Source organism: Malaclemys terrapin, chromosome 13 (genome assembly GCF_027887155.1).
Source record: "Malaclemys terrapin pileata isolate rMalTer1 chromosome 13, rMalTer1.hap1, whole genome shotgun sequence".
Taxonomy (NCBI): Eukaryota; Metazoa; Chordata; order Testudines; family Emydidae; genus Malaclemys; species Malaclemys terrapin.
In genome coordinates, this window is record NC_071517.1 from 37,516,637 (window position 1) to 37,656,458 (window position 139,822).

At 49.8% G+C, this 139,822-nt stretch overlaps 6 protein-coding genes, 1 long non-coding RNA gene and 4 other non-coding genes across 12 annotated transcripts in view; 5 read left to right on the forward strand and 6 right to left on the reverse strand.

Annotated features, from left to right (window-relative positions):
• Positions 1-942: 942 nt before the first annotated feature.
• On the forward strand, positions 943-5,178 carry LOC128847773 (uncharacterized). Its single transcript, XR_008446949.1, has 2 exons — positions 943-1,368; positions 4,551-5,178. It is a non-coding gene; the product is annotated as an uncharacterized LOC128847773 (long non-coding RNA).
• A 4,019-nt stretch (positions 5,179-9,197) lies between these two features.
• On the forward strand, positions 9,198-16,507 carry LOC128847761 (zinc finger protein 271-like). Its single transcript, XM_054047451.1, has 2 exons — positions 9,198-9,319; positions 13,230-16,507. The coding sequence occupies exons 1-2, from the start codon at positions 9,310-9,312 to the stop codon at positions 15,644-15,646; spliced, it is 2,427 nt and encodes an 808-aa protein (XP_053903426.1). The 5' UTR covers positions 9,198-9,309; the 3' UTR covers positions 15,647-16,507.
• Positions 16,508-26,709: 10,202 nt separating this feature from the next.
• Positions 26,710-26,782, reverse strand: TRNAK-CUU (transfer RNA lysine (anticodon CUU)). Its single transcript has one exon. It is a non-coding gene; the product is annotated as a tRNA-Lys (tRNA).
• Positions 26,783-28,443: 1,661 nt separating this feature from the next.
• TRNAV-CAC (transfer RNA valine (anticodon CAC)) lies at positions 28,444-28,516 on the reverse strand. The gene has a single exon. It is a non-coding gene; the product is annotated as a tRNA-Val (tRNA).
• Positions 28,517-30,502: 1,986 nt separating this feature from the next.
• On the reverse strand, positions 30,503-30,575 carry TRNAK-CUU (transfer RNA lysine (anticodon CUU)). Its single transcript has one exon. It is a non-coding gene; the product is annotated as a tRNA-Lys (tRNA).
• A 4,078-nt stretch (positions 30,576-34,653) lies between these two features.
• Positions 34,654-44,614, reverse strand: LOC128847245 (zinc finger protein 501-like). 2 transcript variants are annotated; one of them, XM_054046631.1, is made up of 4 exons: positions 44,352-44,614; positions 40,391-40,517; positions 39,670-39,783; positions 34,654-39,298 (listed from the first exon to the last, which is right to left on the reverse strand). In XM_054046631.1, exons 2-4 carry the CDS (start codon positions 40,515-40,517, stop codon positions 38,181-38,183), a joined length of 1,359 nt encoding a protein of 452 aa, XP_053902606.1. In that variant the 5' UTR covers positions 44,352-44,614; the 3' UTR covers positions 34,654-38,180. The 2 variants fall into 2 exon arrangements, with proteins under 2 accessions (XP_053902606.1, XP_053902605.1); XM_054046630.1 differs by lacking the exon at positions 44,352-44,614 and adding an exon at positions 41,907-41,933.
• A 5,641-nt stretch (positions 44,615-50,255) lies between these two features.
• TRIM41 (tripartite motif containing 41) lies at positions 50,256-62,445 on the forward strand. Its single transcript, XM_054046650.1, has 6 exons — positions 50,256-51,247; positions 55,093-55,188; positions 57,378-57,608; positions 58,298-58,320; positions 60,192-60,319; positions 61,357-62,445. The coding sequence occupies exons 1-6, from the start codon at positions 50,360-50,362 to the stop codon at positions 61,872-61,874; spliced, it is 1,884 nt and encodes a 627-aa protein (XP_053902625.1). The 5' UTR covers positions 50,256-50,359; the 3' UTR covers positions 61,875-62,445.
• A 9,132-nt stretch (positions 62,446-71,577) lies between these two features.
• RACK1 (receptor for activated C kinase 1) lies at positions 71,578-79,731 on the reverse strand. Its single transcript, XM_054046644.1, has 8 exons — positions 79,517-79,731; positions 77,794-77,965; positions 76,474-76,621; positions 75,417-75,512; positions 74,736-74,846; positions 73,344-73,484; positions 72,506-72,616; positions 71,578-71,718 (listed from the first exon to the last, which is right to left on the reverse strand). The coding sequence occupies exons 1-8, from the start codon at positions 79,623-79,625 to the stop codon at positions 71,653-71,655; spliced, it is 954 nt and encodes a 317-aa protein (XP_053902619.1). The 5' UTR covers positions 79,626-79,731; the 3' UTR covers positions 71,578-71,652.
• LOC128848487 (small nucleolar RNA SNORD95) lies at positions 72,715-72,786 on the reverse strand. The gene has a single exon (XR_008447047.1). It is a non-coding gene; the product is annotated as a small nucleolar RNA SNORD95 (small nucleolar RNA).
• A 1,465-nt stretch (positions 79,732-81,196) lies between the features above and the next one.
• On the forward strand, positions 81,197-90,582 carry LOC128847358 (butyrophilin subfamily 1 member A1-like). Its single transcript, XM_054046749.1, has 4 exons — positions 81,197-81,560; positions 82,211-82,303; positions 88,924-88,998; positions 90,050-90,582. The coding sequence occupies exons 1-4, from the start codon at positions 81,554-81,556 to the stop codon at positions 90,580-90,582; spliced, it is 708 nt and encodes a 235-aa protein (XP_053902724.1). The 5' UTR covers positions 81,197-81,553.
• Positions 90,583-117,946: 27,364 nt separating this feature from the next.
• The window catches only part of LOC128847359 (butyrophilin subfamily 1 member A1-like), a 23,747-nt gene continuing 1,871 nt past the window's right edge, over positions 117,947-139,822 (forward strand). The window contains exons 1-14 of the mRNA XM_054046750.1: positions 117,947-118,531; positions 119,356-119,472; positions 120,479-120,826; positions 124,716-124,997; positions 126,162-126,266; positions 127,001-127,021; positions 128,679-128,699; positions 131,434-131,454; positions 131,894-131,914; positions 134,735-134,755; positions 136,743-136,763; positions 137,208-137,228; positions 137,509-137,529; positions 138,241-138,273. Coding sequence (XP_053902725.1) covers positions 118,456-118,531; positions 119,356-119,472; positions 120,479-120,826; positions 124,716-124,997; positions 126,162-126,266; positions 127,001-127,021; positions 128,679-128,699; positions 131,434-131,454; positions 131,894-131,914; positions 134,735-134,755; positions 136,743-136,763; positions 137,208-137,228; positions 137,509-137,529; positions 138,241-138,273 — 1,129 coding nt within the window. The 5' untranslated portion in view covers positions 117,947-118,455. The remainder of the gene's footprint in view (positions 118,532-119,355; positions 119,473-120,478; positions 120,827-124,715; positions 124,998-126,161; positions 126,267-127,000; positions 127,022-128,678; positions 128,700-131,433; positions 131,455-131,893; positions 131,915-134,734; positions 134,756-136,742; positions 136,764-137,207; positions 137,229-137,508; positions 137,530-138,240; positions 138,274-139,822) is intronic.

A 139,822-nucleotide genomic window follows, 5' to 3' on the forward strand; every position in this document is an offset into this window, starting at 1 on the left:
GCCCCAGCCCTCTCCAGGGCTGCTTTTAACCCTTGTTTTCCAGGAGTGGGGCAGTTGCCCCACTACACCCTGCTTTCCCCTGATGTCTGCTGGAGCCAAATTTTCAGGCCTGGGTCCATCAAGTGCCCAGACACCGTGGTGACAGGGGGCCACCCACGTACCTAGGTGGAGAGGGGCTTGGAAGTGCCTGTGTGTGCAGCTATATCATCACAGCTGTTAGTGGGGATCAAAAGTCAGAACTTCAGACCCCGAATCACCCACCCCTTCCCCTTGCATTAAAGCAGTAAGGCTTTATCCCCGACAGCAGGGGGAAGTAACAGGTATTAGAATTATTTCTATCCTTTCTTGCTTTCCCATGAAACAAGGCCCATCAATTTACAACACAGCTTGAGAGGAAAATATGAAGCTCCATTCCCCTCTTATGTTAATATAAATCAGGAACACAGCAGAACCTCCGAGTTACAAACACCTCAATGGAGGTTGTTCGTCACTCTGAAACGTTCGTAACTGAACAAAACGTTATGGTGGTGTTGACGTCGCTAGGCCTCACCCTAGGTAACTCGGGAGGGTGGAAGGCCACTGAGTGTCAATGAAGCCTTCCTGCACTAGGCCTAAGTGAACCAAACTCTATCCTTCCATGTTTAAACTCTAATCAATCTCAAATGCCAGGTGCAATTGGAATATGTAAGCAACCAGTTATCTGTGTGCAACCCCCTGCTCAAGCAGTAATAATGAGGCCTGCATGTTTCTGGCTGAAGGGAAAAAGGACAAGATAACGGTTTAAAGAAGTTACTAACAAGCTAGGCTTATAGCTGCCAAGAATGACTTAACTATTACCAGGGACGGGAGGGGCAGAGGGAGGAATGGGGGGGAGAAAGGGAGGACTAGAGGGCAAAGGGGGGGGGGTGAGGCTTAACTGCAAAATGTATAAAAGAAGAAAAACTGTTCCTGTTAATGTGCTTGATTTGAGACTTGTCTGTCTCCTTGCACCGCTTTGGGATCCCAAATAAACTTTGTTTGCTTCTCCCCCTGGTGTGTTTATTGACGCGAAGCACACCGGGCAACGAACCCGCTGTTGCTTTGCCTTGGGCACTCTGTGCTGGCAACAGTTTTGGCGCCCAACGTGGGGCTCGAGGCTGAAATTTAGCCTTGCCCGGACCCCTCTCGGAGGTCAACAGATTGCGGCGACGACCGACGCCCAGCGCGCACCGGTGACTTTACCGGGGGCCTCGGCGAAGACGTGGTTTGGTCGACCCCAGAGGGCACAACGGTGCAACGCGCTCGAGTAGTGGAGAAGCAGCTGCGGGCGACGGTGGGGAACCGGTCCCATGGATAGGGCGACGGTGCAGAACCGGACCCTTGGATAAGGTAGGAACAGTCCAGTGGGGACTTTATCTGTCTTGACCTGGGGACGCCCAGTGTCTACCTGTTATGACCTGGGGACGCCCAGTGTCTCCCTATGGGGCAGGGACAGAGTATGGCAGACAGGGCAAGGTGTACACCCTTGGAATGCATTCTGGTGAATTGGAAAGTGTTTGGCGCAAATCCAATAACTAAAAGTAAACTGAAAAGGTTCTGTACAGTAGACTGGCCTCAATATCAGCTAGAGGACCAGGAAAGGTGGCCACCGGAGGGATCACTTAATTATAACACGATCCTTCAATTACTTCTGTTTTGTCAGCAAACGGGTAAATGGAATGAACATATGTATGTACAGTTGTTTATGTTGCTAAGAGATAGGTTAGATATTTTGCAAAAGCGTAATTTGACTCCGACAGGTTCGGTAGTAGCTACTGTTAGTCCCCAGAACCCCGCCACGGCTGTAATGGCAGGTCCGGTGTCCCCTTCGGCTATCACACCCCCACCATATAAAGACAAGGTGTCTCAGGTCCCAGAGATTGCCCCCTCGGTGGAATTTTATCCGTTGATCACTGAGACCGTGGTGTCCAGACATGGCTCAGATAGGAATCAGGCCACTACTATGCAGGTTTACACCCATGTGCCTTTTAACCCGGTGGACCTAGCAGCCTTTAAGGCACAGGCAGGGGAATTCTCTACGAACCCAAGCAAGTTTATCTCGGTCTTTGAAGGGTGCCTGGCTAGCTGTAACCCTGACTGGGATGATTGTAATGTCCTTATGCGGACCCTACTGTCTGAGGTGGAGCATAATCAGGTTGTGTCTTAAGAAAAGGAAAAGAGGCAAGCGAAAATGATGGTCACAGCAGTACAGGCCGGTGGCAGGGGAAAATTCCAGGAAGGTGGAAGGGGCCGGGGAATAAGAGGACGTGGGCGCCCTGGCTCACAGGAAAGATGTCTGGGTCGCAACCAGTGTGCCATATGCCGGAAGGAGGGACATTGGAAAAATGAGTGCCCCGAAAGGGAAGCTACCCCTATAATGACAGCGAAGGATCAAGAATAGGGGTGTCAGGGAAGATGGACTATCCTGCCCCTGGAACTCCAAGTAAAAATGCGGGTGGGAGATTCGGACATAGACTTTTTAATAGACTCTGGAGCTGCACGAACCGCCGTAAACCAACCCCTGCAGCTGCCTGTGTCAGAGTCCCTCACAGTGGTCGGTGCCACAGGGAAAGGAACCAAGTGCCCAGTATATGCCCCAGCGGAATGTGCTTTGGGAAACAGAACTCTATCTCACAAACTGGTTTACCTCCCTGATTGTCCAACACTTCTACTAGGACGGGACCTGCTTTGTCGCTTAGGAGCCACCCTGCATTTCACCCAAGATGAAATAACCCTCACCTTACCCCCAGAGAATGCCTGGATAATGACCCTTGCAATTGAGCCCTCAGCCATGCAAGCCCCAGAGTGGAGCAAGTGGGAAGACAAAAGGAGGGTTAAAAAGCAGCTTTGCTAGACAGTGTGGGCCCAGGGATTTAAAAATTCCCCCACTCTGTTTGGCCAGGCCCTGGCCAGAGACTTGGAGGAGTGGGACAATGAGGACAGGGTCCTCCTCCTGCAATATGTGGATGACTTGTTAATTGCCGCTGTGGGTCTCATCCCTTGCCTTAAAGCCACTGTGAGCCTCGTGAACTTTGTTGGACTCCTCAAAAGTGGGTGTGCTCGTCCTGGTTTGTTGCTCCAAAGCTCTGTATAGAAGTTATTTTACTGGAAGGGTGTATAATGGCAATGTGTATGTGTTCATTGTTGGGAAAAGGTGTATAAGTGAAGAGTGGAAGTTTCCTTTGTAAGTTAAAAGAAGCCAAGAAGGAGAGCAGGAAAAAGAACAGAACGAGTTAACTGAGGGAAAAAATATAGCTAGCAAGCTCAGTCCAAAGATAAGATGCTGGCACCATCCAAGGACACTATCCAGAGCTAAGACTTGGCCGACAGCCAAGAAAAGGGGGGGCCTGAATGTGCCCAAGCAACTATGAGATCTGCAAAACACTGTCAGGCATTAATGAAATGTGTTAGGTTTCTTTTCTCACAGAAAAAAGACGTACTAACCAAAGACCCTAGCAGCCCTGCCACTCATTGAAACAAGGAGACCGAGTCTACGTAAGGTCCATCAACGAAAAACTGCTTTGGCTCCACACTGGAAAGGCCCTTTCCAAGTCCTGTTAACCACCAACACCGCTGTGAAGTACCAAGGACTGCCCATCTGGACCCAGGCTTCTCACTGTAAAAAGACCCCTCCACCTCAGGAGGACTCTCCGACTGATGATAAGCCTATTTAAAGACAGGGTGATGTGCTAGTAACCTCTCCCCTGTATGATGCTGAACCACACTGTTTTAGGAAAAGAGAAGAAGGAACACTTGCTTCATTGAAACCACAAAGTCCAGGAATTCCTGACTACAAAAGACATTAAGAACTGACCCTGGTGAAGAAACAAAGAATTATACGCTGGCAGGGAGGCTCTTACACCCCTGGCCTCCCAGGTACAGGCTGAATGTCTAGTCTGCCAAAAGAACAACCCTCGACCAGGAGTGTCAGTGCCACCAGCCACTCTGGAACCTACCCCAGGCCCAGGGCTGGTTTGGCAAATAGACTTTACTGAGTTCCCCCAGACCCAAGGATTCAAATACCTTTTCGTCTTGGTGGATCGATTCAGCGGATGGCCTGAAGCCTTCCCACGCCATAACAACACTGCCAAGACGGTGGCTCTGAAATTTGTCAAGGAGATCATTCCCCGCTTCGGACTCCCCCAGTGGATGGAATCTGACAACGGAACACACTTCACATCCCAAGTTGTTCAAAAGATATCGGATGCCCTACAGATCCCCTGGAAGCTCCACACTCCATAGCGACTGCAGGCCAGTGGAGTAGTGGAACGCACAAATCAGACACTTAAGCGGCACCTCTCAAAGGTGTGACAAGAGACTTCCCTTAAGTGGCCTGATGCCTTACCCCTTGTTTTGCTCCACATGCGCGCTCTCCCAAAGGGCAGGTTAGGGCTCAGTCCCTTCGAGATTATGTTTGGAAGGGCATGGCCTATGAACGGTACACCGGTTCTGGCAGGGAAGTGGGAAATGGGGTGTGGCTTTTTATCTCAGTACATGTGCTCTCTGTCTGCTGTTCTCTGTTCTCTCCACAGGTATACCAGAGATTTGCAGCCTCTCCTGCTGGATGCCCCTGTCCATTCCTTGCAGCCAGGCGATTCCGTTCTCGTTTGGACCTGGAAGGACAAGCCTCTCCAAGAGAAGTGGAAGGGACCCCACACCGTCCTGCTGGTCTCCCACACAGCAGCAAAGGTCAAGGGACACAAGAACTGGATTCAATCACTCCCGTCTGAAGGCAGTGCCCGCTCCTGAACGGTGGACCGTCCAGCCTATGGAAAAAGACTACCAGCGACGACCTGAGACTTAAACCGTTATTCAAAAGACAATAAGGCCTGCTGGGAATGCCCTGTGGTCTCTTTGGACAGTCGCAGCGCACTCCCCGTGAAAACTCTAAGCGTTGGTTGTGTTTACTCTCACAGGGCCGGCCTAACATGGTGGCCTGGTCCTTTTGTTTTTAATCTGCCTACTATTGGTAATTGATATTTTGTGGGTATTTGGGGAATTGTAATTGTTAGGCCCTAGGGTCACCTGCCCAGCATGAGTTCAGGTCCAGGGTCTGCCACAGTGGTACTCTTTGCCATAGGGACACTCCTTTCGTTACCTCCTGTTTCCCCCAGGCACATGTGGGATGGAAAGGGATCCCTACTAACTTGGAAACAAAAACACATATGAGTCCTTGAAGGTTTGCTTTGCCCAAGAGTTTAACCTCTCTAACTGCTGAGTATGCTCCCAAATCCTGCACCACGCAGCAGGGTTACCCTGGAGGGTGGTCCCCCAAAATTGGTCAGATATCTGTTGGGGATGGTTCAGTAGGGGAAGAAATACCTCGGGTACCCCCTTGTGACAAAACTGTACCATTAAATCCCAGTATGCATTAAGGGACAACCCCTGGCCGCCCCAGGCAGCGTAAATCTTTGTATGCCACCTCAGAGCCCATTAAGGAAGGAGACAGGTTGGGTATGATCCTCCTCCCATCCTATGGGGTGGAACGGCTAACCCAATTTTATCATAGGCTCTCTGTGTTTCTCACCACATTCGCCAATGAAACCTTGGCCATAGAGAAGAGCTTTAACTCAGAGCTATACCAGCTCCGGTTGTTGTCCCTGCAAAACAGACAGGCCTTAGATTATGTTTTAGCCTCCAGGGCGGGGTGTGTGCCCTTATTGGGAATGAATGTTGTACTTATGTCCCAGAAAACTCACAGGACATTAACAAGCACGTCCTGTCGGCCAAACAGGCTTTCAAGCAGTGGAAGGCCCAGGAAAGGAAACCCACAGTTTTCGATTCCCTTTGAAGTTGGTTGCCCAACCTAGGAGGACTGGGGGGTGGCCTTGTGCGTCTCCTCCTCACTGGTGTGGTACTGTGCCTGGTCACCCTCCTCCTAATTGCTTGTTTTAAAATGCTCCTCCGTAAGCTTTGTGCCCCCCCGTTCCTCAAAAATCCCGGCATACCCTCTCATTGAAAACCCCAGCTTCATAGCACTTAATCATATCTTGTCCACAGAATATGAGAAAACTCAGCCAAAAGCTTGTTGAGTATTCTCAAAGGAGGGAGTTGTTGACGTCGCTAGGCCTCACCCTAGGTAACTCGGGAGGGTGGAAGGCCACTGAGTGTCAATGAAGCCTTCCTGCACTAGGCCTAAGTGAACCAAACTCTGTCCTTCCATGTTTAAACTCTAATCAACCTCAAATGCCAGGTGCAATTGGAATATGTAAGCAACCAGTTATCTGTGTGCAACCCCCTGCTCAAGCAGTAATAATGAGGCCTGCATGTTTCTGGCTGAAGGGAAAAAGGACAAGATAACGGTTTAAAGAAGTTACTAACAAGCTAGGCTTATAGCTGCCAAGAATGACTTAACTATTACCAGGGACGGGAGGGGCAGAGGGAGGAATGGGGGGGAGAAAGGGAGGACTAGAGGGCAAAGGGGGGGGGGTGAGGCTTAACTGCAAAATGTATAAAAGAAGAAAAACTGTTCCTGTTAATGTGCTTGATTTGAGACTTGTCTGTCTCCTTGCACCGCTTTGGGATCCCAAATAAACTTTGTTTGCTTCTCCCCCTGGTGTGTTTATTGACGCGAAGCACACCGGGCAACGAACCCGCTGTTGCTTTGCCTCAGGCACTCTGTGCTGGCAACAGTGGTTCTTTCAAAAGTTAACAACTGAACATTGACTTAATGCAGCTTTGAAACTACTGTGCAAAAGAAAAATGCTGCTTTCCCTTTATTTTTTTAGTAGTTAACGTTTAACACAATACTGTCCTGTATTTGTACCATACTGTGTCTACTGCTGCCTGATTGCGCACTTCCTGTTCCCAATGAGGTGTGTGAATGACTGGTCAGTTCGTAACTATGGTGTTCATAACCCTGAGGTTCTACAGTAACTCCACTGGTGTCATGGGGGATCAGTCTCTGCTCTCACTTTTACCCATACCCATTTAGCAGAGCTGGAAACTAATCCACATATGGTCATCTTCTCGGTTGGTGCAAGTCAGCAGAGCACCATGGAAGACTCCCCCTTTTTGGTAAAGCCTTTTACACCTTCACCAAGTTAAATAAAACTTAACAATGCTGTTCAGTAAGTGGAATTTCTTTCCCACTAAACATGCTGATATGTGATGCTAGTTTTTAATGGAGGATGGAAACCCTCAAAATGTAGAAAAACATTATATAGAAGGAAAAGTTCTAAAAACATTGGATCTGGAAATGTTTTGTTTCACTGGACATGAAATGATTTGTTTCACGACGTTGACATGTCAAAATATCAGTCCGAAGCCCAATGTTCTGTTTAAATTTTTTTTTTTACATGAAATCAGAACATTTCAGCAAAACTGACCTATTGCCACAAAATATTTTGGCGTTGAAACCATGTATTTTCAATACGTGGACAAATGTTCGGGCAAAATATTTCAACCAGCTCCTATGTGATAACAACAAAAAACAAAATGAAATGAGAATAATTATGCCAAAGGGAAGAGAAAGAAGCCCTTACAGGCAAGAAAGGAAGACTCATAAAAGAGCCCATGATGTCCATTATCAATCCACAAGCATCCAGGAGCCCCAAACTCTTCCTGCTTTAGCTGTGTCTCTTTGACCTCTTCATCACACACCCAAACCTTCAAGGGGAAGGGCACGGGGAAATAAAGTTCTTATACTAACCAAATAGTTACAGTGACACTGAATTACCCTAACATATGCATTCTCGTTTATGAGTGCTCTCTGTTTTCCAGTGCTGGAAAAATCACTGCTGGGGCCGTTTTCAATCCCCCCTAGGGAAAATCCTCCCAGCAGCTGTGATGCTGCATCATGATCTCCTCTATGAGTTCTTAATTTCTGTCTACACAGTGTTTGCGCTGCTTTAACAATATTGGTTTAGTTAAAGCAGTACACCTCCCCTTAGTATGGATGCTGTTATACCAGTATAAAGATGCCTATACTAGCATAGTTTAGTCCTGTAAATTTAGGGAATAAGCTATGTTGATATAAGCACCTTTATCCTGATATAATTAAGTGTTGTACCGAGTTTACTATAAGAGAATGACAAAGGAAAGAGAGAGACAAGGCGGGTGAGGTAATATCTTTTAATAGACCAAGTTCTGTTGGTGAGAGAGACAAGCTTTCAAGCTTACCAGGCGGGAGCCAAGCCCTGCAGAAGAGCTCTGTGTGGATCAAGAGCTTCTCTCTCTCGCCAACAGAAGTTGGTCCAATCAAAGGTATTAACTCACCCACCTCCTCTCTCTGATATCCCCAATGCGGCTACAACAACATAAAGGAAACCGAGACAGATGCACAAAGAGAAACAAAGTCAGACGGTGAAAGAGACAAACAAGGACAGGCAGAGAGAGAGAGAGAGAGAGAGACAGGTGGATTGGATGTTTTTGTGGTCTACATTTAAATACAAGGAGACCAGCCCAGCACTGCAGTTGCTCCACATCACAACCTTCATCTTCAGAGACTTCTTCAGCCTGCAATGAGCTTACCGAGAAAAACAAGCCTCCATCACAGCCCTAGCTGAGAATGTGACATTTCCTCAAGGCTCCGTGAAATCCAGAGATAGAGATAGATGTCCTTGGCATCAGGCTAGCTAAGTGATCAAAGGGACCGTGCTTAAGGCTCTGTGTGCCTTTCTTGAGCTGGGTATTAGTAGTCTGCAGGTGGAGGTTGGGTTCACATCCTGCTCTTAACCCATTTCTTCCAGGCCCTTGGACTGGGTGTTTAAAATGAATTAACTAATGGTGAATTCACGGCAGGCAAAGAATTCCTCCCTTTGTTATCCTGCAGGGCTCACTTTGTTTCTTAAAGCTGGGATGCCTCCCTGCCCCTCCACAGCCTCTTCTCCAGCACATCACAATCATCAAGTAGTCCTCATGCCTCCCAGAAATTCATTTCCCATACTGCCCTGCAATGCAAACTACACTTCCCATAATGCTCTGCCACGCATACTGCTTTCCCCATAATGCTCCACCACAAACACTACATTTCTGATCAGGCCCAGGCCCAGAGACTACAGCTCCCACAATGCCTTGCGATGCAAAACGCTGTTTCACGGCAAGGGAGACTACACTTCCCATAGTTCTCTGCCACACAGACTGCCCTTCGGAGTTTGCTCTGCAACAAAGAGTGCGTGTCTTTATGCCTTGCAGTGGAGACTGCATTTCCCACAGTGCATCTGTGATGGAAACACAAAAGGCAAGTGGGATGCAGGTTCTGCTACCCCCGGTGCATCAGAGAAGCATCTCTGGTTGGCTGGGGCTGCTCCCCAATTACCCCTGGGTGCTTGGGCACAGGGCCCTCTCGGTATGAATCCAGGTAAGTGCTGGGAAGGGGATTGATGGTAGGTGCAATGAACAGACAGCTCAGGGAAGGTAGCCAAGGAACCTTGATGTAGGTCAATACAGCAGTTGAGCATTTTGCAGCCTGACCCCTAAGAAGCTGCTTAGAGAGCAAGGTGCTCTGTTTGGGGCTGGACTGCAGGACCCCTGTATTTGCCAGCTGAAATCATTCAAGAACCAGTCAGCCCCCCAAAATCATGAGACTGCTTTCAACTAATGAGGCTTTAAATAATAAACACATTATTATTCATTATTATTAATAATTTTATTTATTTTATTATTATTACTACTAATTATTATTTTATTATGGTTTATTATTTGCCTTCTGGGTTTTGAGACTCAAGAACCAAGTTTTCAAGCTTTTCTCTTTAACCTTGAGGCTAGAAATGTACTTTTTTGAAAAGAAAAAAAATTAAAGCTGAGATTCTTCCATAATCATCTGACTCTGGGCACTGGGGCTTTGAGGAAAACACTAAACATCATGAGGCTGGAGATAAAAATCAGACGTTGGCATCACGGCAACAGTCACCCAGCTCCTTAGTTGAGCCAAGATTTTGCAAAGTGACTTAATGATTTTCAGTGTCCATCTTAACGGGGCCGGATTTTCAAAAAGTGCTGAGAACTTATCCTCTGAAAAATCAGGGCTTCTTTATCGTGTGTCAGGTTAATCATCCAAAATTCAGCAGCTGCTTTTGAAAATCTTGGTCCGGTAGCTCCATTGACGTTAGTGGGGCAGTGCCAATGTGCACCAGCTAAGGAGCTGGTTCTACAGGCTCCTAGTACAAATCCAGAAGTGGGAATGGGAAGGAGCAGAAGAGCCTAAAAAGTAGACCTTCCCCCACAGCTCACGCTTCTCAGCTGGCATTGTGAGAGCTCCTCTCCTGTTTCAACTTTAGCTATCGGTTCTCTACAGCCGCCCATCACCGTAGTGTCTGATCATCTTCCACTTAAAATTCTGTGCAGGAGCAAAGTCCCTAGTGGACTCCTTAGACTCTCTGGCACCTTTTGAGGGTCAGAACTATGCTTGTGGATAGGAGTGAAACTCATTTTAGGACATAAGAAGGGCCATACTGGGACAGACCAAAGGTCTATCTAGCTCAGTATCCTGCCTTCCAACAGTGGCCAGTGCCAGGTGCTTCAGAGGTAATGAACAGAACAGGTAATCATCAAGTGATCCACCCCCTGTCGCCCATTCCCAGCTTCTGGCAAACAGAGGCTAGGGATACCATCCCTGCCCATCCTGGCTAATAGCCATTTGATGGACCTATCCCCCATGAATTTACCTACTTCTTTTTTGAACCCTGTTATAATCTTGGCCTTCACAACATCCTCTGGCAAAGAGTTCCACAAGTTGACTGTGTGTTGTGTGAAGAAATACTGCCTTTTATTTCAAACCACTTTGTAGCATCCTGAGGACCACACCACTAAACCTGGCTAGAGAACAGAATTTTGGTTCTGTGAAATTTTGAGTGTTCAGGAAACGTTTTGGCCAAAATTGGGACAAAAAGCCAAAACCGTTAAAATTGTCGTGAAACTGAAGTCCTGCAATATTTTACTTCAGAAACATTGAAATGTTTCCGCAGTGAGAATGGTGTTTCCTAAATATGCTCCTCTGCTCCAGGGCAGGCTGCCTTGGAACAAGGACCCTCGAAACCTGCCTGATTTCGCTTGAAAGTTTCAATAGAATCGGGACATTCCTACAGAGAACATTTCAATTCTGTCAAAATATTTCCTGGTGAGAAAACGGTTCCATTGGAAAATTTTCTGCCAGCTCTAGCCGGCGACCCAGTACTTTGGGTATAATGATGATGAACCCCTAAATGTACCTTATATTTGGCATCTCTGTGGTAGGACTAGTTTGCTGGCATTGTTCTTAGAGGTGACCAGATAGCAAGTGTGAAAAATCAGGACAAGGTGAGGGGGTAATAGGCGCCTATATAAGACACAGTACCGAATATCGGGACTGTCCCTATAAAATTGGGACAGGTGGTCACCCTAATTGTTTTCCTTTTCCTGGAACCTTTCTGCTATTGATTTACTTAGTAATAGCGAGGTTAATTAATCATTGGAGCAATTTGCCAACAATCACTGTGGATTATCTGTCTCTGGCAATTTTTAAATCAAGATTGGATGCTTTTCTAAAAGATACGCTCTAGTACAAACAGAAATTATTCTGGGGAAGTTCCCTGGCCTGGGTTCTCTGGCCAGGAGGTCAGACTAGATGATCACAATGGTTTCTTATAGCCTTAGACTCTGCATTATTTGTATTACATAAGATCTAAAGGCAGCAGCTGAGATCTGGGTGCACTACAAACACACAGTGAGACTCAGTCCCTGCCCCAAAGACCTTATAGTCTAAATAGACATGATAGGAAGGGGAGGGGGGGAAGGACTATTATTCCCATTTCACAGATGGGAACTGAGGCTGGCATTTTCAAAGGTTACCTAAGGGAGTTATTAAAATGAATCAAGAATTTGTTCCTGAAATACAATGAAAGTTGGATGTCTATTTCACATAGGCGCCTTTAAACATCCCAGCCTAAGTGAACTGTCCAAGGTCATACAGGGAAGTCTGTAGCAGAGCTGGGGAATGAAACCAGGTGTCCTGCGGCCCTGCCCCTTTCCTTAACTCAAGACCATCAGCCTTCCTCGTACTGTGACCTTGTGTTGTCATTTACACGCGTGTAAAGTGTGTGAAATAAGCAACCCTTTCCAAAAAGATTTCAAGGTCAGAAGGATCATTCGGATCCTCTAGCCCAGTGGTTCCCAACCTTTTTGGGCTCAGGAGCCATTTGTCAATGTTTGTGGCCTGTCGCGACCCAGTAAATAGGCTGGGGGTGGAGGCTTGGGGGTGGGTTCAGTTGGATCCTGCACCCTAGGGGGGTTCGGTCCTGCTCGGCGCTCGCCCCACAGTGGCAGCTCCTGCAACTCCCATGCTGTGGGGCTGGTTGGGCTTGGCTCTCCACTCCGGGCACTGTGACTTCTGGGTTAGCAGCGCTGCCCCTGACTGGACCCAATCTGTGTGAGTGGAGCTGTGCCCTGGCTCATGGGGTTGCAGGGGCACTCACTCAGGTTTGGCCTACCCAGGCTCCCGTTGCCATGACAGCTGGGCCAAACCTGAGTGGCACTGAGAGGTTGCAGTGCCTGGAGCGGGGAGGCAAGCCCAGCAAGCCCCGTGGGACAGGAGCCGCAGGAGCTGCCATGCGACCCTTTGAAACATTCTGGAGCCTCGGCGCCAACTTCTAGTTTTCCCTGGGGGTGCTCCACCCCCCTTTGCCCTGAGGCCCTGCCCCCATTCCACCCCTTTCCCCGAAGGCCCCGCACTCGCCTCTTCCTGCCCCTCTCTGCCCCCCTCCCAAGGCCCCACCCCCACTCCACCCCCTCCGCCAAGGCCCCGCCCTCACTCCACCTCTTCCTGCCCTTGCTCTGCCCCCTCCCCTGAGGCCCTGCCCTTCTTCCGCCTCTTCCTGCCCCAGCTGCACCCCATTCCCGAGTCCTCACCTGCCCATCGCTGGCTGCTCTCCGCCCTCCTGCAAGCCTCCAAACAGCTGTTTTGCGGCTGCACCAGCACCCACTTTTTTTTTTCCGCAGGTGCTCCAGCCCCAGAGCACCCACCTATGTTCTGGAGACCCAATTTTGGGTCCCGATCCACGGGTGGAGAAATGCAGATCTAGTCTGACCACCTGAATAGCACAGGCCATTTAATTCCGCTCCATGATTCCTGTGAGGGGTCCAATAGCTTGAGGCTATGCCGAGATCCGGGCATTTTTAGGGATACGGCGTCTGCTTCTGCACCTTATCGAGTTTCCCCAACCCCCGGTGCTGAGGTTTCCTTTCTTCCCAGCCCAGAGAACGACTCGCCTTCAGATTCTCTCTTTTTATCCCAGCAGCTGACGGGCTCGAGCATGAGAACGAAGAGACGAATCCCTGGCAGGGAGGTCCGGAGCATGCGGAACCACGCGGGGCGTTCTCGGGAAGATCCGAAGGGATTGCTTCTCAGGGGGGAAAAACCGGGGAGAGTCGGCGCAGGCCCGGGAGGCAGCACCCAGCAAAGCAAGAGGATAAACGTGCCTGCCATCGGCGAGCTCTCAAGGGACCCCAAGACAGCAATGCGGTCGCCGCCGAGAAACCCTATAAATGCAGCGTGTGTGGCAGGAGCTTCTCTCAGAGCTCCAACCTCCTGACTCACCAGAGGCTGCACACGGGCGAGAGACCCTATAAATGCACCAGCTGCGGGAAAAGCTTCAACACTAGCTCAGCCCTCATCGTGCACCGCCGGACCCACACCGGGGAGAAATCCTACCGCTGCCCCGACTGCGGGCGGAGCTTCAGCGAGGGCTCGGTGCTGATCAAGCACTGGCGGACCCACACGGGTGAGAAGCCCTACAAGTGCTCCCACTGCGGGAAAGGCTTCAGCCAGAGCTCCAACCTGCACGCCCACCAGCGGGTCCACACCGGGGAGCGGCCCTACCACTGCGCCGACTGTGGGAAACACTTCAGCACCAGCTCCAACCTCAGCGCCCACCAGCGGGTCCACACCGGGGAGCGACCCTACAAATGCCCCGAGTGCGGGCGGAGCTTCAGCCAGCAATCCAACCTGATCTCCCACCAGAGGACCCACCTTGAGGAGAAATCCCACCTATGCTCTGACTGCGGAGAAGGCTTCAGCACCAACGCCCAACTCCTGACCCATCGGAGGAGCCACGCGGGCGACAGGCCTTATAAATGTCCTGACTGCGAGAAAAGCTTCCCCAGCCGCTCCGCCCTGATCACCCATCAGAGGACCCACACGGGAGAGAAACCCTACGAATGTCCCGATTGCCAGCGGGGCTTCACCCGGCGCTCGGACCTCAATAAGCACCGCCGGGTCCACACAGGGGAGAGACCCTTTAGGTGTGCCAGCTGTGGGAAAAGCTTCAGCCAGAGCTCCCACCTCATTACCCATAAGAGACTCCATGAGGAGGCAAAGCCCTATAAAAGTTGCATGAGCACCACGCCGACAGTCCTCCAGGAACACGATTCCGGTAAAGATACCCAGAGCCGGAGAAGCGTTGGCCAGAGCTCGGCAGAGACCAGCGATGGGGAATCCCACCTAGCGGGGAAGCCCCATCAATGCCCCGACTGCGGGGAAAGGTTCGACGCCAGCTCCGAGCTCAATGTGCATCGGCGAACGCACCCACAGGAGAAATCTCGTCCACGTGCTAACGCCGTGCAAAGGTTGAGTGGCTCCAATCACAATGCACGAGAGGGAGCTGACCCAGAGGAGGAAGCTGATCTGGGGAAAAGATTGAAGGCGAGCCCAGCACCCCCCAATACACATCCCAAAACCCCGCTGGAGGAAGAGTTCTCTCTGTGCATTAGCACTGAGCAAAGCCCCCAACCCACCAGCTCCAACGTCAGTGCACGTCAGAGATCCCACTCAGAGGGGGAATCCTTTCCATGCACTGTTACGGAGCAGAGCCCAGTGCCGGCTGCCCGCCAGGCAGAGCCAAGGGGCCGCAAGGCACGCTCTGATCCGAGCTCGGCCCCTCCGCACCGTCCAGCGGCAAAGCCCTTCAGGTGCTCCGAATGCGGGAAGAGCTTCAGCCAGAGCTCCAACCTGATCAAACACCAGCGGACCCACACGGGGGAGCGCCCCTACACCTGCGCCGTCTGCAAGCGGAATTTCAACACCAGCTCGACGTTGATTGTACACCGCCGGACCCACACTGGGGAAAAATCCTATCGGTGCCCCGACTGCGGGCGCAGCTTCCGGGACAGCTCCGTACTGATCAAACACCAGAGGATCCACACGGGAGAGAAACCCTACAAATGCTCCCACTGCGGGAAAGGCTTTGCCCAGAGCTCCAATCTTCACGCCCACCAGAGGACACACACCGGGGAGCGGCCCTACCACTGCCCCGACTGCGGGCGGGGCTTCAGCCAGCGCTCCAACCTCATCACCCACCAGAGGACCCACACGGAGGAGAAATCCTACCTCTGTCCCAACTGCGGGGTTGGCTTCGGTTCCCGCCCGGCCCTGGCAGCCCATCAGAGGGCCCATGCGGAGGGCAGGCCCCACCAATGCTCCGACTGCCAGAGGAGCTTCGCCCGGCGCTCAGACCTCGTTAAGCACTGGCGGACCCACACAGGAGAGAGACCCTACCTGTGCCCCCAGTGCGGGAGAAGTTTCAGCCAGAGCTCCCACCTGGTGGTCCATCAACGATCGCATCTGCCGGAGAAGCCTTACAAATGCACCGACTGTGGGAAAAGCTTCAGCACCAGTTCTCACCTCCTTGCCCACCAAGGGACCCACACGGCGTAGCCACCTGGCACTGGTGTGGTCCTAGAAATGTCAGGCTGGACTGGGCCTCGAGAGGACATCCAGTCCAGCCCCACCAGCGGAGGCAGGACCAAATACACCTAGCCCATCCCTGACAGGTGTTTGTCCAACCTGCTCTTAAAAACCTCCAGTTGGTGAGAGTCCCTCAATCTCCGTAGGTGGCCTGTTCCAGAGCCGAACTCCCCTTAAGTGTTAGAAAGTTTTTCCACATATCTGGTCTAAATCTTCCTTGCTCCAGATCAAGCCAATTACTTCCACTGGGACAAATAATACTGTTGCCTTCCTATAAATCACTTTTCACCTGTAGAGTTCAAAGCACTTCCCAATTTCTAATCTATATATCCTCACAGCACCCCTGAGATGTAGGGAAGTGCTATTATCCCCCGTTTTACAGATGGGGGACTGAGATGCAGAGAAGCTAGGTGGCTAACTTGAGGTCAGACCCGTGGCCCAGCAGGAAGGTGAAACTGACTTGCCCATGTCCTAAGCCAGAGCCTTTACCATTGGACCATCCTTGCCCTCAGGTAGCTGAAATCATAGGCGCTGACTTTCTAATGTGCCAGAGGGTGCTCGCCCCTGCTCCACACCAGGCCCCGCCCCCACTCCACTCCTTACCTCGAGGCCCCACCCCCACCGTACCTGTTCCAGCCCCCTCCCCTGAGCGCACCCTGCCCTCGCTCCTCCCCGTCCCCCCAGTGCCTCTTGCATGCCGGGGAACAGCTGATCCACGGCGGGCTGGAGGTGCTGGGAGGGAGGGGGAGGCGCTGATAGGGGGGAGCACCCATTATTTTTTTCCTGTGGGTGCTCCAGCCCTAGAACACCCACAGAGTTGGCGCCTATGGCTCAAAGAGGGGAGGAACAGGGCACTGGGGGAGATCTGGATTCTCCCTGTGTGACCTTGAGCAAGGTACTTAGGGACCATCCACACTGTCATTGTAATTCCCAGTTTGGGTAGATGTACACACCCTCGCTTTGATCAAGCTAGTGTGCTCAAAATAACAGCCATGCTGCCGCAGCATGAGCTAGCAGCTGGAGTACAATCCCATCCGAGACCCTAGCTACGTACTCGGGTGGCTCGCCAGTCCTGTCCCCCTCCCCCCAGCCCATGGCAGCTACACTAGGAGTGGCAGAAGGTTCCTAAAGAGGGGGGGCATTGGTGCTTGAACCGTGGCCCCACCCTCATGCCGCGCCTTCTCCCCTAGGCCCCGCCCTCGTGCCGCCCCTTCCCCTGAGACTCTGCCCCACCTCACCTCTTCCCTCCATGACCCCACCCCCTGCTCACTCCTCTCTGCCCTCTTCCCCCGCCCCTGTCATTCACCCTTATGGCCAGTAAAAAGGGATGGGGCCATGGCCCCCTGGTTCCCCTGCATTCCGGTGCCCCTGAGCTACTCCACTGTTATTAGCATGCTGGCTCCATCAAAGGGAGCACATGTACAACTACCCACACTGGAAATTGCAGCTCCAGCTTTAATAGAAACACGTCCTTAAGGCTACATTTTTCAAAGTGCCTAAAGATTGAAGTCAATGGGAGTTAAGTCCCTTATGCAGGTGTGGTGCCTTTGAACATCCCGTTGAATGCCTTCCTGCATCTTTACAGGTTTCAGAGGGGTAGCTGTGTTAGTCTGTATCAGCAAAAAGAACGAGGAGTCCTTGTGGCACCTTGGAGACTAACAAATTTATTTGGGCATAAGCTTTCGTGGGCTAGAACCCACTTCACCAGTGCCACAAGGACTCCTCGTCGTTTTTCCTGCATCTTTAGGCACTGAAACACCTTTGAAAATCTAGCCCCTTGTGCCTCAGTTCCCAATCTGTACAATGGGGATAGGAGCACCCATCTTACACAGTGCATTAAAGATTGCAAAGTCTTTGGATACTAGGCGAAGGGGGGCCCGATAAGTACCCTTAGAATACATTATTGTGCCATGAATGTAGAGACCTTTGTCATGCTTGAAATTGTGTTGACAGCTAGTCACTGGTTGGCATTTTCTGAGCAGAAAATATTTCGTTAATGGTGGGACCTGGGGTGCCTGGGGCAGCCCTCACTGAAAATGCCAAGATCAGGGCAGGTTGCAAAAGGAGAACAGATTCTCCCAAAACTGGTGATTAACAATGAAGTTAGACTCCCCAGCCAGTCCCAAACTCTGCTCCTGATCCCCCGCATTGGTTGTTGAGAAAAAGAACTCACACAGCCCCCTTCATTGCATTCCAGTTCTCTGGCTCCCAAGCAGCACCTAGATCCAGTACAGTGAGAAGTTATTTGAAACTCTGCTCACTATAGAAAATGTTCTTCTGAACCCCAAAGGGTCAGTCACATTGCCAGGTCAATATTAGTTTGGATCTTATCCAAAATACCAGGCTGCCAGCCAATCCTTTAGCATCTAAAACTAAAGGTTTATTATAAGGAAAAAGAAAGAACAAGAGGAGAGTTGTTAAATGGTAAAGCAATCAGATACATACAGAGACTTCAAAGTCCGTATACCAGATTCTTAGCAGTATTGATGAGTTTGCTGGCTTGAGAGTCCCTCTGGAACACATCCACAGCTTGGATGGGTCATTCAGTCCTTTGTTCAGAGCTTCAGTTTGTAGAAAAGTTACTCCAGAGGTAAGGAGCAGGAATGAAGACAAAATGGAGATGATGCAGCTTCCCTTTATATTCTTTTGCCATGTGACTTGTACTTCCTGTGTTCCAAACACAAGCTTCACAGCACATGCCATGGAAAAGCCATAGAGGTCCCTTCCATAGGCATGCTTCTCCATGTCTTGCTGACTCATACAGTGTAGTCCCTGGTTTCTTTCAATGGGTTCATTGTACAGCTGATGACCCTGGATAGCCATCGAACAGGCTAGGCAGTGCTGATGCCAATCAGTCTGGGGGTGTCAGCCAGAAACATAGCACAAGTTGGAAATAAAGATATACTTACACATCTATAACTCACAATGCAAAGGTGATACAAACATCTAAAGAAGATTATCATACTTGGCAAAGTATAACATTTTTGCAGATACCTCACACGGCATATCTGGTCAGATTCCTTGCAATTTTATAATATTGGTATCAACACTATCATATAAAGTGTCCCCCATATTCCGTACAGCGTCACAAATGGAAAATCTCGTTTCATCAAAACAAATAAAATAGCGTTCCTCTGGGAAACTGGGCATTTCCCCCTGGGAAATCCCCAAGCGGGGAAAAGCTAGTGGGAATCTACTTTCCAACTTGAATTCCAGCTGGAAAAAGTTGGGAAACAGTCAGAAAATGTGAGAAAATAGGATTCTCTTACTCTCCCTCTCTTTTTCTAATAGTCCCATGGGAAAACTGGAATTTCCCACTGGGAAAACTTCCCATAGGACATATGCCCCTGAAAATTCCTCTGAGAATCAATACAGGGGTAGTTGTGTGGAATTCTATGGCCTATATAAAGCAGGAGATCAAACTAGATGATCAAATGGCCTCTTCTAGCCTTAAAATCTAGTAAACAAATTCCCTTTTTCCAACCAGGTCTAATAACTTCATCGCTAGCTAGGTCTGGCTAATGGATGTGGCCCTTTAGCCCAAGCAGAAGGTGCTTATGCTTTTGGATAGAGGTCAGGGGGTTCAGTCCTCACAGATGGTCAAATTCCCTACAAAGTGTTAAAAATTCCAATCTCCGTGTCCGCATGTACCATTGCTGCTCAGAAAACCTGCCGGAACCGAACTTGAGACTTCTGGAGCTAAAAGCATGAATTGGTACAGCCTGATCGAAAGGAGAAAAGGAGGCTGCATTTGATAGTCAAGTTTTATTTATAAAAGTTTTAATAAACAATTAATAGCTGTTAGAAGCATGTTACAGATGTGATTAGTATGTGCTCTAGGTGCATCAGTTGAAGGTTATAAGCATGTCCGTGGGAGTCAGTATCGATGGTTATAAGCAATCTATTGATCTGTCGACCTGTCTAAATGGGGAGGAGGAGGTCGCATACTTCTTTGCTTCTGTAGGCTGAATTTATTGCACATACCAGAGACCTCTTGCATCCCTCCAGTCCACCCTCCTTTCCCCTCTATTTCAGCGACTCCCTGTAACTTTCCCCTCCTTTCCTGGTTAGTTTTCGTTCTGTCCGGGAGATGAGTCATTCGGGGTAGCAACATTTTAAACTCTGTTGGGAGGAGGAGCAGGGATGTTGTTATGCTGGAAGGTGTTAGGGGGTGCAATCAACCTGTTGTTTGATCTACAGACATTTACAGAGGTGCTTGAAGCTGTGGCTAGGTGAATCAGATGGAAGGGGTTCCCCGTGCCCTCTACTTTTCCCCTTCTTGTTTTCTGATTTTGTTCCCCCAGAATCAATCGGATTGTGACCACTGACATCTAGAACGTTCCCATATATGTTGGAATTGATCAGGTGCGGTGTTCCGACATTACCACGTTACGAAAGATAAACGGAGAAATGTAGTAGAGTGTCAGGCTTTTGAACTCCCAGCCAACAATTGAGTGACCATTTCTTGAAATGCTCTGTTAATCCTTTATTAACCTGTAATAAATGTCACCGTAATAAAAAGTCTGAGCCGGCAATCTCCATTTCCTCCAAGGCTATAGTGGACTCAAAACTTCTGTATCCTGCCTAGCCAATAGAGGTGGACAGAGAACCACTCTTTGTGAGTGAGTGAGGGGTACAATTGCGTGAGAGCCAGTCTCAATTTTTAAGAATATTTCTTACTGTAACCCTTCTGCCAAGTGGAGTCAGCAGCAACCACGACTGGGTTCTATACCTAGGGGTTCCTTTCCATCGATCCAACACACAACTGGCTCGAGCTCCCACCCACAATAACCTGGGACAATTGCACACCACCCCTGGCCACCTCCAAGAAGCAACACTTCCCTTCTCGCAAGCACAGAGTCTGAGCATAGAAAAGAAACTTTTCATAAAAGGAGGGAAGTCACCCGGCATTAATTAGGGAAAACGCCGCAATCAGGATTCATAAACATAAAACCGTGGGCAAAACACCCACCCCAGAGCACGTTGGGCAGTGTTCTTTTGCCTCAAGTTCTTAAGTGCATCAACCAAAACTTCCTTTAATATGCTGCTCCCATCTGCTTCCACCACACCCCACTCACGGTTGTTGTCCTTAGTCAGTGAAGATCCAAAGTTCAGAGGTCATCTTCAGGAGCTCACCCGCCAACAGGGGCACCTTGCTTTGAAATCTGATCTTTTGTGTGCTATACTATACAGATTTCATGGGGGAGACCAGTGTTTCTCAAACTGGTCCTGATTCAAAAGGGAGTTGCAGGGGGGTCACAAGGTTATTTTAAGGGGGTCACAGTATTGCCACCCTTACTTCTGCGCTGCCTTCAGAGCTGGGCAGCCAGAGAGCAGTGGCTGTTGGCCAGGCATCCAGCTCTGAAGGCAGCACCCTGCCAGAACCAGTGCAGAAGTAAGGGTGGCAATACCATACCATGCCATCCTTACTTCTGTGCTGTTGCTGATGACAGATCTACCTTCAGAGCAGGATTCCCGGCCAGCAGCAGCCATTCTCTAGCTGCCCAGCACTGAAGGCAGTGCCCCGCCAGCAGCAGCGCAAAACTAAGGGTAGCAGCACCACAACCCCCCTTACAATAACCTTGCAACCACCCCACAACTCCTTTTTGCATCAGGACCCCTACAATTACACCACCATGAAATTTCATATTTAAACAGCTGAAATCATGAAATGTACTATTTTTAAAATCCTATGGCCATGAAATTGACCAAAATGGACCACAAATTTGGTAGGACTCTAGTTATTAGTGGTTTCATCTCTGTTGGTGTGTAACAAGACTCCCACTTGAATCTTAATCAGTTTTGTTATTACATAGTGGAAAAATAAAGAAGAGAATGGAACCAGTATCTGCCCTTTCAATTCTAATGGTGTTGGGTTTGGCACCCATGTCCCCTGCCTAGTGAGTGCTGTTTAGTTGAGGGTGAGGTCCTCAATCAGGGTATGCCAAGCATAATTCTGCTGCCCTTGATTCACACAACAAGGATAACAACCCTTTAGTGCCCCTGCCCCCAGTAACAAAGTGACTTGTGATCCAACACCAGCCAAAAGTGATCATTCAGGCAAAGCAGTCCCATCATGCCGAGCACCTAGGCTGGGTGGGTGTGCCCATGCAAACAAGGTCAGCTCGTGAAATCCTCTTCCCCAGCTCAGCACAAGATGTCACGAGAGAGCTCTTTCAGACCCTGCTCAGGTTACCAATAATTATTCCCAAATGGCTGGATTTTCAAAATTGCTCAGCACCCAACTTCTTCCATTTAGGCACCTAATAGGAAGTATGAAGTTATTCAAAAGTTCCCAGCAGCCAACAAAGAAAGGACTTTTTTGTTGTTGTTGAACTTTCTGTATTGTTTGGTGGAAGGGACTTGACAAATGAAATTCTTGTTTGTCTCCAAGTTTCCTCTGTGGTGTGTAAGATATTCTATTCATTTGGGTTCTTATAGTGACCCATCACCATGGTCTCCTGGCCTGAGAATCTCCTCATTTCTCAATCTATGGGAAGCCAGGTGTCCTGTGTCATACAATCATCAGTGTAGGATTTTAGACCACTCCGTCATATCAGAATAAGACACCAGATAAAGGAATTTGTTTTTTGCTTCATCAATAACTCTGCTTGCCTTGGTTGCCAGCCATTAAAAGGTTGTTGGGTCTTCCATTGTCTCTCCAGCTCCCTAAAAGTGGGGGTGCCACCAGCATCCAAACCATGTCCCTGCCCTCCCATGCCGCCCCTTCCCCAGATGCCTTGCCACCTGCATGCTTCTCTCCACCCCTCTCCCCAATCGCTCACCCTTACGGCCCCATAAAAAGTGGGACCTGTCCACTTTTAAAAGTGACGGGACCAGGCCCCTCCCCGCATGCATTCCAGTGCCCCTGCTGAGCGGTTTTCAAACTTTTTGAGCTGAGACTCCCTCCCACCCCGCTTTGAGTTACAGTTTTTGGTTGTGACCCCACCCCCAATCCCTGACAGGCTGGGTGGCCTGCTGAGGTGAGCCAGGGGTGGAGGTGGCGCTCCCTCCCCAGGCTCTGCCACACGGAGCTGGCCCAAGCCCCGCTGGTCCCTCCCCTCCCCAAATATAGAAGTCAAACTACACCTATGAAAAAAACTAAAGTTTTCCAGTGCCTATGTATCCCCTGTCTATGGCCACATGCATACAAGTACCATAGTCACTGAGGAGGGTTGAACCAAGGACCTTCAGCACTGAAAATACAGCCCCTGCTACTGTTGGTAAGTAGCAGGCTGTGTTGCAGAAGGTATTTAGATACCTAAAGATGCAGCTAGGAGTCTAATGGGCTTTTCCAAAATGTCCAGGTGCCTAACACCAGTTGGTTTCTAGGGCCTTAAGTATCTTTAAAATCTGGACCTTAGTTGCTAAGGTCACGTCTATACAGAGAAATTGACTGGAATCACTAGTCTGGAATCACTTCCTGCCTGGAAGTGTTTTGGGAATAAGAGAACCATTGTGTGTGTCTGGATGTGAGGTTCATTTCTTTGTTTGTTTTCATGTGAAAAACAAAACCAATAAAAAAGCACATAAAGGTAAGTGAGTTACAGCTTGTGTATGATTCTGAATCCAACACACTGCACAGGTTCTCAAACAGAATTATACAGTTTTACAATTCATCAGAGCTGCAAGACCAGCTGATACAAAACCAAACGGTACCATGTAGACCAGGGATCGGCAACCCGCCCTTCCCACAGCCCCCATTGGCCAGGGACGGTGAACCGCAGCCAGTGGGAGCTGCAATCGGCCGAACCTGCGGACACTGAAGGTAAACAAACCGGCCTGGCCTGCCAGTGGCTTTCCCTGGCAGGCTGCGTGTCAAAGGTTGCCAATCCCTGATGTAGACATAACACAGTAGGGTGGGTGTTACGAGCGTAAAATACAAGCCACTCGTAAACAGGAAAACCAGGGAAGGAAGGGAGTAGGGAGGCTATGTGGAGTGAAGGTCAGGCATTCTTTCAGTAGCGTACCTGGTTTTTTAACGAAATGTATCCAGAAATCGAGTTCAAATGTCTTCAAGTTCATGTAATTGAGCTGGTGATGCTGTCTGCCGACTGTGAGTGCTGACCTCAGGGCAGACTGTCAAAAACAAGGCAGACACCCCAAGCTGGCGGTATGTTCTATAATTAGAGTTCACCAAGCCGGTAACAAACGTGAACTCATGGATCGCTATAAGAGTCTACAAGTGAGAAGTTGACCATGGGAATTACCTAGATTTAGGGGGTTGGTGTAATTGTGAAGAATTTTGTTGTGTCAATCTTGAGTGAATAAATTCAACCCGGCAGGTTGCTGAAGCCATACACAGGGTGCAGGACTGCCCAGAGGAGGGGGGCAAGTGGGGCAATTTGCTCCAGGCCCCGGGCCCCCGCAGGGGCCCCCACGCCACAAGAATATGGTATTGCAACTTTTTTTTATGGAAGGGGCCCCCAAAATTGCTTTGCCCCAGGCCCCCTGAATCCTCTGGGCAGCCCTGACAGGGGGATACAGTTAGTTCTCGTTTACATTAATGCTTCTGATCACAACTGTTAACCGGTGCAGTTCTGTGCTACAGTCACAGGATGGGGCTTCAAAAATGTACCTGTGGCCAGCTACAAAGGAAGGAAGAAGGGGAGTGGGATGAAATACAATTGAGGCAACAGTGAAGCTGGGGCTTTCTGAAGGAATCAGCACTAGATAGACAATGGCCCTGGCGCTGCAAAGACCCACACACATGATTAACATTATACACTTTGAATAATCCCACTGCTGTCAGTGAAGCTCTCAGTGTGCAAATTGAGCATATGCTTAACTCTTTGCAGGATCTCAGCCAATATTCTTAAATTAGCATGCAATCCTACAGCCACTTACATAGATGTTTAACTTTGCTACCATGAAGGTAGCAAATACTTACCATGTGCATAAGTATTTGCAGGCTTGGGGTCCAAGGTACCAATTGCTACACTGGGTAATCTATATTCTGGATCCAGCCTTTAGTCATTATATTTTATGTTATATTATTATACTCATTTGGTATCCTTTTTAAAAAAAAAAATAATTTCCACTTTATTAATTTCTTTATTTTTGCTACTTTATTTCATTTCGTTTATTAAGTTGGTTGGCAATTAAAAAAAATGGTGGGGAAAAAAATATCAAAGTTTCACCCTTTCACCAGCTTTGAAACTGAACAATTTTTTGCCCTTTTTTTTTCTTGTTTTAAAATAATAATAATAAAAAAAAATTACTGAAAAAGCCAGTTTTCATGAAATGAAAACAAAAGCTTTTCGTAACCCTTTCATTAATGTCTATGATAATAAAGGTTGAAAAAATAAATGGCAAATGAATAAAAATTGAAAAAAATCAACATTTTTGCATTTTTATCCATTTTTCACAGAAGCCCGCTTTGCAATTAAATAACTCTTTGTTCAAAAATGTTTCTACCCATTCAAATGTTATCCTTGTTTTACTTTATTGTTCCCTGTTATGTATTTGTCACGGAGTCCCCGGGTGATGCTCTGGAACTGCTCCCCACAAAGCCAGTCAGGACTCTGGGGAGCCTCCTCTCTCTGAGCAGACACGGCTTCACCTCCTGGGTCTCTCCTGGGAGCATTCAGCATATGCCCCTCTGTGCACTTCCCACAGCGAGTCCGCCCAGGCGGGGTCCTGGGGAAGCCAAAGGGTTCTGCACCCCCCACTTTGCAGTCAGACGTGACTCTCAGCCAGCCAGTAAAACAGAAGGTTTATTTAGAGGACAGGGACACAGTCCAAGACAGGTCTTACAGGCACAGACGACAGGACCCCCTCAGTTAGGTCCATCTTGGGGTCCCCGGGCACCCCAGCCCCCTTGGGAGGTTTTTTTCATAGATTCATAGATTCTAGGACTGGAAGGGACCTCGAGAGGTCATCGAGTCCAGTCCCCTGCCCGCATGGCAGGACCAAATACTGTCTAGACCATCCCTGATAGACATTTATCTAACCTAATCTTAAATATCTCCAGAGATGGAGATTCCACAACCTCGCTAGGCAATTTATTCCAGTGTTTAACCACCCTGACAGTTAGGAACTTTTTCCTAATGTCCCCCGTCTGCCTCCCACCCAAGTCCCTAGCCAGCTCTTGAAACTCTCCCTTCAGTGACCCCTCCCACAGTCTTTGTTCAGTTTCCCGGGCAAAGGTGTCACCTGGCCTCTAACCCCTTCCTGGGTTCTCATGTTACATGCTCAGGTATTCTCTGTCGGTCAGTCTCCCATCCCCCAATGCAGACCATCCTAGCCACACTCCCCTGTCAGCATTCAAAGACCACAGTAAGAACAGTCCCAGTTCGTCACAGTATTATATTTATATTTTATTTTCCTTTATGACATTGTTTTATCTGCTATGCTATGCATCTATTAAACCCCAGGATCAGCATCTAAATAATCTGATCTAACTGCATCCAATCAGAGAGGCTACAGTTTATTCAGATGTGGTCACACTCCTGTCAAAACAGAATGTCTCATGGCTCCCTAATCTGCTCCTTTTCCCTTTAAAGTCACTGGAAAACCTCTCATGAGCTTCAGTGGTGCAAGATGAAGCCCTCAGTGGGGGCAGATTTCTGTGCTACCAGTAGCTGAATAGCTTTCAATTTCCTTGCCACCTGAGCTGGGAAAGGCAATGAATGAACTGGGGCTACCTACAGTTCCTGCCTCTCAGTAGGGCGGGGTGGTAAAATAGACACAGTGTGACCCTGATACTGGGGCGGGGGGGAATTCCCTGCAAGTGACAAGACGCTGAAACTCTCCCCTTGTCCTTACAGGACTAGAACAGAGTGGGGGACGGTGATCTCAGCAAGGGGGGGACCAGGATAATGATCAGAGGGAATGGGAGGGTGACTGAAGTGACTTCAAAGCAGCTGTTCATTTCTCAGACTTTCCCCATTGCAGTGACACGTTTTTTCTCCGCTGGGGGGTTATTTTCGCCAGATCAAAACGCGGTCCTAATTTTAAATGCACGGTTTTGTGTGCCTGGGCTCATCTAGAAATAATTCCTTAGGGAGAGGGGGACAGGAAAAAAAAACATGCGCCCAACGTGGGGCTCGAACCCACGACCCTGAGATTAAGAGTCTCATGCTCTACCGACTGAGCTAGCCGGGCGGCTGTTGCAAGGTTTCAGATTTAGCAGGAGGTATTCAGAAAGCGGTGTGTCGTCTCTATAGCTGTTGATTTCCTGCAAATTGGAGTTTGCCTCTTCTCCCAGCTGACCGCTTGGAAACCACGCCTGGCCACAAGACCCTCTCCAGGATTAACCCTAGACTCTTAATCTAGTTCCGTCCATATTTGCAGTTTGCTGAAGAAGGCATGAAGGTTGCATTCCCGCTGGGATGCAGGACACATTTTAGGCGCTTTATAAAACATCAGGTGCTACACCTGACAGACAGAAGGCAGGATCCACGCGTGTGCATCTGAGCGCCTGAAAATTCACTGCCCAAATGCCTGGCTGTATAGGGAAGGATTTAGTCAAGAACAGGGTGAAGACGCATGGGGCTAACAAAATGCAAACCCATGGAGTGATTTAGGGATAGTTCTGAATAACTTAGTCCAGAAGTACCTTGTTCCTGTATGCAACAGTGTTAAACTACACAAGACGGGCCTTAATCCGGAATAAAAATGTCCACACATGCTTAAGCAGGAATAGCTGCTCGTGAATGACATCGTATGTATGATCCCAGTGCAGAGGAAATAATGGTGAAAATACATGGATCCTAGTGTAGGGGAAAGAAAATGGTGAAAACACATGAATCCCAGTGCAGGGGAAATAATGGTGAAACACATGGATCCCAGTGCAGGGGAAATAATGGTGAAAACATATGGATCCCAGTGCAGGGGGAGTGACCATGGGGAAAAAAATCTACAGGTTATGTAGACAAAAAAACTCTAACTGATGCGGAGAGAACAGATGGGTCTTGGTGCACGGAAAAGAATTGTTGAACTCACATGGACCCACAGCAGGGGAAATAATGGTGAAAACAGATGGATTCCAGTGCAGGGGAAATAATGGTGAAAATACATGGATCGTAGTGTAGGGGAAATAATGGTGAAAACACGTGGATCCCACTACAGGGGGAGTGATCATGAAAAAAAGAAATCGGTGTCTGGAAAGACTCAGGCAGCCACTGTGAAAACATGGCAAGGTAAAGTGGAGGGAAAACAGGTTGAGTGCAGAATTTGGCCATAATAAAGGTAATCCAGCAAAACAGGTGGAGGGGTAAAACCCCCCATACACCCGTAAATCACACAGGCAGCGATTTCACAAACCGCGGGAACTATAAGAACATTTTCTCCCTGTGTGAATGAGCTTGTCAATGACCAGGAAGCCCTTCTTCCAGCTTGTCTCCATGCCTTTTATTCCCGTTCCAGTTTAACACATAATCTAAAGGCAAAGGAAACGCTGGTCAATACCCAAGGTCAGTTTATTTCTCTGTTATTGTTACCCACAGCATAGCACTCATTTCCTCCCCAAACAACAATCATAATCATGAATGTGACATAAATCCCATTGAAAGTCAATTGAGCAATTCTGGACAAAATCAAATATACCTAAATATTAGATCAAGTTGTATAACATTCTTTCATTATTTTTAGTCTGCTGTGCTTTAGGCGACTTAGGGACATGCTGATTAAAGATCTGTCATGAACTCTCCTTATGCGAGAGAAATGAAGGTGGAGAAATATGACAATTCCCTAGCAATGACGGTGCCCGAAGAGAGACTGCAAAACAAGACACGTTCTTAGAGTGGGGGGAAAAAAAGCAAGGCTGTTTCTGCCCGGTTTCGAACCGGGGACCTTTCGCGTGTGAGGCGAACGTGATAACCACTACACTACAGAAACCAGCTGGCTGTGTTTTTCTTTACAGCGGCTACAGCCATTGGTGTGAGAGTTGCAGGCCTGTTCTAGCCAAGTGTTGCTGTTTTCTTGCTGCTAGATAAAATAACACACAAGGAGTGTTTAAAAGGTGCCTCCCAGAGAGGTTGATTTATCTCCTCCTGTGTAACATTCCCTTTCATGCACACCCGTGCATTCTAAACAAAGACCAGCGTCCAGCCAGATGTGGGCACCACTTAGATCTGGAAGAATGCAGGGGGCAGAAAGTTTTAAAACACCCGTTGATGGCAAAATTGAAGGGTATTAAGTATGAAACAGCCGGGATACAATCAGGAATCCCGGCACAAGTGTGACACAACTGGCAGATTCCAGTCAAAATAATTCATCCAGCAGGATGACTGGTACAAGCGCCTGGTATCTACCAAACCTGAAAGCAGTCATTGTGAAGTTCACAATGTGAACACATCTGGCTTCTTCAGATTCCAGACAAGGTACCTGTACTGTCTCTGCAGCGGATTTGAAACACAACAGCTGTGCAAAATGCTAGAATCCCTCAGAATCCAGGCAATTAAATCCCACAAGTACCTGGCTTCATCAGAACTGGGAGGACAAAGCCTTTTGTGAAAAACATCTGCGTTTCTAAAAAAAAATCTAGCCCACTATTTTATACAGAGGGTGCTGGTGCTTTCAAACCCAGGCTGCTTGTACTTCTCTTCCTTGGTGCAGTCAGCACCTGAATTCAGAAGACCTGAATAATACAAGAAGGTTAAAAAAATACACCTGGATGGTTCAAAGTTCTTCCTCTGCCCAGTTCCCACCCCACCCTTAGGGTCCTTCACTGAAACCCCTCCCTCCTCCATACACAAGCCACACTCACTCATGTAGTTTTGGTGAATCAGAAGAAACTTCAGCAAATCATAACAAAAATGTTTTGTTATAGAGGATAAAATATGTTAAATATGCTGGCATTATTCAATCTTACTTTTCTCTATTTTTTTCAGTGTGTTCACTTGTTGCCTTTGACAAGTTTGTGTCTAGTCAATTTCATTGTTCCTCTCTTATAGTCAGTTAGTTTAGTCAGATTCTCCCATCCTGAAACTACATTTATAAAACATACACCAGAAGGGGAGTTCAATAAACCCTCATTAAAAAAAAAAGTTTAGATTGTGCCATTTAAAGGCTGTTTCCTCAAAAACTGGATTAAAAATTGAGTCAGTTTCAAATAAAATTAACTCTGGTCTCCCTTTAAGAACTTTAACTAACACAAATCTACTCTATAAATATTTATAAAAATGAAACAGTATAAAGGACACTGCAATGCAAATCAATATAAATCAAAGAGGTGTTTTTGTTTGTCTGAAATCCTTAATCAGTGTTAGGCCAAAGTCAGCCCTGGGGCAAATCTACTGAAGTTGTGGGAGCAATTTGTTTCAAGCACTTTAAAAACAATAATAAAGCAAAATTTTTAACATAGTCTTATTTTAGATTCTGCTGTTTCAAATATAATTGGTTGCATGTATAATAAATGCACAGAAAAAAGAACAATCAACACACACCACCTTTTTTCCATTTTGCTGGATAGAAAAATCATATTTGCTAATTTTGTTGCTGAACCTTTTCTTGTGATTCAAATTATCCATCAGCTGTTTGTCCGTCTCCAGAGCAATCCCCCTTAATAATCAACCCAGTCAACCCAGACAAAAGATGTCAGGGAATTGCATCTGGACTGTTTTTCTGTTCTATCTGAGACAGAAAAAGAAAGAAGAGGAGATCAGAATATTATCTTTTGATTGTAAGAAAGAGGGTGCCATTACTTCTGGAGCAGGAACTGGCATCTGGCGTCTCTCTCTCTCTCTTTGCTTTCTTTAAAAAAAAAAAAAAAAAAAAAAAAAGACGATTGAAACAGCCATTTTTACAGACATTTATTTCCAGGGAAGATATGGTTAAAACACCTTGCACTTTAAAAAACAAACAAACAAACAAAAATCGCTTCGCCCAACGTGGGGCTCGAACCCACGACCCTGAGATTAAGAGTCTCATGCTCTACCGACTGAGCTAGCCGGGCTGCTTATACAATATTTTAATTCAAGCCTGTGGAATAGACCTATAGCTATGTTTCTTAAGTTGCTATTTCTGTCTTGCTAGTTTTCTAGCCCTGTGTTGAACTAATCCCAGGGAAGCTTCCTAAGATCCAACAGGCTCCTTTTCCAGAGTTAACCACCTTCTGGGAACCCCAGAATGTCAAGCCACAGGATGCAAAGTAATAGATGCAAAGAGGTGGGGGAATTACGAACAGAAGATAAGAGCAAAGGAAACAAGAAACTTCAGCAAAACATAAGAAACAAAAGGAAGTATTTCATCACCCACCACACAGTCAGCCTGTGGAACTCTTTGCCAGAGGATGTTGTGAAGGCCAAGACTATAATGGTTCAAAAAAGAACTAGATAAGTTAATGAAGGATAGGTCCATCAATGGCTATTAGCCAGGATGGACAGGGATGGATGGTGTCCCTAGCCTCTGTTTGCCAGAAGCTGGGAATGGATCACTTGATGACTACTTGTTCTGTTCATTCCCTCTGGTGCACCTGACAGTGGCCACTGTTGGAAGACAGGATACTGGGCTAGATGGACCTTTGGTCTGGCCAAGTATGGCCATTCTTATGTTCTTATGAACAGCCACACTGGGTCAGACCAATATTCCATCTAGCCCAGGGAAGGGTGAACTACGGCTGGGGAACCGCGGCCAATGGGAGCTTCGGGGGTGGTACTCGCAGGCGAGGGCAGTGCACAGCGGAGCCACCTGCCTCACCCCACCCCCAGGAGTCATTGCCTGACATGCTGGCCACTTCTGGGAGCGGCGCAGGGCCAGGGCAGGCAGGGAGCCTGCCTAAGCCCCACTGCATGCCGCTGCCTCCCGGGAGCCGCTCAACATAAGTGGCGCTGGGGCAAAGCCTGCACCCCAAACCCCTGCCCTGAGCCCCCTCCAGCACCCCAACCCCCTGCCCTTAGCCCCCTCCTGCACCCCGCACCCTTTGCTCTGAGTCCCTTCCTGCACACCGCACCCCCTCCCACACTCCGCACTCCCTCCCGCACCCCAACCCCCTGCCCCAGACCTACATTCATGGCTCTGCATGCAATTTCCCCACCCAGATGTGGCCCTCAGGTCAAAAAGTTTGCCCACGCCTGATCTAGCCCAATATCCTGGTCTTCTGACTGGGGCAGAGGAGCCTGCCAAAAAGAGGAGGACCAGGGGCCCCCGCCCCCTCATGGCACCATCCCTTCCGCCCAAGGCTCTGACCCCGGCCAAGCTGGAAGCCAGAGTGGGCTGGGAGCTGCAGACCCTCCACCCACTGGGATGGGGGCACCAAGAGCAGCTTTGGGCCGTATCCCCGCCGTGCAGGCCCCACCATACAGGGCAGGTGGAGTGTTCGCGGCCCCCCACAGCTACCAGCGCGGTTCTTACCCCAACCTGGCTCTGGCTGGGGAACCGGGCCTCAGAGCTGCAGCCTGGCCATGGTAAGACCACGCAGCCGGGCAGCTGTGAGGAGCAAGCGATCCTCCACCTGCCCTGGGTGGGGGACCTGGAGGGCAAGGACACGGGGCAGGAGCTACTCTTGGCCCCCCCACCCCATCCAGGTGGAGGGTCTGTAGCATGATGCTGTTAGCCTGGCCAGGGGGGCGAGGCCTCCAGGGGCCATGGTGAAAAGTGGATAGGCCAGGCCGATCCATTTTCAAAAAGTGGGAGGGCCATGCCCCTCCCCTTTCCCAGCACCCGTGACCCGTGCTTCCAACAGTGGCCAATGCCAAGTGCCCCAGAGGGAATGAACAGAACAGGTAATCAAGTGATCCATCCCATCGCCCATTCCCAGCTTCTGGGAGTCAGAGGTTTAGCTCAAAACAGCAAAGGGCGGGGCAAAGACTTAACATATAATACAGTTGTTTTTTAGTCATTATTTACCTATATTCCATGCATTTTCCTTTGCCTCGGAGGAAAAAGGGAAAGAAAATGACCCAGAGGTTGGGCTATTTGCTTTGGAAAAGAGATTTTGTGCAGGATCCTCCCTCTCCCTCCTGAGTGTGTCCAGGACACACTCTCCCTTACGGGATTTAGATGGAAAGTGACAGCTGCCGGGTTTGGGATCTCCCAGACTCCAGCCAGGGTCACGCTGCGAACAGCTGCCAGCACCATTTGCTGCTGATCGCTTTTGCTGCCCTGTCACAATTTGCTGTGTCTGCCTTTCCCCATCCTCTGGTCCAGGGGTACCGTATTATGACGGTTGGGGGGCTTTCCCATCATAATTTCCTCTCTCAGCTTTCTCCATCTGCTCGTCTGGGGCAGCAAATTATAGCGGCTAAGGGTCCACCTATTATAATGTGCTACCTCTGCCTTTCCCTATCACCTGGGATGGGGGTAGCAAATAGCCTATGCCTTAATCCAACCCTAACTACACTTGATCCCCTCCCAGGTTGGGGGTCTGGCAGGAAGAGCGGTGGGGGCAGCTATTCAGTAGCTGTTGTGTCCCTGCTCAGAGAGAGGAGGTTGCGCTCCATCTGTCTCTGTTTTTTGTCCTGGGTCAGGAGCTGCTGCCTCCTCCATTGGGATCTGGGAGCGGACACTGAGCAGCTGCTGCTCCCCCAGCAGGGTCTGTGCTGGGGAGACCTTCATCAAAGGCCCCTCTGTGCCCGGCCCAGGTGGAACGTTCACTGCGCCACAGCGAGAGATCGACTCTGCAGTCTGGGGGTCGGGGCACCTGCCTGGGAGGCCCAGTCCTTTCCCAAGGACTCTGTACTGACTGCTGCAAAGTGTGACAGGTTCTTCAGGAGAGACTGAGGGACCCCTCCCCATATCAGTATCTCTCATCGCCTAGTTTAGGAGGCTCCCTGCCTAGCATGCTGGCTTTTGTAGATTCCATCCTTAAGTGCCTCGGTTTCCCCATGCACGGTACAGGGAGCCTAGCTGACTAATTCAGCCTTTCTGGATCCCAGGGTTGTTTCAGTGATTTTTCTAGACACCTAAATGTTAGGTATTGCAACATCAACATCGTTTTGGCCCTCCAGGGCTAAGTGGCAGCCAAGTACCAGACATTTGACAATTGCAGAACTGGTTGAAGCAGAGGGGGCTAGGGACCAGATGCCTGGAGAGCCCCATGCATCCGCCATTATCCCTCAGAATTTTCCGACGTTCACCAAACTCAGCAGCCTTCTCCCGAGGGCTGCCTGGAACACATCCAGAAATGTTAGAACTGATCAGGTGCAGCCATCAAAAGCTATTGCGTTGCGTCCAAACGGACAAACGGCATTGCACTGAGTGCAGGGCCTCACTTTGCATGGCCAAAAATAAATCAGAGGAATACCTGGCTCTCAGACAGCACTTTTCATTGGTGGATTTCAAGGTGCTTTAAGGCAGTGGCTCTCAACCTTTCCAGATGACTGTACCCCTTTCCGGAGGCTGATTTGTTTTGCGTACCCCCAAGTTCCACCTCACTTAAAAATGACTTGCTTACAAAATCAGACATAACAATACAAGCGTCACAGCCACACTGTTACTGAACAATTACCTCCTTTCTCATCGGTACCATATCATTATAAAATGAATCGAAGCGAAAACGGCGTATAGTCAAAATTACATTGAGTGCAATGGCGGGCGGAATCGCCCGCACTACAGGTACAGTATTAAAATTGTTATTTTTCTCCTTTTTGTTTTTGTCGACTGCGTAAAGCTGAAATCGCGACAGACCTGTATTGTAAAACTGGGCAAATATCTAGATGAGTTGATGTACCCCCTGGAACACCTCTGTGTAATCCCAGGGATACGTGTACCCTTGGTTGAGAACCACCACTCTAAAGAACAGGTTATCATGACTCCTCTCTATCACTGCTCCACAGAGGTTCAAAAAAAAAAAAAAAAAAAAGCCTCCCCAGCTTGACTGACACTCTGACACTTCTTCTGCAGAAGGCGGGTGAATGGGACAGGACAACCAGATGGATTTTCCCCACAGACCCATAGAAGAGTCTGAAATCCCACAGAGCTGGCTGCTTTAGCATCTGCGGTCTGTGGTGCTCAGGGAAAGAGAAATAACACCTCCAAGAGGCTTCCATGAAAGCCCATCTTGATTCATTATTCACGACAAGAGACGCTGAGAGGTTGAGAAACTATGTTCTGCTTTATTATTTCCAAATGAGAAATACAAGCTAAACCCACCTCCCCAGCCAGGGCCTGGAGCCCAGCCCAGCGCAGTGCATTTCTGTCCCAGGCCAGCACTGTGCTGCTCCCAGCTCCCACGGGCACCAGGGAAAGAGAAACAAGTTAAAGCTGGTAGAAAAGCACAGACAGTCCGCGAGAGATGCCGGGATCCAGTCACAAGATCCAGGGCTGGCTCTGGCTTTTTTGCCGCCCCAGGCAAAAAAGCCTCCCGCCGCCACCCCCCTGGAGCGCAGCAGGGGAGGGCGCCAAGCCCGGCCGCACGCCGCTCTCCCCAACTGGCCGGAGTGCTGGGGGGAGGGCAGCGAGCCCGCCGCAGTTCCGCTGGCGGCCGGAGCCCCGGGAGGAGGGCGGAGAGCCCGGACGGGGCTCCACTCTCCCCGGTGGCCAGAGCGCCGGGGGGAGGGTGGCGAGCCTGCCGCAGTGCTGGGGGAGGGCGGTGAGCCCGCTGCAGCTCCACTCTCCCCGGCGGCCGGAGCGCCGGGGGAGGGCGGCGAGCCCAGTCGCAGCCCCACTCTCCCCGGCGGCCAGAGCGCCGGGGGAGGGTGGCGAGCCCACTGCAGCTCCACTCTCCCCGGCAGCCGGAGCTGGAGCACCGCGCCGCCCCCCTCCAGGTGCCGCCCCAAGCACAAGCTTGGTGGGCTGGTGCCTGGAGCCGGCCCTGACAAGAGCAAATGCTTGGAGAGCAGGAAACCCCACGAGCGCAGGTTCGAGGGATGCAGTGTGGGGCGCATGGGGTTCTCTCATTTGCACCCAGGACTCTGCAGTGGATGGGGGGGGAGCTAAAATTTCAGGGTCCTCCTCTCCCTCTGGCCTCATTGATGGGGGTCAGCCTGGCTTCCGGGGAGCTCAGGCCTCGTGACTTCCCCGGCTTCCTTCTTGCATCTGCCCAGCCTCGTCCTCTCAGCAATGAGGAGACACTGCCCTCTCCCCACCTCTCCTCTTGGGGCGTCATTCATAGCCCTTTAGATTTCAGGGGTGTCTTCCCATGGCAATCATAGGACATTTCCTGTCCTTCTCTAGCCCCGCTGCAGCAAGCTCACAGTTCTCAGCATTGGCTGTCTGGTTGTCAACAGCAAAATGTGCAGTTTTCCAGCTCTGTACCCCTCACCTCCCACTCCATCCCCCTCCCAACCGTATCTTGCATTGTTGCAGGGATCAGCCAGTAACTTCCTTCTCCATTTCAATCTCTGCCTCTGGGAGGGTAAATCTAGCACTCACCCTGTTTGTGCCGATACATATTGACAATTGGCATTGTTCAAACCACATGAAAATCTCACGATGGGGTAGAGGTGAAACTAAAATAGGAAAGGACTATTCTGGCAAATATTCATTTGCCTCATCACGTCTCCAATACACCCGAGCTACATCCTATCAAACCAAACTAATATCAAAGTATGTGACCCAACACCTTCAGGAAAGGAAACCCCACGATACAGGGTGGGCTACGAAACACTTTTACATTCAGAAAGTGAAATCCCAGAGAATCTTCAGATTCACAATCAGGAGAACAAATTGACTCATTTTCTTCTGAGCTGGCTAACCCTGCTTCCCTCAGCGCCTCCTCGCTATTCGGTTGTTAGTTACAAAATTTTAGCCTCCTCACAACGAAACAGAAAAAAATAAATAAAATCAAAACCTTCCCCTCGACAAATGATCTGTACTTGGCTGTGAAAAGCCCAGAAGCCACTTTACCGATAGATGAAAACAGAGATTTAAGCTCAGAAGCCTCAGAACTGAATCCTCCCGCAACCCCAGCCCAGGTCGGTGACACTTTCACCTCCAGGAGCCTAATTTAGGATCAAAGTGTGATTCCTATGCATGGAGAGCCAGGGACACTGTGGTAAGCGACACTTTGGGAGGTGGAGGAGTAGAATGGGGACAGGATAAAATTCTCCAAGGCTTGGACAGAGGCTGCTGCATCAAGGATGGAGCGTGACAGTGACTGGGGAAGGAGGGAATCCCTCAGACTCACGCCATCGCTCTCAAACAGCACAGAACCTAAAACACTGCCTTTTACTACCCTTGCTCCAACTCTTCTAGAATCCATTTAATTCTCGTCTGTAAGAGAGAAAATGTACAAAAAGAAATGCTTGCCGGCACGGCCTGGATCGAGGTGAGAATAGCTGGGAGTGAGAGAATCTACACCCAAAGGGGGAACTCAGTGACTGTCACTCTGCTAATGGTGAGGATCAGAATGAATTAGGTGCTCAGGCTCAGTCTAGAGTAGGATGAGTGGGGGAGGGTCAGAGGAGACGAGCTGGCTGATCCCGACCACAGACGGAGGTTCAGAGGCTGAAGCTGCGGAGGCAGCGGTGGGATCTCCAGGCCTCCCACAAAAGGCCCTGTGGGAATCAGTCCCACTCAGTGGTGCTGTCTGAATGCAGAGGGGGCAGGGAGATGGGCAGAGGGGGTGAGTGATGAGGCAGCACCTCTCTGCCCCTGTGCTCTCGCTCACCACTTATCCCAGGAGCCCCAAGCACTCGATAGCCCAGCACCCAGCTCCCGCTGCTTCCCAGCTCCACCAGCCCCAGCCATTCAATCCCCAGTTTCCTCCCCACAACCCATCGCCCTGGTCCCTTAACGTTTGATCCCCAGAGCCCAGTGCCCCGAGTAATTTGGGGAGGGGGGTTGGTAACTCCTCCCAGGATACTCCCCCTGCAGGGAACAACCCCAGGTAAGTGGGGGAGCCCAGCCTAGGGGCTGGGGAAGTTCAGGGGTGGGGACAGGTGTCTAGAGTGAAGGTGGGGCCTGGCCCAAGTGTCCTTCTCCTCATCTCCATGGCAGGGGGATCCCGGCTGGGAGGGGAAGGGAGAGGGGGGATTGTTCAGCCAGGCAGAGGGAGCGGCTGGAGGAGTTTCTCTCTTTCCCTTCCCCCACCTGTGGCCCATCAGCTCAGCAGACAGGGCTGCAGCCGGGAGGAGGGGCTGATGGGGGCTTCTCCTCTGTCTGGGGTTTGCTGAGACCAGGCAGAGCCAGAGGGTCACGGACCAGCTGATGCTCAGCGGCTGCTGGATCCTTGGGAGCCAAATGCCCCTGATGTGTGTGGGAACGAGGAAATGGGTTTGTCACCATGGCCAGCCCTAGTCAGGGCACTCAGAGAATTTCTCCCATGTGCGGAGGAGTCTCTGATGTCTGACATGGTGTTGGCTCCACTTGGAGCATTTTCCTTGCTAATGACATCTCAGCAGTTTCTTCCCTGCGCGGATTTGCTGTTGCCAGATACTAAGGGAAGCTTGCCCCACATTCAAGGTTTTTCTCTCTCATGTGGGTTCTCCAGTATTAAGTAAGGCCTGAGCTGTTATTGAAGCTTTTCCCACAGTCCAAGCATTTATGGGGTTTCTCTATTTTGTGGATTGTCTGATGCCTAACAAGGGCTGATCTCTGAATGGAACTTTTCCCTCAACAGACACTTCTGGGGTCTCTCTCCCATGCTGGGGTCTCCTGATGAGTATTAAGGGTTGACTTCCTATTGAAACATGTCCCACTTACAGGTTCTCTCTCCCTCATGAATTCCCTGATGTTTAGTGAGGTTTGAGCTATGACTGAAGCTTTTCCCACAGTCCAGGCATTTATAGGGTTTCTCTCCCGTGTGGATTCTCTGATGTGTAATAACAGCTGAACTGACGTTAAACCGTTTCCCACAGTGGAGGCATTTATAGGGTTTATCCCCCGTGTGGGTTCTCTGATGCGTAACAAGGTTTGAGCTCTGACTGAAGCTTTTCCCACAGTCCAGGCATTTATGGGGTTTCTCTCCTGTGTGGGTTCTTTGATGTGCAAGAAGAGCTGATCGCAGATTGAAACATTTCTCACAGTCCAGGCATTTATAGGGTCTCTCTCCCGTGTGGGTTCTCCCGTGTTTAATAAGGGACGAGCTGTCGCTAAAACTTTTCCCACACACAAGGCAGTTATAGGGTCGCTCACCCGTGTGGGTTCTCCGATGTTTAGTGAGGCTGGAGCTCTGACTAAAACTTTTCCCACAGTCCAAGCATTTATAAGGTTTCTCTCCCGTGTGGATTCTCTGATGTCTAATAACGGCTGATCTCACATTGAAGCTTTTCCCACAGTCCAGGCACTTATAGGGTTTCTCTCCCGTGTGCGTTCTCTGATGTGCAATAAGAGCCGATCTCACATTGAAACTTTTCCCGCACTCTAGGCATTTATAGGGTCTTTCTCCTGTGTGCAGTCGCTGATGGGTAATAAGGTGTGAGCTCTGACGGAAACTTTTCCCGCAGTCCAAGCATTTATAGGGCTTCTCTCCAGTGTGGTTTTTCCAATGCGTAATAAGGTTCGTTCTTACACTGAAACTTTTCCCACAGTCGAGGCATTTGTAGGGTTTCTCGTCCTTGGGATTTGTCTGCTGGGCGATGGTTTCCTTGGGATCTGTGCATCCTCCCCCACCTTGAATTGATTCATCCACTTTCTTCCTTGGTTGGTTTCCCAGCTGCCTCTCTGACCCACCCCGATTTCCCCAGGCTTCTCCCTGTTCCAAGCATTGGGAAAAATTCTCTTCATCTCCTCTCAAAAAGGCCCTCTCTGGTTCCACCTGCCAATTCACCTTCTTGTTCTCACTCAGGGTCTCATCACCTGTTGGGAGAGAGAGAAGCCAGACAGGAGTCACTGTCTGTGCCGGGGAGAAAGGACAGAAAGGGGAATATCAAAGAGAGAAAACACAACACAGTAACTGCTGGGGAAACTGAGAAACTGAATTCTGCCTCCACATCCCACCCAAACACTCATAAAGGAGTAAAGCTGGGGAGGAAACTGCATAAGCTAAAGGATGGGTGGGAAGCCGTGAGTGATATCTGTCATGGTGAGGCACGACTTGTCAATTACAGCCCTGACCTGGGTGAGATGGGGTAGACCTTGAGGAGATCGTTCACAGCACATCTTTGGGAGTCCTGACTTTTTCCTTCACTCACCACACAGTTTCTATGTCCGTTTCACCGATGCCTCACCTGTGTGGATGACTCGCATGACCTCCTTTTTCTCAGAGGCCTGGAGATCCGGGACCCACGGCTCTTCCCCTCGTTCCAGCCAGGTGATCAGCTCAGGTTTGGGAATGGGAAATCCTGCTCGGGGGGTGAAATCAGACAAGATCAGGGTGCATGGAGTACTGGGAGAGTATCTGTCACAAGGAACATTCCCTGAGTTTAACCTGGCCCCACGCGCTGTGCTGGGAGCATGACTAATCTGAACAGATGGGAGCATGATCACTGAGCCCCCTTGAGAGAAGCAGACATTGGAGGTGGGAGACCATCCCCTCACTAGGAGTTTCCAGGGTCTGTGCACTCTGGGGGATTCGCTGATGCAGACACAGCTCTGGGGTTAAACCCCTGCCTAGTTCTAAACCTCCAAAGCCCTCCCCATGGATGGAACTAGTCCTGGGAAAGGAGAGCAACAGGGATTCTGCATGTGAGTTAGAGTTAATAGAGATAGGACAATACATGGCTTCTGCCCCCTTGAAAGCTGGAGGGATGGGGATGAATTAGCACGTCCGTTAGGTTTACGACTCCCTGACCGCTTTGGAGGGGATAGAGATGCAAGTCTCTCTCACACTGGAGCTGTGGACTATGGGACCCATTCCCCTCTAATCTAACTGACCAGGGAAGAACCTGACCACAGTCAGAAATGCAGACCCCACGGTTTCTAATAGCTGAGAGGACAGGAATCCCTTACCCAGCGAGGTCACTGTCTCATAGTTCTCCTGCATGACGTCCCTGTAGAGGGCTCTCTGAGTGGGGTCCAACAGCGCCCCCTGCCCCTGGGTGAAATACACAGCCACATCCTCGAAGGTCACCGGCATCTGAAACAACAAGAGTCCCCCACTCAGCGCCTGCTGCCCCAGCCACTTTCTCACTACTCACATAAGAGGAAGGCAAAAAAACAGAAGCTCTCGGAGGACCAGAGTAGCAGAATCCCACCCCCACCCCGCTCAGAGCAGTCAGGAGGCTTCAGGGGATAGGGAGAAGGTAAGAGCTCCTTGTGCCCCCAGCAGCTGGAGGAAGGCAGAGTCTTCTTATTTCCCACATGCCTGCCAGCCACAGGCTGATACAGGAAGCAGAGCTCTGAGCAGGGGACAGGGACAGGAATCCAAACAGCTTCCTTTCTGTATTTGGGGGGAAAACAGACGATACAGTCTCATCATATACACTCTTTCCATTCCACTAGTATTTCATGAGGATGTTTAACAGAAGCCACTAAAGCAAGACATTTTGTAATTAGCAGATCCAGATAACTTGCATCCAAGAATTCTAAAAGAGCTGGCTGAGGGGCTTGCCAGACCGTTAATGTTGATTTTTTAATAAGTCTTCAAGTGCTGAGGAAGTTCCACAAGACTGGAATAAAGCTAATGTGCCAATTTTTAAAAGGGTAAACAGGATGATACGGGTAATTATAGGCCTGTGAGCCTGACACTGAGCCCAGGCAAGATAATGGAGGAGCTGATGCCGGACTCGATTAATAAGGAATTAAAGGAGGGTAATGTAATTAATGCAATTCAACATGGGTTTATGGAAAATAGATCCTTTCAAACTAACTTGAGATCATTTTTTGATGAGATCACAAGCTTGGTTGACAAGGGTAATAGTGTTGATATAATCTAGTTACACTTCTGTAAGGTATTTGACTTGATACCGCATGACATTTTGAATCAAAATCTCAAATGATACACAATTAACATGGCACACATTACATGGATTAAAAACTGGCTAACGGATAGATCTCAAAATGTCATTTTACAAGGGGAATCAACATCGAGGGCATGTTTCAAGTGGGGTACCACAGGGATTGGTTCTTCGCCCTACGCTATTTAACATTTCTAAGAAATGACCTGGAAGAAAACAAAATCATCACTGATCAGGTTTGCAGAGGACACAAAAATTGGGGGATGGGTAAACAATGAAGAAGCCAGGTCTCTGATTCAGAGCAATTTGGATCACTTGGTAAACTGGGTGCAAGCAAAAAAATATGCATTTGAATATGACTAAATGTAAACGTACACATCTAGGAACAAAGATGGTAGGCCATACTTCCAGGAAGGGGGACGCTGTCCTGGGAAGCAGTGACTCTATGGGAGCCATGGTGGATAATCTGCTGAACATGAGCTCCCAGTGTGATGATGTGGCCAAAAGAGCTAATGCGACTGGATGTATAAACAGAAGAATCTTGAGTAGGAGTAGAGAGGTTATTTTACCTCTGTGTTTGTCACTGGTGCAGGCACTGATGGTGCAGGCACTTTCTAATCCTTTGATCATACTCCTAGCTCTTCTCTGAACCCTCTGCAATTTGTCAACATCCTTTTTGAACTGTCAGTACCAGAACTGGACACAGTTCTGGTACTGACAGTTCAAAAAGGATGTTGACAAATTGCAGAGGGTTCAGAGAAGAGCTAGGAGTATGATCAAAGGATTAGAAAACCAGCCCTATTGTGATAGACTCAAGATGCTCCATCTATTTAGGTAAACAAAGAAAAGATTACGGAGTGAGTTGATTGCAGTCTACACTGAGAACAAATATTGAATAATGGGCTCATCAGTCTAGTGGGGAAAGATATAACACAATCCAAGGGTTGGGAGCTGAAGCTAGACAAATTCAGACAGGAAATAAAGCGTCCATTTATAATGGTGAGAGTAATTCACCACTGGAAGAATTTACTAATTCTCCATCACAGACAAGTTTTAAATCATGATTGGATGTTATTCATCTGCTCTAGGAATTATTTTGGGGGAGTTCTCTGGCCTGGGTTATACAGTGGGTCAGACTATGATCAAAGCAGTCCCTGGAATCTATGGACTTATCAAAATTTCACAGCAGCCTCTGGCTAGTGGGTTCAGACTCTGGCACTGGGAGTCTGGTCAGTTTTCCCAGCCCTGCCCAGGGGGCTGTTTCCTGTTTCAGAAATGAGGGAATGTTTCCCTCCCACCCCCGCCAATGGGCCTGTTCAGAAAATCATGCCCAGGTTAATCATGCCCCAGCAGGTTTGTCAAACCCTGTCCCCTCCCTGCCTCACCCTGTGTTTCCTGCCCCTCCCCCTCTACAACAAATCTCCCCTGCAGCGCCCTGAAAATCCACTCCCTGAGCTGGCTTCATCACAGCCATTTCCCCTCCCTGTCTCCTGAAGACGGGACAATCTGGAGCAAAACGTGGACGTGATTCCTCAGCCTGTTAGGGCGAGAGGGATGATCAGGGAGGTTTCAGAAGGGGCTTGAGTCCATTTCACACCCCGATTCCCCCCAGGCTCTCTCCCTGCAGACAGACACTCTGGACTCTGCCATGCTGGGAAAACCTTCAGTCACAATTACAACACTGACCTGGCCCCTCCCACCAGCACTGAACCCCGTGGGACACTTTTAAATCGCCCCCACTCTGCCCCCCTCAGTAACAGACTGTCTGAGCCAAACACTAGAAAAGACCAGAATCAAAGGAGCTGCGTTGGTGGATTCCCCCTGACGTTGGCCCCAAGGGCAGCGTCCAGCACGCAGTGGCAGTGACTTGACTGGGGCAGGAACTGGCTTTTTGTTTGTCAGCTCCTCACCTTGTTCCCAGGAGAGTCAGTTGGCCCAGGGGGATGCAGGGAATGGATCTGGGCAGGGCTGGGAGCTGGGAACCTCCCTCCTCACTTACTGCCCCTGCTGCCCCTTTCAGGTTCTTCTCTTTCCCTTTCTGTCCCCTTCCTTTTCTCTCCTCCCCTCTGCCTGGGACAACTGGTGACTGTCCTGTTCCCCTGGACATTTGCTCTCCAGTACACAGATCAGCTACTTCATCTAGAACATAAGAATGGCCATACTGGGTCAGACCAAAGGTCCATCTAGCCCAGTATCCTATCTTCTGATAGTGGCCAATGCCAGGTGCCCCAGAGGGAATGAACAGAACAGGTAATCATCATGTGATCCATCCCGTTGTCCATTCCCAGCTTCTAGGGACACCATCTGCCTGCACAACATCCTCTGGCAAGGAGTTCCACAGGTTAACTGTGAGTTGTGTGAAGAAATACTTCCTTTTGTTTGTTTTAAACCTGCTGCTTATTAATTTCATTGGATGACCACTAGTTCTTGTGTTATGAGAAGGAGTAAATAACACTTCCTTATTTACTGTCTCCACACCCGTCTACTAGCAGGAGTGTGAGCCTGGGGCTGTCACCAAGGGCAACAGCTCTGGGACTTACAGACACTCGCTGTCCGTCTACTACAAACTCACCAGCTGGTCCCTGAAAGGGGCCCTTTGTGCAGAGTCACTGTCCTGCCCAGCCCCAATCCTTTCCCCCGCGTCTCTCTCCTCACCTGCAGGCTCCGGACACTGGAGAAAGTCCCCACCAGGCTGGGCAGTTCTTAAAGCCCCCATCAACCCTCTCTTAAAGCCACCTCCCTCTGCCCCCATCCATCCCCCCCCCGGCCCTGGCCTCACACATGCCTGTTCCCCCCTCAATTCCCCCTACCCCTCTTCAACCCCCTCCCGCTCCCCCCACGTGTGGCTGCCCCAGCACGGCCCGGGCTGGCTCCCCCCGACCCGCACACACCGGGAGCTGGCGGCAGCTTTCCCGGGCCCGGGGCGGGAATCGCAGCCAACTCCGCGGGGAGCAGCCTGGGGCCAAACCTCCCCCTGCAGCCCGGGGGTGACGGGGGGGGCGGGTCTCTCTCACCTTCCCTCCGAGCGGGGCCCCCTGGGGCAGGGGCCGGGCCGGGAAGGGGCCTGGCCGGGCTGGGGGCTCTGCCCTGGGAGAGGCTCCTGGGGAGCAGCGGGAAGGGCCCTGCTGGAGATTCCCCTCTCCCGGCTGCAGCCCGGGCTCCGGGCTCCCAGCACCAGCCGCCGGGGCTCGGGGATCTCGCCAGGAGCCTGGAGCCAGAGTCCCCGCAGCGGCTGCGAGTCACTTCCTGCTGCCGGGCCTGAGCCCAGCGATCGCTCCCCCCAGAGCCGCCTCCCAGCTGCTCCTGGGTCCTAGCGATAAACCCATCGCGCTGCAGCCCCCTGCCCCAGACCCTGCCCCCTGGGGCCCCACCGCCCCTGGGCACGGGCAGCTCCTCCCCGCATTAGGCGGCATCGTGCACAGAAGCCACTGCGTCAGTGACTAGATAAAGGAGACGTCCATATCGCGGGGAGGGGGGAGAAGGGGGCTTCTATGGAGACTGGGGATTGTTCCTGTCTACATGGACACAGGGATGATGGGGGTCCTGGTCCTGGAAAGGCTGCCCAGAGCTTGGAGCTGCAGGCGACATGCTTCTTGATGACACTCCGTGTGTGACCACCCTGGTAACAGACTGGTACAGGAAGCACTTGGCCAGAGCTGGTCTCTTGTCTGCGCACCAAGCTCCCTGGCTACCAGCCCTGGGCCGGAGCTACCAGCTCTGCTCCCCTAGCTCAGGTCATGGAGCTGCCAGTGCTTTGCCACCAGGTTCCTGGAGTTATTTGTAGGGCCGGATTAAGCCATCCCTGGGCCCAAACCCCCTCATGTCCCCCCACCCCAGGGGCAGGCACCAAAGGAACTTTTACCCTGAAAATGTAGGCGCTGGGTGATTTTAGGAACCTAGACAATTTGACAGGAGTTGTGGGAATAGCTGTGGAGCCAAAACTTGGGACTTAGGCCCTGAAACCCAAATTTAGGCATCTAAGTACCTTTGTGAATCTTGCCCAGGATCTCTATAGTGTGGGCATAACGTGTAGTTGTGCACCTGGCTTCTTCAGCTCTTCATAAGAATGTCAGCATCCTCCATCCTTCTCAAAACACTTCTCAGCGCTGTCAGCACACCGGCACGCTCTTGCACTGAGCAGCCGCTGATATCACAGGGCTGTCTTAAGCAGATATGCTTATAATATTTCCTCCCGTGATGTCTGATCAGCTCATCTGTCAGGTGAGTAAAGAGGGAGCGACCTGCCGGGTGGTTTGCCTACAATGAAAACATCCGATACAGCTTCAGAAACAAAGTACAGCGCATATCTAGTAACTGCAGTCACAGCCTATTTCTGGGTGTTTCTGGGCCAGGTGATGGGCCCTGCGCTGTGCATGTGGGCTGAGATACAACATCACAACGTGTTAAGTGAGCTGAAAATATTTTTATTACAGCCTCTCAAGCTGTGTTCTCACACCTAGGCAGATATTGCAGCCATTAATATTACCATGAAAATGTCAGAGACAATGCTGTGTTTGTGAGCTAAATTCCCCAGGGAGCACATAGTAACAGATAAGCTTTATATGACATGTGATTAGTGAGCAGCTAGTGGCTGAGATCAAAGAGGAATTTCACAGTCAGCACCAAAAATGTGGATTGATTGGTTAATTCTATTGGGACAAGAATTTCTATACATCGCTTATAGAGAGTATCCCTATACAGCCAGGCCAACACCCTCTGTGCGCACAGCTGGATCTACCATGAGAACACTATCCGGCCTTCATTCTCCTGCTCATAACAGATGCCCAGACCAGCGGAGGGCAGAGAGAAGAGGCGAGATCATCTTAAATTTCAACCTTAAACCATTTATTGAAATTTTGTCAGGCCAAAATTGAGACCCGGGAAATATCATAATGACTTTTCCACACAGGGCAACACTCAGGGAAATTAAGATGAGTGCTCCACTGCTTTGCTCCTTCTTTTTGAAAAATCAAATGTGGGTTACACCTGGACTATACAAAATGTTTTAAGTGTTCCGGACACATCAAAGGTCTGATGAATAATAGCGTTTTTGGGAAGGACTCTTGCAATCGGCTATGGTTGCCAAGACTGCTATAGTCATAACTAAGGTGACTTTACTTCTGAACGAGATCATCCACACAGGGGTTTACGGCGCATTAACTTCACACCTTTAGCATCACACCATGTAGACAAGCCCTGAAGAAGGGAAATTAAAGGGCTTGAAGCCTTGGTTAATTTCTTTAGTTTAAAATTTGTTTTTTTTTTTATTTCCATGACATCCACATGAACAGGGTAGGGGGCGGGGGGTCACAGACATTCAGATGCAAATACCTCTGCTCAGGAAAGAATAATAGAATATCAGAATTGGAAGGGACCTCAGGAGGTCATCTAGTCCAACCTCCTGCTCAAAGCAGGACCAATCCCCAGCTAGATTTTTGCCCCCAACGGCCCCCTCAAGGATTTAACTCACAACCCTGGGTTTAGGAGGCCAATGCTCAAACCACTGAGCTATCCCAGAGAAGTGTTCACTACACAATCAGCATCAGAGAAATCAGTCAGTCTTGAAGTCATATGATCCCAAAGAATAAACTGGGTAAAAAGAACAAAAATTTAGCATTAAAAACTCAAGCTGGCGTCTGCCATACAAACAGGAAGTGTTACACTAGAAACACTGTGAGAGGTGACTGCTGAAGCTACTAGCAACTAATAATATTTCCAAAGATTATTTGCTATGAAAATAGAAATGAATGAACACACGGACATCCATCTGCACCGTGTTAATGAAGGGAAATGATGAAGTGCTAAGACTCGTCAAAATAGCATTTTAAAAAGTAACCAATTTAAAGGAGTGAAACTCTATGGACAGTGGATTACCAAAGAACCCAGTCCGACTCAGGCAATCAGCACACCAGGTAAGACAAATTTGTGAAGTGCTCAGAGGTGTTATGCAGACAGATACATTGATACGGGATTCTCTTTCACACTAAAATCATGTATGACTATTGCAATTTTTGGCAGTGGGGGGATGTAAAATATTTTACTGGATCGAGTCTCCTTTCGCTGCTCAATACTTCATGTCTTGTCTTGGCATTGGGATGCCGTGCTTTTAAGAACACACGCCTGCGCACCAGCAGACCCTGTTCCAGTTCCCTGTTCCTTCCATTCACTGGGTTGCCCTTTGATTCGCTGCAAAGTTCTTTGTTCCACTTAAGTCTCTTGAAGCTGGTCAAAGCAGTTTCTGCAGCCCACTGGGAGACAAAGGCAACATCTCATGGTTAGTCCTGGCCATTTGCTGAGGATTTCTTATCTGTGTATTGCCCATCTTTCTGGGGAGTGTCCTGATCACCCGATTATTGAAACCCAACATCTGCAACCAGTAAACCTCTCCACTGTACTCAGAGCATGTAGTATTCATAGACTATTACAGGCAGCTTCAAATCCATCATGCTCTTCCTTTTGCTTTGGCCTCTTTATTTCCCTTGCTCTCTTACTCCTCTAACTTGGGGGAGTTAGTCCCCATTTCTCCTTCTACTCCACCCCCTTTCACTACAGGCTCCTGCTCCTTCCCCCCAACGAGGAACTTCACACAAGTTCTTCCCCTGCACAGTTCCCACCCCACCATTAGGGTCCTTCACTGAAACTCCTCCCTCCTCCATACACAAGCCACACCCACTCAATTAGGCCCCTCCCCCAACCAGTCCCTTCCCTCTATTAAACCCCTCCACCTCCCTATACAAGCTCCACCCCCTCCCTCTGCTTTAAACCCCTTCCCCTCCAGTAGACCCCTCCCCCACTATCCTCATCCCCTCTGGCTGGGGAGAGAGATTCCCCCTGGATACCTCCCAGGTCAGTGAAATGGGGGCTAGATAATCCAGCTCCCCATTGCAGGCACCAGATAGACTACAAGGTTAGGGGCACAGAACATCTCCCACCTGCTTCCACTTGTGAGATACTCGGGAGAGCTGGGTACTCAGCCAGCTTCACCCCAACACCATGTGGGGGAACTTGCTGTCACCCGCGGAGGTGGGCCAACCTATATTGCACCCTGGTCCCACAGTCCACTGGAGATATAAGTTGGAAGCTCCTTCATAGAGTTGTTAGCATGGATGTGATGCTGATATGGTTTACGGAGTCCCCCCGGTTGTTCTTTCTGTGGCAAGGAGATCCTGCTGCACGAGTATTTGCAGCCGGCCTGGTTGCAGTCCCTTTTCCATCTACTCCAGAACCTCCTGCCAAGGTCCCAACTGCACTTTCCCCCACATCTCTTCATTTGTTCACCCCCTATCCTTGGGGTCCTTCTCCTTGCCCTGGCTAAAATGGCCATCTATCCATTGAGGATAAGAAGGTTGGGCAGGGGTGGGTGTTCTTTGTGACTGTGGGGCTGACATACGTTTACTTGTCTGTTCCTGTCTCCAGGCAGAGTTCCTCTGGATGGCATCCACCGGCTCCCTGGACTCTTTCAAAGACCAATGGGCACTCTCTGGATTTCCCTGCTCAGCAGCCCTCTCTGGATCCCTGATTCTGAACCTTGTACCCACACGCTCTTCCTGCTTTCTCATTTGTTGACCTCTCCCCAGACTCAGGGAATCCCTTTGTCGTCGTCCCCTCCCTGCTGCCCTGTAAATGGGTGTGGTGGATGGATCCACTTTGGGGGGACCTGCCTTGGACACAGGCCTGAAGCCAAGTGTGGGGGGGACCTGCAGCCACCTGCGGTGGAAGGGGAGCCCTGGCAGGCCAGCCTCCACTGCACCCTGATCCCGCGGCCCACGGGTTATATGACTCCTTCAGCAGGGACACGGTTCACGGAGTGCCCTAATGCCTGCCCCATAGGCGGAGAGAGGGAGACCCTAATACTTCGGGCCATGACCACCAGCTCCTTCGTTCTTATGGCCCCACGACACCCTCATTGGCCTGACCCACTGCCCGGCACCAGGCCCGGGGCAGGCAGCTCTGCAAGGCTGGGACCGCAAGCGCCACTTCCGACCTCCACCCCTGAGGCTCCAGGGCTCCCTCTGACCTCCCCGCCCCCCACTAAGTCCCTCCCCACGCTCATGGGCTCAGTGGCTCCGCCCACTCACCTGAGGGCGGGGCTTACGCCGGCCCCGCCCCAAGAACTTCGGCCCCGCACCCTTTGACCATAGAGACTAGAGGGAGGCAGGAACCAGAGCGTCATACCCCTCCCGCCGAGAGGCCATAGAGAAAAGGGAGATAGCGCGTCCCACCCACTCATTTCCTGTCTTTTTTAAAACTCCATAGAGAGGCGCGGGGTGCGGCTAGAGCGTCCTGCAGGCACTGCAGATCGGGGGAGGGCGAGAGAATCGCACCATAGAGTATCGAGTCAATGAGGCTAGATCGCCTCGCAGGGCCTGCCGCGTAAAGAACTTTTCACCATAGAGCAAGCACTTCCGGTCAAATGTCCTTATACCATAGAGAGTGCGAGAGGGGATGAGCGTCTCGCATGCATTTCCGGTCACATGCCATTATACTATAGTGTTGGGGGATGGGGCGGGATAGAGCGTCCGGCGGCCACTTCCGCTCAAAAGACCGTTTCCCCACAGAGTGGCGGGAGAGTGTCTCACTGCCACTTCCGGTCCCATGACCACATACCAGCATGGGGGAGCCCGCCTGTGGGGGATAGATTGTCTCGCAGCCACTTCCGGTGAAGAAAAAAAACCCTCGCACACCATAGAGAGTAGTGGGCGGGGAGGGTAGAGCGTCCTTCGCAACACTGGGCTGGCTGGGGCAGCTGTCAGCTGGGTCCGGGGGAGCAGGAGGCTCCGGGGGCTCAGAGCCCTGAGGGGGGCAGGGCCCTAGTGGGGGGAGGGGCTCAGGGCCCTGAGGGGGGGCAGGAGCTGGGGGGAGGAGAAGGAAGGAGCTCAGGACCCTGCTGGTGTATGGGGCAGAGGGGGGCCTAGGATAAGTGGTGGGGCTCAGGTTCCAGTGGGGGGCTCAGAGCAGGGCTGGGGGCTCAGGACCCCAGGGGGAAGGTGAGGGCTGCAGGCCCTGTTGGTGTAGAGGGTCCATGGCAGTAGCTGGGGAAGGCGGCTCCATGGGGGGCGCGGGCGGGCGGCCCAACGCGGTGGAGACACTGCAGGAGGAGGCCGTCTGTGCCATCTGCCTCGACTACTTCACCGACCCCGTCTCCATCGGCTGTGGCCACAACTTCTGCCGCGTCTGCATCACTCAGCTCTGGGGAGGCGAGGAAGAGGGCGAGGGCCAGGCCGAGTATGAGGCTGCGGGGGACGATGTGGGGATGGGTGGCGAGGAGGATGACGTGGATGAGCTGGACGATGATGACAACGTAGAGTACAATGAGGAGGAAGAGGAGGGGGACGGGGATGACGTGGCTGAGGAGGAAGACGATATGTGGAGCGAGGAAGACGAGGACACCGACCTGTGGGACGACCCAGGGGAGGATGACATGTGGGAGGACGAGGTGGGAGATGAGCTCTTCTTCGAGGAGGACGATTACGATGAGGAGGTGATGGAGGAGGAGGACCTGGAGGAGGAGGAGGAAGAGCCGCTGCCACCACCTCCCCCAGCAGCAGTGGCCACGCGACCTCGACACCCCCCAACTTTCACCTGCCCCCAGTGTCGCAAGACCTTCCCCCAGAGGAACTTCCGGCCCAACCTCCAGCTGGCCAATATGGTGCACATCATCCGACAGATGCACCCACACCCCCAGCGACTCGCATCACCGGCCGCTGGGACCTCGGCATCTGGGAGGTCTGGGAGTGCGGCAGGGGTGGCACGGGGGCTGGAGAAAAGAGCCCTGTGTGAGAAACACCAAGAACCCCTCAAGCTCTTCTGTGAGGTGGACGAGCATGCCATCTGTGTGGTGTGCCGGGAGTCCCGGAGCCACAAGCACCACAGCGTTGTCCCACTGGAGGAGGTGGTGCAGGATTACAAGGTATGAAGTTGGCAGCGTTGGTTTGGTAAAGGCTAGCTAGAAGCTGGTGGGTTGGGTTGAGTTGAGTTGGTTGCTTAACTGATGATAGTTGAGCGTGCATGGATCAATGTTCACGTTACACTCTCCATCAGTACCCGTCCCGAGCCAGGGAAGCTAATGGTCCAACCAGCAGACCAAATTCGGTGATGAATTTTGGTCACGTGCTACCCGAGGCACGTTGCGGCTACACTAAGAAGTTTGGGGTTAGTTGGCTGGGAGGTGTTGGCTTGACCAGATGGTTTGAATAGGGGAGTTTGCATTGGCTTGGTTTATAGAGGGATTGGGTTGGCAGTATGGCTTTGGTAAAGCTAGTTAGTGGCTGGAGTTATTGTGTTGCTTCAGTGAGGGAGTTGGGTTCACTTGGTGGCTGATGGTGGGTTGTGTGGTTGGCTGGGAGTTGCTGGCTTGATCAGGTGTTTACGCAGCTGGGTGTGATGGGGAGTTGGTTTGATCCGCAATGGGATGGGGTTGGCCGAATTGAGGCGTTTGGTAAGGCTGGTCAGAGACTGCTGGTGCTGGATTGCATTGGGATGGGCTAGATGGGAGCTGTTTGGTTGTTTTCCAGCTCCCACAGGTGTGTTTTCTGGGCCCTTCTCAGATCATAGGCAGCTTACACCAGGGGTGGGCAAACTATGGCCCAGGGGCCACATCCAGCCCTTCAGATGTTTTAAGCTGGCCCTCGAGCTCCTGCCGGGGAGCGAGGTCTGGGGCTTGCCCTGCTCCACGTGTGCTGTGGCTCCGCGTGGCTCCTGGAAGCAGCGGCATGTCCCCCCTCCAGCTCTTACGGTGGGGGCAGCCAGGGGGCTCCATATGCTGCCCCTGTCCTAAGCGCCAGCTCTGCAGCTCCCATTGGCCAGGAACCGCAGCCAATGGGAGCTGCAGGGGCAGCACCTGTGGAGGGGGGCAGCGAGGAGAGTCGCCTGGCTGCATCTCCACATAGAGGGGAGACATGCCGCTGCTTCTGGGAGTTGCTTGAGATAAGCGCCACCCAGAGCCTGCACCCCTGGCCCCCTCCTGTGCCCCAACCCCCTGCCCTAGCCCTGATCCCCTTCCTGCCCTCTGAGCCCCTCGGTCCCAGCCCAGAGCACCCTCCTGCCCCCCAGCCCCACCCCAGAGCCTGCATCCCCAGATGGAGCCCTCACCCCCCCCCCCTGCACCCTAACCCCCTCCCCCAGTCCGCAATCCCCTCCCACGCCCTGAACTCATTTCTGGCCCACCCCAGAGCCCTCAGCCCCCAGTTTTGTGAGCACTCATGGGCTGCCATACAATTTCCATACCCAGATGTGGCTCTCGGGCCAAAAAGTTTGCCCGCCCCTGGCTGACACTGTAAGGCCTCCCTCGTGGGAGGGGCTCTGCACAGGCATTTCCCTGGAGTCAGCGCTGCTCTGGGTAGCTCCTGAGTCCCACTGAGCAGAGCTGAGAGCAGGGACTGACATCACGATGGGGGCTAATGAGCAACCAGACTGGGATGGGCTGGGAGAGGATCAGACCAATAAGACCATCAGTTACTCAGGCCCAGAGCATCACAGGCATTTAGGTGCTGACGTCAGTGGGACTTAGCCATCTAAATACCCGTAACACTCTGAACCTCAGTGTCTGGGTTCAACTGAAAAGTTTATTTCTGTGATCATTGACTCTTCTGGGCATTGTAGAAGAAGGAAGTCTGTAGAGGGCTTAAAACTCTGCCTGGAAATGTGGCAACCGCTAGTGTCGCGAGGGTGATCTGACCTTTTCAGTGGTGTGAGTTGCTAGTTCTGGGGCACCTCCGCGGTCCCCGTACAGAGGTCATGCTGGGAAGAGGGACCCCATTCTGCAGAGCGTGCCACCCCACCCCTGCTGGTATGACCGCAGTGGGGGCAGGCCCACGCTGCCCCTGGGACCCCTTCGCTGGAATGCAGACAGACCGATATCGGTGCAGCACAGTGAGCTCGGGACTGCAGGTTTCTAATGTTGCTGTGGGTTGTGGTGGGCTTGGGCTTGCCTTTGGGATTTGGGGGGCTTTTTGGGAGGGAGGGGTGAAAATGGCAACCCTGGGGCAAGCCACCACAGGGAGAGGGGGCGCACGGGGCCTGTAGGGCTGCATATAGATGAAAATTTGTGGCTGGCTGGAGTAGTCCCACAAGCTGACATTGTCTCTTGGAGATTGTAAGTAGAGTCCTGCGTGAATACAAAATTTATATCCGCGGCTGCGGCTATCCGCAGAACTGCAGGGCTCTACCAGGAACCACAGCAGCGAAAGCAGCAGCATGTGGGGCCGCCGCTCGCAGGAGCTAGCACCCAGCCCAGGCAGCTCCTTCGGTATGGCTGTGCTGCCCCCAGCCCTGTCCACTGGAGCGAGCACCAGGCTCACCAGCAGCTGTCCCTGGTCGCGTGAGTGTGTGCAAGTGGCTTGAATGCTCCCAGACAGGAGTCCCATCCACACAACGGTCTGTATTCCTGGTAGAGCCCTGCAGCTCCACGGATAACCACTTTATATCCATGGATATCCACATCTGCGGATATAAATTTTGTATCCGGGCAGGGCTCTAACTGTAAGCTCTGTGGGGCAGGGGCTGCCTTTTTGTTACGTTTGTACAGCACCTAGCGCAATGGTGTCCTGATCCCTGGCTGGCGCTCATAGGTGGTGCCACAAATAAAAACATAAATACTTATAAAAATTACAGCTAACACCCTGGTCCTGCAAAGAGTGACTAACCCCTGCTGAGTTCAGAGGGGCTACATATCTGTGTAAAATTACCCTCATAAGTGTTTTCAGGATGAAGGCCTAATATTCCTGTAACTAGAAGAGATTGGTTCTCGTCTCAGCTTTTCCTGTGTGCAATGGACAGCACTGTGTGGATTGCCAGTTCCATGGCTGGCCCTCTGTATAATTAGTCCTTTTCCTGTTTGTTGGGGGACTTTTCCACAGCAGCAGGGATGGGAAAAAACACTCATTAAAAGGGAAGGAAAAAACAAAACCAGGAACCTGTTATCAAAACACCTGGGTTGAAGCAGGGCAGGGAGAGTTTTTAAACGGACCCCAGACTGGCTTTTGTAACAAGGCTTAAAGTGCGTTTGCAGTGTTGTTGTAGCTGTGTCGGTCCCAGGATACTAGAGAGACAAGGAGAGTGAGGTCATATCTTTTACTGGACCAACTTGTGTTACATCAGACTGGTATAACTGTGATGTAAGTGTAGACCTGGCCTACACTAAAAATTTCAGTCGACCCAGCTACGTCGCTTGGGGTGTGAAAAATCCACCCCTCTGAGCGATGTGGGTAAGCTGGCCTGACCCCTGGTGTAGGCAGCGCTCGGTTGACAGAATTCTTCCTTCGACCTAGCTACCTCCTCTGAAGGAGTGGAGGACCTATGCTGACGGGCGAACCCCTCCTATCGGCGTAGGCAGCGTCTACGCCGAAGCGCTGCGCTGGAGCATTTCAAGTGTAGACAAGCCCTAAGTGCGTGCAACCGCAGCTCAGGTTTCAACCTGTTGCGATGTTACTGTCCTGCCCACGCCCTCTCTAGTCCTCCAGCAAAACCCAGAATAGTCCAGGCTGGAGTCTCTCCAGATTTCGTGAGTCTGAATATTACAGCAGTGCCTGGAAGCTCCAGCTGATGGCAGCCCTGTTCTAGTCTCTGTATGTGCAGGTGGGGAGTTGCAGAGAGCTGAGGGCCAGAGAAATCAAGTGGCTTGCTCTAGGTCACACAGAGTTTGCGACAGAGCCAGGAATTGACCCCAGGTTTCCTGCTCTGCTGCTCCTACCTGTTAGACCATGCTGCCTCCTGGTCCACTGAAGCCAGACTATGTTTATTATCTTTTCTTTGTAGATGAAACTCCAGGGCCACCTGGATCCGCTGAAGAAGAAGCTGGATGCAGTTCTGAAACAGAAATCAAGCGAAGAGGAGAAAATTACTGAGCTGAAGGCAGGTGCCAGGCTCCCCCTCCCCACCACCTGTGCTCTCCACCCCGACCAGGGATTGCATGGTTCAGGGGGGTTCTCAACTTTAGGGTCAGGTGATGAGAGGTTATGTCCATCCTGCCCTTCCATTGTTGCCGCATATCTCCTTGGTGTCTCTTCTTCTTCCCTTTCTGCAGCCACTCCTAAGTCTCACCTCCCTTGAGGTTCCTATCTCCTTCCCTATTCCAGCTGCTCAGATGATCAGCACTGAAATAGTTATTGAAGCGTTGTCACTGACCTATTAGAGCTGATGCCTCAGTGAGGCGGACAGGGGAGTTCACTCTCCTCTGAGCTATTGGTTCAGACTCATGCCTGCAGACTCAGGCAGACATCACTCACGCTCGGGTCACATTCAGCAGGTTTTCTTGACAACCGCAAGGGCTAGAGACTTCTTTTTTTTTTCTTCTTCCCTTCTTTTTAATGGAAGCTGAGATACTGGCCAATCTGACCATGTCATGCAGGCGTTGGTAGCGTTAACGTCGTGACTCACTTATTGTTTAACAGATAACTCTTCTAAGTGCCCTAAAATCCACTCACTGACTCAGCTTTTCTTAAAATTTGCTGTGCTGTGTGGGGATGGTGGGGTAGGGTTAGTGATCCAAATTTGGGGTCATTTAAGCACAGGATTCCTGATATACAGCCTCCCCAAGAGTCATGTGATATCAAAGTCCTCTGGTTCGCCTAAGGCAGTGGTTCCCAAACTTTTTAGTAAGGTGACCCACCAACTGTTTATATTCTTCCCTCCTGCTCCCCACTCTTCCAGCCCCTTTGCTCTGGCCTCCCAGCCCTGCCCCCTTCTGGGGAGGAGAGGAGCAGTGACCGGGCGACCCACCTGAACCCTTCCCATGACCCACAGTTCGGGAAACACTGATCTAAGAGGTTTTTTTTGCACACTTAAATAAACCATGTGAGCTGGATCCCCCCATATCTGGCATCCCCGCTGTAGACTGCTGTACCTTATCTGTAGCATGCTGCCAAAGATAACCACTCTGTGTTTCCACATAAGCGCCTTCCATGGATTTTGTAGCTGTGTCTGCACTAGGAAACCTTACTGCAGAGCCCTGCAGGGGACTGTTTTTTTAAATCCTGCTCCTTTCCCGCAACATCCACTTACACATTGTCTCTTGCATTTTTATCCTGCTCCCATCTGCAAAAACTTGGATCCTGCAAATCCCGCAAGAGAGACAGATTCCCCTATGCTCCTTTAATAAAAAAAAAAAGTCAGTTAACATAAATGGAATTCAGACACAATTTTTACCACTAAAAGAATAAAATAAATCTTGCTTAAGCCATGTAAAAAAAAAAAAAAGCTTTAACTCCTGTTATAATAGACATCAAATCTCTTTCTATCCCTGCCTTAAATTTAAGTCTTAAAACCTTTATTTAAAAAAGAAAAGAAAAAAACTTGCTTTACGTGGCTGAAATTCTGTTTATAAGAACATAAGAACGTCCTGGCTGGGTCAGACCAAAGGTCCATCTAGCCCAGTATCCTGTCTGCTGACAGTGGCCAATGCCAGGTCCTCCAGAGGGAATGGACAGAACAGGCAATCATCCAGTGATCCATCCCCTGTCGCCCATTCTCAGCTTCTGGCAAATTGACGAAAGATTGAGTGTTTTCCCGCAAATCACAGCATTCTGGGGTTTTCTGCCCACCCAATCGCGTCTGCAATAAAGTGCATTCTACCCGCTATTATGGCAGCGGGTCCTGTAGGAACCTCAGGATCCCAGTCCCACTGCAGGGCTCTACCTTACAGGAAGATTCCCACCAGTCCTGCACCGGCTGAACTAGCCGGAGCCCAGTGCGGATTAGGCTTTGGCAGCAAGGCTGGACTTTGCCATTGTTAGCAGGTTTAACAGGCCAAGAGCTGCCCAGCCTGTGGCTACATGTAGCTCAGCTGGGCTAGTGTTAGACATGCACTAGGGGATTTTATCCCACTGCTCTTTGGCAAGGACACACTATAGTGTTGGCTTCGCTCTGCTGACACTCTCCAAATATTCCCCTGCAAGTGGAGTGATGCCCTAGGACGGGTCACTTAACAGGGGTTGAACCTGGGACTTCGGGGCCAGCTGGCCGGGCTGGTTAAGCAGTGGGTGGCCCAGGCAGGCAGGAGGTCGGGGAGGAGCTGTGTCTAACTCTTCCCCTTGCTGCTCCAGAACAAGATGAAGCTGGAGATCAAGGAGTTCGAGTCGGACTTCGAGCTGCTGCACCAGTTCCTGATCGGGGAGCAGGTGCTGCTGCTGCACCAGCTGGAGGAGCGCTACGAGGCGCTGCTGGCCCGCCAGAGCAGCAACATCAGCCAGTTGGAGGAGCAGGGCGCCACCCTCGGGCGCCTCATCGCTGAGGCTGAGGACAAGAGCAGGCAGGACGGGCTGCAGCTGCTCAAGGTGAGAGCCCCCAGCGCACAATCTCATGTCTGCCCCACACACCCTCCCAGCCCTGGTCTGTCATCCCCAGACCCTTTCCAGATCCCTGCTGGAATGAAAATGAAATATTTGGACCCTTTCCACAGCCTGGGAGAGTGTTTGCGTGCGGGGAAAGTTGAGAGGGGGGCACCGGCCGGCAGGGGGACCAAGCTTCGAGTCCTTGATTTGGGTTATGATCTGGAACAAAAAACTGCTCTGTCTCAGAGCAGGGGACTTGAACCTGTTCTGCTCCCACGTCCCAGGCCAACACTATTTTTATCTCTCTCTGTCCCCAAGGGACACTTCGTTGAAACCAATACGTCCCCGGCTTCAAAACAGCATGTTCCGGTGAAATCAAATTGCGCCGAAAATGTTCCCCACCCAGCTGTACTTAGGGGGAGACGTCCAAGGGCACAGATGGCAACGCCCACTGAAAAGCACCTCGCTTAACTCCGCTGTATGCCTTAGGCATATACGTCGGGGGTGGTTTTCTAACTTCAAGGACATGATTAGTCCCCCTGACTGCAATGGGGTCACTCCCACACGCAAAGCGAGGGAGGTGCTCAAAGATCTAGCTGAGTCGTGGCTGATCAAAGTGTTTTATGAGACCCGGAGGTGTTTGTCGCTGGCTTGTTAGTAATCTTTTTCTCTTTTCTTCTCACTCTTCTCAGGACATCAAAGACACCTTCATCAGGTCAGTCCCGAGCTAATTCTGTTGATATACCTGTTGCTACAGGAAGGAAACCGATTGCTTTTAAGAATGTTGTGTTGTAGAAATGTGGAAATGCTCTATGATGTCACTTGTTGAAACTGACTAGCCATGGTTAGCACTGAAGGAAAGTGATCTCTAGCTCTTCTAGAGTGTGTTTCGTCAATAGATCACAAAGCACTTTGCAAAGGAGGACAGTCTCATTTTCCCCATATTACAGATGGGGCAACTGAGGCATGGGGGTGTGTGGGGGAGTGACTTGCCTAGCAGGGCAGCAGCAGAGCTGGGAATAGAGCCCACGTTTCCTGAGTCTCGCTAGGAGAGTTTATTCCTAGGCCACACTGCTTCCTCTGCACACTATAGATCTTAACCCAGTGTCCTGGTTGGCTTTAAACATCTCTGGTGTCCCCACAATGCAGTTACAGTAATGGCAGCTAGACTTCTGTGTAGCCTAGACTTGACCGCAAAGAGAGTGGAAAGTTACCCAAGAGAACGGTTGATCTGAGGCAGTCGTGCCAGATGTATTGACGTGACGTATTTACTCAGCCCCCATGACGGGTCCTGAGTCAAGCTTTCGTTCTAAACCGGATCCCAGCCGTTGCGGCTGCAAAGAGAAACTCTCAAACATGAACCAAAGTGGCATTGTTTTAGGCCCAGTGTATGCTAGCAAAGGGTTTGCCAGTATAGCTATACTAACAAAGCCACCTAGTGGAGATGCAGTTTCTCCAGGCAAAAGAGTATAGCTTATTTTGGTTCCCCGAACAAAATACCAGCACAAGGATTCTTATGCTGAGACTTGGTCTACACCAGGGCTTTTGTCGGTAGAGAAATGTCGTACAAAAAATCGCATCCCTAACTGAATTTACTATAGCAGCCAAAATTTCTAGTGTAGATCTGGCCTCAGACTGCGTGAAACGGGTCAGGGGCCACCTCTCCCCATTTACATCACGCTGTATTAACTCTGGAATCGAATTATGGTGCTTCAAGGAGCAGTCTTCGAAACAGATTTGGTCATTATTACTAGCGGGTCACACGCGGTCCGAACATTGTAGACCAGGTCCATGGACTGTAGTTAAAGATGTTACTTGTGTCTCTATGCAGACTTCTCTGATCTTAGGTACTGTTAGGTCATTTGTGTTAGAGTTAGAGACCCACTGCGTTGGATGTGGTAGTCGTGCGTAATGGGTAAAGCCAGTGAGAAAATGTTTTTTCTTGTGGGAATGTTTTCTTATGGAAAATTTGAATACCAGAAAACTCAATTTGGAAGTGCTGCCCCAGTGGCTCATGAGAGTTTAGTTCAGCTGCCTCATGCTCCCCTTCTCCTGTATAGGCTGGCGTTCCTGGTCACTCTTCATCTCCCATGATGCACCACAGGCTCTCCTCTTGGAGAGGGGAGGTGGTACATCATGCTCAGGGACTCTCCCGATGCATCATGGGGGATGTAGTCTGCCTGGGAACCCAGCCAGTAAAGGAGAAGGGAGACATGAGGCAATTGAATTACAACTCCCAGGAGGCCCTGCGGCATTCTAAGTCAAATATTTCAATTTGGGGGTGGTCTGGTTTTGGGTGAAAAAAATCAAAATCTTCTGCAGAAAGGAGACAAGAAAATTGCTTATCAAAAACCTACATTTCTGTTGCAAAAGAGCTTTGACGGAAGATTGTCGGCCCACCCCCACAGTGAGAGACTTTCTGTCCCTGGAGCTTACGGTCTAAAGAGACAGACGAGGGAAACTAACCTCCCCAGGGTCGTTGAGTGAGACAGCGGCAGAGCCTGAGACCTGTTCAGTGCTCTGCCTACTAGGCCACGCTTCCCACTACACCCAGCCCTTGACTCACTGCTGTATTCCCTTTGCCAGGTGCGAGAGCGTCAAATTCCAGGAGCCGGAGACCGTTCCGGTAGACGTGGGGAAGAAATACCGCAATTACTTCCTGCAGGACGTGGTGATGAGGAAGATGGAGAAGGTCTTCAGGAAAGTCCCTCAAGGTAAAGGAGATCAGCTCTTTCTTCCCTTGGTTAGCGGACCGGGGAGAGCCAGGGCTCTGTTCACACTGACGTCCTGTGTGTGTGTGGAGCTGTACAGCGCAGGCAGCTGTAGCATGAGTTTCTCCCACAGGCTCCTTCCGCTGATGTGCATCAGCACTCGCTCACAACTCTGTCCTGACCTACATCCCCCTGCTGGCCCAGCCCTGGGCTCCCCCAGTGCACACGATTGCTGGTTCTCCTCTATCCCAACCCACAGCCCTCACCTGCTGTCCCAGCCCTGGGCTCCGCCCCCCAAACTCCAGGCTCTGCCAGTGCCCAGCCATCCCAGCCACTTGGTTACCCATGCAGCTCTGCTAATGCGCTGCAGTCCTGACCCACAGCCCCCTATCCTGCCAGCCTTAGGCTCCTGCCCGGCTCTGCTGGTGCCCCTTAATCCTGACCCACAGCCTGCTGCTATCCTGTCCCTGGGCTCACCGTGCTCCTGGCACTGGCAGTCTGCAACAGCTCTTTGCTGCTCAGGAGGAGGATGCCCCCTACTGGACAACCAGTGCCAGTGCTGGGAGCAGCTCCCAGCCAGTAGTAATAAATATAAACCTAGCACTGGAGGCTTGCTGATTGGCCTATGGCGTGTCACATGATGAGGTAAGGCCTTGGCTCTTGATGCAGGGAAAGCAGAGGGAGGTCTCAAATACCAAGCCTACTGTTTATTTGTATTATCTCAGTGCCTGAGACCTGAGCTGAGATCAGGGCCCCGTTGTGCCGGGTGCTGCACAGACACACAGCGAGAGACAGTCCCTACCCCAGGTGAGATCAGGGCCCCGTTGTGCCAGGCACTGCACAGACACACAGCGAGAGACAGTACTCACAGTCTAAATAGATGAGACGGGGTGGGAAGGGAAACGGAGGCCGTACCTTGCCCAGGGTCAGCTGAGAATAGATCCCAGGTTTCCTGACACTCAGCACAGAGTTGAGTTCACTGGGTCATGCTGCCCCCCTAACCCTAACTCTCCTGACTGTGTGTGGGTCTCTTTCCTTAGCTGACGTGACCCTGGACCCCGACACGGCCCATCCTCACCTGAGCCTGTCCCTAGATCGCCGGAGCGTGAAGCTGGGCGATCGTCGCCAGGACCTACCCGACAACCCCAAGCGCTTCGACTCCGACTACTGCGTGCTGGGTTCTCAGGGCTTCAGCACGGGGCGCCACTACTGGGAGGTGGAGGTGGGGGGCCGGCGGGGCTGGGCAGTGGGGGCAGCCCGGGAGACAGCCCGGCGGAAGGAGAAGACGGGTGGCCCCTACCAGAAGCGGGAGATCTGGTGCGTGGGTGCCAACGGGAAAAAGTACCAGGCGCTGACGGCCACGGAGCAGACAGCGCTGCCCCCTGGGGAGAAGCTCCGGCGCTTTGGGGTCTACCTGGACTACGAGCGGGGTCAGCTGTGCTTCTACAACGCCGAGAACATGGCCCACATCCACACTTTCAATGCCACCTTCCGCGAGCGCATCTTCCCCTTCTTCCGCATCCTAGCCAAGGGCACACGCATCAAGATCTGCACCTGACCCGCTTCCTCGCTGCCTCGGGCCTCCTCCCCCGCTGGGTCCCTCCCACCATTGCACGGATCCTCCCCACCCTGTCCCAGGATCCGGCACCGCACAGAGGCATGGGGGAGGCCGCCTCAGCCGGCCTGACATTCCAAAGCCTGCCTCGTCCCTTTGCATTGCTCTGTTTTGAAGTGTGAGGGCGGCCAGGGGAGGGATTGGTTCCGGGGATGATGGGTGGGTTTTCATGCTGCTGTCAGGCGATCCCCCCCCTCCTGTCCGATGCACAATGTGTGAATTGCTCTTGCCGTACCACTGTAACCTCCCCCCGATCTGTCCCTCTGCCGTCACGCTGTAGCGCCCCGGTGCTCCTGCAAAACCCTTGCTCGTGTCTGTAGGCTGAGCAGGCGGAGGTGAGCGACTTCACGGAAGATCTAGGCCACAGACTTGGCGAGGGAGCTCTGAGCATCCCCGGAAGCGCTGGCCCCCTGCTCTGTCCCGTAATGACTCAAGCTCCCAAGGGACTTGGCCACCCAGATCTCATTGAATTTCCTTTGGCCCTGTTGGAAGAATTCCAGCCATCCAACTTCCCCCCCCCTCACTTCCTGGTGGCATTTGGAGCTAGTTCCAGACCATCTTCTCTCTTCTTCCACAGGCACAAGACTCCATTGCTCTCTGCCCAGTCCGATAATGCTGCCTTCCCTTCCCTGCTGGTGTTCAGACCAAGATCCAGCCCTGCAAAAACATTGCTTCCCCCCGCCCCTTGTGTCCAGCCTCCAGAGCCCAGTGCTTTCCACCCAGAACCATCCCAGTGTCCATCTGTCCTCTAGTTCTTCCCCACAACAGTCCTCTTGTCTGCCGGTCTTGGTCCCCAGGTCTTCTCCAGAACCATCACGCGTGCTCCTGAATCTCTCTTCCACATTGTCACCACCCTTCGTGGCCCTGGACATTGCATTTATTCGTGGACGTCCAAAACAGCCTGTGGTACTGAGGCAAATGGGGCAACTTCCTCCCTAAGCTGAGATGCTGCAAGAGAATCACTGGCTAAAATGTCTGGACGTGCAAGAATCATGTGAGATGCTTTCATTGCGAGCCCTGTTGTTCTGGAAATCCTAGGCTGCCTCCAGCACTCTCTGAGGGTTGGGTATTTATTTTAATTGTTCTCTGAGCTGTTCTCCTCCCCCCCACCTCCCCCGGTCGCTGTCCAGTTTCCAGCAACCCATCCCTCTCCCCACTGGAAAGACACTGCTGTGTGTTGAGGTTTGGTTGGTGGTTTTTCTGTTGATGTTACAAAGCTAGTTTGAAATATTTTTGGCTAAACCAAGAATTAAATGGAGATTTAGTTTTTTGAAATGTTATAATAATAATTAATAATAAAGAGAAGATTGTACAGTTTAGTCTCTGCCTCTTCAGTCCCACCTTGGCTGGAGCTGGTGGAAGGGTAAAATCCAAAACGGGGTTTTGGAAAGGATGTTGAATTTGTTTCAAAGGCTACAAAAATAATTCTTCTGCTCTACTCCGCACTGATAAGGCCTCAACTGGAGTATTGTGTCCAGTTCTGGGCACCACATTTCAAGAAAGATGTGGACAAATTGAAGAAAGTCCAGAGAAGAGCAACAAAAATTATTAAAGGTCTGGAAAACATGACCTGTGAGGGTAGATTGAAAAAATTGGGGTGGTTTAGTTTGGAGAAGAGAAGACTGAAGGGGGACATGACACTTTTCATGTACATAAAAGGTTACAAGGAGGAGGGAGAAAAATTGTTCTCCTTAACCTCTGAGGATAGGACAAGAAGCAATGGGCTTAAATTGCAGTAAGAGAAATTTAGATTGGACATTAGGAAAAAGTTCCTAACAGGGTGGTTAAGCACTGGAATAAATTGCCCAGGGAGGTCGTGGAATCTCCATCATTGGAGATTTTTAAGAGCAGGTTGGACAAACACCTGTCAGGGATGGTCTAGAATTAGGGAGAAGGTGAACTCTTTCCCTTCAAGGGGTAGCAATACAAGTGGGTAGGTAGAGTCTACAGATCACTCATAACAATATCACAAAGCTGTCCACATTTGTCATGGGCGGGGGGGGGGGGGGGGGCTGATTACCCCACCATCAGTCTTTCTGTAGTAATCAGAGATTGGTTTAAGGCCTGCAGCCTCTCTTCCAGCATTTCAGAGTGGTAGCCATGTTAGTCTGTATCAGCAAAAACAACAAGGAGTCCTTTTGGCACCTTAGAGACTAACTAATTTATTTGGGCATAAGGTTTTGAGGGCTAAAACCCACTTCATCAGATGCATGGAGTGGAAAATACAGTAAACAAACTATATATTCTAGTACATGAAAAGATGGGAGTTGCCTCACCAAGTCGGGGGGTAGTGCTAATGAGCCAATTCAATTACGGTGGAAGTGAGCATCAGCTGTTCTAACTGAATATTCAAGTTATCTGCATAAATAGCCACTCCTTTTTTTTAAAAAATCTTGCTGAATTCTTGGCTTCAACCACTCCCCGTGGTAACAAATTCCATAGTCTAATCCCACGTGGTGCAGAACAAGTGTGTCCTTTTTATCAGTTGTTCACTGGCCACCTTTCGTTTTCATTGAATGCCTCCTTTGCGCTTGTCTTATGAGACAGAGAGAACAGAAATTCCTGCTCTCCTTCCTCTAACCAGTCCCATATTGTATAGACTCTGTCTCTTTTCTAAAGCCCTGTCTTTTCAGTCTCTCGTCACGGGAGAGTTTTCTGGACACCGGATGAGCCTCATTGCCCTTCTCTGAATCAGTCCTCTCCAATCCTGCAATGAAGATACTTAATATTTAACACAGTGGTTCTCCGCCAAGGGTACGTGTACCCCTAGGGGTACTCAGAGGTGTTCCAGGGGGTACATCAATTCCTAGGGATATTAGCCTAGTTTTATAACAGGCAACATAAAAAACACTAGCAAAGTCAGTACAAACTAAAATTTCAGATTTCAGAGTAGCAGCCGTGTTAGTCTGTATCCGCAAAAAGAACAGGAGTACTTGTGGCACCTTAGAGACTAACAAATTTATTAGAGCATAAGCTTTCGTGGACTACAGCCCACTTCATCGGATGCATATAGAATGGAACATATATTGAGGAGATATATATACACACATACAGAGAGCATAAACAGGTGGGAGTTGTCTTACCAACTCTGAGAGGCCAATTAATTAAGAGAAAAAAAACTTTTGAAGTGATAATCAAGCTAGCCAAGTACAGACAGTTTGATAAGAAGTGTGAGAATACTTACAAGGGGAGATAGAGTCAATGTTTGTAATGGCTCAGCCATTCCCAGTCCTTATTCAAACCGGAGTTGATTGTGTCTAGTTTGCATATCAATTCTAGCTCAGCAGTCTCTCTTTGGAGTCTGTTTTTGAAGTTTTTCTGTTGTAATATAGCCACCCGCAGGTCTGTCACTGAATGACCAGACAGGTTAAAGTGTTCTCCCACTGGTTTTTGAGTATTTTGATTCCTGATGTCAGATTTGTGTCCATTAATTCTTTTGCGTAGAGACTGTCCGGTTTGGCCAATGTACATGGCAGAGGGGCATTGCTGGCACATGATGGCATATATCACATTGCTAGATGTGCAGGTGAACAAGCCCCTGATGGTATGGCTGATGTGATTAGGTCCTATGATGATGTCACTTGAATAGATATGTGGACAGAGTTGGCATCGGGGTTTGTTACAAGGATAGGTTCCTGGGTTAGTGGTTTTGTTCAGTGATGTGTGGTTGCTGGTGAGTATTTGCTTTAGGTTGGGGAGTTGTCTGTAAGAGAGGACAGGTCTGTCTCCCAAGATCTGTGAGAGTAAAGGATCATCTTTCAGGATAGGTTGTAGATCTCTGATGATGCGCTGGAGAGGTTTTAGTTGGGGGCTGAAGGTGACAGCTAGTGGTGTTCTGTTATTTTCTTTGTTGGGCCTGTCTTGTAGGAGGTGACTTCTGGGTACTCGTCTGGCTCTGTCAATCTGTTTTTTCACTTCAGCAGGTGGGTATTGTAGTTTTAAGAATGCTTGATAGAGATCTTGTAGGTGCTTGTCTCTATCCAAGGGATTGGAGCAAATGCGGTTATATCTTAGAGCTTGGCTGTAGACAATGGATCCTGTGGTGTGTCCTGGATGGAAGCTGGAGGCATGTAGGTAAGTGTAGCGGTCAGTTAGACTAAGTCAGTTGACTTAGAACAACGCTTCCTTAGCTCTCGTCCCCTAACGCCCCTACTCTACTTGCGCTACATTGATGACATCTTCATCATCTGGACCCATGGAAAAGAAGCCCTTGAGGAATTTCACCATGATTTCAATAATTTCCATCCCACCATCAACCTCAGCCTAGATCAATCCACACAAGCGGTCCATTTCCTGGACACTACTGTGCTAATAAGCGATGGTCACATCAATACCACCCTATACCGGAAACCTACTGACCGCTACACTTACCTACATGCCTCCAGTTTCCATCAAAATACTCAAAAACCAGTGGGAGAACACTTTAACCTGTCTGGTCATTCAGTGACAGACCTGCGGGTGGCTATATTACAACAGAAAAACTTCAAAAATAGACTCCAACGAGAGACTGCTGAGCTGGAATTGATATGCAAACTAGACACAATCAACAAAGGATTGAATAAGGACTGGGAATGGCTGAGCCATTACAAACATTGAATCTATCTCCCCTTGTAAGTATTCTCACACTTCTTATCAAACTGTCTGTACTGAGCTATCTTGATTATCACTTCAAAAGTTTTTTTTCTCTTACTTAATTGGTCTCTCAGAATTGGTAAGACAACTCCCACCTGTTTATGCTCTCTGTATGTGTGTATATATATCTCTCTCCAATATTTATTCCACTCTATATGCATCCAAAGAAGTGGGCTGTAGTCCACGAAAGCTTATGCTCTAATAAATTTGTTAGTCTCTAAGGTGCCACAAGTACTCCTGTTCTTTTTAAAATTTCAGACAGACAATGACTTGTTTATACTCTCTATAGACTATACACTGACATGTAAGTACAATATTTATAATTACAGGGTAACAATGAGAAAGTCAGCAATTTTTCAGTAGTAGTGTGGCTGTGACACTTTTGTATTTTTTTGTCTGATTTTGTAAGCAAGTTGTTTTTAAGTGAGGTGTAATTTGAGGTACACGAGATAAATCAGCCTCCTGAAAGGGGTACAGTGATTGGGAAAGGTTGAGAGCCACTGATTTAACAAAAAGGAGGGCGGGGGGTTGGTCCTAAATTATTTTCATTCCGTAGAAAAACCCATTTTTCAATTGTGTTTGGGGGACAAATATTTTTAACCAAATAATGGGAAAAAAACAACAGTTTTCTGCAAGAACCGTTAAAACTTTTCACCAAAAAAATGATTGGGTGGGGGCGGGGGGGAGACGGGGGACAGAAGGAAGCCATTGTATGCCAAAGTGTTCATGTGAAAAATACCAACCCAGCTCTGGTATTAACCCTTTGCTCTTCATGTCCCTTCCATGATGACCAAACTTGTCTCTTTGCTCAGCTACCCCAGTTCTCTCCCCAGGGCAGTCCTCGATGCACGAAAGTGCTTAAACATTTGCTCTCGTCCTGACAGCAATGAGATTGAAGCATGTGGTTATCTTACATTTTGCTCAAATACTTTCCTGAACCAGCCCTTCTATCAGAGAGAAAGTCAATACCCATTGTCCCAGCCCCAGGGCTAGCTCCCTCTCTGACCCTCCTCTGCCTCCCTGAGGGCACTCCCACAGGTGTTGGGCCTCATGCCTTTACCTCCCTGGAATGAAATCCTCATGCTTCAGGGTTTCACCTGGCAGCAGTCAGGAAGGGATTTCTCTTCTGCCCCCTCCCCAATGTCTTCTGGGGGGGCTTTTCAAATCTCTTTCCTCTGAAGCATCAGGGGTGACCATGGCTGGAGATGGGACAATTAGAGGGAGGTGGGTGGGCCAGGGCGCTGAGATGGCACCAGGCATTCTTGCTCTCTCAGGTGCTTGGCTGGCTGGTTCTTGCGCACATGCCCAGGGTCTCACTGACTGCCACATGTGGGGTGAGGAAGGAATTTGCCCCCCAGGGCAGCTTAGCAGTGATCTTGGGGAGGTTTTTCACTTTCCTGTGCAGCAGGTGGGTGTGGGTGGCTTGCCAGGATTATCTGGGTATATCTCGCTTAATCACTTCCCTGCCATTGTGGGGGTCCATGGGCACAGATGCACCTTGGTCCCTCCTGGTCCCTGCCTCTGGCATGTAACAGTCTAGTCTCCTGCAGGCTGTAATACTGTGGTCTCGTTCCAGGTGTCAGGTTGAGCAGGCCAGTGCCGGTAGTCTGTGATCCAGGGTCAGCCTGCATGATCGGGTGACACCTTCTGCCCTTAAACTTTATTTCTGCCACTCCTAGCCTGGGTCCCTGGGCTACAGCACCCTGCACGCCAGCTATGCTTCCCATTTGGGTGTTCTGACCCATAGTAAGTGCCGTGACGAACGTAGGGTTTGCTTCCCCCAGCCGGAACAGCACAGAGCATAAGAGGAAAAAATCAAGGCTTTTAAAACCCACCTGTGGCTATGTTACCAAGACACTTGCCAGCCCTTGGCAGAGCCGCTAGGCAGGACCCTGTTCACTCCAGCTGTCTGGGAGGGGGAGACCTGCTGCTCAGTAGCAGCCCCCACCAGCCCCCTCATTTCTCAAGAGTGCCTCTTTTCATCCCTCCAAGGGCCTTTGACTCATGTTTCCGGGAGTCTGATTCTCCTGCGGGTACAAGCTGGGCTCCCCACTCTGGACAAACTGGTCCCAAGCACTCGGAATGGGGACATCAAGGTGAATGGTTCTAGCATTATCCCACAACAACCCCTCCGTGCAGCAATCGGACCGTACAATGATTCGTGCTGGGAACAGAGAGGCCGCTAAAAGCAATGCCCTACGCAGGCTAATGCTGATACACGTTTGCCAGGTCTGAGGGGCTGATCTGGACTCTGGCCCGTGCCCATTTTTTTTCAGCAGCGAGGTTGCAAGTGAAAGTCAGCCCCAGCCCCAGCCGCTGTGTTTACTGCCCTTTCCTCTCCCTTTGCGTGTGGTTGTCTTGTTTTGTCTCCTTTGTAAACAGGACTGGACATTTGACCACAACAGCTTCACCGCATCTCCCCTAACTTCTCTTGTTCCATTATGACCATATTTGATACCATCTAACAGCTTGGCTACACTTGCAAGTTAGAGCGCATTAAAGCAGCCCTGGGTGCCCTAACTCCCAATGTGTCCACACTGGCAAGGCACATAGAGCACCTGGGCTCTGCAGCTGGAGCGCTCCTGGTAATCCACCTCCACGAGAAGCATAAAACTTGCTGTGCCCTGGCTGAAATGCCTGGGCATCAGTGTGAATGAAGTGTTGCATTACTGTGCTGTGATTGGCCTTCGGAAACATCCCATAATCCCCAGAAGTCAAGTGGCCACTCTTGTCATTGTTTTGGAATCGGCTGCAGGCATGCAGATATCCCCTTTCACAGCTCCGTTTCTGACAGACGGCTGCTTATCTGCTCCAGGACAAAGCAACCATTACTGTGGAATGCTGCTGTGAGGGGAGTGGGTCTGCTGCTGTCTGAATTTACAAGACAGCATGCTGACCCCCACCCCCCCCATTTAAAAAGCACGTTGCAGCCACTTGCACACTGGGATAACTACCACAATGCACTGCTCTTTGTGGCATTGCAAGGGCTGCTAATGTGGCCACGCCAGCAGTGTAAACACACGGCAGCATTTTCCCTGCTGCAGTCTCCGAAGGCTGCTTTAACTCCCAGCGCTCTACATCTGCAACTGTAGCCAAGCCCTAAGAAGCTGTCAGACAAGGGAGTGGTTAAAATGAAAACCTTGTTCAATATTTTACCTTTCAGCTGGTTTTCCTTCATTTTCTGTCTCTAATAAAAGGTTAAAAGGAATTTTAATGGTGTATCTGACAGAGTGCTAAGCAGGGTGGTCTCTGCATACCACGGCCCAGACCTTGTTTAACTATTTTATGGTTGCAGTGTTATTACAGCCAAACTGGTCTCAGGGATTACAAAGTGAGTGAGGTGATATCTTGTATTGGATCACCTTTGGCAGGTGACAGAGACATGCTTTGAAGTTTACACTGAGCTATTCTTCAGGTCTGGTAAAGGTACTCCCTTTTCCAGACCTGAATACAAAGTGGAATAATATCAGGGGGTAGCCGTGTTAGTCTGTATCTGCAAAAACAAGGAGTCTGGTGGCACCTTAAAAACTAACAGATTTATTTGGGCATAAGCTTTCGTGGGTAAAAACCTCACTTCTTCAGATGCATCCAAAGAAATGGGTATTCACCCACGAAAGCTCATGCTCCAATACGTCTGTTAGTCTATAAGGTGCCACAGGACTCTTTGCTGCAAAAACAACATGGAGTCTGGTGGCACCTTAAAGACTAACATATATTTGGGCATAAGCTTTCGTAGGCTAGAACCCACTTCATTCATCCGATATATGAAGTAAAAGATACAGAAGCAGATATAAATACATGAAAGGCTGTGGGGTTGCTTTACCAAGTGTTAAATCAGTCTAAACGAGATAAATCAATTAACAGCAGGATACCAAGGGAGGAGAAATAACTTTTGAAGTGGTAAGAGAGTGGCCTATTACAGACAGTTGACAAGAAGGTGTGAGTAACAGTAGGGAGAAATTAGTATGGGGGAAATTAAGTTTAGGTTTTGTAATAACTCAATCACTCCCAGTCTTGATTCAGGTATCTGATGGTATCCAGTTTGCAAATTAGTTCCAGTTCTGCAGCTTCACGTTGGAGTCTGTTTTTGAAGAATTGCCATTTTGAGGTCTGTAATTGAGTGACCAGGATTGAAGTCCACCTCCCTCCACACCAAAGCAGTGGGATTCCAACACCTGAAAATCCCACTAGGTGGAGGGTTCCCAGTTTTGGGTGGACAGATTTCCAGAGATTTCATCACAGGACAGAAACTTTCATTAAAACATAAGAACGGCCAGACTGGGTCAGACCAATGGTCCATCCAATGCCAGGTGCCTCAGAATGAATGAACAGAACAGGTAATGATCAAGTAATCCATTTCCTGTCGCCCATTGCCAGCTTCTGGGAATTAAAGATTCATCTTTAATTTCTGGAGACCCCAGGTCTGCCTCTTCCTGCTGAGGCCATGCCCAGCTCGCTGCTCTCAGACTCCTCCCTCCCGTGGCCCAGCCAGGGTGGGGACCTGAGAGTTCAGTTGGGGCGGGGGGAGGAAGGGCTGAGAACTCAGAGCCCCTTCTTTGGTCCACCTCTTCCCCACAAAGCACGACCCCCCGCCCCTTGCAGCCCTGAGACTGGAAAAGCTGTGCTCTTCCAGCCCTGGGACTGTGACGGGGGAGATTTTTCTCAAGAGCCCCCCAATCCACCACTGCTCCCACCCCTCCGGTGGCTTGAGGTTTGGGGAGACTTAACCTCCCAAAGCGTCCATTAGCACTGCCCATGCCAGGTGTCTAGCTGCAATTTTAGATGCCGGAAAACCCTCTACCCTTCGGCTTCACAATACTGAGTGCAACGCAGGCTAAATACCTTTACACATCCAGGCCTACGGGACTTGCTCAAGATCTCTGGCAGAGCAAGGATTGGACCCCAGGGACCTGAATCCGGGGCTAGGTCCATAGGCACTGGGCCATGCTTCCTCGGAAGTTCCAGCTCTCGCAGACCGGCCCTGGATGGCAAAGATGACACCCAAACAATCCCCAACCTCCAAAATGTACTTTTTATTGATTTATTTTTTTTTTTACACAAAGGCAGGCTGCGTCCTGTGGGCGGGCTCTCATCTGGTCCCGATGGTGACCTGCCAGACGCGGACCAGGTTATCTGTGTACCCAGCAAACAGGGTCTGGAGAGGAGAGAAAAGATGTGTCAGTAACGGGGTAGCTACAGCAGGCCTGGAGACAGATCAGCCCCCAGGAGAACAGTCAGGCTGAGGGCCTGCATCTGGGAGGGGGCTCAAGCTCCCTCGCCTGATGCCAGTGCCCAGTTGGGAAAGTGGTGACGGGGTATGTTAGGGGGCAGGGAGAAAGGGCCGGGCCTCAGCAGATCAGCGACATGGGGGGATGGGGCTCTTGGGGAGAGCCAGGATGCTGGCGGGTATGGAGGCTGGGAGGGGTTGAATCTTGGTAGGAAGGGGGCTGAAGGCAAGGGGTCAGGTCTCTTGCCGGGGGGAGGAGCAGCAGTGCTGGAGGGTAGGGAGGCAGGTAGAGACAAGAAAGGGGTGATGTTGGAGGGTCTGAATCTCTTGCTAGGAGAGGGCTGGAGGCTGGGAGGGGCTGGGCTCCATGCTGGACAGTGGGCTGGAGGGGACGGACCATGGGAAGGATCGGGATGGTGGCAGGGACAGAGGCAGAGAGGGCTCATGTCTCCTGGCAGCGTGGAGGACGAAGGCCAGGCCCTGGGAAGTATCAGGGCTGTTGTCAGTGCAAAGAGGGGCTCGGGCGCTCATGGGCACATCTGTCCTCCCATGGGGTGTGAAAAGGGGAGTGGCTCACAGGACCATCTTCCCATAGGCTGAACCGAGAGCAGGTCCCTTGGCTGCCTCTGCCCCCTGGGGCCAGTGGTGAGGATACATAGGGCACCTCCGGCCCCCACTGAAATATTGGCCCCAGCCTTTTTCATTTCTTCGTTACCTGTCCGTCCGCGGACCAGGCCAGTGAGGTGCACTGGGGCGGCTCGGCTTTGCTGCTGGTGCTGATCACCTCCTGCTTCAGCTCGTCCACGATGATCTTCCCCTCCAGGTCCTGCGGGGGAGAGGGGAAAAGGTCAGAGAAAGGACCCCACCCCCGGGGAGGGCCATGGGCCCCCTTCCCAGCTGTGCCCACACCAGGGCAGGTGGGAGCTGGCTCAGAAACAGCCTCTGGGTTTCAGCATGGAAATGCAATCAGATGGCATGATGTTTCATCACAGCCCCTGGGGGGCTCCAGACCCACAGCATGGCCTCGCCTCACTCCACATTCCCCGGGGGCTCCACACCCAGATACCAGAGCACAGCCCCATCCCATATCCCACTCCCCATGGGGGACTGCAGATCCGACTGGGCCCAGAGATCACTATGGTGGAGGTGTCTCCCCTACGGGAAAACCCAAGGCCTATTTCCTGGGGCAGAAGTGACCCCCAAGGGTGTCCCCACCATGGAAACTACAGGCCAGGTCCCCTACAGAAACCAGCAAGGAAGGCAACTCTCTGGGTATTTCCTATAGAAAAGCATAAGCTCTGTTCCCTATATAAAGGAAGCACAGCAGATGCCTCCCAGAGGTGTGTCTTCTACACCCCCCCGGTCCCTAGTCCCTATAGAAAGGAGACAGAGAAGGAATCCCTGTGCCCTACGGAAAGAAGACAGGGAGATAGGGAATTCCAGGGGAGTGGCCCCTAGAAACCCCAGGCTGTGCACTCTGTATAAAAGGGAGCACACAGGGGGGTGAAGTCCCCTGAAAGGCCCACCCCCGCCAGCAGGGGGCGCCCACTCACCCAGATCTTGATGCTGGGCCCGGTGGCAGCGCAGAGCCAGTAGCGGTTGGGGCTGAAGCACAGGGCGTTGATGATGTCACCGCCGTCCAGCGTGTACAGGTGCTTGCCCTCGTTCAGGTCCCACAGCATGGCCTGGCCGTCCTGGGGGAAGAGAGAGCGTCAGACGGAGAAAGAGTCCCTCACCCACACCCACAACCAGCCAGCCAGCAGCCTGCAACATGTACCAAGGAAATGACGCACCTTGGGAGTCAGGCAGCAAACCTTTAACCTGTGGCACTCCCTGCTGCAGGATAGCACCGAGAGAAAGGGTAACTAATATTTATTACTGCCTGCTATGTACTTCCCTGATGCCCAAAGACAGGTCCTGCACTGAGAGACTCAGATGAGGAGAAGGGGAGTAAAACTGCTCAGATTCAAAACCAACAAGGTTCCCCTTAGGCAGAGGCGGGGCCATGTGGACTGGGGCGGGGACTCAGAGTGGCTGTCCGGTGGCTTTGTGAGACTCTGACAGGGTAGAATGAGACTGGAAGCAGTGGTGAAGGGGAACAGGCAGGATCAGGGTGGTTGATCACACAGAGCTTTGATGGTGGTTGCAAGAAACTGGAGTTGGAGCCAACATTGGTCGGGGAGTCAAGGGAGGGGTCCAGAATATGGATCAGACCGAAGGGCGAGGAAAGGGGAGTTTAGTAGCAGCACAGTGAAGGGATCAATAGTGTGTCTAATTAATGGAGATATCCCATCTCCTAGAACTGGAAGGGACCTTGAAAGGTCATCGAGTCCAGCCCCCTGCCTTCACTAGCAGGGCCAAGTACTGATTTTGCCCCAGATCCCCAAGTGGCCCCCTCAAGGACTGAGCTCACAACCCTGGGTTTAGCAGGCCAATGCTCAAACCACTGAGCTATCCCTCCCCCCTGTCTGTGTGGGCACAGAGGATGCTGCTGTGAATGACAAGGGAGCCCTCTGCCCCCCAGAAGCTCATAACGTCAGCAGAAGGCACGAGATGACAGGCGGGTACAGACAGAGGAGCACAAGGAAGCAGCAATCTAAGCACAGCAGCTGCCTCACCACTAGTATCCGGCTGAGCTGGGGTGAATCCCAGTCAGCCCAGGGAGAGCTGGGCAGGGACAGCTCAGAAACAGCCTCTGGGTTTCCGCACGCAGATGCAATCAGAAACTCAGTGGGTTTCATCACGGCTCAGCCCCGCTCCAACAGGCTGAGAGAGACAGACAGAGAATGTCCCCCAGCCTCCCGGTGCGGGAAGCTCAGCCGAGATCTACGACCCCTCAGGGCCGACAGAACCCAGAGAGGAAAGTGACCTCGATCCAGTCCTGCTGTCCATTCCCCCCGTGCTTCCCAGTCCCGATCCCCACTGGAACCGGGCTGGGAACGGACCTTGCCACCAGATGCGCAGAGGGAGCCGTCAGGGGAGACTGTCACGGTGTTCAGGTAGCCGGTGTGCCCGATGTGGTTGGTCTTCAGCTTACAGTTGGCCAAGTTCCACACCTGGGGGCAGGAGAAGAATGTCACGTGATCAGCAGAGCGCGTTCCAGGCCAAGAAGGAACCCACGGATCACCCAGTCGGAGCTCCAGCATCTCCCAGGCAGGCAACCAATCGAACCCCCGAAGCATGGAACTTTAGGAACCTCCCCACCCACCCAAGTTTTTACGGCACTCAGCAGCACAGCAATGGAGTGCCTGCTTCTTCGGAGACCAACTGACCCAGAGGGCAGGACGCCAGCGCCTCAAGGACAGGACAACAAGCTGCGGAGATGAGACACGAGTCCCCAGCGCTGAAATGCCCCCTTCACCACCCAGAAGCAACCAAGAGCTCATCCGCCCCCGGCCTATCCCCTGGCCCTAGGGCAACCTAGGAATTGTGGGACAATGGAAATTCCCGGGTGTCTCTGCGCCGATGCTCCCTGTCCCAGACCCAGCACCACTGGGAGCGGGAAGAGAAATGATCAACAGCCCAGGCCGAGACCCAACAATGGTCTGTGCCCTTCCCCGCTCCAAGCAGCCCCGGGTCAGCAGGGGTACCCGACCCCCTGCAGTGCACCGCGGCCTCAAACTCACCTTCACCAGCTTGTCCCAGCCGCAGGAGACGATGATGGGGTTGCTGCTGTTGGGGGAGAAGCGGACGCAGGACACCCACTCCGAGTGGCTCTCGTCCTGGGGAGAGAAGGAGGGGGGAGGAGTTAGAGGAGAGAGATGGGAGACCAGGGATCTCTCACTCAACTAGAGCTCTGCTCTCAACCCTCCACTCATCTCCCCACACCTTAGGGGCTCCACCCCACCAGCCCTAGGTTCACAGCCCCCCACCACCAAGGGCTCTACTGACCCCCTCCCCACCCCCAATGTGAGCTGCTGCTCGAACCCCTGGCCCAGGACTCTGCCAGCCCTCCCTGCGTCCCATCATAATTGCAGGACATGTCGTCAGGCCCCAGGGGGGTCGGCAGACGTGTCAGATCTAATCATCAGGACTGGGGGGGCAAGACAGAGCCCTGGATCCTCTGCCAGCTGGGAGCAGGGCAAGTTCCCAGCAGGGGACACACACGGGGCAATTGCAGAGATGCTTCTAAATTAATGCAGGGGAGCCCAGGGACTGTTGCTCCAGCTTAACTCAGAGGGGTTTCCCCAAAGACCCAGCGAGCGGCTCTTCCACAAAGTCCCCTACTGCAGAAAGGAAAGGCCCCAGATCCCATCCCCCAGCTCTTCTGAGCCAACTGTTTGTCAACCACCCCCTTCTCTGCAAGGCTTCGGAGGCCCTTCTCCCCCCCACCCCCATGACCAGAGCGGCAGGTTCGCATTCAAAATGTAAGTGGGTTTTTACCACCACCAAACCCAAAAAGAAACAGTCAGGAGCATAGGACAGGAAATCAGGATGCCTGGGTTCAATCCCTGACTTTGGGAGGAGAGGGAGACCTAGTGGGTTAGAGAGGAGTGAGGCTGGGAATCTGAACTCCTGGGTTCTATCCCCGGCTCTGGTAGGGAAGCAGAATCTAGTGGGTTAGAGCAGGGGCCTGGGAATCTGGACTCCTGGGTTCTCTGTCCCTGACTCAGGAAGGTGATCGGGGTCTAGGGCAGACGCCTGACCCACCCCACAGCTCAGCAGCCCCATCCTATGTCTCACCTGCACCGTGTACTTGCAGACGCCCAGGGTGTTCCAGAGCTTGATGGTTTTGTCCCGGGAGCCCGAGACGATCTGGCGATTGTCGGATGAGAAGGCCACGCTCAGCACATCCTTGGTGTGGCCCACGAAGCGGCGGGTGGTGGTACCTCTGCAAGGGAATAGACTCTCCTAAGTCACTCCCAGGCCAGCTACGGGAACCTCTCCTCACATCCCAGCTACGCCGGCCTCCCTCCTGCTAGGAGCAGGTCCTGTTCCCAAGCCACCCAGAGAAAAATCCCCTTTAACCTCCACAGAGAGGAGCACAAAGGGTGGCGGCCAAGTGACAGGGGATCCCACTGAGACAGAAGCACATGCCAGGAACTAGCCAGGACATTAAACACGAAGGGGACCCCAAGATCCAGCAGTGGAGGGAGCTCAGCCAGATAAAAAAGGGGTGGATCCGAGGAAGAACGTGACAGGGTATTAAGACAAAGGAACAAAGGACTGATGTCACGGGGGATAAACGCCAAGAGACAGCACAACACTTCCCTGTCTCTCCCGTTGTCCCATCATAATTGCAGGACATGTCATCACGCCCCTGAGGGGTCAGCAGACATGTGTCAGATCTAATCATTGGGACTGGGAGGAAAGGGAGGGGTGCCTCAAAAAATCCAGATGCCCCAATGGCTGGAATCAGGGATGATTGGCCACTGGGTACATCCAATCCTGGGCCCAGCAAGAAACTACCCCACAAATTTATGGTCTGGTTCTGGCCATTTCCCTGCAGCAGCGTCTCAAACTTTTCAGGTGTAAGACCCCTGATCTGATGTCAAAAACGTTCGCAGCCCCCCGAAGTTGACTAGGAATGAATAAATAAAGGGTCAGTGATGACATGGCTAAACCTGTATAAATGACTGAGACCAGAGAACACTTGACTTGAAAGGGGAAAGGTGTGGGGGGGACGACAAACTTTTGTTTTGCTTTAGGTTATAAGTGTCAATGCCTCATGACACCCCCCGACTGCCTTCGATGACCCCCACCAGGGTTCGTGATCATCCATTTCTGAAACACTGCTTTAGGGCACCATTAAGGGGTGCCACAACAAGCCAAGGGGCTCTAGGATAGGCATCCAGTCCCCCTCCCTGGCACGCCAACCCCTCCCCACTAAGGGGAGCTGCGATGGGCAGGACAAACAGGTCATGGGGCTGAGAGGAACCCGTCTGACTCGGTCACCCATAGGAACCCTCTCCCCTCCCACCCTCCTTCGTACAGGCTCTCGCTCTGCCAAGAAAGCCCATCTGATGTCTATGGCGCCCCCCTGCGCCCCAATCCATCACTCACGTGGTGAGGTCCCAGAGCCGCAGGGTGCCGTCCCAGGAGCCAGAGAGGGCGAACTGCCCGTCGGAGGAGATGACCACATCACTGACAAAGTGTGAGTGCCCGCGCAGGGCGCGCTGCGGGATCCCGTAGTTGGTCTCGTCCCTTGTCAGCTTCCACATGATGATGGTCTTGTCTGCGTGGAGGGAGCAGGGAGAGTCTAAGTCGGCTAGTCGCCTCTCTAACGGGCATTTCCTCTCAGAGAGTGACCTGACAGCCCTGGGAAGGGGAACCTGCCATTCCCACGCAGGCCTGGCATGACCCTATGACCATCCCCCCTTCATGCCAACCTAGGTGCTGTCGCACAGGAGACTGGCCTCCGTGGCCAGCGCCAAGAGCTAAATACACCACAGCCCGTTCCTCACCATGCCCCTCGCCCGGCCAGCCAATCCCACCAGCCTGGGGATAGATCCAAACTGGTGCTGCTCAGAGGAGAAAGGCCTTGTATCCCACTTCACCCCCCACACAGCGCGTCACCCCATGACCTGGAGCCTGACTGGAGCCAGCCAGTCCTGTATCCCATTCCTTGGCCCCCTTCCCCATATATGACCAGATCAGTGTCAGCTACAGGAGAAAGACCCCACATCCCAGCCCCCACCCTGAACCAGCCAATGCCCTGTCCTCATTTTTATATTCATGGGCCCAGGCCTCTGCTAACGCTCCTTCCAGGCATCCCCTCATCATTGCAGGACATGTCATCAGAACCCGGGAGGGTCAGTGGATGAGCCACGTCTAATCATCAGGGCTGGGGAGAGGAGGCGTGGAGCAGCTCAATGGCGGTACCAGAGATGGATATTGATGCTCTGACAGGGATGCTCACAGGGACCCACACGCAGGGGGGCGGGGTGTGTGTGTGTGTAAATGTGCCTGAGGCTGGCTGGAAAGCCCCAACGTTGCCCCTGTGGCCTTGTCACAGGCATGTCCATCCCCCTCTTCTATTGAGTTACTTCTCCCCCCATAGTATTTAGGCCTGAGACCCCTTCCTGGCTCCCTGCAGTTGGTCCCCCCCCATTCATCTACCTTATATGCCAGGTATCCAAGCGCCTCTCACTGGGTTCCACCCTCCCAGTCACCCCCGCGAGACAGGGTAAGTGCCCCCGTCACTGACAGGGAAACTGAGGCCTGGGGGGGGGGGGTGGCCCTGATTTTCTGACATGCCCCCAAGATCGAGAGATAATTGGAGAGCCCTGGATGGGAAGTGCCCCGATAGGGGTCAGGGAATTACCCTTCCCCCCTACTGCGTGTTATTCACCCCTAACCCCCCCCATATCGCCCCTCCCAACACTCCTCCAACCTCCCCTCCCCCCAGTCACATAGTGCAGCCCCGCCCCCTCTCCAGGGATGACACTGGCTCTCCCCCCCCCCCCGGGGAATGGATTCGTACCCCCCTTCCATGGCTGAGATGGTCCCTCCCTTGCCTGCCCCCACGGATGAGAATTGGTCTCTTCCCCTCCCCGCAGCCAGATGGGATCTTCTTCCCACCTCCGGGTGACTACGAGACGGTCTCCCCCCCTCCCCGCTTGGAACCTGCCAGCGCGCTCCCATCGTCAGTGACTAGGTTCTATTCTCCCCCGCACCGTGAGCGCAGCCTGACAATGTCCCCCTTCCCCCACCACCCGCTACGAGATGGTTTCTCCCACTCCCCCCCACCCGCGGCCGGGCGGTTGGTCTGGCCCGCGGCGCTCACCGCGCGAGGCGGACAGGATCATGTCCGGGAACTGCGGGGTAGTGGCGATCTGGGTCACCCAGCCGTTGTGGCCCTTAAGGGTGCCGCGCAGGGTCATCTGCTCCGTCATGGCGGCGGCGGCGCGGGGGGCTCAGCTCGAGCGGGGAAGGAGGATGGAGGCGGATTCGGCAGCAGCCCGACCCGGCCCGTCCTCTCGCTCAGCTAGCGGCCCGGAGAGAAAGGAAGCCCCGGCGTCACCCGGAAGCGGAAATAGCCTTCCCTCAGCGCGGCCGTACGGCAAGATGGCAGCCGGCAGGAGACGAGGCAGGTCGCAAGATGGCCGCGGCCTTGTAGGCATTCAACTCAGGGAATCCCAACGGATCCAATAGTGGGACGTCCGTACTGCTCGTCCTATCGGAAGAACTGTTCCCTCCTTGCCCCGCCTCCTGCCGTGACGCTCCCCCCAGGTGACTTTGCCGCATGCGCAACGCTTCAAGGCGGGCGGCTGAAGTGGTGCTAGACCGGAGCTGGTGGGAGACGGGCACGTGGGGCTGCTGGGGGCTCCATGGCGAGGCGGGAGCGGGGCTCCGAGCAGGGCCCCGGACCAAGGCCATGTGGCGAAGCATATTCCAGCCCGGCCCCGGCCACAATGCAGCCACGTGTCCCGTCTGCCGCGATTATTTCCAAGCCCCGGTGTCTGTCCCCTGCGGGCACAGCCTCTGCCGGGCCTGCATCAGCCAGTGCTGGGGGGGGGGCCGGGGACAAACTTCTCCTGCCCCCAGTGCAGAGCAACCGCCCCGCAGGGAAGCCAGCGGCCCAACTGGCAGCTGGGGGACCTGGTGGAGGGTGTGAAACCCTTGAAGGAGCCCGAGGGGGATCGAGTGCCAAGAAAACACAGGAACCCCCTGACATGGTTCTGCGAGGAGGATCAAACCCTCGTCTGCGTGGTGTGTAAGAGATCCCGGGCGCACCGCACTCCCAGGGTGGTTCCCATCAAGAAGGCTGCTCAGAAGTACAAGGTAGGAAAACACGAACAACTAGCCGAAAGTTTAGACCTGAGTATACCAGCCCCCCCACCCAGGCCAGGTGGAAAGACCCAGGATCCCCATAGCTCGTTGCCAACGCTGCTCTCCCCGACCCAGCTCTCTGTAGGAATGCACTGAGCATGTTCACAGGAAGCACGGGCTTCCCAGTGCTGGGGCAGGGGCTTCCCAATGTCTAGGGTGGCCAACCCTCCAGGACTGTCCTGGAGTCTCCAGGAATTAAAGATTCATCTTCAATTAGAGAGTGTTATGTGGTGAAATCTCCAGGAATATGCCCAACCAAAATTGACAGCACCACCTATGCGTAGTCACTGCAGCGACTCTTTGTCTGCTGTAACCTACTGAGGTGCTGCAGGAGCCTTAATTCAGTGAAACAGGGACTTCCCTACACCTCCCCACCCAGTGCTCATCTAGTTACATGCAGTGTTGCCAATTTAGTTATTGGTTGGAAATTTGAACTGAAATTGAAACATTAATACACACTTTAAAAGCATATACAGGGCATGATAAAATACCTGTCCCTGAAAAAGTAGAATAGGTTTGAAAAGTATGAACAAAGACGAGCTTCCTCTCACAGCTGTTGTTTTTTCTGACGTTGACTTATTAGTTTTTGGCAATGTCGGCCAACCTTATAATTTAAAATTATGACTTGTAAGCAAGGTCCGAATGAGCTGTCCCCTGACAGTTCATGATGAACCAGGGTGGGCAACAATGGGGAGCCATGTGGGGGCCCGAGCAGACTCCTGCCCAATGTCCCTGCCCCCCAGGCTTCCTACCCAGGGCAGGCAGGGGGTTCACAGTTCCTCACAGCTGCTTGTCCATCTCTTACCATCAGAGCCCTACACAGATACAAAATTTGTATCTGCATCCGCACTAGCCGCAAAAATGGTCCATGGATGTCCGCAGATATGAAACGGTTCCCCACGGATTTGCAGGGCTCTACTCTTCTGTGCTTGAAATACATGGGAAATATTAGTTTTGCCATCTGCTCTGGGGAGCCATATAGATGTGCTAAATGCCTAGTAAGGAATCTATTTGTCAAAAAACGTTTCCTGAATCTTTTTGTTTGTCTATATTGTTACTCACATACTTGCTGACAGGCACTTTGAAATAAATTACCAAAATTATTGAAAATGGCATGATTATATTGTGTTGTTTTAACACCTAAAATATGCAGAATTTTAAAATATTGTGCACAGAGTTTTTAATTCTTTGGCACAGAATTCCCTCAGGCCAAAAATATGTAAGGCCTGGTCTAGATTACGGGTAGGTCAACGTAAGCTGCTTTCCATCGATTTAGCTGTAGAAGTGTTTTTGTTTAAAATTGGCTCCTTCTGACATAAGTGCCTTTCTATGCTAATCTAATAACACCACCTCCCCGAGTGGCGTAGACTCATGGTGGATGTCATTACGTTGAGGCAGAGGCAGTGTCAGTGCAGACACTGTTGCTTGCTGGGACTGTTACTGGCTTTCAGGGACTGTTGCACAATGCCCCCCACTGACTGTACAATCGATACAAGCGCTCATGGTGATGGTGTTCACCGCCGACACAAGGAGCCAAATGTGTGCGCACACAAGCAATTTAAGAACTGTGATGGCTGCCTGCTGACATACATCGTCAATCCAATTTTGTCACATAGATTGGCCTCACATACCATGTTTCTTTGCTCAGAAACCAATCCAGACGCAAGTGCGGACTTGGAAGGAAAAGATAAAAGATCTCAGATTCAGACTGTCCAAGGAGAGGAGAAAACAGAAATGCCTGGTATGTGTCTGTTATTAATCTGTAGGTATGTGTAGGGTGCATAACGGGACTACTGATTTCCCCCTCTTGACCAGGGGTGTCTCTGAAGGGCCCGCCCCTCCATTTTTCCCTCTCTTCAGGTCTTTTAAGAACTCACAGAGGCTTTCTCTGGTTGCCAGTACACCTTCCAGGGGTTATTTTCATTCAAGAACCAGTTTAGAACAACCCAGAGTCTTAAACTGAAGTCCATTCCATCAACACAAAGAAAAGGTCCAAACTTAGCTCTAGAGAGAGATGAGATGGGGGAGGTGATATCTTTTATTGGACCAACTTCTGTTGGTGGAATGTACAAGTTTTCCAATGCATGGTACTCTTTGTCGGGACCCAAAGAAGAGCTTGACAGTTTGTACGTTCCACCAACAGAAATTGGTCCAATAAAAAATATTACCTCACCCACCTTCTCTTTCTATCATCCTGAGACCAGCACAGCTACAACACTGCAACCAACTATGGAAGATCCTTAGCTTGTGCACTTTCTCTCGCCCCCCAGGGCCCTTCTTCCTTTCTGATCTGATCTCCCAAACATTTCCTCCTCGCTGGGGCCCACTCCCAAACACAGTCATGGTTCCCCCCTACCCCAAGTCTCCACCTTATTAGTCTTTACCCTCCAAGCTTCCTGGTGTCATGTCCTGCCTTCTCCCCCATGCAGTTGCTTTCTCTTCAGGTCGGGCTTGCTCTGTAATCAGGATTGGCCTAGCAGCATACTCTCTAGCTCATGGGACAAGCTGCCCTGTTCTAGCTGCGCAAACCCAGGAGACTCTCTTTTCTTTGCTTGTATGTTTGCATCCATGTGTGTCTCTTCTTTCATCTCTGTGCGAGCATCGTGATTCTCCTAATTTGTTTGTCTTGATCTATGATGATTTTTTTCACCTTCCTTTGGTGTCTATCACAATAAACTGCTGCAGTTGTCGATCTGAAACCTGCTCTTTGTGTTTGCATTGTTGGCGCCCAAGAGGCAGCACAAGGAAAAATTAGGGCCATCACAGCGTTAACAGACATTATGACCAAAGTGGGAATCTTTGGGGAAAACACCGATATAGTAGCACGGGGAGAGCTTCTGTCAAAAGGCCCTGTTGACATTTCACAAGTGGCAATGAAATTCTCCTGAATGTGCACACATGGCCAAGGGGGTCACTGGAAATATGTGGTGCAATGTATCATATGACAAGTCCCCTGCCTGCCCCTTTCCCTATTTATGCCCATCGATTACAGGAGAACACAGGTGCTGAGAGACAGAAAAATATGCTGGAAATTATGCAACCCGAACCACTGGGCTAGAAGTTACAAGGAAGCCTCTTTTCCCCAGCCATTTTTGTGTAACTGTAACACTGACAAACCCTGGTTGTCGGCAGGTGGAATCAAACTTGGACCTCTGAAGCTTAGTGTATGAGCCACATGGCTCTTAGCCAAGGCTGTAGCAGACTCATCAATCCCTGGATGGTCTAGGTGCCACTAGAGGAGGATGGAGCACCACACCAAGTAAGGATGGTTTACATAGCTAGAGATCCAGCACAGGTGATCTCTGAGCTCACTGGATCGGACCCCACGGGCAGGTTAGGTAGGGCAACGCCTCTCTTCCCTCCCACCCCCAGTTAGTGGATTGCTCTGGGGTGTGGGCATCCGGATGTATGTGAGAAGTATGGGTAATAAGCAGGAAGAACTGGAAGTGCTAATAAATACAACTATGACATTGTTGGCATCACTGAAACTTGGTGGGATAATACACATGATTGGAATGTTGGTGTGGATGGATACAGCTTGCTCAGGAAGGATAGACGGGGAAAAGGGAGGAGGTGTTGATTTATATATTAAAAATGTACACACTTGGACTAAGGTGGAGATGAATGTAGGAGACGGAAGTGTCCAGAGTCTCTGGGTTAGGCTAAAAGGGGTAAAAAACAAGGGTGATGTCATGCTAGGAGTCTACTACAGGCCACCTAACCAGGTGGAAGAGGTGGATGAGGCTTTTTTTAAACAACTAACAAAATCATCCAAAGCCCAAGATTTGGTAGTGATGGGGGACTTCAACTATCCAAATATATGTTGGGAAAATAACACAGCGGGGCACAGACTAGCCAACATATTCTTGGACTGCATTGCAGACAACTTTTTATTTCAGAAGGTTGAAAAAGCTACTGGGGGGAAGCTGTTCTAGACTTGATTTTAACAAATAGGGAGGAACTCGTTGAGAATCTGAAAGCAGAAGGCAGCTTGGGTGAAAGTGATCATGAAATCATAGAGTTTGAAATTCTAAGGAAGGGTAGAAGGGAGTACAGCAAAATAGAGACAATGGATTTCAGGAAGGCCGATTTTGGTAAGCTCAGAGAGCTGATAGGTAAGGTCCCATGGGAATCAAGACTGAGGGGAAAAACAACTGAGGAGAGTTGGCAGTTTTTCAAAGGGACACTATTAAGGGCTCAAAAGCAAGCTATTCCGCTGGTTAGGAAAGATAGAAAATGTGGCAAAAGACCACCTTGGCTTAACCACGAGATCTTGCATGATCTAAAAAATAAAAAGGAGTCATATAAAAAATGGAAACTAGGACAGATTACAAAGGATGAATATAGGCAAAAAACACAGGAATGCAGGGGCAAGATTAGAAAGGCAAAGGCACAAAATGAGCTCAAATTAGCTACGGGAATAAAGGGAAACAAGAAGACTTTTTATCAATACATTAGAAGCAAGAGGAAGACCAAAGACAGGGTAGGCCCATTGCTCAGTGAAGAGGGAGAAACAGTAACAGGAAACTTGGAAATGGCAGAGATGCTTAATGACTTCTTTGTTTCGGTCTTCACCGAGAAGTCTGAAGGAATGCCTAACCTAGTGAATGCTAATGGGAAGGGGGTAGGTTTAGCAGATAAAATAAAAAAAGAACAAGTTAAAAATCACTTAGAAAAGTTAGATGCCTGCAAGTCACCAGGGCCTGATGAAATGCATCCTAGAATACTCAAGGAGCTAATAGAGGAGGTATCTGAGCTTCTAGCTGTTATCTTTGGAAAATCATGGGAGATGGGAGAGATTCCAGAAGACTGGAAAAAGGCAAATATAGTGCCCATCTATAAAAAGGGAAATAAAAACAACCCAGGAAACTACAGACCCTTTTAACTTCTATGCCAGGGAAGATAATGGAGCAAGTAATTAAGGAAATCATCTGCAAACACTTGGAAGATGGTAAGGTGATAGGGAATAGCCAGCATGGATTTGTAAAGAACAAATCGTGTCAGACCAATCTGATAGCTTTCTTTGATAGGATAATGAGCCTTGTGGATAAGGGAGAAGCTGTGGATGTGGTATACCTAAACTTTAGTAAGGCATTTGATACGGTCTCACATGATATTCTTATCGATAAACTAGGCAAATACAATTTAGATGGGGCTACTATAAGTTGGGTGCATAACTGGCTGGATAACCGTACTAGTCCACGAAAGCTTATGCTCTAATAAATTTGTTAGTCTCTAAGGTGCCACAAGTACTCCTGTTCTTCTTTTTGCGGATACAGACTAACACGGCTGCTACTCTGAAACCCGTACTCAGAGTTGTTATTAATGGTTCCCAATCCTGCTGGAAAGGCATAACAAGTGGGGTTCCGCAGGGGTCTGTTTTGGGACCGGCTCTGTTCAATATCTTCATTAACGATTTAGATATTGGCATAGAAAGTACGCTTATTAAGTTTGCGGATGATACCAAACTGGGAGGGATTGCAACTGCTTTGGAGGACAGGGTCATAATTCAAAATGATCTGGACAAATTGGAGAAATGGTCTGAGGTAAACAGGATGAAGTTTAACAAAGACAAATGCAAAGTGCTCCACTTAGGAAGGAACAATCAGTTTCACACATACAGAATGGGAAGAGACTGTCCAGAAAGAAGTATGGCAGAAAGGGATCTAGGGGTTATAGTGGACCACAAGCTAAATATGAGTCAACAGTGTGATGCTGTTGCAAAAAAAGCAAACATGATTCTGGGATGTATTAACAGATGTGTTGTGAGCAAGACACGAGAAGTAATTCTTCCGCTCTACTCTGCGCTGGTTAGGCCTCAGCTGGAGTATTGTGTCCAGTTCTGGGCACCGCATTTCAAGAAAGATGTGGAGAAATTGGAGAGGGTCCAGAAAAGAGCAACAAGAATGATTAAAGGTCTTGAGAACATGACCTATGAAGGAAGGCTGAAAGAATTGGGTTTGTTTAGTTTGGAAAAGAGAAGACTGAGAGGGGACATGATAGCAGTTTTCAGGTATCTAAAAGGGTGTCGTGAGGAGGAGGGAGAAAACTTGTTCACCTTAGCCTCTAAGGATAGAAGAAGCAATGGGTTTAAACTGCAGCAAGGAAGGTTTAGGTTGGACATTAGGAAAAAGTTCCTAACTGTCAGGGTGGTTAAACACCGGAATAAACTGCCTAGGGAGGTTGTGGAATCTCCATCTCTGGTGATATTTAAGAGTAGGTTAGATAAATGCCTATCAGGGATGGTCTAGATTTGGTCCTGCCAAGAGGGCAGGGGACTGGACTCGATGACCTCTCGAGGTCCCTTCCAGTCCTAGAATCTATGAATCTATGCCTGGTTTGAAGTAAGAACATAGGCACCTTGGGCACTCGTACTGCAAAAATGTAGGTATTGAGTGAGTTTAGGTGCCTGTAGGGTTTGGTGGCAGCTGAGGGGGCCAGTTTGTGGATCTCAGTGAGGCCTGATGTTGGGATTTAGGCACACAGTGTCAGGTGCCTAAGTCCTTTTGTGAATCTGGCCCTAAGTCAGTTTAGGCACCTACAGATTTAGAAGGCAGATGAGAGGGGTTTTGTGGATGGCTATGGCGCCTGAAATCGGGGCATGGGCACCAAAGTCTGGGGTTTTGTTGCCCAAGTACCTGGGTCTACCTGCCCTGAATAGAGCAAGTTATTCTACAGGCTGCTTGACTCCACAGTTTTCGCTTTAAAGAGGATCAGAACATAGTGAACAAGAGAGAGTCGCATCTAAAAGAAATAATTACCCAGCAAACGGCAATTCCTTAGCAAAGCCTGTTTCTTCCTAGGTGTGAGAATGAGAAGGTTCCGCAGGTGGTGGAGAGTCCTTTTAGGTGGAAAAAGTTCTTCCTTTCCATGAAGAGTCTAAACGATTGTGAGGCGTATCAAAGGTATCAAGAAGGATGAATCAAAATGTGATGGTGGGAGGACATGGGCTCTGGCTAAACAAGGGGTAGGCAACCTTTCAGAAGTGGTGTGGTGAGTCTTCATTTATTCACTTTATATTAAGGTTTCACGTGCCGGTAATACATGTTAACGTTTTTTAGAAGGTGTCTCTCTCTAAGTCTATATTATATAACTAAACTATTGTATGTAAAGTAAACAAGGTTTTCAAAATGTTTAAGAAGTTTCATTTAAAATTAAATTAAAATGCTGATCTTATGCCACCAGCCTGCTTCCAGTCTGGGGTTCTGTTCACCTAGGCCTGCAGCGGGCTGAGCAGGGCTTGTGGCCGGGACACGGGCTGGCAAGGGGCCGACAGCTGGGACCCCAGACCTGGGGGTGGAATTCAGGGGTCAGGGCAGAGGGTGCAGGGCAGAAAGCTGGGTGTTTGTGGGGGGTTCAGGGGTCAGGGCAGAGGGTGCAGGGCAGAAGGCGGGTGTGTGTGGGGGGGATTCAAGGTCAGGGCAGAGGGCTGGGGGGTGTGGAGGTGCAGGGCAGAAGGCTGGGTGTGGGGGGGGAGGTCAGGGCAGAAGGCTGGGTGTGTGTTGGGTGGGGGGGGGTCAGGGCAGAGGGCTGGGGGGTATGGGGGTGCTCCCAGCCCCCTGCCCTGAAGGGCTCATGGCAGGGGGCTGGGAGGGATATGACCTGTTCCACCCCCTTCCCCCAGGCTCTGTCCCTACCTCTCTCTGCGTCCTCTACGGAGCAGCGAGCACGCTGCGCTCGGCTCTGCTCTGCTCCGCGTCCCCCTCGCAAGGGCCATTGCCGGCAGGGAGAGGGAGGAGGAGGGTCCGGAACTCACCAACCTGTGGGAAGAAGCGGGGGAGGGGAGAAGCTTGGCTGCCGCAGGACCAAGCTTCTGCCTCCTGCCCCGGCAGGGGAGAGCGGTGGGCGGGGGGGGCTGAGTGGGGCGGGGGGCCGGGACCCCCCCCCCACTGCTCTCCCCTGCCGGGGCAGGAGGCAGAAGCTTGGTCCTGCAGCAGCCAAGTTTCTCTCCTCCCCCGCTTCTTCCCCCAGCGTGGCGCTTTCTGGCCCCTCCTCCTCTCACCGGGCAGGCAGCGTGCCACTCAAAATCGGCTGGCGTGCCGCGTTTGGCACACATGCCATAGGTTGCCAACCCCTGGGCTAAACAATGTTAATGTCAAGCCCAACTCAACAGTAGTAAATAAAAAGATTATACATTCCCGGGAGACCCTGGGAAGGGTCAGGGAAGAGAAAATACAATAAATAACCAACAATAATAAGTGAAATTCATTATTTTCCATTGTCTCCCTTCATTTCTCTCGGGGTAGTTGAGCTCCCTTCCCTTGTGTTTGTGTCACAGAAATGAAACACGTTAGTTGTTGGAAATCTTGTCATAAATATGAGAGTATGAAAACACATTTTCCCCCACCCCTTTCTCTCTAGACAGTCTGCTATCTGGCATGGAGAAGAAATGGAATCCATTTTTGGCAAAGGAGAGGGAAAACTTAGGTGAAAGGGGTAAGTTTTCCTGTGGATATTGTCATGAGGAGAACCACCAAAGAGGAGACGCATTTGTGGATTCTGATTCACTTGCAGAAGAAAATTCTGGGCTCAAACAGAGCCGTTGTTAAGGACCAGGACAAGGGCGGTTAGAACAGGGGCCTGAAAACAAAGCGGAGGGTCAGCACCTGAGTCAGTGGCCAGATGCTAGAGTCAAAGGTCAAGCCAGAGTCCAAGCCAGGAACGGGAGCCAAAGGTCAGAACTGGAGTCAGAGGCTGAATGCCAAATATCAGAGCCACAGTCAGATTCCAGCCAAGAGTCAGGCTTAATTAGTTTAGTTGGACCCAGGGGTGGAGCTGGGTGTTCCTCTGCCCGAGATTCCTGTGGGTCATGCCACCGGTGGGGCCTGGGTTCTATCGGCCACTCACCCACCCCCTACTAACAAGCTGTTAGGTGGTAGCTGGGTCCCAACTTGGAGGCCCGTGGACCTGTGGTGAAGGAGCGGGGCTCCTCATGGCAGTTTCCCACCACTGGAGACTTGTAGGAATGGGGCGGGGCTGAGAGGCCATCACCGATTTAAGCACATGAGTGAGGAGGGGGTTGTGGTGCCATATACAGATGGGCTGGGAGTCAGTGATGTGATGTCTCCGCCCTCTTCTGGGTGAGGGTGGTGGGCCAGCCTGACCATCCCCCAGTGTCTCAGGGGGGCACAACTCCCATCATTCTTTGCTCCAGTCCCATGGCTTTCCTGTCTTTTTTTCCTCCTGGATTCAGCTGCTGTATTCCCACACTCCTGCCCTTCCATGGGCTGCGAGCGGGAACCCTGTGGGAGAGCAGTTTTCCTTCCCCATGGGCAGGGGAGGTCTCTCCTTCCACCCAGTGTCAGGGGGAGCTGCAGTGAAATCACCGCTCAGCCCCCAGCGGGGCTGTTCCCTAGAACCTGGGATGGGCAGGAAATCAGGGAGGGCCCCAGTCAGGACAGGGCTACTGGGGAATGTGAGAAATGGTCCCAGTGTCCCCCAGGGTTGAGCTCTGCCTCTAACACTCTGATTCTCTCTCTCCCCCCAGTGAATGTGACTCTGGATCCAGACACGGCTCATCCCCAACTCGTCCTGTCTGAGGATGGGAAAAGTGTGAGATGGAAAGACATATGGCAGGATCTGCCCGACAACCCTGAGAGATTTGACTCTTGGGCCTGTGTGCTGGGCTGTGAGGGATTCACCTCGGGGAGACATTGCTGGGAGGTGGAGGTGGGGGGTTGGGGAGTCTATGTTGTGGGGGTGGCCAGAGAGTCTGTGGGGAGGAAGGGAGAGATCAGCTTTAGCCCCGAGGAGGGGATCTGGTCTGTAGGTCAGGCTGGAGGTCAGTACTGGGCTCTCACCTCGCCTAAGAAAGTCATCTTGCCTCTGAGCTGCATCCCCCAGAGGATCTGGGTTTCTCTGGATTACGAAGAGGGGCTGGTGACATTTTTTGATGCTGATAATGAGTCCCTCATCTTCCCCTACCAGAGGGCCTCTTTCACTGGGGAGAGAGTCCTCCCTTTTTTTGTGTGTGAGGAAAGTGTCCAGCTCACACTGCCTCCTTCAGAGATGAGGGTTTAAATCCACAACCCCACCAGTCATTCCCCATAAAGGTCACCGTCATGTCTGCATTGCACCCCCACGATTTCTCCACAGTCCAGAAAGAAAGAGCGACACCAAATTAAACCTAGCCACTGCTTCAGCAGAGTGTGCAACCCCTGTCTCAGGCAGCTCTCAGCCCAGTGCCTTCCAACAAGGGAAACCGAGGCCAAACATGCGTCGTCCCCAGAGGGGGATCCACTGCCGGCCAGCTTGTGCCACCTGCCCTGCAGCTGGGACAGAGCCCCATTGGGCTCAGCTGCCTCTCAGCCCAGAGAAAGGGATTCTCTGGATTCCCTGTTCAATTTGTGGTGTATAAATAACTTCCAACTGCCCTGCTCCTCACTGTCCCTGTTCCCCCATGTAACGATCTCGAGTCCCCAGCTGCTCTGTTCCCCTTCACCCGCTAGAAACTGGCTCCCAGTGAGAGAGCCCAGAATGAGCCACTTTCTCTCCCTGGAGAGAAGCTGGGTGCTGCGGAGGGAGATAGGCCCATGTGGGCCCTGGCGGCTGGGGATGGCCAGCCAGGGAGGAGCTGGAATTCTGTTCCTCGCCTTCCAGCTAAAGAACTAGTCTCTCTGCTGCCGCCCTAGAGTCACTCCTTGGGTTATGAGGGTGGTAACTAGCACTGGGCAGTTGTGTGACTAGAGGGGGCAGAACCCCTCTACTCGGGAGAGTTTGGAGTGTCAGTCACTGTGTGAACAGGGTTGGGGTTTCGGTACTGTACAGCTCTGTTTATTTTATGGGCAAGGGCCTAGGTCGCGGGTGTGTAGTGGCTGCTTATTGTGCTAAGCATGCTTGTTCCGGAGTCCTCCCTCTGTTTGTTTGTATCTTCCTGCTTTCCTCTCCTCACATACAAAGATTGTGAGCTTGTCGGGGCACAGGCTGTCTTGAAATACAGCACCATGGGCCCCAGAGCCCCGACTTGTACGGGCACATGCTAACATGATCCAAATAACACATCATAACACTAATGAATGACTTGCCATTTGAAGCATTTGTTTCTTTTCAGCACCTTTTGTGTGTTACAGGATTTCCTGCCAATTAGAAATTAAGAATCCTCAACTGCAAGGAGGGTTTGGTGGGCATTTGACAGGGTTATTTTAGCAATGTTATTTTTATTTTTATTTTTTATGATTCACATAATCTGGGACCAAAGTGTTTTTAGAACAGGATTTCTAGGGGATGCTACAGGGCTCTCTTGGCTGGGCCGTGTGGCATTAAATACAGAAATAAACATGGGAGCGAACAAAAAAAGAGTTGCTGCCTTCTCTTTCTTTACTGAAACATTCCTTGTCCCCAAGATGGGTTGCAGCTGCAGCCAGATGAGCCACGCCCCCCTTTGTCAGTTTAAGACGTATCCTGCCCCGTTGTGCTTTGTTTAGCCTGCTAGAGCCATATCTCGAAGCCTTGGTGGAGCATAGTCAAGGCCCCGTGTACAGGCATCGGGACAGACATCACAGTTAGTCGTGTGTTTTGTATATTTGTACCTGCCTACTGTAATTTCCACTCCATGCATCTGATGAAGTGGGTTATAGCCCACTGAAGCTTATGCCCAAATAAATCTGGTAGTCTTTAAACATACAGCTAAGGGTAGCATAAAATCCCTCCTTTAGCTGTAAAGGGTTAAGAAGCTCAGATAACCTGGTTGGCACCTGACCAAAAGGACCAATAAGGGGAGAAGATACTTTCAAATCTGTGGGGGAAGGTTTTTGCGGTGTGTGTGTGTGTGTGTGTGTGTGTGTGTGCGTGTGCGCGCGCTTCTTGGGAGACAAAGAGAAAGACCAAGCAAGTATTCAGCTCCTACTGAATGATACATCTAAAATTACAGAAATAGTAAGTAACGGCAAGGAAATGCGTTAGAGTATCTTTTGTTTTAGCTTGTGAATTTTCCCTGTGCTAAGAGGGAAGTTTATCCCTGTTTTTTTGTATCTTTAAAGTTTTGCGTAGAGGGGGATCCTCTATGTTTTGAATCTTATTACCCTGTAAAGTTACCTTCCATCCTGATTTTACAGAGGTGCTTCTTTTACTTTTTCTTTCTTTATTATAAAGTCTGTTGTTTTTTTAGAATCTGGTTGGTTTTTAGTGTCCTAAAAACCCAAGGGTCTGATCTGTGCTCACCTTGTTTACCTATCTGGTTGGTAGATTATTCTCAAGCCTCCCCAGGAAAGGAGGTGAAGGGGTTTGGGGAGGATATTTTGGGGAAACAAGAACTCCAAGTGGTCCTTTTCTTGAATCTTTGTCTAACTCACTTAGTGGTGGCAGCATACCGTTCCAAGGACAAGGAAGAATTTGTGCCTTCGGGAAGTTTTTAACCTAAGCTGCTAGAGATAAGCTTAGGGGGTCTTTCATGTGGCTCCCCACATCTGTACCCCAGAGTTCAGAGTGGGGAGGGAACCCTGACAAAGGTGCCACAGGACTCCTCATTTTTATTGATACAGACTAACATGGCTGCCCCTCTGAAAATGGTTATTAATAGGGATCCAAACTAGGACCCTCAGCCGCAAAATGACTTGCTCCTACCTCTGGTGCTAAAGGAGTTAGGCCCAGATCCTCAAAGGTGCCGATCTCCCTTTGGTTTCAGTAGCAGTCAGGTGCTTGAATACCATGTGGGCCTTGCTCCTTTATGGGTGTGTTTGTGTCTCCCCTACCCTAAATCTGAGCAGATGTGGGGGAGAGGAAGATATGTCCAGATTCTCCCCTCAAATTGCTTCAGGGATAGAGAGGAGTCTATCTCCCAAGATAGCTTCATCCCGTACAGCTCTCCCATTTTCACAGTGACTAGCTCTGATCCGAGGCTGCCCATCCACCCCCTGCCTTTGGAAAGAGTTGTGATTTGAGGTTCTGGATGCGGACCGTCATTGCCAGTATTACTGCAGGCATCGAGGAGACAACAGGGTCCAGTGAACAAGACAGAACGAGGCAGCAGGATCCTGAGTTGTGTTCCTGACGCGGGGGGGGGGGGGGGGGAGGCGTGTTTTACTAGTTAGAGCAAAAGGCCTAGGAGTCAGAACCCAAATTCCTATTCCCAGATGTGGGAGGAAGAATTAACTAGGGGTTAGAGCAGCTGTGAGAGAATTAGGCCTCTTTGGTTCTGTTCCTGGCTTACGAAGGGGAATATGGTTCTGTGGGGTTCTCACAACACATTTTTTGGTGGGCTCTTGCTGGTGGCCACTCTGACCATTTTTCCTAAAATAATGAATTTTAGGAAAAACAAATAAATATGCACATATCCATTTCCAAATCACTGTCATTTATTTATGTAGGATATATTTTGCAGATTCAATAATAAAAATAATGTACAGTTGTCTCTATTCTTTACTGGACCTACACAGAATAGAAACACAGATCAGGTGTTTTGCATGTTCTTGTTTTTTGTTGTTTCTTTTGCTTTTTTTGGTTGCTTTTTTTCCCCCCCAGACTTGCCAGCTAGTACTTCTATGGCTGTGAAGAGTGATAGTTGTATGTTAATATTTTCACAGCCTCCTAGCTAGCTACTAAGTCTGCTGTGAAAAGTGATATTAACAAACATACAAATACTACTTTTCACAGCAAGGGGTGCTTGTGGAAGTGGAGAGTCCCTGCAACTCTCTGATTTGGTTGGTATTAAAGGCAGACCGAAAAACCTGGTGCCTCGTGGTTGGCTACCGAGAGTTAAACGGCATAACACCCAGGCTTGCTCCAGTAGTGGCCATAGGTGCTGACTTCCCCATCTTTTCCTGATGTGGTGTTGCCTCCAGCTGCAATGCAGGACCTGGTCTCAGCCACCCCATACCTAGAAGCATGTGGCTTCCCCCTGCTGCAGAGGAATCAAGGAGATTCTCTCCCATTCCCTCAGCAGTTCCGTAGACCTTACCCTTTCCCTCAGGGGTCCCAGCATAAAACTCCCTCCTGCTGCAGGCAAATACTTTAACCTGACCTACACGGAAAAAATCATTACTAAGAAGCAGGTCAACTAGGAGGTGTTCCATTACACCCACAGTCAAAACACTTTCCAAACCACATGGATTTTAGCTAGTGGTAGGAGAATTCTGGTTTTGCCCAACTCCACAATCTCTGCCATTTGGCCAGGTAATATACTAGCCTTTGGGACTGTCCTCTGCTTATCCAGAGATCTGGGCCCCTGTATCCTTCTGCCCCATGTTCTCCTTGCCATTAATTCTGGCAGCCTTAACATGTTACATATCTGGTTTTGCAGAGGCTAATCTCACAAAACCAATATGATATGTTCCAATTGCCTGGGGGGGGGGGGGAGGGTTTGTGTTGAGGCACCAGAACTAACATGAGCTATTGGTTGCCTTGTTCCTCCTAGCACAGGGCATTTATTCCTCAGAAGGTCAGTGGAATTACACTGATAGCATATTTTGGGCTCTTCTGTTTTTACAGGAGGTTGGGGATGAGGGTTAGAGGAATGGTTTTGGGGAGGTGAGTGCCCAGCCTCCCAGCCACCCTCCTTTTCGCTAGGGATAAAATGGGATCCTCCCTTCCCACCAGCTTTAAACACCTCTTTCAGTGGTTTGTTTTCAGTAGATGCCTGAGTCTGTTCAAAGGCATCAGGTAGAGATGCCGTCTCATCCACAGACTTCACGTCTTTGTCCCATAGACACTGCTTCACATCCGCCTTACATATGCCTAGGAAACGCTCTTGAGCAACCAGATCAAAGCTTCTAACACCTTTGCCCCTCACCCATTTTCCCATCAAATCGTTCATTCTGTTCACATATTCCCCATTTCTCATACCAATATCCCTCGTAAGATTCTTAAATTTAACTCTCTACATTTCAGGGGTAATTTGAAACCTTTGTAAAACGGTGTTTTTGAATTTACAATAGTCTAAAGCATCTTCAATGGGCATTTCATTCAATACACTTAGAGCTTTACCAGTTAATTTTGGAATCAGGGTAGGAACTCTCTTGGCATCAGGGATCTCATGCATTGCACACAGCCTTTCAAAGGTAGTCAGATATTCAGCAATATTGTCTGCCTTATTGTATGCAGGACATAAATGGTCCCAATTGTGGATTTTTGTAGTGATGGGAATTGCTGGGGTCACTGGGTTCTGGTTCTTCTTCTCTAGCAGGTCCAGTTGGTGTTTTTGTTCTCTCTCTTTCCTCTTGCTCTCTTTCCTTCTCCTTTATCTGCAGTTCTTTCAGTTGCAATAATCTCTGGTGCTCTCTCTCCTTTTCTGTAACCTGCAGCCTAAAAAGCTCCAACTTTGTAATCGCTTCACTGCTTTCACTCATTTTCCTGCTTTTCTGTTCCTACTTCCCTTTCCCAAAATAAGCAAACAGAAAATAACAAACCGGTAGCCTTCTCCTGACTGTCCTTAGCCACCACACTGAAAGCCTCACTTAAAATCTTTACACCAGTGTATGAAGTGCAAATCTTGCTCAGTACAACAAGCTGTGTATTTCAGCCTGCTCGCTGTGCCAGGGCTGCCCAAAGGGGGAGGGACAAGTGGGGCAATTTGCCCTGGGCCCTGCAGGAGCCCCCACGAGAGTTTTCCGTGGCCCCTGGTGCAGGGTCCTTCGCTAGGGCCAGGGGTGCTTGGCCGGCGCCGGGGCTGGAGCAGCGGGGCCAGGCCGGCGTGGACTGCCGGAACCGGGGCTGGCACCCCGGGGTCCAAGCCGGAGCCAGAGCCACTGGGGCCGGGGGTGCTCGGCCGGGGCCGGACTGGGCTGCGCCTCCCCGGATCCCTCCTTGTGCACCCCCCAGCTTACCTGCTGCCGCCTGCCCCTGCTTGTTTTCAGACTTCCTGTGAATCAGATGTTCGCAGGAAGGAGAGGGGGAGGAGCAGGGGGCAGAGTGTTCAGGGGCGGGGAGGAGGGGGAAGTGAGCTGGGGGCGGGGTGGAGAGCTGCGGGGCCCTCTTAGGCGTGGGGCACGATTCAGCGGAATCGGCTGAATCGGCCTAAAGCCGGTCCTGGTGCTAGTGACAAGAAGCAAACCCCTCCAGGCACTGTTATCACTCAGCACAACCACATGTGGAGCCCCACACCCAGATAGGTTGCCTGAATGGTCCCAGGGCACAGTGGCCACATGCTTGGCCTTTCTCCTGCCCTCACCTATGCTGCAAGCAACAAGGACACTCAAGACTGAAGACGCCAGCAGAGGAGACTGGACCAGGTTTAAGTGACAAACCTGTATATTAAAGACTGCAATATTCAGTGAGGTGAGAAAAAAGGCTTAATCTAGTTGTTGCCCAGTCTAATAGGGTTGAGAGTTTAGACTGCATGCTTATATTGTAATTCTTTTGGTAACCAACTCTGACTTCTTGCCTATCACTTATAATCACTTAAAATCTATCTTTTGTAGTCAATAAATTTGTTTAACTGTTTATCTTTACCAGTGAGTTTGCCTGAAGTGTTTGGTAAGGGTCTTTGCTCAGGTTTGACAAAGGCTGGTGTATACCCACTTTCCATTGATGAAGTGGTGAACCAATTAATAAATGTGCACTGGTCATCTTGAGCAGTGCAAGACGGTATATTCCTGAGGTACAGTGCTGGGAGTTGGGGGGATTTGGCTCTGGTCCCTTTCTCTGTTTGATTCATGAGTAGCTCTGGGAGCATTCATGCAATCTATCTGGGTGTTGGGCTCCACATGCTGTTGTGCTAAGTGTTCACAGCACCTGGAGGGGCCTGCTGCTGTCACTAGAAAGGCATTGGGAGAGACAGCCCAGGCTGGAGAGAGTTAAGGGGGTACAGTGGTCCCATGTCCCAGGATGCACCCCGGGGATCCCATCACACACCCACTTAGGGGCAGGGATGAATTTGGTCCATTGCACTTAAACAGAAATGGCTACAGCTTCCCATGGGAGGCTGGCCCATGTGTCTCGGCCTCATTCAGAATGTCTGAGACATGATCCCTTGGCCCTGGTTTGTGTGGGTTTTTTTTCCCTTCCACCTGCTGCCTTTACCTTAATCCCACAGGCTTTGATAGTTATTTCCTCATTGATCTGAACAGCAGGAGACTGGAGTCTGATAGGACTTCTCTCTCCTCCAGCCTCAGCTTCCCCATCTCCTGCCTGCTCATCCTAGGGTCTCGCCCCATGGCCACTAGCTCACAAACCTGCAGCCAATTGGCTCTCTGCATATCCTGCTGAAAGAATTGCAGAGAAGAAACCTCAGGGCACCGCCAGGGAAAAGCAGAGCTGGAAGAGACAAGGGCAGTGCTAGGATACGTCCCCTTTGGTTGGCTTTATGTGGTTATTTCATACATTGGCTTAGTGCAAGAGATCATGTCCCCCTAGTGGCCAGCTCCAGTCATGAACAACCTGCTCATGGCTCACAGCTCAAAGGAGTTTCTGCTTTAAGGCAAGGGGTCGGGGCTTGTGACTTCAGGGCTGAAGTTCCCACTTTACATGCATAAGTCAAGTCATGAAGCCTGGAGTGGCGCCTTCATGGCACTGTATATATGGGCCAGCCAACCCTCCACCCCCTCAGTTCCTTCTTGCCGATACTCCGACAGAGGGGTAGGAGGGTGGGTATTGGAATGGACATGAACAACACATCTCGAAGAACAACAGTTACGAGAAGGTGAGTGACCGTTTTTTCTTCTTTGAGTGATTGTTCATGTCCATTCCAAACAGGTGACTCACAAGCCCGAATCTAGGCGGTGGGGTCGGAGGTTATTGCAGACTGGAGGACTGCGCGGCCAAAGGCAGCATCATCTCTGGCCTGGTGTGTGATGGTGTAGTGCGCCGTAAAGGTGTGGATTGAGGACCAGGTGGCCGCTCTACAAATTTCCTGCATAGGGACCTGGGCCAGGAACGCAGCGGAAGAGGCCTGCGCTCTTGTGGAGTGGGCTGTGATAGGCGGGGCTGGTATATTGGCCCGACTGTAGCACTCCCGGATGCAGGTTCTGATCCAAGCCGAAATTCGCTGTGACGTGACCGGGAGCTCTTTTATCCTGTCGGCCACAGCAACGAAAAGTTGGGTTGACTTCCTGAAGGACCTTGTCCTTTCGATATAGAAAGCGAGAGCCCTGCGAACGTCAAGGGAATGCAGCCTACGCTCCCTCGCAGGGGAGTGTGGTTTCAGATAAAAGACCGTGAGAAAAATGTCTTGACCCATGTGAAATGGGGAAACCACCTTAGGCAGGAACGCTGGGTGCGGCCTGAGTTGGACCTTGTCCTTGTGGAAGATGGTGTACAGGGATTCAGATGTTAGAGCTCTGAGTTCTGACACCCTCCAGGCTGATGTGATAGCCACCAAGAACGCGACTTTATATGAAAGATATAACAGCGAGCACGAAGCCAGCGGCTCGAAGGGGGGCCCTGTGAGGACGGACAGGACCAAATTGAGGTCCCAAGCAGGGTCAGGTTGTCGGATGTGTGGAAACAGTCTGTCAAGGCCCTTAAGGAACCGCGTAACGAGTGGGTTTGCAAACACTGAGGTACCCCCCTCTCCCAGGTGGAACGCCGAGATTGCAGCAAGATGTACTCGAACCGACAAGAGAGTCAGTCCCAGGTGTCTCAGATGCAGCAAATAGTCCAATATGAGGGGGACTGGGGAGAGCGAGGGAGCCTGGCCCCATTGTGTGGCCCAGAGGGAGAAGCGATTCCACTTGGCCAAGTACGCGGTCCTTGTAGAGGGCTTCCTGCTACCCAGAAGGACCTGCCTGACCTGATGAGAGCATTGCAACTCCACCAGGTTTAGCCATGGAGCATCCAGGCTGTAAGGTAGAGTGACTCCAGGTTCGGGTGAAGCAGGCGACCGCGATCCTGTGTGATCAAGTCTGGGAGTAGCAGCAGCCTGAGTGGCACCCGCATAGATATGTGCAGGAGAGATGTGTACCAGTGCTGGTGCGGCCACACCAGCGCTATCAGGATGAGCCAAGCGTGATCTCTGCGGGCCTTGAGGATTACTCTGTGAATCATGGGAATTGGGGGAAAGGCGTAAAATAGCCCGTCTGTCCAAGAAAGGAGAAAGGCGTCTGTTAGGGACCCCGGACTGCGACCCCTGAGGGAGCGGAATTGGTGACACTTCCTGTTCTCGGTGGAGGCAAACAGGTCCACCTGGGGATGACCCCAGAGCCGGAAAATTGAGAGAACTATATCCCAGCGGATAGACCACTCGTGACCCTGGAACGAGCATCTGAGTGCGTCCGCGAGCCGTTTTGCGCCCCCGGGAGGTAGGATGCTGTCAGGTGAATTACGTTCTGTATGCAAAAGTCCCATAATGCGAGGGCTTCCCAGCAAAGGGGAGAGGAGCAAGCACCACCCTGTTTGTTGATATAGAACATTGTTGAAGTATTGTCCGTGAGGACAGAAACTCACCTGCCTGCCAGCTGGGATTTGAAGGCTATGCATGCGAGGCGCACAGCTCGTAATTCCCTGACATTGATGTGGAGCGAAAGATCCTCTTGTGACCAAAGGCCTTGGGTTCTGAGATCGCCCAGATGTGCACCCCATTCCCAATCCGATGCGTCTGTTACCAGGGAGAGGGAGGGCTCAGGGTTGAGGAAAGGAACTCCTGCACAGACCACCCACGGGTCAAGCCACCATTGAAGGGAGTCCAGCACCGTCCGAGGTAACGTCACCACCGATTCTAGGGAGTCCCTGACTGGCCGATAAACCCGTGCCAACCAAGACTGAAGTGGGCGCAGTCTAAGTTTGGCATGTCTCACCACATAGATACATGCTGCCATGTGCCCTAGTAATTTGAGGCAGCTTCTTGCTGTGGTGGTGGGGTAACGTTGGAGGCCGAGGATAATGTTGGATATAGTCCGGAATCTGGCCTCTGGGAGATATGCTCTGGCGTGTGTCAAGTCCAGAACCGCTCCTATGAATTAGATTTTTTGGGTTGGAGATAGTGTGGACTTGGCCTCGTTGAGTAAGAGGCCGAGCTCGAGGAAGGTCTGCCTGGCAAAGACCACCTGAGCCTCCACTTGCGCCCTAGACCTGCCCTTGATGAGCCAATCATCCAGGTAGGGAAACACCTGGAACCCGTGCCTGCGTAGGAAGGCAGCCATGACGGCTATGCACTTCGTGAAGACCCTTGGGGCTGCTGACAGACCAAAGGGCAGAACCGTAAATTGTAGATGAGCGTTGCCCATGAGAAACCTGAGGTAACACCTGTGCCGAGGGATTATCGCAATGTGAAAGTATGCGTCCTTTAAGTTGAGGGCGGCATACCAGTCTCCTGGATCCAGGGAAGGAATGATGAAGGACAGGGAGAGCATGCGGAACTTGAGCTTCTTCACAAACTTGTTGAGACCGCGCAAGTCTAGAATGGGTCTGAGGCCCCCTTTCGCTTTCGGTATTAGGAAATATCGAGAATAGAAGCCCTTGCCCCGTAGCTCCTGAGGAACCTCCTCTACTGCCCCTGATGAGAGGAGGGACTGAACTTCTTGAAGTAGAAGTTGCTCGTGAGAAGGGTCCCTGAAGAGGGATGGGGAGGGGGACTGGTGGGGCGGGAAGGAGGAAAACTGGATAGAATATCCCCTCTCTACCGTGCGAAGCACCCAAGCGTCGGACGTGATCTGGGCCCATGCACGATAGAAGGGGGACAGACATGACGAAAAGGTAAGGTTGGTAGGATCCAGAGTTCTGACCAGTAGGTCGTCCTCGACTGGGCCATCAAAATGGTGGTCTAGATCCCAGTGTAGGGCTTGGTTGGGTAGAAGACTGGCCGAAGGGCTGCTGTTGTTGCCTCCTCCTGCCCGTCCTTGGCCTTCTGCGCAAGGCATCCCCTTGATTTTGAGGTTGGTATGGCCGAGGGGCCTGCGGTGGCTTAAACTGTCTACGCTGAGTGACAGGGGTGTGGAGGCCTAGTGAACGGAGAGTGGTCCGTGAGTCCTTTAGGCTATGAAGCCTCTTATCGGTTTTCTCCGAGAAGAGCGTGGGCCCTTCGAAAGGGAGGTCCTGGATTGTTTGTTGGACCTCGTGAGGGAGGCCGGACACTTGAAGCCAGGCTCCACGCCTTATGACCAGACCAGTCGCCAACATGCATGAAGCTGAATTGGTCGCGTCCAGGGCCGCCTATAGGGAAGTCCAGGTAACCAATCTTCCCTCCTCAACCAGGGCTGAAAACTCAGTTCGCGACTCCTGTGGAAGGAGGTCCGTGAACCTAGAAAAAGCCGAGCACGTGTTGTGTCCATAAGAGTTCACTATGGCTTGCTGATTGGCAATGCGCAACTGCAGGCCCTCCGTTGAATAAACCTTGCGCCTGAACAGGTCCAACTTTTTGGCCTCTCTGTTTTTAGGCGTAGCCCCCTGAAAACCCAGGCGTTCCCTCTGGTTGGTGGCATCCACCACTAAGGAGTCTGCGGGAGGGTGTGTATAAAGATGTTCATAGCCCTTGGTTGGAACGGAATATCGCCTCTCAGTCCTTTTGGCCGTAGGGGCCAATGAGGCAGGGGTTTGCCACAAGGTGCGGGATGTGTCCGTAATGGTCTTTATGAGAGGCAGGGCTACCCTGGATGGGCCTGACGGGGTCAGGATATCAATCACCGGATCCGTGTCCACCTCGATCTCCTCAGTCTGGATCGAGAGGCTTTGGGCTGCTCGAGTAAGCAGTTGTTGGAGGATCCTATTGTCCTCCAGGGCTGATGCCGCTGAAGTTCCCGCTACCGCCTCGTCCGGAGATGAGGAGGAAGAGATCCCTTCATCTACCCCCTCTCCCTCTACCAGGGCCTGCGGCACATGGTACTCAGCCTGCGCGGCCGGTGCAGACTCGGGATGCGGCACCGCGGCCGGTACCAGGGTCGACACCGAGTGACAAGGCATGCTGGGCGGTGCCTGCGGTGTTGGAAGCAAGGTCCCCGTCGGTGCCGTTGTCTGGCTAGGCGGTGCTGTGTCCCTTTGTGGCACACTCCTGTCAGACGGCGGTGCTGGTGGTGGTGGCATTAGCGGCTGTACTGCGGACGTCGAAGAGACAGATGCGGCTCGTGAGCGGGGTCTGTACGCCTGACCCACTGACTGGTGGTAGGCCCATGGCATCCAGAACGGCCACTGGGGGGGGCGGTTGCCACTGCTGCTGCTGCCACCGTGGTGGGTATGGCTGGGCACTCGTATGCGAGAATGATCGCCTACTTCTTGATCTGTTAGAGCGGTACGAGTCCGCCTCCGAGTCCGAAGTTTCCGAGTAGGAGGACATAGGAGGCGCGGTACCCACTGTCGCCATAGAGGGTGCTGTCTGCACCGGTGCCGCTAGAGTGGCACGGCGCAGGGAGCACGGCGAGAGCAATGCCGGTTTACCCCTAGATTGATAATGGGGCCGAGCAATAGCCGGAGGTTCTTGGCACCAGTGCGGCGACGCCGGCACCAGGAGGTTCAAGAGTCTGAGGCGGCCTTGAATGCCTCCAACGTCGATGGGAGGCGCACTTCCTCCATCGTGTCCGGGGATCTAGGCTTTTCTGGACTCGACCGTACCCTCTCTGGGGCGGGAGTCAACGGGATGGACGGATGGGTCTGTGGCGCGAATTGTCCTGTAGTAGACATGGACGGTACCGGCCCTTTACAGTCCCGGTGTGCAGAACGATCCCTCACCGGCCTGTTCTTTTTAACTGGCACTGGCGATGGGGAATGGTGTCTCATAGAGGACGGTTTCTTGTGCGCTGACTCTCTCCGGTGCCGGGGTTTGGTGGCCTTGGCCTCACGATTCATCTCTGGTGCCGGAGCATTGTGCACCGAAGATGAAGTGCTCGGTGCCATCTCAGTAGGCCCGGGATCTGATTGCGGCCGCGGGGCCGCCTCCATTAGGAGGACTTTAAGTCTCTGCTCTCTATCTTTGAGAGTCTTGGGGCGAAAAGCCCTGCAGATACTGCACCTGTCTTTTTGGTGGCTCTCGCCTAGGCACCTCAAGCATGAAGAGCGCGGGTCACTCTTCGGCATGAATTTCCCGCAGTCTAGGCAGAGTTTGACCCCAGGGGACCCGGGCATGCCCCAGCGGGGCGACGAAAACTTGGGGAACCCCCCCCAAATAATAACTAACTAAGCTAACAGTTAACAACAAACTAACTAACTATTTACAACAACGATGGAACACTGCATGATTGCTGAAGAGCAAGCGAAGTTCCAGCTAGCCGTCACTGGCAGTAAGAAGGAACTGAGGGGGTGGAGGGTCGGCTGACCCCTATATACAGCTCCATGAAGGCGCCACTCCAGGGGGCACCGAAGCCGATTCTACGGACACTGCTATAGTAAAATCTTCCGGCTGGCGTGCACGCGGCGCGCACACACCTGCTTGGAATGGACATGAACAATCATCGAAGAAGAAGCATACTTTCTCCAGCAGGGTCAGAGACATGGGGATGTCAGAGCCCAGAGAATCCATTTCATGAGCCTTGGAGACAGGTATTTCCCCCCTCCTCCCCTCCCATGTCTGAGCGGCACATCTGAGTTCGGCATAAGTGTTGACTTTTGTTTTTGTCAGTGGGTGCTTTTGAAGAGGTGTATGTGTTTGGGGTTGGGGGGGGAGGGAAGCTATTTTCAGTGTATTTATACACTTCTTTCATATTCTAGTTATTGAATATGTGCCTATGTGATGTTCCCCTAATGTTATCTGCACCAGTGATTTGCTAGGTCACTCCAATCCTCGACTCTGGGAGTCAGCCTTACCCTGGTCTGCTGTGAGAACCCCCAATCCTGGGCTATTCACACACAGCTTCTGGCATGTAAGCTGCTCCCAGCAATGGCAGTGAGCACTTTTGGCCAGCAGGTGCTTGAATTGTGCAACCGAATTACACTAGTCAATATCTCTGGTCCCAGACACAACCCTAGGAACCTCCATCTTGCAGTGTCCAGTTATGCCCAATGGATGCTGCATGCTTATATGAGTTCATCAATTGAACAAAGAAATTGATATGTACCAGGCTTGTTCTCCCAAGGGGAACCTCTGACACACTTCAAACCAAACGCACTGCTTCCAGGTAGAATAAACAAACAAATTTATTAACAACAAAAGATAGATTTTAAGTGATTATAAGTCAAAGCACAACAAGCCAGATTTGGTCAAGTGAAATAAAAGCAAAACGTATTCTAAGCTGATCTTAACACTTTCAGTGCCCTTAGAAACTTAAAAAAACAACAAGGAGTCTGACACATTATATAATGCCTGCATCTGTAACTTTCACTCCATGCCAAGTGAGGTTTTTACCCACGAAAGCTTATGCCAAATAAATCTGTGAGTCTTTAAGATGCCACCAGACTCCTTGTTGTTTTTGTAGATACAGACTAACACAGCTACCCCCTGATACTTAGAAACTTAGATGCGTCTCACCACAGGCTGGCTGGTTGCCCATCAGCCAGGCTCTCCCCTTTGATCAGCACTTCAGTCACTTGGTGGTGGTGTCTGTAAATGAAGGTGGAAGAGAGGAAGAGCATGGCAAATGTCTCTCCTTTTTATCACGTCCTTTCTTCCCTCTTGGCTTTGCGCCACCCGCTTCAGAGTCAGGTGAGCATTACCTCATTGCAGTCCCAAACTGACCAAGGGAAGGGGGGGTGACTCATTCGAGTGTCCAACAGATCCTTTGTTGCTGCCCAGGCCAGTGTCCATTGTTCCTGTGAGGCTGGGCTGGGTTTGTCCCATACATGCCCTGATGAGGTATGAACTGCCCCTCTGCTCTTGGAGAGTTTTGCCTGGGTCTCTGCTCCTGAAGAAGTGAGGTTTTTCCCCTCAAAAGCTTATGCCCAAATAAATCCGTTAGTCTTTAAGGTGCCACCAGACTCCTTGTTGTTTTTGCTCCTGGAGAGTTTTTGCCTGAGTTTATTTTAATCCATGAGGACACATTTTCAGCCTCATAACTATACACTCGAAATTACAACCTATAACATTACTATAACAACAATGCTCAGTGTATCATGAGCCTTCCAAAGAAACCCGACATGACAAACTTTGCATTGGATACCTCACAATCATATTATAAGGATGAACATGGGGGTGCAGGGTGTTCCCCCGAGGTACAGAGCGTCACAGTCTATCATTGGTATCTTTACTATTTTAAATTAAATAAAAAATAAAAATAAATAAATTTTAATAGCGATTCAATTGTTATGAACTACATAATTACATTCTCCTGAATTACAGTATATTAAAATCATTGCAATCACCTAACATCCCCATTTAAAAACATTATGTCTCACTGTAGCTTTCTGGATGAAATTGTCAGCAATCTTATTTACATCTAGTTCCCTGGTATTGTTTTGATGCATGTGAAGGACAGTTACGTTATTCAGTTGCATCTGTCCCATTGTTGACAGGAGATAATTTTTAAATCTTCTGAAGCTGGAGAATGAGTTCAGGATGATACAGGCACAGTGAGAAGGATTCTTATGAATTTGAAGAGTTCTGTAAATGACTCCAGGATCTCTTTCTTGATTGGTAACAGCTAATTTGGGTATCATCATTTTGTATGTATGATTGGGATTATATTTTGCCGTGTGTATTACTTTGCATTTAACATTGAATTTCATCTGCCATTTTGTTGCCAATTCACCCAGTTTTGTGAGACCCCTTTGTAATTCTTTGCAGTCTGTTTTGGACTTAACAATCTTGAGTAATTTTGTATCATCTTCAAAATTTGCCACCTCACTGTTTACTCCTTTTGCAGATCATTTATGAATATTGTCGAACAGCACTGGTCCCAGACCCCAGTACAAGCCCCTTGGGGGACACCCCTATTTACTTCTCTCCATTCTGAAAATGGACCATTTATTCCTACCCTTTGTTTCCTATCTTTTAGCTGGAGTGCCTGGAAATGCTTTCAGGATCATCTAATGATCCTTAATTTAATTTAATGACAAGCCTTTTGTTATCTTAAATCACCCTGCCTCTGTTTATAAACAAACTCCCTGCCCCACGGGCAGAAGTTGCTAGCAGCACAGAACTCATCACATTCCACACTCAAGCTCTGACTCCTGGGTGCTGAGCACCCCCTATTTTTTTCGGGGGTGCTTGAGCCCCAGAGCACCCACAGAGTCAGCACCTATGGAGTTGGGATCTTAAACCCCACACCCAGAAGAAAGGGAGGTTTTATAGAATTAATATACATAAAAAATCCAAACAACAAACAAACCTTTCCCTGTAAACAACTATGAGTGTGTGAATAACAACAATGTAAGATCCACTGCATAAAAATAAAAAATAATCTTGTAATATTCTATATACAACATTTATACTCTGTGGAGATTATTAATTCTCCCCGCCCAGCACAAAAGGTTTCCTCTCCAGTCCTCACCTTCTCCTCCCCTCCACCAGATCTGCCCATCTCAGTCTCTGACCCTGCTGAATGTTAGAGTCCTCCAGGGATGCTGAGAATAAGTGCTGAACAAGCTGGTCAATATCAGTTTCTGATCTAGCCTCATCACAATCTTCTTCCTGTTCTGATGAGGCAGAAGCCCTCTGTAGCCTCCAGGGTTATAAAGGTTGTGATGGTAGGTCCTAGAGAAGCCCATTTGTTGATGGGATTCTAGTGGGATATCTCTCTCCCCACCACCCACCTCATCTCATGGACACAGTTGGAGTTGGGATTTCCAGACCCAGAGCCAAGGACAGATTCTATCCCCAGCAAAAGTGGCCGGTGGGAAAGTGAAGATTGGGGCCTCGTTATCTGCATAGCAGAATGCCACCTGCCCTGCTTTGTAGTCCAGAGAAACCCAGATCCTCCTGGGGTTCCGGCTCAAGGAGAGAGGGACCTCAGGGGAGGTGAGAGCCCGGTACTGATCCAGACACCGCTCGACAGCCCAGATCCCCTCCTCAGGGTTAAAGTCGATCAGTCCCTTCCTCCTCCGTGATTCTCTAGCCATCCCCACGGCCCAGCATTCCCCACCTCCCACCTCCACATCCCAGCAATGTCTCCCCGAAGTGAACCCCTTATATTCCAGCACACAGGGAATGGGATCAAATCTCTTGGGATTGTCAGGCAGATCCTGCTGGGTGTCTCCACATCGCACACTTTTCCGATCCTCAGACAGGACGAGTCCGGGATAAACCGTGTCTGGATCCAGAGTCACATTCTCTGGGGAGAGAGAGAATAAGAGCATTAGGGGCAGAGCTCAGCCCTGGGGGAGACTAGGACCATTTCTCACACTCCCCAGCAGCCCTATTCTGGTTGGGACATTCCCAGATTTTCTGCCTTTCTGTCCTGACCCTAGAGTTCAAGCTGATGGGACGTGTCCTCATGAAGGTCTCCTTTTCATGGGGGTTTGGGGGATCAGTCAACAAAGTCTTTTGTCCTCTGATGTTACACAATGACCTGTCTGGTGTCCAAGGGCCTTCTTTTTGTGGGGCAGGAGATGACACCTCTTTTGGTAAACCAGTATTTCACACTCGGTGTGACGTGCCATTCCATATTCTTTATGAAAATATGCTTATGATATGAATATGACATAACTGAGATATACTTTATGCCAGATGGCTCATGTGAGAAATTGTTGGAAAGGTTATGATTTACTGAATATGATTATCCATTTGTATGCATGTATCATTTCTGTATCTGACGTTAGGAATATTGACTATGTATCTGTAGTTCAACTATGCTACTCTGGGTGACGCCCACTGCCAACACTTCAGGTACAACAATGGAAAAGCCAGACAGGGCAGATAGCCCATCAGTAAGGACAATGAACTGTGAAAAGCTTGGCCTTCCCATGGATGCTCCATATTGCCCTGACTCATGGATGCTGTAATCTTACATAGTCAGGTTGTCTTGTGGCCTGATACAAAAACATTACCTGGGACTTCTTGTAACCATCCATTGTAAGAGGGGGAGATGGGGGTCAATCTAGGGAAACAAAGAACTCCCACCTTATGCAAATGCTATTTAAGGGTGGGGAGTGAGGTAATCCTGATGGTCAGTTTTCCCCTGCTACCCCATCCAACAACAACTAAGCTGGAAACAACTAAGACTGAACTGGGGGAAAGAACTGGACCGAGGCTGGAAGGGCATCTGGCCTGTGAAGAAGATTATTAGAACCACATTTAGGGTGAGAAATACTATTTGTAACCAATTTCTTTAGTGAAACTAGCTTAGTTTGTTTGTTTGATTTAATTTGCTTAGTAATCTGCTTTGTCCTGTCTGCTACCTCCTTAACAATTTAAAACACATCTCCTATAGTTAATACATTTATTTCTGGTTTACAATGTAACCCAATTTATGTGATTTCTAACTGGGGCAGGGCGATAAGTTGTGCATTCGCTCCTTCACATTGAGTGAAGAGGCGAATTTCATATAATTTTGGGTTTGTACTCCAAGGAGAGGTGGAAATCTGGGTGCTGTAGAAAATCCCTTAAGCTGAGTCTTCCCAGAGCTGATCTGCAGCTGGGTGTGGCCCTGCCTGTGTGTGTTAGAGGAGGTTTTAAGAGCCTGGCTCAGCAAGACAGGTTAAAGGGGGCCCAGGCTGGCAGAGCAGGTAGACTCAGTGGTATCTCAGCACACCAGGTGACATCCCAGGGGGTCCAAACCGTCACACTTGGTATTGCTTCTCTCCTGACTGGGGGGTTTACAGTTTCAGAGCAAATACTTAAATATTACCTTGGAACATGGGCGTGAAGGGGCACACCCTCCCGCTGACAGAGATGAGACTAAGGGCATGTCTACACTACAAAATTAAGTGGACCTAAGTTACGTTGACGCACAGCCGCTGACATCATTAAATCGCTTTTGCATGTCCACACTACGCTCCTTGGTTTGGCGGTGCGTGTCCTCACCAGGAGCACTTGCTCTAATTCTAAGCTGACCCTGCGTCAATGTAACTGCATCAGCCTAAGAGCTCTGCTTCCTCACGGAGGTGGAGTTATTAAGGCGGTGTAGCGGGTGAGTTACGTCGGGGGCAGCAACATTTTAGTGTGGACGCTTACAGAGCTCGGTTGAAGTAAGCTGCCTTGCATTGTCCTAACTCTGTAGCGTAGATCAAGGTTAATGAGATCCTCTGAGTCTATTCAACATTGCCCAGAGATGTGGGAGCTTATTACAGAAGATTCTACCTCCTTTTGGAAACTAAGACTGTAACTTATTTGTGTGTGTGTTTAAGCTTGTAAATAACTTTCACTTCTTTTTCTGAATTACTACATCTTTAGATAATTACTGGATTGGCTACTAGCATTGTCTTTGAACATAAGAACTGTCCTACTGGGTCAGATCAAAGGTCCATCTAGCCCAGTCTCCTGCCTTCCGACAGTGGCCAATGCCAGGTGCCCCAGAGGGAATGAACAGAACAGGTAACCATCAAGTGATCCATTCCCTGTCGCCCATTCCCAACTTCTGGCAAACACAGTTTAGGGACACCATCCCTGTCCATCCTGACTAATAACCATTGATGGACCTATCCTCCATGAATTTATCTAGTTCTTTTTTGATCCCTGTTATAGTCTTGGCCTTCACAACATCCTCTGGCAAAGAGTTCCACTGTTTGACTGTGCAGTGTGTGAAGAAATATTTCCTTTTGTTTGTTTTAAACCTCCTACCTATTAATTTAATTTCATGACCCCCTAGTTCTTGTGTTATGAAAAGGAGTACTTCCTTATTTTCTTTCTTCACACCCATCATGATTTTATACACCTCTATCATATCCCCCCTTAGTCGTCTCTTTTCCAAGCTCAAAAAGTCCTAGTCTTATTAATCTCGCTTCCTATGGAAGCTGTTCCATACCCCTAAACATTTTTGTGGCCCTTTTCTGAACCTTTTACAAATCCAATATAAGATGTAAGATCTAAGGTGTAATTTCCCTGGGATAAAAGACTGGTTCTTTGGGACTGTGCGTAACCTGAATATTGGTGTGATTTTTGGTTTAAGGGACCCTCTATCGCAAAGGCCAGCTTGCCTGGATGGCAAGATAGACTGGAGCACCCAAGGGGACGGTCTGTGACTCCACGCAAAGACTGTTCTAGTGCCTGAGGGGTTCACACTCGATACCTGGTGGGTGAAGTAAGCCACTCCAGAGAACGTGACACCAGGAGGGAGAGTAAATGACTCTGGTCTATTTAATGCAAAGTGCGTGCAGACCCTGCAGAGCATGTTTCAAACAGAGAGCAGATGGGAGGTGCAGCTCCAAGTTCACTTTCTACCTCCTCTATATTTTTTTATAGACTGTGAATTCTTTAGAGCGGGACACTCTTCACATGCAAATTCTCAGCACAGATATGACATAAACATAGCAGAGGACTACCTCTGCTGTAGTGAAGGTTAAGCACGTCTTTCTGTTTAAAGGGTGCTTATTATAACCCCTGTAAAATCTGCCCAGTTGCTCAGACTGCATTGAAATTTGTTGTGCTTCATGAGGCTGTGTGGTCGAGCTAGTGATCTAAAGTTGGAGTCATTTGTCCAAGGAGTTTCTAAGATACAGACCCTTGAAGAAAACAGCTTTTCAGAGTCTACCGAATAACCCTTTGGGGGCAGCAAAATTTAAAATTGGGAATTTTGAACCTATGACCCCCACTCCCGATCCTGTTATTTCTTAGTTGTCCCCCGCACTCAGTTGAACCCCGGGTTCAATGGCTCCTCCTGTAAGGTTGGGAGAGGGGCCTTTAGATGCAGGACTTCAATGAGGCCCCTTCTGAGGCCACCCTGACACCACCCCTTCCCTGAGGCCCCACCCCTGCGCTGCCCCTTCTCCCCAAGCTCCCACCCCCATACTGTCCCTTCTCCCGAGGCCCCGCTTCCGTGCTGCCTCTTCCCCCCACTTTTAAAAGGGGGGGGCATGGCCCTCTGCCCCATTCCAGCATCCCTGGTTAAGTATTATCATCATTATCTGGCCACAGTCGTGTCACAAGTGCAAACTTACATGATAATTATAACTGCCTAAAGGACCCTACCGCCTACCCACAACATTGCTCTCTGTGGTCAAAATCTTGAAATTCACCCCTTAAAACCTCCCTCAAGGCTAGGGTGACTAGATCAGCACTATAAAATATCAGGACACGGGGTGGGGGGGGAGCAAAAAAAAGGGGGGGCGGAGCAAAAAAAAAAACGGGAGTTTCAAAGGGGCCGGGGGCATTGGCAGGCCCCGGCCATGCGCGCTGCCCTCCCCTGGAGCCTCCCACCCCCCAGCCCGTGATCGTCGGGCTCAACAGATAGTGATCAATGGCTCCATGTCTAGTTGGCAGCTGGTTTCTAGGGTCCTGGGGCCAGTTTTGTTCAATATCTTCATTAATGATCGGGAGGATGGCGTGGATTGCACACTCAGCAAGTTTGCAGATGACACTAAACTGGGAGGAGTGGTAGATACGCTGGAGGGTAGGGATAGGATACAGAGGGACGTAGACAAATTAGAGGATTGTATGTCCTGGGATGGTTGCGAGGCTGCAAGGATGTTGGATCCATTGCTGGGAGATGCCTGAATGAGAGAGGAAAGGGAAGGTTTCAGATCAGTTTATATTAAATACTTGAGTGTGTCTCTGTGCTTCTCTGTCTGTTTCTCTGTCAAAAGTAAAACACAGGTCTATGAGTTCAGAGTGGTGATGCTGTTATAAATATGAAAGCCTGAAATCCCGTCCCTTGTCCTTTCCCCCTCTAGACACTCTACCGTCCGCACTGGAGACAAAAACAGGGGAACTCCTAGGAGCACACAGACAGGGTGAGGTTGCCTGTGGTGATTGTCTTTAAATTATGAGAAAATTCCAGAGAAAAAATCTTCATGAGATTGTAGCTAAAGTTACCAACTAAACCAACAGCCATCATGACACACAGCCCTACAAATAAACCCATTAAAGAGTGAGGTGAACCCAAGCTGAAGTCACACACAAACTCCTGACAGTAACCTTGGTGCTGAGTTCATGTCCAGGCTGATTAACAGAACACTCACTGAACAGCACCCAGACAGAGCTCTCTGCCCTGAGGGCTGACCATCCCTCTGCTTTACCCCGGTGCAGGGGGTCTCCCCATTGCTCTTCTCCAACATCCTGCCTTTCCTCTGGGCAGGGCTGGGCTCTCCCATTGGAGCTGCTCCCTGCTTCCTGGATTGGGGAGATGTTCTCCCTCTGACACTGCCAGCTCCTTCCTTCTCTTTGGGCTGGGGATGAGGCTACCCCACTGAATTCTACCTCCTGTTCTGGTTTTCAGCAACTCTTCCAGAATTCTGCACATTCCTCCCTGTTCCCTGGCCTGGGAGTGGAGGATGTATTTAGGGGAGGGAGCTTCTTTTAAGAGTTTAAAGTTGTTACCTGCCTCCTCTGCTCCCTCCTCACTAAAACTTTCTTTGCTGTGTCTCTACTGCTGGGAATGGAGCAGCCCCATGAGAGGAGCTGGGAGCTGAAACCTCTACAAATAAATGCGAAACTAATGAAATCCCATTACACAGAGTGTACTCCCGCCTCACTGGAAGAGTCTGACACCTCAGTTCCTGGCTGTTTCTCTGCTACTGGGAATGGAGCAGCCCCTGCAGGTGGAGCTGAAGTCTCTGCAATAAATAAGAAACTAATGAAGTGGGTCCCATTAAACAGGCTGTGGAACTGCAGTGACATCTCTGCTCAGTCTCAGGTGCCCAGGGGTACGTCTTCACTACCCGCCGTATTGGCAGGTAGCAATCGATTTATCCGGGATCGATATATTGCATCTCGTTAAGACACGATATATCGATCCCTGAACGTGCTCACCGTTGACTCCGGAACTCCACCGGAGCGAGCGGCGGCAGCGCAGTCGACGGGGGAGCCGCGGCCATCGATCCTGCGCCGTGTGGACCCCAGGTAATTCGATCCAAGATATTTCGACTTCAGCTACGCTATTTGCATAGCTGAAGTTGCGTATCTTGGATTGATCCCCCCCTAGTGTAGACCTGCCCCAGGACAGAGGCAGCTCCCTGGGATCCAGGAGTGTCCCAGCCAGGACGGGGCTGCTGAGGAGTGCGAGAAATGGTCCCAGCCTCCCCCTGGGCTGAATTCTGCCCCTAATGCTCTGAGTCTCTCTCTTCCCAGCTAACGTGACTCTGGATCCAGACACGGCTCATCCTGAACTCATCCTGTCTAAGGACCAGAAAACTGTGAGACGTGGATTAACCTGGCAGGATCTGCCTGACAACCCTGAGAGACTTGACACTGAGCCCTGTGCATTGGGCTGTGAGGGACTCACCTTGAGGAAACATTGCTGGGAGGTGGAGGTGGGGGATTGGGGATACTGGGCCATGGGTTGGCCAGATTGTGTGTTAGGAGTAAGGGAAGGATCAGCTTTAATTCCAAGGGAGGGATCTGGGCTGTGTGGTGGAACTGGGATGAGTTCCAGGCTCTCACCTCCCCTGCAACCCTCCTGTCCCTGAGCTGCATCCCCAGCAGGATCCGGGTTTGTCAGGACTGTGAAATAGAAGGTTTCAAATTAGTTTATATTAAATACTTGAGTGTGTCTCTGTGCTTCTCTGTCTGTTTCTGTGTCAAAAGTAAAACACAGGTCTATGAGTTCAGAGTGGTGATGCTGTTATAAATATGAAAGCCTGAAATCCCATCCAGGGCCGGCTCTAGGTTTTTTGCCGCCCCAAGCAAACCCCCCCTCCCTGCCTTTTTTTTGGCTTTTACACGTTTGCACTTTGCAATGTTTTTTTGTTTTGTTTTTTGATTGTTTAAAATTAAAAAAAAAAATGAAAACAGAGAATTTGACCAGCAAAGTTATGCAGAACATAACCATAGAGCTATCCGAGGGGGAGAGCAGGAGGGGGCTGAAGAGGGGAGGGGGTGCGGATAAGGGGGAACAGGAATGTAGGAGGGGGCAGGAGGGGGGAAGAGGATGGGGGCGCTGAAGGGAGAATGGGGCAATGCAGAGAAATGAGGGAAAAATTATGGGGTGGATGGGAACAGGGCTGCAATAGAGGCAAACTGAGTGTGGGGCACCATGAAAGAAAGGGGGGATGAGGGGAGGCTGGGGGGGAGACTGAGAGCAAGAGCTATAAGGCAAATATCCAGCCCCCACACACACGCACTCCCAATTTATTATTTTTAGACACACTCATGATTTGGGGTCTGTCTCCTGAGTGCTTGGGGCTGCACGGCGTGGGCTGGCTCCCCCCACCCGGCACACACCGGGAGCTGGCGGCAGCTTTCCCGGGCCCAGGGCAGGGAATCGCAGCCAGCTCCGCTGGGAGCAGCCTGGGGCCAAACCTCCCCCTGCAGCCTGGGTGTAACGGGGGGGTCACTGCTCCCTGGCATGGGGTGGGGGGGTGGGTCTCTCTTACCTTCCCTCTGGGCTCCCAGCACAGCCGCTGGGGCTCGGGGATCTCGCCAGGAGTTTGGGACCCAGAGTCACCGCAGCACTGCAAGTCACTTCCAGCTCCTCCCATCCAGCTCCTCCTGGGTGCTAGCGATACAGTGGTACAATGCCGTCTCTGGAAATGTGCTGCCCCAAGCAGGTGCTTGCTTTGCTGGTGCCTAGAGCCGGTCCTGATCCCATCTCTTGTCCTTTCCCCCTCTAGACACTCTGCCGTCTGAACAGGTGACATTTATCGATGCTGGTGACGTGGCCCCGATCTTTACTTTCCCACTGGGTTCTGTCCCTGGGCAAACCATAGAGAGCAGGGATGATGGAAGTAGAGAAGCCATTTCCATTGCCCCAAGGGCTTTGTAGCCTGTTTGTCACTGTCTTCTAGGACAGGTGTTCTCAACTTTTTCTTTCTGTGCCCCCCCTCCCCAAACATGCTATAAAAACTCCACGGCCCACCTGTGCCGCAACAACTGGTTTTCCACATATAAAAGCCAGGGCTGGCATTAGAGGGTAGCAAGCAGGGCAGTTGCCCGGGCCCCCCCAGCACAGGGGGCCCTGCAAAGCTAAGTTGTTCAGGTTTTGGCTTCAGCACTGGGTGGTGGGGCTCTGGGCCCCCAGATTCAGCCCTGTGCAGTGGAGCTTCAGCTTTCTGCCCTGGGCGCCAGTGAGTCTAAGGCCAGCCCTGCTTGGTGGACCTCATGAAACTTGCTAGTGGCCCCCCAGGGCACCCCGAAGCCCTGTTTGAGAACTGCTTTCTATGGTCCAGGAGGACTCTGGGGATCTTGGCTCAGATGGTGTTGCTGAGACATGATGGGAATAGCCCAGTGGGAATAAAAAAAGGACTTCTCTAGCTTCAGTCATCCCAGTCTCTGGGACCCTGGAAGATTCCCATATACCTCAGTCTCCTCATCTCTATGGCCCCTGGAAGCTCCTCTCCCTCCCTCCCTGCAGCACCAGGAATGGGAGCGGGAGGGGTGAAGAACCCCTGGAGCTGCAGGGAGCATTTTGTAAATCTAGTCTGCTAGACACTGAAAATCATGGACTGAACAGACACACTGGATTTATGGCTCATTGCAACAATCTGTAACTTACTCCCCCCTCCTTTTGTCCTATGACTGTAGAGGTGTTAACGGGCCACTCCACCTTGAATGGTCCCGTATATGTGCTAACTATTTAGACTAAACAATCTGTTCCACCTTGCATTTTGCCGTGACCTCTGAGTACTTTTCCCAGCACTGTGTATCTCAAAAGCTTCTCTCTCTCACCAACAGAAGTTGGTCCAATAAAAGAGATGACCTCATCCACCTTGTCTCTCTAATAACTAGATCCATACGGCTTCCATGCTGTTTCAAGACTTGTTCACGTGATGGCAAACTGTTACATAGCCCTCTACAAATATTGCACTGTGATGGTCTGGGTCTGACCCCATGAATGCACTGCCCACTTGTAAAGGAATAAACAGAACACGGAGGCTTGTGATTCATGGATTCAGTAACCTGTAGTGATGACTTAGACAGGAGTGTGACACGCCGTACCTCAAAATAGCACCTTGTAACCCTCACATCATTCATATATGGTTGTGATATTTCACACAAGCAGGCCATGTAAGATATCATATGGAAGGTTATGATCTGCTGAAACCTGTTGTTCTGTCCAAATATGTGTATAGTTAGTGTATATGAAGTGATGATATTTTGCTGTATGGTTGTTACTGAAATATGCTCTGAATTTGGGAGTCTCTACTATAAAGGTCGTGGTCCCCACGCAGGACGGTGTTAAACGACCAACAGGGGAGCTGTAATTCAGTGACAGTTGTGCAAGCACCACACAGTGGGGACTTCTCAACCCCATGACTGAGTTGCACAAGACCACGCCAGGGGGATTGCTCAACCCTGTGACTCAGCAAAGCCCACCAGGCCAAGTCTGGGCAAGTGTCTTCTTGGCACATGGACTATGGATATAAAATAGGGAACAGTGGCATTGTGCCTTTGCCTTTCTCCTCCCCCACCTACACTAGAAGCAACAAGAAAGCTGAGACATAGGCACTGACTCTGTGGGTGCTCCAGGGCTGGAGCACCCATGGAAAAAAATGGTGGGGTGCTGAGCACCCACCGGCAGCCCCCCAATCAGTGCCTCCCCTTCCACCCAGTGCCTCCTGTCTGTCAGTAACTCTGCCAATCAGTGCCTCCCCTTCCCTCCCAGCACCCCCCTCCCACCATGCATCAGCTATTCCACGGTATGCAGGAGGCGCTTGGAGGGAGGGGTAGGAGCGAGGGCAGGGTGCACTCGGGGGAAGGGGTGGAATGGGGTGGGAAGAGGAAGGGTGGGGGTGAAGCCTTGGGGGAAGGCTGGAGTGGGGGCAGGACCTGGGGCAGAGCCATGGGGATCACCCCCTGGAACATTAGAAAGTTGGCACCTATGAGCTGAGAAGATGAACACTTCAGTTGAGGAGGCTGGTCCCAGGCTTGAGAGACAAGACTGTGTATTAAGAACTGTGACATCCAGTGGGGTGAGAAAATTGCTTGATCTAAATACTGCCGAGTGTAATAAGGTTTAAGATTTAGATTATGCACTTAACTTTTATTTTCTATTTACTATCTCTGAACTTTTATGCCTACCACTTATAATCACTTAAAATTGATCTTTCTGTAGTTAATAAATCTGGTTTATATTTTACCTAAAACAGTGTGTTTTCATTCCAGTGCTTGGGAAACCTCTGCTCAGTTTACAAAGGCTAGTGTGTGTCTTCTCCACATTGAGAGAGGGGCGGACTGGGTAATAAACTTACACTGGTCAGGCTTCTGACAAGGGCAAGACAGTACAGTTCTGGGGTGTACGGCTGGGGAGCTGGGGGGAATTGGCTGGTGCCTTTCTCTGTATGATTCGTGATTGGCTCTGGGAGCATTCAGACAATCTAGATGGGTGTGGGACTCCACATGCTGTTGGGCTGAGTGATAATAGAGCCTGGTGGGCTTTGCTGCTTGTCACTAGCAAAGCATTGTGAGAGACAGCCCAGGCTGGAGAGTTAAGGGGGCACAGCAGTACCCCAGTTCCAGGTTGTACCACGGGGATCCTGTCACAAGGAGAACACTATGTCTGCTGACCAATCAGAACTTAGAATCAACTAATGCAGTTTGATCCCTGTTTGACTCCTACCCGAGAACAGAGAAGGGTTGGGCTTTAACCTTCAACCTTACAGCAATAAAGACACTCCCTTCACCAGGAACTCCAGTGTAGCAGTACAAAGGTTGCTTGTTGCTTAAGTAATTAAAAGGCGAGTTTCCATTTGGAGCATGAGATGAAAAATATAATGGTTATTATGACAGTATTTATCAGTTCTCGAGGAGCAGGAAGCCGAGCCTCTTGAAAATTCTCATTGCCTTCAGCTAGATTGCAGCACTTGGATGTCTGACTCTACTGCCGCTAACACTGGCACACTAGGAGGGCTTCTTTGGGAGAGGATCCTTATCTCCAAACCATAATGAGGATATGATACGGACTGAAATCACCGTAGCTTTCCAGTTCCTTTTCTACTTTCTCTTTCTAGCTTGGTGAAAGCATCGAAAGAGACACTTCACTTCAGCTTCCAACAAAAAATAAATGCCATTTTGGCAGAAATACAGAAGGAAAGGCCAGGATTCAGCTCTTTGTTTCTGTAATTTCATACTAAGAATTAATTTTGCAGTCTCATCACTGAATGAGTCACTGACAATGTAAACTAACTAGAGGAGAATGGATGAGGATTTTAGAAAACGTGGGAACACCAGAGAGAGCTCAAAACTGTTCCAAAGCTTATTTCCTGGATGTGTCAGGTAAGTGAGCTTCTGTCACTTGAATACCATCTCCCTTGTTCTTTGATATCTCCTAGTAGACATTTATTCCCTGTGTGAATTATTAACTGCAAAATGATCTAATAATCCCAGGATAAATGTGCTTTACTCTGAACATAAAGTTTGATTTTGAACTATATATTCAAAATGATATATGAGCTATTTTTTCCTCTCCTTTCATTGTAATGTAACTCCAGATTATTTTAGTCATTTGACTTAAGAATTGATTTCTTTGCTCCTATATTTTATTCAAGAAAACTGGACCTGATCCTGCTCTCAGTGCATTCAAAGGGAGATTTGCTATGAATTAACTTACTGTATATTTCTGTTTTGTAAAGTAAGTTACAAACTCTTGCAAATCCAAATTTATGGGAAGCGTCTTTCTTTGTGGTCCCTGTTACTTAATAACTTTGTTTATGGGACTGATAATTTTGCCTCATATATTTTGAAAGAAAAGAAATGGGTAAAAAAATCCAAGAAACTTTCTCTCTCTCACACACACACTTTCTCATTTCTTAATTTTTTTTCTTCATTGATGGAATTACTACCAACTTTTACACTCATCTGACTTTTTTTTAGTGTGGATTTTGTAGGGATGGGACAAAATCAGAGTCGTAAAGGAAACACATTTTCAACTGTAATTGAATAGCTGTTCGAACTCCATAATATGAAAGAGTTCACTTAACAATGCATTTGTTCCTTTTTTATTTAATGTGTCCTCTTTAATTTTGATTTTAACGATTTAATGTTAGTCAGTGTTATGCTCACTATGATGAAGTTTTTTCCTCCTTCTTCCTGTTGTCTAGATCAAGTCACAATGAAGATGAAGATTCTCTCATTCTCCCACAGCTCCAGAGCCTGCTCCCCTCTCCTTGGTTTTATTGTTTTCTTCCTTATTTGTTATGTTCACAAGATGGAATCAGGTAGGAATCCGCCCTGTGTCTGCTGTTTCTGAGAGGATTTATCTAGGCCCCTGAAGTGTCTTAACAACATGCTCCACTCAAAGTCAATGTAACTACTCCCAGTGTGTAAACTTAACCACACAGAAAGATCAACACCTTCATTATTCATTTTTTGCTCTGATTGTGTTGCTGCTGGGTTATTTTATTTGCTTCTGGGATAGTGCCCAGGTATGTTTCTTCATACAAGTATTTTTAAAAGGTTGTCAAAGATGCCCAAAGCATTGGGTGGACACTTATTGAAGAGTTTAATCATAACAATACTAATGTTTGGTTATTTGGTCTCTTGAGCATGTGAAGTATTGAACTACAATAGTCTAAAAATTGGTTCTAGCAATATGGCTATGTCTCAGGAACACTTTGGTGAAAGAACACCAAATATGGCCCACCAATCCCATCCTTATTCCTGGTGAGGCCCAGCAAATTTCATGGCAATGTCGGCAAGCGTGTCAATTTGAGAGCACTTAGAAAAACAGGCTGTTGAATGGTAAGTTTATCTCAACTATACACTGAGCACGACCATTCCCAGCTCTCTGCCTCAGTTTCTCTGATGTGTGACGGTGACATGGACTGAACATACCCCTCTTCAGCTTCCCAACCCATGTCAGCAGTGTGTGCCTCTTCATGCACTGAACCTACCAATTCTCAGTTCCCCTCTCTGTCCAGTGCTCTGTGCCTGTGCCATGCACCAAACCTGTCTGTTATCAGCTCCACACCACATCTCAGTGCTGTGTGCATGTGCCATACACCGAGGCTGAGTGTTCTTATAACAGAGCCCCCATCCTGCTGCCCATGAGCGCTGCTCTCTCTCAAATATTCAGGCTGAAATGTTCCATGTTGAATGTCTGCCTTTGGCTGAACTTTTTGGAAAGTTTGTGTCAAATGGAACCTGTTGGATGTGTCCGTCCTATCAAATTCCCTCTTTCCTCTGAGCTGCTTTTTGTTGTTGTTTTCCTGCTGCATTTTCCAGCAAAGTTCACAGTGATTGGACCCCGTGACCCTGTCACTGCTGTCCTGGGTCAGGAAGCTGAGTTACCCTGTCACCTGTCCCCCCCGATGAACGCTACAAACATGGAGGTGAGATGGTTCCGATCTGAGTTTGCATCCTTTGTGCACCTGTACCGTGATGGGAAGGATCAGTATGCTGGGCAGATACCAGAGTATTGGAGAAGGACAGAGCTTTTGAAAGCCGGACTCACAGATGGAAATGTTCCCTTGAGGATTCTCAGTGTCAGACTCTCTGATGAAGGAATATACCTCTGTTTTGTTCAAGACAATACTTTTTATGAACAAGCAGTATTGGAACTGCGGGTAGCAGGTCAGTAGCTTGTGACAGTTTTAGCTTTGTGCTGTTTGCAGGCTTTGTTCTTTCCTATTACAACAACTGTGACTCCCTGCTTGTGAAATATTTTACAACAACACAGGTAGGGTGACCAGATGGCCCAATTTTATAGGGACAGTCCCGATTTTGGGGGCTTTTTTTTATATAGGCTCCCATTACTCCCCACTCCCTGTCCTGATTTTTCACACTTGCTGTCTGGTCACCCTAAACACAGTATACATAACTTTCAGCAAACAGCCACTTTCATACTAGGGGAAATATGCTGGAAACTTTCCCAACATGTTATTAAAAACATTTTCAGGATGGCCAAGGCACTTTCTTGCCTAATCTTAATTGACCCCAAAGCAGTCTTTGGTTAAGAGGGAAAGGACTTCTGGACACATATGGCCTTCCAGTTGCTCTGCAGTCATTTCTAGGATGTGTGTGGGAATGCCGGACGTTTATGGCCTTCTCATTGGTTCACTGTTGGTTGTTTATTTGGGGTGTAGTTAAAATCAAATGCAGTGTTTTTATTTGCTGAGACTGTATAATGGTGGTGGTGGGTGTGATGGGTTCCCCCCGGGGTGCCACCTGGAACTGGGGTACAGCTGAGCCCTCTGTCACACCAATCTGGGTTCCCTTTTGCACTGTAACGTTGTGACAAGCTGCAAAGCCCTCCACACTTGCACTCACTCCAACATCCACAGGCAGGGACCACACCTGTGTTCATGAATGCATCTGTCCAGGCACCCATGAACCAACATAGCTAGGTTTCAGCCGAAACATCCCCCATCTTCCCAACCTAGGACCCTGGAGCTGTACCATCCTGCCCTGGTCAAAAGCCTGACCAGTAAAGATCATTACAATTACCCAGCTCACCCCTCCCTTGATGTGGAGAGGAATATGCACAAAATGTTTGTTAAATGAGCTGAGATTTTTCCTAAACTCTTCACTCAAACCATACTGTTTTGATAAAAAAATAAAATAGATTTATTAACGACCGAAAGATAGATTTAAAGTGCTTATAAGTGATAGCAAACAGATCAAAGTAAATTACTTAGCAAATAAACACAAACACAACCTAAGCCTAATATTCTACACAGGATTTGAATCAAGCAGTGTCTCACACTGTTAGATAGTACAAACCGTTTGTAGATGTTTCATACACAGGCAGAGTTTTCTTCTTTCCCACCTGGGACAAGCAGTTCCCCAGTTCAATGTCTTTGTTCTTCCAGAGGTATATCCAGGTGTTGAGTCGTGGGAAAGTGAGGCCCGTTGGTGATGTCACTTCCTCCTTTATAGTTTCTTCCATATGGTGGGAACCCTTTTGTTCCAAGCCAGGTTCCCAGCCCAGTTTATGGAAAATACAGTTACCAAAATTAATTTCAGTGTCATGTGGTCTAGTCACATTCCCCTGCATGCTTGATGAGTCATGGCAGCCATTATCCATAGGCTGTCTAAAGTGTCCCCAGGTGAGGACATGCCTTTTCCATGGCCAATTGTTTTCGCTGATGGACCATTAGCACTTTCTAGCTTCTTAACTGTTGTACCAAAAATGCTAGTTGTATGTGTTACCCAGGACAAGCACATTTGAAATACAGATGCATATCAATATTCATAATTCCAGATACAAAAATGATACATGCATACAAATAGGATAATCATATTCAGCAAATCATAACTTTTCCATTGACACTTTACATGAAACTTCTTGTACAAGATGCAACATAATTATATCATAATCATACCATAATCATATTACCATGATGAATATGGAGTGCAGAGTGTCACAGTGGGGAGGGGAAATTATTTATTTACCACTCTTAGATGAGACTGAGCATTTCTCCCCTGCTGCTTTGACACTGTGACTGTCAGGGTTCCCTCCCCACTCTGAACTCTGGGGTACAGATGTGGGGACCCTCATGAAAGACGCCCTAAACTTAATTCTACCAGCTTAGGTTAAAAACTGCCCCAAGGCACAAATTATTCCTTGCCCTTGGATGGTATCGCTGCCACCACCAAGTGAGTTGGACAAAGATTCAGGAAAAGAACCACTTGGAGTTCCTGTTTCCCCAAAATATCCCTACAAGCCAGGGCCGGCTCTGGCTTTTTTGCCGCCTCAGGCAAAAAAGTTTTTCGCCGCCCCCCGGCAGGGAGCGCAGCGGGGGAGGGTGGCGAGCCCGGCAGCGGCACCGCTCTCCCCAACCGGCCGGAGCGCTGGGCAGGGGGGAGGGCAGCGAGCCCGCCGCGGCTCCACTCTCCCCAGCGGCAGGAGCACCGGGGAGGGTGGCGAGCCTGCCGCGGCTCCGCTCTCCCCGGCGGCAGGAGCGCCACAGGAAGGGCGGCGAGCCCAGCCGGGGCCCCGCTCTCCCTGACCGGCCAGATCACCAGGAGGAGGCCCGAGAGCCCGGCCGTGGGCCCGCTCTCCCTGACCGGCTGAAGCTCCGGGGGGAGGGCGGCGAGCCCGCCGCGGCTCCGCTCTCCCCAGCGGAAGGAGCGCCGGGGGGAGGGCGGTGAGCCCGCCGCAGGTCCCGCTCTCCCCGACTGGCTGGAGCGCTGGGAGGAGGGTGGAGAGCATGGCCGCGGCCCCGCTCTCCCTGGCGGCAGGAGCGCTGGGGAGGGGGGAGGGCGGCGAGCCCGCCGCGGGCCCTGCTCTCCCCAACCGGCCGGAGCGCCGGGAGGAGGGCGGAGAGCCCTGCTGCGGTCCTGCTCTCCCTGACTGGCTGGAGCGCCGGAGGAGGGCGGCCCTGCTCTCCCCAGCCGGCCGGAGCACCGCGGGGAGGGCGGCGAGCCCAGTCGTGGCCCCGCTCTCGGGCCTGAGTGCTGCCCCCCTCCAGGTGCCACCCCAAGCACATGCCTGGTAGACTGGTGCCTGGAGCCGGCCCTGCCCCAAGTCCCTTCACCCCCTTTCCTGGGGAGCCTTGAGAATAATATACCAACTAAATAGGTAAGCAAGGTGAGCACAGACCAGACCCTTGTGTTTTAGGACACTAAAAACCCAATCAGATTCTTAAAAACAGAACTTTATTATAAAGAGAAAAGTAAAAGAAGCACCTCTGTAAAATCAGGATGGAACGTGGGTAATAAGATTTAAAACACAGAGGATTCCCCTCTAGACAAAACTTCAAAGTTACAAAAAACAGGACTAAACCTCCCTCTTAGCATAGGGAAAATTCACAAGCTAAAACAAAAGATAATCTAACACATTTCCTTGGCATTGCTTATTATTTCTGTAATTTTAGATATATCATTTAGTAGGAGCTAGATTACTTGCTTGGTCTCTCTCTGTCTCGGAGAGAAAAACAAAGAGCACAAAACAAAACCTTCCCCACCCCTCAGATTTGAAAGTATCTTCTTTCCCCACTGGTCCTTCTGGTCAGGTGTCAACTAGGTTAATGGAACTGATTAACCCCATCCAGGTAAGTGATTCTGTATCTCTGGCCAGGAGGGATTTGATGTTACGGCATATATAAAGGTTGTTACCCTTCCCTTTATTTTTATGACAGTAACCATGAAGCTAATTAGATTTTTTTTAAATAAAAATATCTATCCAATGCACTAATGACCAGATTTTTAAAAGTTCACATTCTATTCCGGTATCTAAGTGCTCATATCGCCAAAGGTGCTCAGCACTCAGTTGCTCCTCTTTTGAGACAACAATATCTCCCACTGACTCAGTGAAATTATTTTAAATATTTGTTTATCTTTTTGTGTGTCCTTGTGTATTGGGATTTCAGACATTCCAGTATTAATTTATCCCTTCTATTGACTACCTGCTTGAATTAGTGCTTTCTCATGTGAGTAAGGGATCCACAAATTGTCCCTCATTCCTTTTGCTTTATAAATTAACTTATGGAATTAACAACTTTATGTCTTTTCCCCTTAGGTCTGGGCTCTGCTCCTCTCATCTCTGTTGAGGGTCACCAGGATGGAGGGATCCGGGTGGTTTGTCGATCGGCTGGTTGGTACCCAGAGCCTGAGGTGCTGTGGAAAGATCTCAGTGGACGACATTTACCATCACTCTCTGAAACAAAATCCCGAGGGAATAATGGCCTGTTTGGAACAGAAACTGCTCTCATTGTAACAGAACATTCAAACCAAAACTTGTCCTGTTGCATCAGGAACGCCGTTCTCAATCAAGAAAAGGAATCAGCAGTTTATATAGCAGGTCAGTTACCATCCAAATCCCACACTGAACTCACCACCACTAGAAACGAAACAAAACATAGGAAGAAAAGAACTGAAATATCTGTGTTGGATATTTCATAATCCACATACAAACACAGAAGATGGGAGGCTAGTGTCTCTAAGGGGTCACAGTTTAGGCAACTTGATTCCCTTAATTGTGAGTATTCAGACAACCAAAGTTTTCAATTTAGTGTAAATATAATGTTAACTCTTACTTTTCTGATATTCTAGCATGCAGCATGCGCGCGTGCACACACACACACACACATGCCACAAACTTCCAACATTTTTTAGAAGAAACTTTCACTCAATCCAATGACACTAAATTTTCCTGAAATCTTAACTTTACCTTAATGATGTTTTTGAATGTGGTAAATTATGTACTGTGGCTTCTTTTTGATCTTGTTGCTGCACCAACTCGTTAATTTTGTGAAATGTCACCTAAGTCATATGATGTTCTTTCTAATGACATTCCATGGGACTTGTGCTCCTTAAGTCACTTTGGTCCAGATCCATGAAGGGACTCATTTTACCCTTGTCCAAACACAAAAGGTGCACTGATTATTTAGTTAATCGATGACACTTGCTTGGGTGAACACTCTTATAAGTTTCAGAGGGCCCTATATATTCCATCTTGGTTGGATGTCTGAATCACTGTGAAGACAACAACAGTAAATGAAGATTAATTAGTTTGCTACAGAATTGGTTGGAGAAATTGTGATTATGATTCCTTCAAATATTTGGGGGGTAATAGTGGATTTTTCAACAATATTCTAATTAATCTGATAATTTCTGAATGTTGCTGAACACTAAGGATTAAATTCTTTGCTCATGTAACTCTATTGAAGTCAGTAGGGTTTTATGAGCAGAGAATTTGCCCCTGAATTCTATGGCTGTCTGAATAGCAATGGATCAAATCAGGTCTGTTTTTTCCAGGATAAATCAGTGTTAAATCTGTGTTGATTGGAGCCATATTTAAAATAAGTCTCTGGTATTTTGTGTAGTGTAGACATGGCCATTCTTTCACTCTTATCTCACAGAAATCCTGCTGAGTGCTATTTATCTATTTGTATGGAATAAAAACATCTGACTTTCATCACTGCTTCCAAACAAAGGCAATTTCTGGGTGTGTTTTTTTTTTCAGATCAATTTTTACCACGGGTGAATTCCTGGATGGTGGCTCTCAGTGTGATCCTGGTGGTTTTGTTTGGTTTCACTGCCCTCACTGTTTATCTCTTTAAAATGAAAGGTAAATATCAGAGGGAGAAATATACTGTACATAAAGGTTTTATTCTTATAAATAAATAAGAGGAATTTCGGAATTTAATATTAAAAGAACTTGGGACCTGCTGATCTTGTCTTAAATAAAGAAGAATTCATGTGAATTTATTAATAGAGGGTGGGGGCAGAGGTGTGTGTGTGGCAGGGGGTGGGGGTATTGATAGAGGGTGGTGGCAGAGTTTGGGGTGGGAAAATAGGAGGGAGGAGGTCTTAGGCTATAGAACTGAATGAAAGAATCAGATCATAGCAGATACTTCTGTGTTCTGCTCAGTCCTCCATCTCCCCCTCTTCCCAGTTCTCAGGGGGTTATCACTGTCTGTCTCTGTCCCGCTTGAGAGAGGTTCTGCAGAGCCTAGCCTGTCATATTTGTACTTCAAAGATCTTTTCTGCTAACAAAGTGCAGTGCACCTCGACATTACAGTGATAGGCTCAATAGAAATGCCCCTGTGGTAAATCAGTAAATAAACACATTTCTTCTTCAGTTAGGAAAAAAAATCATATCAACTGTCACATAACTCAGACACAGTTGTCCACGCTCTGGGTTCACTTTGTCCATAAAGAATGTCTGCCCAATTTCCAAATAAATTGGACTTGTCCCTCCATGCTCCTAATGAATTTTGTACCTATAGAACGTAGTCTTTTAACACTGTTTCATGAAGCAGGGAGAGGAAAATAATTTATATTTATTTCTGTATTTTTAAGGGAAACTTACTGAAGAAGTTGGTAAGTTTCAATTTCCCTTTTTCCACAAATACAAATTTTGACCACAGTCACACAATTGTATATAGACTTGTTGGTTTCTTTGATTTATTTTTATTTCTTTGTGTTTGTTGGGCTGGGGAGGGTTGATTTGTGTGTAATAGGCGGGACCATTTTAGGGCCTGATTGAATGTTTCCAGAGAACCCTATCCCTTTAAAAGTCCTTCCAATTAGGGGATGAGTTTGGCATAGCTACATGTCTGAGCGGTGCAAGTTTTCAGTGCAGACCAGCCCTCAGTCTCAGAGTCTTTCAGAAGAATCTACAAATGTCTGGCTTGTCAATGAACGTGTGATGAAGTGGGAATTTTCTTCAATATTTTTATGAATTCGATGTATACCTCAGTTTCCTCTATATGTGACATTGTTACCCAGTGGGTAGAAAAGGACTGTTTGCTCTCAGGCTAAGAGACATCAGTATTGGTGTTATGGGCCTTAGTCCCCATATCGATGGAGCATCTGAGAAGACAGTGGCAAATCCAGTCACCGGATATTGACCCCTAGCAACCAACATCCCAGAGGGAGATGGATTCCCCCACATCTAAGCAGGGAAGCTGAGCAACATTCCCCAGCTCAAGAACCAAGGACTGGTGATGTGTGAGGTGGGGAATAAGAGATGGCTGCTGGGAAGGAGTCGGGGCTCTGACCTGTAATCTGAACAAGGAGGTCTGATGGAGATACAGACAGAGCTTGAACACTGGGGTTCACTACAGAATCTGGGCTCTGGGCTGACCAGAATGGTCTATGCTTTAACCTTCAGTTCTCTGTGATAACCTAAGGCCTTCCTATGCTGTGTCCAGTTGACTAATACACGTGACTGTTTTGACAATGCTGTTTGAGTGCCACTGCAAACGCTTGGTGAGGTGTGTTTATCCCTGAAGAGAGTGTGAGTCTTTACCAGGAGTATCTCAGTTGGACTCACTGAACAGAGTTCAGAGTGCGAAGCAGGAGTCTGAAGGCCGAGAGATCCAGTCTAAGGAGGCAGTGAAGCTGTGTGGCTTACCCAGGAGGAGGAGAAATACTCCTAGGGAGTCTGGCAGACTGAAAAGTCCAGAAACTGTTGCAAAGCTGGGGGTGTAGCAGCGATCAAGTGAATTTGTGACAGAAGTTTCGGTACAGCTAGATCCCAGACAGGGTTTATCTTCAACCATTCCCTGCTGCAGTCAGCTTGTACCTGGTCTGAAGGGCCCTTGTGAGTGGCAGAGGTTCATAAGTTGTCTTCCAGTCGCTCTGTTGCAAGAATCAGCTACCTCTGAGTTCCAGCAGCCACCCTCTTCCTGCGACAAACTCTCTCTTTCAAGATCATTTGTTCCAAGGGGAGTAGGCCCTGCAGGATGCCTGTTTAATGCCAGTTGAGCCCAGAGGAGTTTTCGTCTTTTCCTGACTGGGATGGGGATGTGCCCCAGGACAGGGTGTGATAATCTAGTTTCATAACATTTAGGGTAAGTCTAGATTAGACAAAATTCACACCAAAATGTTATTTGGAGTGGTGGGGAAACAATAGAAAAGAGGAAATTGAATAGAAATAATCACCCGGCTTTAAGTTTGATGACAAAGAGAAACAACACATAAGGGAAGGAAAGCTCATAATGAACATTTATGTGTATTTCTGTTCATGTTTCAGGGAAACAAGATCTAGAAATTGGTAAGTGTCATTTTCCTTCCTCTGAGAAGAAAGTTTTTGTACAAAATTGGATCCTCATGTTGGAGTGTAATCGAGTCATCGGTCACAGGCTCTGACTTTCCTTTTTGCTGGTGGGTGCTCCATCCCCACTCTGCCCTCTCCCCCGAGGCCCTGCACCCACTCTGCCCATCCCCCAAGGTTCCCTCCCTTGAGCGCCTCCCGCCGATTCCTCTCTGCTACTCATGCGAGGGCCCCCTGCCCGCCACTTACTCCTCTCCATCCCCTCCCCCAAGTGCTTCTCACCAGCCGCTTGCTCCAGGGGGCAGAGAGGAGCGAGTGGCGGGGGCTTCGGGGGAAGAGGTGGAGCAGGAGAAGGAAGGGGTGAAGTACAGCTGGTGCCACAGTCCCTGGGTGCTGAGCCAGCCCTAGGGCCCACCCCCAAACAGCTAATTGGTGGCCAGCTGGTGGGTGCTGAGCACCCGCTATTGTTTTTTCATGGGTGCTTGAGCCCTGGAGCACCCACAGACTTGGCACCTATGCATTGGTGGGTTAGGTGGCCTAGTGGTTAGCACATTAGTGCTGCCTCCCAGTGGGCAGGTCTTGCAGTGCTGGCCCTCTATTAATTGGAGGTGCAGGGAGGTGGGCAGTGATAGGGAAGCCCAGGCCCACCCACGACACCGGGCTCTGACCCAGCACCCTAGGAGGGTCAACAGTATCTGGCTCCCAAAGATATCCTCCAAATAACCTTCCTTGGGTCACTTCCTACCAGATTCTGGTCTTCCCCAGCTTCAAGTCCGAGATAAGGTGAAAAGAAAGAGAAAAGGCACCAAACCATCAGCCCCAACCAGGCCTAAGCATGTAGTCAGTCCTTCAGGGAGGCTGCTCTGGTGCCCTTGTCAGTAACCTTCAGGGTAGGTCTGTCCTCCTCCCGTGCTTCTCCCTTCTGAGCTGGGTTGCTCCCTTTTCAGCCCTTTCTCCAGTTGGAGCATGATCTGCAGGGCTGGAAGGGTGGGATTACCTGGGCCCAATACTGTTTTTTCACCCTGTCATGCCCAGTGTGGTGTTTATATACCCCCTCACATACCCTCCCCTCAAACTCTGGGCTGTGATGTCCTGGGACTGGTTTGTGTCCCCACCATCCTGTGATAAGTCCACATATATATTTTCCGTGCCTGAACGATGTACCAGTTGAAAGCTCTATGGCTGCATTGAGAGATACCACTGCCTAAAGCTTTATGGCCTGTCATTGACTTCAGCCAGTGGAGTGGTGCATGGTCAGTTACTAGGTGGGAGGGTGTGTGCCCCCACAAGTAATAGCATAGGGCATCGATGGCTTGTTTCACCTCCAGAGCCTCCTTTCAATGACCTATTTGGATACCTCATGTGGGAACAACTTCCTGCTGAGATAGAGAACAGGGTGTTCTTCTCCTCCGACTTCCTGAGATAGCACTGCTCCGCGTCTGAATTGGACGCATCTGTTTGGAGAATAAAGGGCTTTGAGAAGGCTGAGTGGAATATTACTGGCTCCTGGGTCAACAGGCCTTGTAGTGCCCTAAAGGCCTTGTCACAGCTTTTGGTTCAGTGGATCCTTTTGGGTGCAGTGCCCTTAACCAGGTCTGTCAAAGCAGCAGCCATGGTAATGGAGTTTGGGATGAAATGTCAATAGTATCCCGCGCTAGGGCTTGGATTTTCCACCAAATGTCAAAGCTCCCACAGACCCCCGCCACAACATACCCTAGGTAAGTGACTTCTTGGGTGGCAAGCTGACACTTAGTTGGGTTGGCCGTCAAACCTGCCTCTTTGAGAGCCCCAAATGCCACAGTAACGTGCTTCATATATTCGGCCCAGCTCTCACTGTAGATGATGATATTGTCAATGTAGGTGGCCACGTAAGACCCATGTGACCATAGCACTCTGTCCATCAGCCACTGGAAAGTGGCTGTGTCCCCATGAAGTCGAAAGGGCATGGTTTTAAACTGACGTATTCCATCACTGACAGAATGTTTAATTGTTGTGGAGATGTTTGCTTTTAAATTTACCCTTTTTATTTATTTATTGTTACATTATTAAACCTTTTTTTGTTTGTTTGTTTGTTTACTTGCTTGTTTTTTATGATTATTCTCATTGGCGGGGATATAACTTTATAAAATGTGGGGAAAAATTAACCTGGATAAATTTCACACAAAAAGCTAATTTGATTAATTTGTAAGAAATACAGTAATTGGGTTTGTTTAAAGTGGAGAAGAGATGGCTGAGGGGGGACATGATAACAGTTTTCAAGTATATGAAAGGATGTTACAAGGAGGAGAGAGAAAAATTGTTCTCATTAACCTCTGAGGGTAGGACAAGAAGCAATGGGCTTAAATTGCAACAAGGGAGGCTTAGGTTGGCCATTAGGAAAAACTTCCTAAGAGGCAGGGTAGTTAAGCAATGGAATAAATTGCCTAGGGAGGATGTAGAATCTCCATCGTTGGGGATTTTTAAGAACAGGTTAGACAAACACCTGTCAAGGTGGTCTAGATAATACTTAGTCCTACCACGAATGTAGGGGATTAGACTTTCAATTCTATGATTCTAATTGAATCACAGAGTTTACAACCAGAAGGGATGACCAGATCATCTAGTCTGCCCTACTTAAGAGGAAACTGAATAGAAATATTTTCTAAGCCTTAATTATCATATTGATGATAAAGAGAAATAAAATATAAGAAAAGGGAAACAACAAACAATATGTGTATTTCTGTTTAATTTTTAGGAAAACGAGATATAGAAATTGGTAAGTGTCATTATCCTTCCTCACACAAAATTTCTTTTTTGTATGAAATTGGATCCTGATGTGGGAGTTTGTTTAATTCTTGTGGAGTTGTTTGCTTTTCAATTTAACTTTTACAATTCTGGTGTAATATTTAACCTGTTTTTGTTTGTTTGTGTGTTTGCTTTTTTCGTTATTAGTTTTTGGTTGGGGGATTACAGTAACTTGATAAAATGTGGGGAATCACTAAATTGCATAGATTTCACACCAAAATTTAATTTGAAAAACTGATAAGCAATAGAGTCACAGAGTTTAAGACCAGAAGGGAACACTGGTTCCTCTGTCATCTGACATCCTGAAGAGGAGGTTGATTTCTCTTAGCCTTGATGAAAAATAGAAATAAAACATAACAAAATGAAAATGCCTAACAAAAATATATGTTTATTTCTCTTTTATTCTTTAGAGAAACGAGATAAAGAAATAAGTAAGTGTCATTACCTTCCTCTGACAAGAAACTTTTGTATCAATTTGGATCCTCATGTGGGAGTTTGTTTAATTGTGGTGGGGGTGTTTTGTTTTCAAATGTATCTTTTTAAAATTGTTGCAATATGAAATCTTTTGTTTACTTGCTTTTTTATTATTGCTACCATTCTTTTTGGTGTGTATAGGAGTTTCTGTTGTAATGTAACTTTCATAAATGTGGGGAAAGACTAAACTGGATGAATTTCACAGCAGAAGCTAGTATGAGAAATTTATAAGTAATAGAGTCATAGAGTCTAAGGCCAGATGTCCTTAAAAGGAGATTGAATAGAAATAATAATCTCTCAACCTTAATTTTCGTATTCGTAAGAACATAATAATGGCCATACTGGGGCAGACCAAAGGTCCATCTAGCCCAGTATCCTGTCTTCCAACAGTGGCCAATGCCAAATGCCCCAGAGGGAATGAACAGAACAGGCAATCATCAAGTGATCCATCCCCTGTCACCCATTCCCAGTTTCTGGCAAACACAGGCTAGAGATACCATCTCTTTCCAGCTTGGCTAATAGCCATTGACCGACCTATCCTCAATGAATTTATCTAGTTCTTTTTGAACCCTGTTATAGTTTTGGCCTTCACAACATCCTCTGGCAAAGAGTTCCACAGGTTGACTATGCGTTGTGTGAAAAAATAGTTCCTTTTGTTCGTTTTAAACCTGCTGCCTACTAATTTCATTTGTCAACCCCTAGTTCTTGTGCTATGAGAAGGGATAAATAACACTTCCTTATTTACTTTCTCCACACTAGTCATGATTTTATAGACCTCTGTCATATCCCCCCTTAGTCATCTCTTTTCTACGCTGAAAAGTCCCAGTCTTATTAATCTCTCCTCATATGGCAGAAACCAAATCAAAAGTTCGCATCTTCCAACCTTCTGCTGCTTGGGCGATCCTCTGGTGTTGAGTGTGTGGGTCCCTGTAGCCTCCCCCTCATGTTCTTGGGTGTCTGGGTGAGGAGGCTATGGAACTTGGGAAGGAGGGAGGGCAGTTATACAGGGGTTGCAGTGGCAGTCTGTGGTCTTCCTGCCTTTCCAACATTAGATCCACCATACAGCGGAGCATGTCAGTTTGCTCCCCCATGAGCTTGATCATAGCGTCCTGCCTGCTCTCATCGCACGTGTCCCTCCTCTCTTCGTGTTCCTGTAATGCTTTACGGGACGCCGTAATTGTTTACCTCCACGCATTCATCTGGGCCCTATCAGTGCAGGAGGACTGCATGAGCTCGGCGAACATGTCGTCCCGAGTTCGTTTTTACCGCCTTCTAATCTGGACCAGCCTCTGGGACGGAGTAGATAGGGGCTGCGTTGAAACATTTGCACCTGCAGGAGGAGAAAAAGGGATTGTGTAGTATTTTAAAAGATACATTTCAGAGAGCAAAGGGGACACTCTTCCTCAGTGAAACAGGCAATTCATAGTACACAACACATGTTCTTTCTGTACAAGTTAGCATTTTGCCTCTAATACTGAAGTGCCTGCCACTTTGGTGTGAGTAAGCCATCACACACGGGCAACAGAATTCAGCTTGCAGGCAGCTTAGGGGCACGCGGGGTTCTGCTTCTTCCACATTTATTTTAATGTTTTCAAACTGCTGGGCCCCCTTTCCCATAGCAAGCAATGCCTGGTGGGTTTGCCATATAAAAGGAGGGCCTGTGGGCTCTTTGTGATGATCGTTTCACACAACACCCCCCACCCCCACCCCATGGCTCTGATGAGGCTCTGAGCAGGGATGAGCCCTCTAAACTAAACGGGAACAGCCCAGCGCAGCTGGGTTTCCCCCCCTACCCCCCACCGCGTGGCTCTGATCAGGCTCTCACTCACCAGAAGTGCCTTCTCCAGGGTCATGGTCCGGGAGCCCACCTTGGGAGTGGGGGGAGGCTATTGGCTCCAGTGTTAAGAATAGTTCCTGCCTAGGAGGGAAAAGGGATTCCCCAATTGCCGCCTGTGCACTGTCCTCCTCCTCGTCCTCCAATAACTCATCCTCCTCACTCCGTGCAACTCCCCCCTTGCAGGTGTCCACGGACAGTGGTGAGGTAGTGGTGGCATCGCCCCCCATAATTGCATGCAGCTCATTGTAGAAGCAGAATGTATGGGGCTGTGACCCAGAGCACCCATTTGCCTCCTTGGCTTTTTGGTACACTTGCCTGAGCTCCTTGATTTTTGTACGACACTGCTCTGTGTCCCTGGAGTAGCCTCTTTCCGTCATGGCCCTGGAGACTTTAGCGTAGGTATTTGCGTTCCTTTTTTTGGAACGTAGTTCTGCCATAACAGATTAGTCTCCCCAACATGCGATGAGATCCAGTACCTCCCACTAGGACCATGCTGGAGCTCGTCTACGAATCCAGGACTGCGTGATCTCTTGTGATGGTGGACTCTGCATGGTCGCCTGCGATGGTGGACTGTGCTGATGGTCACCTGTGCTGATGGTGACCAAACAGGAAATGAAATTCAAAAGTTATTATTATTATTCTCTTTTGGGAGGGTGGGGGGTTGTTTTCTAATGTAACTTTATAATATGTGGGGGAAGACCAAAGTGGATAAATTTTACACCTAAAGCTCATTTGAAAAACTGAGAAGCAATTGAGTCATAGAATCACAGAGTTGAAGACCAGACAGGACCAGTGGATGCTCTTAACTGACTGTCCTGAACAGGAGGTTAAATAGAAATAATCTCTCAGCCTTAAAATTAGTATTGATGTTAAAGAGAAATAAAATATAAGAAAAGGGAAACTCCGAACAAACAATATATGTATTTTGTTTAACTTTTAGACAAACAAGATATAGAAATTGGTAAGTGTCATTATCCTTCTTCTGACAAGAATTTTTTTTGTACCAAATTGGATCCTCATGTGGGAGCTTGTTTAATTGTTTAGAGTTATTTGCTTTTAAATTTAACTTTTAGAATTCTGTTGCAATATTTAACCTGTTTTTGTTTGTGTGCGTGCTTTTTAATATTATTGTTTTTTTAGTTTGGGGTTTAGTGTATCTTCATAAAATGAGGGGAAACACTAAATTGGACAGATTTCACACTAAAATTTAATTTGAAAAACAGATAAGCAATAGAATTACAGACTAAAAAACCAAAGGGACTCCTGGATCCTCTTGTCTGACGTCCTAAGAGAAGGTTGATTTCTCTCAGCTTTTGCTGTTGTATGCATGAAAAACGAGAAATAAAGCGTAAGAAAATGGAAACCGCTAAAAAAAATATATCTTTATTTCTCTTTAATTTTTAGACAAACGAGATAAAGAAATAAGTAAGTGTCATTATTCTTCCTCTGACAAGAAACATTTAGTAGCAATTTGGGTCCTAATGTGGGAGTTTGTTTAATTGTGGCACAGTTGTTTTCTTTGTAATTTAACTTTTAAAATTGTTGCAATAGGAAATCTTTTTTCATTTGTTTGCTAGCACGCTTTTCTCTTATTTTTATTATCAACTTTTCGGAGAGTGTGTAGGGGTTTGTTTTGTAATGTAACTTTATAAAATGTGGGGAAAGACTAAATTGGATGAATTTCCCACCAAAAGCTAATTTGAAAAACTGATAAGTAATAGAGTCATAGAGTAACAGAGTTTAAGATCAGAGGGGACCACAGGATCCTCTAATCCAGTGGTTTTCAAACTGCAGGCTGTTAGAAGTCCAGTTGCCAGTGCCGCGCGGTTAAGGCTGGCTACTTCCTACCTGTTCCAACATCGTGCTGCGAACTGGAAGCAGCCAGTAGCAGGTCCAGCTCCTAGGCGGGGGTGGGGATTGCACCGGGCTCCGCACGCTGCCCCCACCCCAAGCACCCGCTCCATATGGGGTGGGGGAGAGGGGAGCATTGCCTTTGGGCGAGAGCTGCGCAAAACCGCTTGCACACCTCTGCCTTGGAGCCAGACTTGCTGCTGGCTGCATCTAGCACGCAGCATGATCCGCCATGCCAGGACAGGCAGGAAACCTGCTTTAGCACCCTCGCTGCACCACTGACCAGGGGCCGCCAAAGGTCAGCCCACGCCCCAATCCTCTACCCCAGCTCTGAGCCCTCCCCCAAACCCAGAGCCCCTTCCTGCACCCCAAACCTCTCATCCCCAGCCCCACCCCAGAGCCTGCACCCCCAGTCCAGAACACTGACCCCCTGCCACACCCCAATCTCCTGCCCCAGTCCAGAGACTGCTCTCACAGCCCAAACCCATCATCCCAAGCTCCGTTGGGTCATGGGCATCAACAATTTTCTTCAACTGGGTCACCAGAAAGAAAGTTTGAAAATCACTGCTCTAGTCCAGTGGTCCCCAAACAATGGGGCGGGCCTCGTAGCGGTATGTGGAGGAATGTTTGGTTGGGTGCACAGCATGGCCCTGGCCACCCCTTTGAGGGGAAGGGACCGAGTGTCACCCAGCCCCACTCTGCTCCTATCCACGCTCCGGCACCAGCAGCAGCTCCACTCCACCCCCTGCTCTGCCCCAAGCCCAGCTCTGCCCTCATTCCCTCTCTGCCCCCAGGCCAGCTCCGCCTCTATTCCCAGTTCTTCGCCCAGCTCAGCTTTCAGCCCAAGCTCCTCTGCTGAGACAACTGTGCAGTAATGAGGGTGGGAGGGGTTGCACACGGATTTCATTACTGGTAAAGGGGAGGAGGGGGCAACAGGAAAACTTTTGGCACCACTGGTCTAGTCTGACCTCCTTAATAGGCAATTGATTAAAAATAATCTCTCCGTCTTAACTGTTGTAGTGATGATAACGAGAAATAAAATATAAGAAAAGGGAAACTCCAAACAAACAATATGTGTATTTCTGTTTAATTTTTAGGCAAACTACATACAGAAATTGGTAAGTGTCATTATCCTTCCTCTGACAGGAAATATTTTGTACCTAATGGGATCCTCGTGTGGGAGCTGGTTTAAATTGTTGTGGAGTTGTTTGCTTTCAAATTTAACTTTTACAATTTTGTTGCAATATGAAACCTCTTTTTGTTTGTTTTCTTGCTTTTTATTACTATTGATTTTTGGAACGGTTAGTGTAATTCTGTAAAAGGTGGGGAAGTGCTAAACTGGATTTCTCACCAAAAGCTAATTTGAAAAACTGATAAGCAATAGAGTCATGGAGTCACAGAGTTTAAGATCAGAAGGTACCACTTGGTCCTCTCATCTGACGTCCTGAAGAGGAGGTTTATTTCTCTCAGCCTTCACTGTCATATAGGTGATAAAGAGAAATAAAACATTAAAAAAGGGAAACACCTAACAAACTATATATTTATTTCTCTTTAATTTTTAGACAAACGAGATGAAGAAATAAGTAAGTGTCATTATTCTTCCTCTGACAAGAAACATTTAGTAGCAATTTGGAACCTAATGTGGGAGTTTGTTTAATTGTGGTAGAGTTGTTTTCTTTGTAATTTAACTTTTAAAATTGTTGCAATGGGAAATCTTTTTTCATTTGTTTGCTAACATGCTTTTTTAAAATTTTTATTATCTTTTGGGAGAGTGTGTAGGGATGTGTTTTGTAATGTAACTTTATAAAATGTAGGGAAAGACTAAACTGGATGAATTTCCCTCTATTTCTCTTTAATTTTTAGACAAACGAGATAACGAAATAAGTAAGTGTCATTATCCTTCTTCTGAAAAGAAATTTTTTGTACCAATTTGGAGTATCATGTGGCCATTTGTTTAATTGTGATGGAGTGTGCTTTTAAATTTAATTTTTAAAATTGTTGCACTAGGAAACCTTTTTTTGTTTGTTTGCTTTTTATTGTCATTCTTTTGGGGGGGTGGAGGTTGTTTTTTAATGTAACTTTATAAAATGTGGGGAAAGGCTAAGCTGGATGAATTTCACACCAAAAGCTAATTTGAAAAATTGATAAGCAATACAGTAGTAAAGTAGGTAGTGGCCAAGAAAACATGGCCCAGGAGAAATTGTGGGAAGGCACAGGAGGACTATCAGCTCCGGAGATGGTTAATTTCCATCCACATTGCAAAGTGGGCAGGTAACCAACCTGAATTAAAGTGGTACCTGGGCTACAGCCAATACTCAAAGTCTTGCCAGCCAGCCTGGGCGTAAAGCACCACCAAACTTGAGTCAGAGTTTTTGTGATTGCACAATAAACAGATTGGGGCAACAGCCAAGTAAGATACTGAGCTAACTCTGCAGTGAAGATCCATCCTGGGAGAGACACACACATGCAACCCAGTGGCGGTTCTGATGAACTTAGAACTTTCTTTTTCCCTCTGTGGATTAGTTTATACAATATTGAATCATGCAATACTTGTTCCTGATCCCATCTCATCTCTAATCATGTGGTTGTTTTTAGGGTGGAGAAGATCTGTGGCACCTGTAGAAGCAGGTAATTAAAGATAATATTTTATCAATGTCCAGACATCAGTCCCTCTGAGGCAATGTGCCTCTTTTTCCTTGAATGTGGGAGTGGATGTGATAGTTCAGGGTAGACCTCCCCGGCACCCTGAATTTCACAGCGCATCACAAGGTGAGGCAGGGTTTGTACCTATGTGCTATTGTACCATAATGAATCTACATCATATTGCATCTACTCTTCGTGCCTCTCCACCGCCCGCGTGTGCACTGCACCCTGCAGAGATCTGTGAGAGTAGTTCCCACTAATTGTACATATCCAGTGGGACATGCACCTCCACAGCCACTTCTCCAGGGGGAGATTTTTTACCTCCCTGCGCTGACGGCTGATCTCCAATTTCTCTCTGTTTCTTCCTTCATCTTTTCCCCCAGGAGCTCTGCAATGACCCCACGCTGATGGGGTGGGCAGGGACTGTGTCTGTGTGTGACCCTTGCTCCAGTCTCCAGCAGAGGAACAGAGCCTTGGTCACAGACGGGGGCTCTTCTGGCTCCATTATACACATCTGGGGAGCTCCTGTGATCAGAGCTGTGAGCTTGTCTATTTTCTCCTGTCTCCATCCACCATGATCTCAGCATTCTCCCATCTCTGGTAAACAGGATGTCACTTTAGCCTCCCCATCACTAGCATGACCCTCTCTCTCTTTCCACCAGCCACCTATTCTACACCTTCCCTGCCTCAGTGGCGGATTTGCCACTGGGCCAACGGGGCGTGTGCCCAGGGGCCCTGGCCAATTGGGGGGCCTGTGAAAAATGGGTGCCTCCATGCCCCGACTCTCTCTGCCTGCCCGGTGCTCCTGCTAGAGAGTGGGGTCAGGACTTGGGGGCTTGCCGGGTTTGCCCCACTCCACCCGCCTGGCACTCTAGCCAGGGAACGGGATTGGGATGTAAGGGCTTGCCCCCACTCTCTGGCTGGAGCGCCAGGTGGGTGGTGCGGGGCAAGCCCACATGCCCTTTCCCCAGCAGAAGAGCAAGGGGGTGGAGGGACTGCAGAAGGGGTGAGGAGGGGTCCCCACTTGCTCTGGCCCAGGGCCGCACAAAACCCTAATCCATCCCTGCTCCCCCCCACACTTGTAGCTTCTGCCTCATTCCACCATGAACCCCCTTCCCTTGTGCTAACCCCTCACTCCCTGCCTCATGCTAATATACTTTTATTCTGTGACTGCTGCTGAGCAGTGAAATTCTGGGCATGTCCAATCCTGGTACCGTGTGGCCTGTTCCTGTCCGAGCTGTGACATTTCAGAGCAGGCCGGGTGCAGTGGAGAGGCCCCATTGCAAAGTCCAGCACAGGGGCAGCTGGGAAACAGTGAGATTTAAGGTGGGAAGCGGAGGGAGCTCTGTCAATATTCACTGAGTTGTACCATCTGCTGGGGCTCCCAGAGTCTCTAGTCCCCTCCCTGGGGAGAGGTGGGGGCAGGAGGGGAAAGAGTCAGAGTTTCAGGCCTGGCACAGCCGATACTTTCACCCTGTCACTGACCCGTCTCTGCCAGGGGAGTGACTCCCCCCAGCCCTGTGCTGAGATCTCT

Excerpts from the sequence above, each read along its gene's own strand:
- RACK1 (XM_054046644.1), bottom strand. The coding sequence starts at position 79,625 with ATGACGGAGCAGATGACCCTGCGCGGCACCCTTAAGGGCCACAACGGC. Across the intron at positions 74,847-75,416 it reads GCTGGGACAAGCTGGTGAAG|GTGTGGAACTTGGCCAACTG; the intron begins GTGAGTTTGAGG and ends TCCTGCCCCCAG. Across the intron at positions 71,719-72,505 it reads CCTGGTCCGCGGACGGACAG|ACCCTGTTTGCTGGGTACAC; the intron begins GTAACGAAGAAA and ends TCTCCTCTCCAG.
- LOC128847358 (XM_054046749.1), top strand. Across the intron at positions 82,304-88,923 it reads GGAGAAAACAGAAATGCCTG|ACAGTCTGCTATCTGGCATG; the intron begins GTATGTGTCTGT and ends CTTTCTCTCTAG. Across the intron at positions 88,999-90,049 it reads GGAAAACTTAGGTGAAAGGG|TGAATGTGACTCTGGATCCA; the intron begins GTAAGTTTTCCT and ends CTCTCCCCCCAG.
- LOC128847245 (XM_054046631.1), bottom strand. The coding sequence starts at position 40,517 with ATGCCGGTGACCTTCGAGGATGTGGCTGTGTATTTCACCCAGGGGCAG. Across the intron at positions 39,784-40,390 it reads TGAGACAGTGACCTCGCTGG|GATTTCCCATTCCCAAACCT; the intron begins GTAAGGGATTCC and ends CCCCCCGAGCAG. Across the intron at positions 39,299-39,669 it reads CATGCGAGTCATCCACACAG|GTGATGAGACCCTGAGTGAG; the intron begins GTGAGGCATCGG and ends CTCTCCCAACAG.
- TRIM41 (XM_054046650.1), top strand. The coding sequence starts at position 50,360 with ATGGCAGTAGCTGGGGAAGGCGGCTCCATGGGGGGCGCGGGCGGGCGG. Across the intron at positions 58,321-60,191 it reads ATCAAAGACACCTTCATCAG|GTGCGAGAGCGTCAAATTCC; the intron begins GTCAGTCCCGAG and ends TCCCTTTGCCAG. Across the intron at positions 60,320-61,356 it reads CTTCAGGAAAGTCCCTCAAG|CTGACGTGACCCTGGACCCC; the intron begins GTAAAGGAGATC and ends CTCTTTCCTTAG.